Source organism: Anomaloglossus baeobatrachus, chromosome 5 (genome assembly GCF_048569485.1).
Source record: "Anomaloglossus baeobatrachus isolate aAnoBae1 chromosome 5, aAnoBae1.hap1, whole genome shotgun sequence".
NCBI lineage: Eukaryota > Metazoa > Chordata > Amphibia > Anura > Aromobatidae > Anomaloglossus > Anomaloglossus baeobatrachus.
This window is the reverse complement of record NC_134357.1, coordinates 525,978,305-526,113,447: the sequence shown is the minus strand read 5'-3', so window position 1 is coordinate 526,113,447 and position 135,143 is coordinate 525,978,305. Positions and strand designations below refer to the sequence as shown.

Genomic DNA, 135,143 nt, shown 5'->3' with positions numbered 1-135,143 from the left:
TCCTCTGGGGTACAGCATCTTCAAGTCTGAACACATATTCTCAATTGAATTAAGGTCTAGGATGTGACTAGGCCACTCCAATACATTTACACATTTCTCTTAAACCACTAGAGTTTTTGTCACGAACAGTCGGGGGAGTCACTCAGATATCCCGCAGCTGTTCACTAATTTGTCACGAACACAACTACTCTCTAGCGCCCCCCTTGTCGGCAGGCCACTTTTGGTACTGCAGGACAATGCATAAAATGAGGATGCTGAGCTAATAATACCAAATATTGGACGTCTCACAGCAAGGGTAAATGTATATATCACCAATTCCCGCTAATGGAATATATATATATATACCTCGGTACCCTTAATGATAGCACTCCAATAATTCTATGCAATAATAATTACGCTGCCACCACCCAGACTTTCTACAGGTAGCAGGGGACCTGTTTCAGATAGCAGAAGGCTTTTCGGACGGGTTTGGGTTTGTATATAGAACAGAAGGAAACAAACTATTAAATTTTATATATTTAATCCGAAAATAGGCAGTCTTTAAAAAAATATACAAGAATTTACAAAAGGGAGCAATACAAATACAGTATAGACAGTTACATAAAAATAAAAGGTTTAAACGTGAAACTTACTAAACTCGTGCCATAGATGTCACGTCCGAATTTAGGGAGGGAGGGGCTCCAAGAGAAGAAGATGGTAGAAAGACGGCCAGCATCACCACTTACTGATGCCCTCCAGTACTGGCTCCACCCAGCAAGGAGCTAATCGCTCTTATGCCCTCAGGTAACCCCCCCCCTCTGTGACCTCATTTTACAGTTTCTTGTGGGCTGTGCCAAGAGTGTCACAAAGTTCTTTAATTCTAGCTTTTCACATATGTTTGCCCCTGTGCCACACAGGTGAAAGATATTAGCGTCATATTTTATATCTCGATTTTACATTTACATAGATACCAAACATAACGCATCTAGCATGATTTTACTGGCCAATATTAATTTGTCGAGATACCAGCGATCTCCCAGTCAAGCTAAACGGTGCGCTGGGTTCAGCGCTCCACAGGGATTCTGGCAGTATGTTTTTCATTTTTCTAGCATTAACGGGCCACGTAAAAAACTGTATTAGGAGTTTTCCCTCCAACAGAACAAAGGATTGTCTTTTCTGTACATCTTTTGGCTGTAGCTCTTCCATGCACAAGTCGTAAATTCCTAAACTTTCAGGCCGATCAGATAATCGTCATGGCAATCTGTGGCTGATGGTGGGTAGGGGGGTAAGGACCCTTCAAGAAATTTACATGACATCCCCCTTTTTGAGGTAGCATGGGAGATTGATTTGCCGATTGTCTCCTAAGCCTACCTCGCTGGCATCCCCCTGCCAGGACAGCCTGTCAGCGTTGCCATGCTCAACACCCTTCTTATGTTGAATGGTAAAATCATACTGCTGTAGTGCCAAGCTCCACTGCAGTACCTTACCATTGTTGCCGGCAACCCGGTGTAGCCAGCTGAGAGGGTTGTGGTCTGTTACTATGGTGAAGTTGCATCCACATAGGTAGGGCTGCAGCTTCCGCAGGGCCCACACTATAGCGAGACACTCCTCCACAGTGGCGTAGGCCACTTACCAGGGTAAGAGCTTGCGACTGAGAAACCCCACCGGATGCTCTTCTCCCTCCCCATTTACCTGGCTGAGTACTGCACCCAGGCCAAATGCACTGGCATCTGCCTGAACTATGAACCGTCGGGTGAAGTCTGGGGCTTGTAGGATTGGGGAACTGGCAAGGGCAGCTTTCAATACTCTGAAGGAGCGCTCACAGTCATCTGTCCAGGTGACTTTTTGCGGTAGCTTCTTTTTGGTGAGGTACGTCAACGGCTTAGCAAGAGACTATAGTTAGGAACGAACTTCCTATAGTACCCTGCTGTACCCAAGAAGGACATCACCTGCTTCTTTGACTTGGGGGTAGGCCAGGAGGTGATGGCCTCAACCTTCCCTGGCTCTGGTTTCAGGGTCCCGCCACCCACTCGGTGTCCGAGGTACTGTACCTCCGTCATGCCAATCTGACACTTCCCTGGCTTTATAGTCAGACCAGCGCTTTGGATCCGCCTGATCACCTGCTCCAGGTGCCCCATGTGTTCCTCCCAAGTGGGACTAAAGATGGCAATGTCAATCAGGTAAGCGACTGCAAACCCTCCTAGTCCCTCGAGCAGCTAGTCGACCAATCGCTGGAAAGTGGCAGGAGCATTTCTCATGCCAAAGGGCATGACGAGGGATTCATACAGCCCAAATGGGGTGATGAAGGCGGACCTTTCTTGCAGACCTTTCTTTCTGCAGGTACCCTCGACTCAGGTCTATGATTGTCAGGTACCGGGCCCCGGCTAAGCAATCCAGTAGCTCATCGATGCGTGGCATTGGGTACGCATCGGGTGCTGTGATTGCATTTAGCCTCCGGTAGTCCACACAAAACCTGGTTGTCCGGTCCTTTTTTGGAACCAAAACTACAGGCAAGGCCCATGCACTTTTGGACCTCTGGATCACCCCCAGGGCTAGCATTTCATCGATCTCCCTTTTTATGTCCTTTTGTACCTCTAGGGAGACACGGTATGGGGATTAACGGACTGGGGAATGACTCCCTGTATCCATCTGGTGGGTGGCTAGGATTGTCTTCCCTGGGACATTCGTGAAGGTCATCAGGTAGGGCTGGAATACCTCCCTCAACTGGAACCTTTGGTCCATGGATAGCTGTGGGTTGAATGCCGCCTTCTCGATAGACCCTCCATCCCGGGCCAATGCAAGCAAGTCCACCAAGACTTCGCTTTCGCCTTCCTCAGGAAGGCTACACACAGGAAGGGTGAAGGCTTCCCTGTCATGATGAGCTTTCATCATGTTGACATGGAAGACCTTTTGCCTCTTCCTGGAATGGTCGATGGTAACCACGTAGTTTACGTCATTGAGGCGCTGATGCACAAGGTATGGACCCTCCCAGGCCGCCTGAAGCTTGTTCTGAGTCATTGGGACTAGGACCCACACCTTCTGACCAACTTGGTACACCCGCTCTCGAGCGTGTTGGTCGTACCATAGCTTCTGGCTGGCCTGGGCTTGCACCATATTCTCACGCACCAGCCGCATCATTGACTGCATTTTGTCACGGAGCCGAATGACATACTCCACAACGGACACTTCTGGGGAGTTCAGTTCCTCTTCCCAGGATTCCCTTACCAGACCAAGAGGCCCCCGGACTCGTCCGTCATACAGAAGCTCGAAGGGGGAAAACCCCGTTGAGGCCTGTGGTACCTCTCTGTAAGCAAACAACAGGTGTGAGACATATCGCTCCCAGTCGGGTTCATGTGACTCAACCAGCATCTTAAGCATCTGCTTAAGGGTACCATTAAATCGCTCACACAAACTATTGGTCTGTGGGTGATCGGCGCTTGATACAAGATGCTGCACCTGCATTTTCTTACAGAGAGCCTTCATTAGACGAGACATGAACTGAGTCCCCTGGTCGGTAAGCATCTTCCTGGGAAATCCTACTCGGGAGAATATGGCCAGGAGGGCATCTGCCACCTTATCGGCCCTAACTGAGGACAGAGCCACAGCCTCCGGATACCGGGTAGCATAGTCTATCACGGTAAAAATGAAAGGTTTTCCAGAGCTGCTGTGGAAGGCCAGAGGCCCGACGATGTCCACAGCGATCCTCTGGAAAGGCTCCTCTATCACCGGCAAAGAGATCAGGGGGGCTTTGGGAGCAGGCCCTGAGTTTCCCACTCTTTGACATGTGACACAAAAGTGGCAGTAATTGGCAACATCTGTCCCCATTTTGGGCCAATAGAACTGGTGAGACAGCCGGGCCTTGGTTTTGCTGACCCCCAATGGCCGGCGAGTGGGATCTCATGGGCAATCCGCAGCAACTCACTCCTAAAGTGGTGAGGCACCACCAGCTGTCTTTCCTTCAGCCACTCCTGTTGGGGTTTACAGGGAACAGTCTCCCAGTACAACCTCCTCTGATCCCAGAATACCCTCTCCTTATCGGTCTCGGAGGAGGGCTTCTCTGCGAGGTCCCTTAACGTCTCTAGACTGGCATTAGTTCGTAGAGCCACCTGGAACTCTTGGCTAGAAAAGTGACGTTAAGGTTCCTACCTCACCGGGACCCTCTGGGACCTGCTCTGGGTCCGTAACTAGTTCCGTTATCGCTCTGGGTGAAGAGGTGTCAGAAGGCAAGGTTTCATTTGCGTTCTGGGAACTCTGACTGCGGGTGACAGCACCGATGAAGGCTGTCTCCCGGGGGGATAACAACTCTTCCCCATCAGCCTGACCGGCTCTGGGTGCTACTTGCTCCTCATCCCGTAGTACCTTAGGAGCAGTGCCAATACTGGGGCAGCTACCACCGGCTGTGTCACTGTCCGCTGTGACACTGGTCAGCTGCATTTGACCGCTTTCCTCGTGGTTCTCATGTCTGCCTCCATCTCTGTCAGCACAGACACTACCTTGGGGTCGTCCTCAGCCACGTCACCCCGCAGCGTGGCATGGCTGAGTTCCCCTGTACAAACCTCCACTTTATTACCATGCACAACATTTGTAATCACGTTCTGGATATCCACATTCGGGTTACATGACTTATTAACAACATTTGCATCACATGACTTATTGGATTGGAGAGGGTCATCAGGGACAAATTGTGCAACCAATCGTACCAGATCAGTCCCCAACAAAACATTGGTTGGTAGATGTTCGGACACCCCCACTTCCCTCCCCACTCTCCCAGCACTGTAGTCGAGGGAATCCCGGGCCATTGGGAAAGATTGGCGAACACCCCCAACTCCAGTGACAGTCAGGAGTTTTCCCGGGATAAAGTTTTCAGGAGGCACCAGTTTAGGGCGGATCAGGGTTCGGTCGGCTCCAGTGTCCTTGAGCCCCACAGTGAGGGTGCCGCCCACGGTGACAGAGTGTAGGTTTTCACAGGCCCTACCACTCGCCTCCCCAACCAAAAAGACAGCTGCACTAGGCCCTTGGCTGGGGGGTTCCTTTTCTGCCTCTCTGGGCAACCGGAGCTGAGGTGTCCAGGCTGGTTGCAGAAAAAACACCTGCGAGTGTCAGAGGTGGGCCGGGCACTGATGGATGGCACAGGACCTATGGGAGGCCGGCTGGTAGGAGCAGGGGGGGTGGTAGTTGTCATCTTACTCCCTTTCCAGCTGGCGGCGGACGGCTTCCGCACCCCCGATGCATGGTTGGCCTCATAAGTGTCAGCAATCTGTGCTGCTGTATTCGCATCCTTTGGTTCCCGGTCCATCACGAACTGTCGCACGTCCGCAAGACAAAAGGTGTAGGAATTGGTCCTTTACTATCAGGTCTGTTATCTGCTCAGCAGTAGTGGTGGACAGTCCTTGAACCCATTAGTTAAAGTTGGTCCGGAGCTCATCCACAACGTCTCTGTTGCTGTCGTGTGTGAAAGAAAAAGTTCTCGTAGACCTCGAGAGCTAAGAAGACGTTGTAGACAATCCGTTCCAAGCAAAGACTGAAGTTTATTCCGAGATAGCAACAGAGCAGATAAGAGAGGTTATCGGCACGAAGACACACGCAGGTGTCTTGTAGAACAGCAGAATTAGCAACAGATGAAGAAGAAGTGTCCCCCGATAGGCATGTGGGGGCTTTTATACATGTTAGACAAAGGAAAGCTCATACTGCAGAGAAAGGCGTACACATTAGAAAACAAAGAATATAATGATACATCATGACATTATTTACGAGCATTGCGGTAGAAACTTATCAGATCCCTATGGGCCTCCATGGTACTTTTAATTAATTCAGTAATGTCGTCATTGCTGGCATCTCTGATCCCTGAAGGCGCCTCTACTTCACATAACTCTTCAAACACTGACAACTCTATTGACAACTTTGTTTCTTTATCAATTCAATATACCTACTGTTTATGACTACACATCACCATCTATCAACTGACGCAATTGTATTCTTCTATTCGATTTAACCTTTTTAGACTTTTTCTTATACTTGCTAACAATACTGATGTCATCTCTATCTCCTCTCTGGGGGTGAACTCTAGCCAATGCATCTCATTAGCTGCAAAGTTAGTTTGCTCAAGTCTGCCCAAGATGGCTGTTAGATACAACATGGCTGCTCAGCATATTTTGGCTGACTAGTCTCTAACAGTGTGGTCCACGCTGGAGGGTCCGGAACATTTTGCGGTACATCTCTGGAGTTAGCTGATACTTCCGTATTAGGGCCTGCTTTATGGCCTCATAGTCTCCACTCTGCTCTTGAGGGAGACTGGCAAACTCGTCCAGGGCCTTGCCTCACAGCTCTGGAGTTAAGTATCGTACCCATTGTGCTGGGGACAACTGGTACTGCAAGCAAGTCTTTTCAAATCCCCTCAGAAAGGTGTCCAAGTCTCCATCCTTTTCCTATCACAGGAAAGTGCTCCGGTCGGGGCTTAAAACTGCTAGCATTATTGGGCTCACAGGTCAGTGAGGAAGAAGTCTGCTGCCGGGCTTGGAGGACCTTTAATTCATGGTCTCTCTGGGCCTGACGCTCGGCTCTCTCAGCCTGGGCCTGGCGCTCTGCTCTCTCAGCCTCTCGCTCGGCCTCTCGCTCAGCTCTCTCGGCCTCTCGCTCGTCTCTCTCCTGATATTGCTGAATGAGCTTCAGCCGACCCTCCCGGTTATCTGCAGAGATTTGTTGTAGGGCCATCTGCAGATAGGAGTCCATGCTGCCCCAGTTACTGCTCTGGCTTGAAGCTGCCGAAGAGGCCCTGGCAGCAGTATCATCCAGGGCTTGTCTTGTCTCCCCGTCATCAGCACTGGGGGAACGGACTTGATTTGCGTCCCATTGTAACAGTTCTTTAATGAGGTCTGGCTTGTTTTTGCCATTGACATCAATCTCTCTGGTTGTGTAGATGGCAATCAGAGTCTCCTTCGTCAGCTGGCTGTACCAGGCTTCGGTCAGTGCAGCCATAATTGCCAAATAAAAGATAGGATAGAAAAACAAGAGAGAAGGGATGGGGTAACTGCTACAAGTACAGTATTGTTCCAGGTATATTTAAACACTGAGTTCGATCCTCAAAACTTTTGCAAGTTTTTAGTGAAAGGGATGATTGCTCAAACCAGATCACTAATGCTCTATATCCCACTGCTGCCACCAATTTGTCATGAACAACTGGGGAGTCACTCAGATATCCCGCAGCTGTTCACTAATTTGTCACGAACACGACTACTCTCTAGTGCCTCTCTTGTCGACAGGCCAGTTTTGGTACTGCAGGACAATGCATAAAATGAGGCTGCTGAGCTGATAATGCCAAATATTGGAACTCTCACAGCAATGGTATATGTATATATCACCGATTCCCGCTAATGGAATATATATATACCTCGGTACCCTTAATGATAGCACTCCAATAATGCTATGCAATAATAATTATGCTGCCACCACCCAGACTTTCTACAGGTAGCTGGGGACCCGTTTCAGATAGCAAAAGGCTTTTCGGACGGGTTTGGGTTCGTATATAGAACAGAAGGAAACGAACTATTAAATTTTATATATTTAATCCAAAAATAGGCAGTGTTTAAAACATATACAAGAATTTACAAAAAGGGAGCAATACAAATACAGTATAGACAGTTACATAAAAATAAAAGGTATAAACGTGAAACTTACTAAACTCGTGCCATAGATGTGACATCTGAATTTAGGGAGGGAGGGGCTCCAAGAGAAGAAGATGGTAGAAAGACGGCCAGCATCACCACTTGCTGATGCCCTCCAGTACTGACTCCCCCCAGCAAGGAGCTAATCGCTTTTTTACCCTCAGGTAATCCCCCTCTCTGTGACCTCATTTTACAGTCTCTTGTGGGCTGTGCCAAGAGTGTCACAAAGTTCTTTAATTCTAGCTTTTCACATATCTTTGCCCCTGGGCCACACAGGTGAAAGATATTAGCGTCATATTTTATATCTCGATTTTACATTTACATAGATACCAAACATAACGCATCTAGCATGATTTTACTGGCCAATACTAATTTGTCGTGATACCAGCGATCTCACAGTCAAGCTAAACGGTGCGCTGGGTTCAGCGCTCCACAGGGATTCTGGCAGTATGTTTTTCATTTTTCTAGCATTAACGGGCCACGTAAAAAACTGTATTAGGACTTTTCCCTCCAACAGAACAAAGGATTGTCTTTTCTGTACATCTTTTGGCTGTTATCTCTACCATCCCCGAGTCGTAAATTCCTAAATTTTCAGGCCGATCAGATAATCGTCATGGCGATCTGTGGCTGATGGTGGGGAGAGGGGTAGGGACCCTTCAAGAGTTTTACATGACAGTGTTGCTTTAGCAGTATGTTTGGGTCATTTCTTGTTGGAAGGTGAACATCCATTCCAGTCTCAGATCACTGTCAGACTGAAACAGGTTTTGCTCAAAAATATCCCTGTATTTTGCACCATGCATCTTGGGGTGATGAGCGGTGTTGGTTTGGCGCTAGACATAACATTTACTTTAGAGGCCAAAAAGCACCTTCCTCCATACATTTGGGGAGTCTACTATATGTCTTTTGGCAAAATCAAAATGAGCCTTTAAATTTTTGCCTGCAAGTCAATGGTTTTATTCTGGACAAGCTTCCATAAAGGCTCGTTCTATGGAGTGTCAGGTTATTGTTGTTGTATAGACAGATATTCCAGTCTCTGGTTGGGAACTCTGCAGCTCCTTCAGGGTTACCTTTGGTCTCTGTGCTGCCTCTCTGCTTAATGCCCTCCTTGCTCAGGCTGAGAGTTTTGGTGGGTGGCCCTCTCTTGGCAGGCATGTTGTGGTATCATGTTCTTTCCATTTGATGATAATAGATTTGATAGTGCTCCGGGGGATCATCAGATATTGGGATTTTTTTTACAACCCAACCCTGACTTGTACTTCTCAGCAACTTTGTCTCTGACTTGTTTGGAGATCTTCTTCGTCTTTATGGTGTTAGGTTAGTGCTGCCTCTTACTGTATGGTTTTGCAGCCTCTGTGGCCTTCCAAAAAGGTGTGTTCCGTATTTTTCGGATTAGAAAAAACGCACTTTTCCTTCCAAAAATTTGGGAGGAAAAAAAAGGGTGCGTCTTATAACCCGAATGTAGCTTACCAGGAGATGGTGGAGAGGGCTAGCAGGAGGCAGGGGCAATGCTGCAAGCCGCTGTGCTAGCAGCTGCTGGGGGGGGGCAGTGAGGCAGGGGCCATCATCCTTATGTCAGCGCATGCGCAGATGGAGCTCTTGGCTCAAGATCTCATTCGTGCACGCGCCGTCTCGAGCCAACAAGTGGACTTAAGTAAAATGGTGCCCGGAGATGGTGCGTGCACAGATGAGATCTCGGCTTGTCATTGAGCCGATAGCTCAATCTGCACACGCGCCGACTCTGGGCGCCATTATTTGAAGCCGTACCACCGAACTAAGGATGCTCCCTGCCTCACCACTTGGCAGCACAGTGCCAGCACAGCAGCCGTCAGTACCTCAGGATGGCCCCTGTCTCCTCTCACAGACTGCAGCACAGCAGTCCCCAGTACAGTGGCCTGCAGCCAACAGCAGTTTCTGGATCTTGCCTGCCTCAAGCCGCCCGCAGCTACCTTTTTTTTTTACTATAAAGTGGGCTTTACACGCTACGAGATCGCTACAGCGATCTCGTTGGGGTCACGGATTTTGTGACGCACATCCGGCCGCTGTAGCGATCTCGTTGTGTGTGACTCCTAGGAGTGATTTTGGATCGTTGCAAAAATGTCCAAAATCGCTCCTCGTTGAAATGGGGGTCCTCTCCCAATTATCGCTGCTGTCGCTGGGGCGAAGTTGTTCCTCGTCCCTGCGGCAGCACACATCGCTACGTGTGACGCCGCAGGAACGAGGAACCTCTCCTTACCTGCCACACGCCAGCAATGAGGAAGGAAGGAGGTGGGCGGGATGTTCATCCCGCTCATCTCCGCCCCTCCGCTTTGATTGGGCAGCCGCTTCGTGACGTCGCTGTGACGCCGAGCGAACCACCCCCTTAGAAAGGAGGCAGTTCGCCGGTCACAGCGACGTCACCAGCAGGTAAGGACGTGTGACGCTGCCGTAGCGATAATGTTCGCTACGGCAGCAATCGCCACATATCGCCATAACGATAGGGGCGGGTGCTATCAAGCTCGCCATCGCTAGCATCGGCTAGCGATGTCGCAGTGTGTAAAGCCACCCTAAATTTGGGGTGCGTCTTATAATCTAATGCACCTTATAAAAAAATATAATACGGACATAAATACCAAAATATTGTATACGGACAGATCCCGGAACACTTAGATTGCACACAGTTGGACTTCCTTTCACTAAGCATGTAACGTATGAGGGTAATTGGTTGCACCAGAGGTTTTTTTTAAGGGTTTCATAGCAAAAGGAGTGACTACATATGCACATGGCAATTTTTATTTATTTTTGTTACTTCACTTCCCCAACTTAAGCTATGTAGTGCTGATGCATCACACACGAATCAGATTTCAAAAAAAATGTAAACACAGTTTGGAATGTAAACAAAAAATAAAAAAAAACAGTTCAAAAGCCAATTGGGGTGAATACTTTTGCAATGCACTGCAGATATAAAAATGCATTAGTAAATAGAGATGTATATCTGTATACCAGTACATTGAGCCTGTATTGAAGGAGCATCCATTGCACATTCACGTATAGAAATTTCTCCTATTTATTACAGTTCAGCCTTTCGTTTACAAGTTTTGTTGTTGCCTACAATGTTCCAGGTTGGGAGTTTAATTCCTGGGAAGTCCAGAGTTCGAGAAAAGACAAGAATTATTTATATAAGTTTGTAAACAGAGTAAAGAGATGACAGGGAGATGACAGGTCCTCCCAACAGGTCAGGGCAGGAAAAGGTGGAACAATAGATTAGCAATGAACACTGGCAGTGAAGATGTGATGAGGGAAGCCTTCACAATAAGAGACTTTGCAGACAGTTTGAAAGAAACGTTGGTACATAGCCCTGACCTTGCGGGACACCTCCACCAAATGGGGACAGTCATGCTGGATCCAGGATGGTTGGGAGGTTTATTTATTGCAGAAAAATGTCTCATTCTTCTTCGGAACTTATCATTCACTCTCAGTTCATCTGTCTTTAATGAAGTCAGATTTTCCCAGCTCACATAGGGAGAAGATGACAGTTGCTGCTCAAAAAAATCTATGTTGAGAAACTCTGGTAATTATCTATGCTTGAAATAAGAGTTATACTTTATTGTTTTGATTACCACATTCTGAAAATACTTTTTCCTTTGAATGAGTTCTCTGATGTCTAACAAGGCGTAATTTCTCTGTAAAACACTTCCCACATTCTGAACAAAAAAATGGCTTCTCCCCTGTGTGAATTCTCTGATGTCTAACAAGACCTAATTTATCTGTAAAACATTTTCCACATTCTGAACAAAAAAATGGTTTTTCCCCTGTGTGAATTCTCTGATGTGTAAGAAGAACAGACTTACTACAAAAATGTTTCCCACATTCTGAACATGAATATGGTTTCTCCCCTGTGTGAATTCTCTGATGTGTAACAAGATGCGATTTCTCAGTAAAACATGACCCACATTCTGAACATAAAAATGGCTTCTCCCCTGTGTGAATTCTCTGATGTCTAACAAGATGTGATTTCTCAGTAAAACATGACCCACATTCTGAACATGAAAATGGCCTCTCCCCTTTGTGACTCCTCTGATGCCTATCCAGATCTGATTTTTGGATAAAACATTTCCCACATTCTGAACAAGAAAAGGACTTCTCCCCTGTGTGACTTTTCTGATGTCTAACAAGCTGTGATTTATCGTTAAAACATTTCCCACAATCTGCACAGGAAAATGGCTTCAGCTTTACATGAATTCTTTGATGGGTTAGAAGATTTGATTTATCTCTATATCGTTTCCCACATTCCAAATCTAAAATTTGCTTCTCTACTGTTCGACCAAACTGAGAATTAACAAGATTTGATTCAGTATTATAATGTTTCTCACAATCTAGAAATGAATATGGCTTCTCCACTGTGAGAGTTCTTTGATGATTATTGTTACTTCTTGGACTTTTACTTTGCTTAGCAGTCTTTGATGAATCTGAAATTCGAACATGTTTAAAAGAATCAGAAGATAAATCTTTCCTGTGAAGAATTGATGATATATCAGGGATAACGGCTTTCACTTCATATGTATCGTGTGTCATGTCATAATCATCGCCTTTAAAATGTGAAGATGTGACATGTCCCCCTGACCTCCTGATACAGTCATCTGTTAAAAAATAAAACTGTATTATTTTTGACTAATGAAACTTTAAAAATATCCACACATTTTCTAACATTTATAGAACATTTACATAATAATTGCCAAGTATTTTTAGCTTTTAGGCGTTGTTTATCTCACAGCCTGACTGTAACGTATGGTTGACGAAAAATAATTTGTCCACCATCATGTAAATTGTATTAGAAATATTAAAGGGGTGGTTTCCGGCCAGTCTCTCAGGAAGACTGGGGTTGGCCGCGGTGATGTAAGGTCAACTGGAAGTTGATGTGACATCACTGGACATCAGAGGTCACGGAGCTCATGGGTCTCAAGAAGGCGAATGAGTGGACCGCAATAGCGCCGCTCACAGGCACTATTGGCAACACAAGGTATTTGAGAGAAAACTTGTTTCTCAACATAATATTAATTTGCATTGGAAAAATAACTAGTGAACCACCCCTTTAAGTTCAGAATTGCTATGGCAATGATCAAGGGTGCAGACTGCATCTGAAATCAAATCGGTGTCCATAGATGTAACTAAAAATAAGAGCTTTGGTACTATGGGACTTTGAAGAAGGAAATATACACTAAATAAATTGAAAAAAAAAAAAAAAAACCCACAAAGCTTAAAATAAATGTAAAATGGTGACATCCAGAGACTGAGAAGAATCCGTGACTTTTCTGCATTTAGTGGTTCATACTCACCTGGGTAGTCGTATGTAGGAATCTCCTCTTTACACCACTCATCACCAATCACAAATGTTTCTATAGTATTAGTATGGGTCAGATCTTCACCCTGAAACAAATATTGTAAAAGTCACAGACAGATGGGAGAAGTCACATCTATAATCAGCTCTAATCCTGCCATCTCCACCGCTCTCATTACACAAGGATAAAACATATAATTCTGGTGGATAAAACAAGACTGAACACAAGACCTTCACACCCGTCTACACATCATAGGGAGATTTCATGACACCTTTTCTCCATCTACCTGATGATCTTTAGGAGCACTGGGATCTTCTTGTTTACAGTCATGTAGAAGAAGAGGACGGGGAGATCTCTCTGGTGTTGTCCTCTGAGTGGATGAAACTGGAGGAAACACATACAGGAACAGAATTAATTCTTTCCATACAGATAATTATAGGCCGTGTGTATTTAGTCCTGTCTATTACCTGGTGATGTGAGGAGCTGGGGATCCTCCATCATGACGTCCTTGTACAAATCTTTGTGTCCTTCTAAATACTCCCACTCCTCCATGGAGAAATAGATGGAGACATCCTGACACCTTATAGGAACCTGACACATACAATGATACAGTCATACCCCAATCCCTTCATATCGTTATTGTATAATGTTCCAGCATTCCCAGCAGTGTCACCTCTCCAGTCAGCAGCTCAATCATCTTGTAGGTGAGTTCAAGGATCTTCTGATCACTGATGTCCTCATGTATCAGGGGGTGAGGTGGAGGCCCCGTTATTGGGCTCACGGGTCTTCCCCATCCCTCAGACACAGGGTCCTGACAGCGCTCATTAGAGGTCTTCTTCACTACTGTGTAATCCTGGTTATGGAGAGACACAATAATAAATCTCACTACAGACATTTCCGAAGTCCTCACCTCTCGAGTTCTGTCCATCTGTTATTCCCATAGATAAGAATGATGTAATGTGACGTCGTCAGAATCTCTCACCTCTCCAGTAAGCCGGAAGAGGATCTGTAGGGTGATGTGTAATATCCTCTCCGCCATCTTGTCCCTGTCTCTATCCATCCTTGATAGGTCACTCAGGAGAATTCTCTTATATAGAAGATCTCCACTGAGAGGATCAGATATTGTGGGGACCTGAATGGGAAGAAGATAAGCCGATGTAACATCATAAAGAATCTTGTAAAAATAATACAAATACTGGAAATAATGAGGTGAAACATGAGGAGATATAACATTTTTAGATGTCGTGATCGCTCCCTAGGCCATTATAGGTCACTGATCATACTTACTTGCATTACCACTACACAGACTGACAAGGTCCACTGTAGCAGCTCTGGACCCTGTTTCACAAAACAGACCCTATTTCTCAAAAAAAATTCAGGTTCATCACAATACAATTTTTTTGCAATTTAAATTGATTGAATTCAGCCACATATTCACCATTTTGCTGGATTCTTTTTACGGCTGAGAACGGTTTAAAAGATTATAAAAATGTCATGCAAATGCTGCTGACCTTCTCCCATGTAGACAATAGTGCTGAGACCAGTTGATTCTCCCCAGGTACCCCAGCTGGGTGCTGCTCCAGAAAAACAGAACTGAGAATGATGACCATAAACACGAAAGTATGGAGATACACCCGAGGATTCATGTTGTCAATTATTCATAGCAAACTCGGCAAGAGGAAGGAACGAGGACCACACCTCCTGATTGTCTCATACAAAACAGCGCAAATATTGCTCCAAATTGTGATTCATACTCTCCGTTTGCCCATTAGACTGCAGATTGGATGCTGACGAATGAGATAGTTTAATCCCTACCTAAGGGCAGAAAGCCCTAGCTATCCCTTATCTCAGAGTTACCTCTGAAGCTAAGGATGTCTGAGCCACCAACCTGAGCCTGCTCCTGACCAGCCCTGATCTTATACCCTATCCCCCTGGGGAGGGCTGGGACAGAAGTGTGATAACACCAACAGTGATAGACAAACAGGGAAAACCAAAACTTTATCTCTCACCACACGCTCACACAAAAGGTATAAGAGAATAAGAGGTAAAGAGGAAAATAAGAGCAGGGAGGATACAACAAGACAAATGAATTCTACAGAAATTCCAGCTACCACACAACATAGTCACTAGCAGGACTGAAACACAACAGAACACAGACCAACAGAACAATAAACTATAGTCGGCGTGGGAAGACAAGTTCCACCATTTTAAAAAGGCGGGGAGTAAATGTGATAGTTTCCTACAACATATGATCCCAGACGTAAGGACTAAGGGTACTTTCACACTTGCGTTGAACGGTATCCGTTGCATTGCGTTGTGTAACGGATGCAACGGATGTGTTGCATATAGTGACACAACGGATGCAACGGATGCTGCAAAACAACGCAATTCGTTTTGATTTTTTTTTTTTTTTTTCCCGGTTTTACCAGCGGCAGACTATAGTGAACGATCAGCTGATCGTTCCCTGCAGCCGGCCGCTGGGTGATCAGCTGATTGCTCCCAGTAGCCGGCCGCCGGGTGATCAGCTGATCGCTCCCGCCCGCCGGGTGATCAGCTGATCGCTCCCGGCTGCCGGGTGATCAGCTGATCGCTCCCGGCTGCCGGGTGATCAGCTGATCGCTCCCTGCAGCCGGCCGCCGGGTGATCAGCTGATCGCTGTCACTTGCCGGCGCCCGGGCATGCCGGCGGGCGGGCGCTCAGCTGAGCGCTGTGACTTGCCGGCGGCCGGGCATGCTGGTGGCCGGTCATTCAGCTGAGCGCTGTCGCTTGCCGACGGCCGGGCGCTCAGCTGAACGTTCGGCCACCGCGAGCCAAAATAAAGTTTGATTTAAAAAAAAAAAAAAAAAAAAAAAAAAGAGCATGCGCAGTGAAATCCAGAGGATTCCGCTGCTCAAAATAACGTTACATGCTGCGTTCCTCCCGCTGGGCGGAAGCAACAGAGCGTCGCCCAGCGGAAGCAACGCAGCTCCTTTTGGTACAATCCGTCAACCATACAAGTCTATGGGAAACAGCGGAATCCGTTAACGGATTCCGCTGTTTCCCAAAAGGGCGGATTGTAACGGAAGGAAAATAACGCAAGTGTGAAAGTACCCTAAGACACACGGCATGAAAATCGGACAGAGTGGAGTGTGATAAAACATCGTATTCGACTTGGACCAATATTAGCCTATGTGTCAGCACCCATGAGTGATTATTTTCTCGGCCCCAATGGGACCGAGAAAAAAATCGTAGCATGCTGCAATTGTAATGCGAGACACTTTCTCTCATACCCATTCAAGTCTATGGGGCGAGAGAGAGATCGCACTGCACTCGCAGTCCACCGATGTACTGTGAGTGCAGTGCGAGAATGGCAATAGCCGTCTATGGAGGAGAGAGGGAGATAAATCCCTCCCTCTCCTCCTTCGTGTCGGCCCGCCCCTCCTCAGAGTCGGCCCGTCCCCCGCAGCTGAGGTCCGATCGCATGCCAGCGCGAGCCGAGTGTCATGTGAGGATCGGATTAGTCCCCGTGTGGCCCCGGCCTAACCAGCAGGCTAGCAGAGGTTAACTTTTGCTAGCCTGACCATTAATGACTACATAACTGGTCGACGCCCAAGCCTGCCTGTTTAAGGCCTCTGCCACACTTACGTGACAAAACGTAACGTTTTTGTCACGTATGTGTTAAAAGGGGTGGTTTGTTCCCCGTGTACCGTGTTTTTGGCACGTACATGTTCTCTGTGTGTTATACGTAATAACACACGGAGAACGGAAAGCCCCGCCTTACCTGATTCTTCCAGAGCTGTCTGTGGTGCTGAATGACAGTGTCTTCTGGCACTGGGCACGCTCCGCTGATGCTGTGTCCGGTCCCCAGTGAAGAAGATGCGTTGTTCAAATTCACTGGGGGACGGATGCAGGTGACAGCCGCGGCAAATACTGCAGGGTCCGTGGAGGTGAGTGTGTTTTTATTATTTTTAACCGGACATGTGTGTTTCTCCGGCGCGTGTCACACGGAACCGCGTCCACATTACATCTGTGTGGTACGTGTGCGGGCCGTGTGAAACCCGAGCTGCCGGAGCAACACGCACATGTCAGCGTATGGAACTCACGGAGACACGTAAGTACGGAACGAACTAACGTTCCGTTCCTAAATACTTACGTGTCTCCTAGCCATTGGGATTACCTAGGTCCCCGTGTGTACGTGTCTCCGGTATGTGTAAAAAATGGCAAACACGTACCGGAGGCACGGATGTGTGACGGAGGCCTAACAGAAACAACAGAGAAACCATAGTGTGGAGTGTCGAAATCTGTAGTGTGAACAGCATCTGATGCCACGATAACACTCGGAGCTAAACTCCATGTGACAATTACATACAGTGGCATGCATACGTTTGGGCACCCCTGGTCAAAATTACTATTATTCTGAATAATTAAGCAAGTTGAAGATGAAATGATCTCTAAAAGTCATAAAATTAAAAGATGACATATTTCCTTTGTGTTTTAGTCAAAAAAACAACCACCACAAAACAGTTTCATCTTTTACATTTTAAAAATTAACAAACGAAAAATGGGGCGATGTAAAAGTTTGGGCACCCTGCCTGGTTAGTACTTAGTAGCACCCCCTTTGGTAAGTATCACAGCATGTATATGCTTTCTATACCCAGCCAAGAGTCTTTCCATTCATGTTTGGGTGATTTTCATCCATTCTTCCTTGGAAAAGGCTTTCCGTTCTACGAGACTCCTGGCTTGTTTTGCATGCACTGCTCTTTTTACGTATAGCCACAGATTTTCAATGATGTTCAGATCAGGGCACTGTGAGGTTCATTGTAAAACCTTCAGCTTGCCCTTTGAGGTCGTCTATTGTGGATTTTGATGTGTTTAGGATCATTATCCATTTGTAGAAACCATCCTTTTCAATGTCAGCTTTATTAATGATAGTGTTGTTTGCATCAAGAATTTATTGACTTTTCAATGAATATATTCTTCCCTCTCCTTGTGAAATGTTCCCTGTGCCATTCGCTGCAACACAACCCGAAAGCATGAATGATCCACACCCCATGCTTAATGGCTGGCGATATGTTCTTTTCCTGAAATTCTGTATCCTTTTATCTCCACGCATTCATTTGATCATTGTGGCAAAAGAGTTCTATTTTAACCTCATCAGTCTACAGGACTTGTTTCCAAAATGCATCAGCCTTTTCTGTATGTTTTTTGCATACTTCTGATGCTGAATTTTATGGTGAGGACGGAGAAGTTTTCTTCTGATGACTCTTCCATGAAGGCCATATTTGTGCAGGTGTCTCTGAACAGTAGAATAATGTAACACAACTCCTGAGTCTGCAAAATCTATCTGAAGGTCTTTTGCAGTCACGTGGGGGTTCTGATTTGCCTCTCTAGCAATCTTACAAGCAGCTCTCACAGAAACGTTGCTTGGTTTTGCAGACCTTATCTTGACCTTCCCTGTTTACTACCATTTCTTAATTACATTTTGAAATAAGAAATGGGCAACTTGAAAACGCTTTGCTATCTTCTTATGACCTTTTCCTGCTTTGTGGGCTTCCACCATTTTCAGAGTGCTAGATAGCTGCTTTGAAGAACCCATGGCTTTTTGTTTTTGGGCACAAGGTTAGTAGGAAGGCAAAAGGCCACACAATATAGGTAGGAAAAGGAAAACATGATACACCTTCCTACATGGCACACTCAAAGCATATGGAGGCAAGGAGGAAAAACAGAGTGTGATTGCAAAATAACACAATTTATTAAGGCACAGGACTGGCACAAAAGGAGATGAGTGGCAACATCAAAGGCATGTGTGTGACAAAAAATGTATGAAAGATTATATAACATACAATATGGTATCAATTAGCAACCATGAGATAGTAATATTATAAACATGAAGTGCTGTGGAGATGACAAAAAAATGTATATATATATATATATGGCCAATATACATATACGGTAACAGCCAGATACAACGATAGGTGGAAATAATGATATAAGCACAAGGTAAGTGCCCCACATTAATCATGCATCGGACATAGCCAAAGCCATCAACACAACACCCATGGTGAATTATCACATAGCAATTGCAAAAGGTAAAACAAGAGTGCTTATGGGAAAATCATGATAAGACATGTAATCAATGCCAATACGCATAAATAGAGCAGGAGTCATAGACTGTAATGTGAATACAATAATCCCACACTGCGTATGCATCAAACATGACCCATACAGACACAAACAATAATGCTATTGTAAGCATAGAAGTTGCAATTGCATTACATAAACCAGGTGGCAATAACACTGATCATAGGTCAGACATAGGGTAAAAGGCAATGGGCGCAGGACCTAGAATGGAAAAAGGGCATACCCATAAACACACACAGCCTGTGAGTGGCAGCAAAGAGGTCCCCCTGGAGACCCCGACGCATACGTTTCATGATCCTATAAGTGTGATCATTTCATCAGGGGGATAGCCACGCTGTAAGTGAGACATGCTTTTAAGCCTTAATAAATTGTGTTATTTTGCAATCACACTCTGTTTGTCCTCCTTGCCTCCAAGGTTAGTAGGAGGCTGGAGTTTTATAAATCTGTAAAATTTGTATCACCTTGCCTTTCCTAATCATGACAGTCAATAAGCCATAACTCTAGAGGGCTAATTAATGTATGAAACCTTGCTCAAAGTTATCACTGAGCACACAAATCTCAAAGCTGGCCAAACTTTTGCATCGGCCCATTTTCCTTTTTGTAATTTTTAAAATTTAACAGATGAAATAAATAAATATATATACATATATTTTGGGGGGCTAAAATACAACGAAATGTGTCATCTCTACCTTTATGGCTTTTAGAGATTATTTCATCTTCATCTTACTTAACCTTCCACAATAACAGTAAATTTGAACGGGGTGCCCAAACATTTGCATGCCACTGTATTAGTGCAACACGTCCTAGATCAAGATTAACAAAACACCGCTCATGATGTATCAACACCAAATTTGTTTACCAATATTTTGTGCATTTGTTTGTAGGGTTTTTTTAAGGTTGAAGATAGACATTAGTTAATTGCATTTAACGCATACCCTAACATGTTGATCCAGAGGAAGGCAAAACCTCCACAAAAGGTAGATGCCAATTTACCCATATTAGGGGAAAATTCCTTCCCAAATCCACATACAGCGTTCAGACTAGTTCCCTGGATCAACATCCAATTTCAGAATCTAGTGCATATAACCAGTAATGATATATTTTTCAAGAAAGGCATCCAGGCCCTCCCTGAACTTATTGAGTCAACCAATACAACATCATCTGGCAGAGAGTTGCACAGTTTCACTACTCTTACTGTAAAGAATCTGCGTTTATGAATATAATTAAACCTTCTATCCTCTAGACGTAGAGGATGCCCCCTTCTCACTATTGCAGGTTTAATAGTAAAAGAAAGATTTCTGTACTGTCTCTTCATATATTTCTACATTGCAATACGATCTCTCCTAAGCTTTTATTTTTTTTCAAACTGAATAGCTCCAAGTTTAATAACCTAGCATTGTATTGCAGTCCACCCATTGCTTTAATAACCTTGGCCGCTCTTCTATGCAGCAGCCCTGGTTTAGCTATGGCCTTCTTATTCACTATAGCCCAAAACTGTACATAATATTGTCACAATGTGACTGCAGGATAGCGAGGGACTGGAGCTCCTATACTGTCCCTCACACTAGGGGACCCTAGGCTATCCCTAACTTCTGGATTATTCCTGATGGTGGAAATGCCAGAGTCCAGTGCCTTACTATTCTTTTGACCAGAACTTATCTCCCCCCATCCCCATGGAATATAGGAGCAGGAGTGGGGTGTTAAACGGAGATAAAGACAGGCAGGGAAAAACCGAAACAGAGACACACTGCAAACTTACAGGAACAAACAGTAAGAGACTAAGGAGAAAAGCAAAAGAAGGAGGGCAGCAACAAAAGGACAACAAGGTTTAACACCTCAACTGCTCACAGAAATAAAGTACATCAACCACCAGCAAGTCTGAATCATAACACTTCACCAGACCAGTATCGAGAAGCTATAGCTGGCATTAAAGGAACAGTCCAGCCAGCATACATAGGAGGGGAGTGAATGTGACTGGATCCCCAACAGCATGTGCACAAAGGAGACTAACAAGCAACGATTAACTCGTTAGCCTACCTTTGTTTGTTTTTCCTCCAAGTGCATAACCTTACATTTATCTACATTAAACTTTGAATGCCATTTCTCAGCCTGAGCCTCCAGCTTACATAAATCCTTTTATTATATTATTCTTCTCTGTGTTGATCTCCCTACAGTTTAGCGTTAGCTGCAAATTTTAAAATTTTATTTATATGCCCTATAAAGGTTTTAGTAAATATGTTGTTTTTTTTAATAAAAAAAAAAAAAAAAGAGAGCCCAATACCAACCCCTGTATTGTCCCAAACAAAATTTGTTCCATTAATTACCCTTTTTTGTTTCCTATACATGAGCCAGATGTTAACCCAGTTACACATATTGTCCCTTAGTTCCATTACTCTCATTGTATGCACCACGCTTTCCTTTGTCATCATATCAAACATGTTCGAAAGTCCAGATAGACAACATCTAGTCCAGTCTGGATCTTAGCTTCTCATAGGACCAATCCCTCATAAATCCATGTTGATGTTGAGTCATGAGATTATTTTTATTGACATACTACAGGATACCCTCAAAGATTTTGTTTTACTTAATTTTCTTGTCCAAAATCAAACTTCATCTCCAAGGGGAAGAGAGAAAGCGTCATCTGTCCCCAAACCCAGAGTGACCTCCCCTGTATACATGAGCACACCCAGCTGTATAATACTGTACATATACACATGGCAGAGCTGGGGGAGGGGACACTATCTCCACATTGTGTACCCATAACTGGCTGTGTTCTCCCCCACCCATAACCACTCTTACGGGGCCCAGCACATTCACATTAATATTTATACCCATATTATAGAGGAGTATAAAGGCACACATTACACACATCTATATATATAATTGCCTTATTCTGTCTGTCTGTCTGTCTGTCTTGCTCCAAAATTGTGTCCTTACGGTGACACAAAGCTGATTGGCCGCAGGGCTCGCCATGGCCCCGCACGGATTGGCCGCTCGCCCAGGCTCCGCCCGCACACGGATTGGCCGGCCGCTCGCCCAGGCTCCACCCCCCACACGGATTGGCCTCTCGCCCCGGCACCCTGCAGCATTGGCAACTCGGCCACGCCCTGCCCCCCTCACGAAATGCACGCTCGCTCTGGCCCCGCACGCATTCCCCGAACCGACAGGGAGCCACGACTCCCAGGTGAGTACTGTACCCCTGGGAGCCCACATCAGCGTACGCCGCCAACCCAGCCGACACATACCCTCGCATTGCTGGGGTTGCCGCCGTATGCTGGTGTGGGCTCCCGTGCGAGCGGGGGACGGGATACGCTGGTAACCATGGTAGCATAGTTACCAGCGCATCAAGGTCCTGCAGCGGCGGAACATACACACACACACACACATCAGATCACACTCACTCTCACACACACATCGCATCCACACACTCACAACATCATGTGATATCGCTTGCTTCTCGGCGGCGATACTGTGGAGTGACCTTCCAGGACCTGCCGGAGGATCACATGGCCAGAAGCATGTGGTATCTCCGGATGTTGTGAGTGTGAGCGCGTATGTGCGATATCTTCAGTGTGTGTGTGAGTGTATGCGATCGGATGTGTGTGAGTGTGTTCAGAGGTGTGAGTGTGTGTGTGTGAGTGAGTGTATGCGATCGGATCTGTGAGTGTCGGCAGAGGAGCACGGCGTGCTGGGGGAGGCTGGGAGGAGAGAGGCTGATCCTGGGGAAGGCTGGGAGGAGAGAGGCTGGTGCTGGGGTAGGCTGATGCTGGGGTAGGCTGATGCAGGGGGAGGCTGGGAGGGTGTCGGCTGATGCTGGGAGGAGGCTGGGAGGAGAGAGGCTGATGCTGGGAGGAGGCTGGGAGGAGAGAGGCTGATGCTGGGAGGAGGCTGGGAGGAGAGAGGCTGATGCTGGGAGGAGAGAGGCTGATGCTGGGAGGAGGCTGGGAGGAGAGAGGCTGATGCTGGGAGGAGGCTGGGAGGAGAGAGGCTGATGCTGGGAGGAGGCTGGGAGGAGAGAGGCTGATGCTGGGAGGAGGCTGGGTGGAGAGAGGCTGATGCTGGGAGGAGGCTGGGAGGAGAGAGGCTGATGCTGGGAGGAGGCTGGGAGGAGAGAGGCTGATGCTGGAGGAGGCTGGGAGGAGAGAGGCTGATGCTGGAGGAGGCTGGGAGGAGAGAGGCTGATGCTGGGAGGAGAGAGGCTGATCCTGGAGGAGGCTGGGAGGAGAGAGGCTGATGCTGGGAGGAGAGAGGCTGATGCTCTAGGAGGCTGGGAGGAGAGAGGCTGATGCTGGAGGAGGCTGGGAGGAGAGAGGCTGATGCTGGGGGAGGCTGGGAGGAGAGAGGCTGATCCTGGGGAAGGCTGGGAGGGGGAGGCTGATGCTGGGGGAGGCTGGGAGGAGAGAGGCTGATGCTGGGGTAGGCTGATGCTGGGGTAGGCTGATGCAGGGGGAGGCTGGGAGGGTGTCGGCTGATGCTGGGGGAGGCTGAGAGGAGAGAGGCTGATGCTGGAGGAGGCTGGGAGGAGAGAGGCTGATGCTGGGGGAGGCTGGGAGGAGAGAGGCTGATGCTGGGGGAGGCTGGGAGGAGAGAGGCTGATGCTGGGAGGAGGCTGGGAGGAGAGAGGCTGATGCTGGGAGGAGGCTGGGAGGAGACAGGCTGATGCTGGGAGGAGGCTGGGAGGAGAGAGGCTGATGCTGGGAGGAGAGAGGCTGATGCTGGAGGAGGCTGGGAGGAGAGAGGCTGATGCTGGGAGGAGGCTGGGAGGAGAGAGGCTGATGCTGGGGGAGGCTGGGAGGAGAGAGGCTGATGCTGGGGGAGGCTGGGAGGAGAGAGGCTGATGCTGGGGGAGGCTGGGAGGAGAGAGGCTGATGCTGGGAGGAGGCTGGGAGGAGAGAGGCTGATGCTGGGAGGAGGCTGGGAGGAGAGAGGCTGATGCTGGGAGGAGGCTGGGAGGAGACAGGCTGATGCTGGGAGGAGGCTGTGAGGAGAGAGGCTGATGCTGGGAGGAGAGAGGCTGATGCTGGAGGAGGCTGGGAGGAGAGAGGCTGATGCTGGAGGAGAGAGGCTGATGCTGGAGGAGGCTGGGAGGAGAGAGGCTGATGCTGGAGGAGGCTGGGAGGAGAGAGGCTGATGCTGGGGACAGAGAGGCTGATGCTGGGGACAGAGAGGCTGATGCTGGGGACAGAGAGGCTGATGCTGGGGACAGAGAGGCAGGTGCAGCATGGGGGATGGAGCACGATAGGGTGTGCGCAGCATGGGGGATGGAGCACGATGGGAAGTGCGCAGCATGGCGGATGGACCACGTTTGGGAGTGCGCAGCATGGCGGATGGACCACGTTTGGGAGTGCGCAGCATGGCGGATGGACCACGTTTGGGAGTGCGCAGCATGGCGGATGGACCACGTTTGGGAGTGCGCAGCATGGCGGATGGACCACGTTTGGGAGTGCGCAGCATGGCGGATGGACCACGATGGGGGGTGCGCAGCATGGCGGAAGGAGCACGATGGGGGGTGCGCAGCATGGGGGATGGAGCACGATGGGGGGTGCGCAGCATGGGGGATGGAGCACGATGGGAGGTGCACACCTCCCCCCCAACACACACACACATATACACACTGGGAACCACAAACACCGCCCTACACAGACACCCACACACACAGACAACGCTGCACACAAACACCGCGGCATACATAAATATACGTACATACCACGCAACACACACACATTGCACTAAACATACCTCCCCCCAAAACACACCACACCCACACAAACTGCGCAACACACACAACGCTACAGACACACAGCGCTCCACAAACAACGCAACACACATACACTTGGTAACTACACACAACAACATCTATATATATATATATAACAAAAATCATATATTAACTACACAATACGTAAATTCTAGAATACCCGATGCGTAGAATCGGGCAACCTTCTAGTACACAATAAATGTATAAAGAAACTTACAGCACAACACAGTCACTAAGTGCAGAGAAAAAAGTTCACTGAGTGCAACTGAATCCTGCAGACATCTCCAAGACTAGTCTCCAACCATCTCTGCCCCACAGCTAGGAAGAGCAAAACTTCCTGTGAGAGGAGGAGCTAAAGAGGAGGAGGATGTAAGGGACAGAACTGGGGCCACAATGTGTGCGAGCGAGGGGACAGTATCTCCGGGAATGGAGGGGTTACTGCGCCCAGTACTGGGGAATCTCCACATACCTCCTCCTGCAGAGCCGCACACTAGATATATGGCTGCTCTGTGCTTACAGGACCTGTGATGATGTCACATGGAGGGGAGGAGTCAGGGGTCACATGGTCAGCTCCTCAGTGTATGCAGGACTCTGCTGTGCTGGGTGTCATGGGGCTGGATGAGGTGAAGGTTATGTGTGGGGTCAGGAGGGGTTTACAGTGTGGATGTAGCAGAGCCGTGTGTGTACGAAGTGTACGGAGCGGAGCCGTGTGTGTATGAGGTGTACGGAGCAGAACCGTGTGTGTGTACGAGGTGTACGGATCAGAGCCGTGTGTGTACGAGGTCTATGGAGCAGAGCCGTGTGTGTACGAGGTCTATGGAGCAGAGCCGTGTGTGTACGAGGTCTATGGAGCAGAGCCGTGTGTGTACGAGGTCTATGGAGCAGAGCCGTGTGTGTACGAGGTCTATGGAGCAGAGCCGTGTGTGTACGAGGTCTATGGAGCTGAGCCGTGTGTGTACGAGGTGTACGGAGCAGAGCCGTGTGTGTACGAGGTCTATGGAGCGGAGCCGTGTGTGTACGAGGTGTACGGAGCGGAGCCGTGTGTGTACGAGGTGTGTGGCGCGGAGCCGTGTGTGTACGAGGTGTACGGAGCGGAGCCGTGTGTGTACGAGGTGTACGGAGCAGAGCCGTGTGTGTACGAGGTGTACGGAGCGTAGCCGTGTGTGTACGAGGTGTACGGAGCGGAGCCGTGTGTGTACGAGGTGTACGGAGCGGAGCCGTGTGTGTACGAGGTGTACGGAGCGGAGCCGTGTGTGTACGAGGTGTACGGAGCAGAGCCGTGTGTGTACGAGGTGTACGGAGCAGAGCCGTGTGTGTACGAGGTGTACGGAGCAGAGCCGTGTGTGTACGAGGTGTACGGAGCAGAGCCGTGTGTGTACGAGGTGTACGGAGCGTAGCCATGTGTGTACGAGGTGTACGGAGCGGAGCCGTGTGTGTACGAGGTGTACGGAGCGGAGCCGTGTGTGTACGAGGTGTACGGAGCGGAGCCGTGTGTGTACGAGGTGTACGGAGCGGAGCCGTGTGTGTACGAGGTGTACGGAGCAGAGCCGTGTGTGTACGAGGTGTACGGAGCGGAGCCGTGTGTGTACGAGGTGTACGGAGCGGAGCCGTGTGTGTACGAGGTGTACGGAGCGGAGCCGTGTGTGTACGAGGTGTACGGAGCAGAGCCGTGTGTGTACGAGGTGTACGGAGCGGAGCCGTGTGTGTACGAGGTGTACGGAGCGGAGCCGTGTGTGTACGAGGTGTACGGAGCGGAGCCGTGTGTGTACGAGGTGTACGGAGCGGAGCCGTGTGTGTACGAGGTGTATGGAGCGGAGCCGTGTGTGTACGAGGTGTACGGAGCGGAGCCGTGTGTGTACGAGGTGTACGGAGCGGAGCCGTGTGTGTACGAGGTGTATGGAGCAGAGCCGTGTGTGTACGACGTATACGGAGCAGAGGCGTGTGTATATCACATTACATTGTTGCTATATCTTATCTGATGCTGAATATTCTTGTAGTTTACATCATCATTCTTGATTTTTCTTGTTTCTTTTTTCTTTCCTTAATTTCCCAGCATGACAATTTCATTTTAACTTCAGAAAACCATAACTTTATTATTATTCTAAGACCAGAGAAAAAAAGAGGCTTGTATTCAGCTCACCTGATGAAGTGCAGTATGTCTAGATGTTCATGTTGTCAATATGTAGAAGTACGCAAATTGATGACTTATGTAATGATAACGTGTATAAACTGTAATTCTACATATGTGGTGTATCGAGCAATGTGCGATACTTGTAAGTTATCATATGTGGGTTGCACCACCAGGAACTTAAAGCAGTTGTCCAGTACCAAAAGTGATTATTTTTTTCTCCTAAATCCTGATAATATGTGCCTCTCCAAACATCTATTATGGTATTTTAGCAATATTACCTTTTATCATGCTGTAGCAGCACATCCTCATTGCTGGCTCCAGCTCTGATGGGGTTAATCTCTCTCCTGACTTCCTGGGTTCAATTCCTACAATTTCCATGATCCAGTGAGCCTGTATCTCACACCCACTCAGAACTCCACCCAAACTCCTCCCTGCCATCCTTCCTGTCTTTGCAGCTGCTGCATCTTATTGAAGCACTGAGTGTAAGTGCAAAGTTTGGACCTGCCCCCCCCCCCTCCCCCCAACCGTACACCGACACTCGGGGTATGGGATAGTGTGGCTGACACTGGCTCTTTCCCTCAGCACCCAATTTTCCCATGATCTGAAATTCCTCTTTCTATCAGCTCCCAGCTTTCTGATATCCATCTTGTCCTCAGTACCCACCTTCCCCATGCTCTGCCATACATCTTTCCCTCAGCACCCAGCTTTCCCATGTTCTGATATCCATCTTGTCCTCAGCACCCACCTTCCCCATGCTCTGCCATACATCTTTCCCTCAGCACCCAGCTTTCTCATCATATCAGAGCATGAAGTAAAGAGCCTTTTTCCCTCAGCACAAAACTTTCCCATCCCAGGGTTGTATCTTTGTCCCCCCTCGTATATAGCTCTCCAAATACTATAATGACCTCCACATAGCATTCTATATAGTATAATGGTTCCTACATAACTCTTCTAGAATGCACCTCCATAGTCCTCCATGTATTATAATGCATCTCCCATAGTCCTCCATGTATTATAATTCACCCCATAGTCCTCCATAAATTATACTGCAACCATAGCCCTTCACGTATTATAATTCACCTCACTGTACTCCATATATTATAATGCAGCCCTCATAGTTCTCCATATTCTATAATACACCCCATAGTACTTCATATTGTATTATGCAGCCCACATACCATTTAATGCACACTCATAGTCCTCCATATATTATAATGCAGCCTTATAGTCCTCCATGTTTGTTAATGCACACCCATAATCCATATCATAATGCAGCCCCTATAGTCCTTCATGTTGTAATATGCAGCGCTTATACCGTTTAATGCACCCATAGGCCGCCATGTATTATAATGCACACCCATCGCCCTCCATATATATAATGCAGCCCCATAGTCCTGAATGTATTGTAATGCCCCATAATTCTCCATGTTTTATAATGCACATCCATAGTCCTTCATATATTATAATGCAGCCCCATAGTACTGAATGTATTATAATGCAGGCACCATAGTCCTCCTTATTTTATAATGCAGCCCCATAGTCCGTCATATTGTAATATGCAGCTCCCATACCGTTTAATGCACTCTATAGGCCTCCATGTATTATAATGGACACCCATAGGCCTCCATATATTATAATGCAGCCTCATAGTTCTTCATATTATATTATGCAGCCCCCATACCATTCAAATCACCCCTATAGTCCATGTATAAGATGTCCTTCATATAGTATTATGCAGTCTCCATACTGTTTAATGCACCCCCACAGGCCTCTGGCCACTGTGTACTCTTTGATTTATAAAAAAATAAACAAGTACTCACTTCTCCTGGTTCCCCCACTGCACCAGTCAGTGCCCTCCCGTCCTGTGCTCTGCATGTCTCAGCTCAGTGGCGCTCAATAGTGACGTCACTGCGCTCGGCTGCACTGAGACGTCGAGCGCATGCACAAGGGGAGAATGATGAAGGATGGAGTGTATCATTGTCCTGCTGTATAACCCAAGTGTGCTTCTGCTTGAGGTCATGAACAGATGGAACATGAACATTCTCCTTCAAGATTTTTTGGTAGACAGTAGAATTTATGGTTCTGCTGTACGGAGCATTTTGGATGCTTTTGATATGGCTTTGCTGTGCGGAGCATTTTGCATTTGAAAATGCTCTGCTATTTGTCTTGTGCACTTGCTGACAGGTTGTCTTTCAGCACTAGGGTCCACGCTGGTTTTGGGAGGTGCCTTCACAGATGCGCCTTGGTACTGGTGATTGCTCTGTTTCCTTTACTGGGCTTGCTTTGTCTGAACGTCACCAGTCTTCTTTCCTGTTTGCTAAATATGCTCTTGGTTCTTGATGGTATAAGTGCACTGATCTTGGCTTCTGACCTCGGACCTCTTTCTGACCACGTCTCTGCTCCCTGAACCTTATACGTTACCTTCTGGCCTATTATCCCGGCTTGTCTGACTACCCTTCTATTCGTACTGCTAATAATGTCTAGCATCACATTAATGATGTAGCACTGATGTCACGTAGACCACACAATTGTGTGATCCGTGTGACACGTTACTGGAGAAAACACATGTCTTTGAAATAAAATTAATTTCTATACTCGCTTGTCTTCAGCACTGTCACATGCTTCAAGGCCCACTCATTATGTTCATTGCATATTCACTACTCTGCAGTCCCGAAAGCAAGTGTGACCTCAGCAACGGAGACAGGTGAGTAAAAAGTTCCTGATCTCCGAATGCTATCACCAATAGCACACGGAGAACACACGTGCCAAAATCACGGCCATGCGCACCTTCAAAACGTCTGTTAAAAACGTGTGTCTTCTACAGACTTGTCAAAGAGGCCGAAGCAGAATACAATACCTAGACATTTTCACTCATATCCTAAATATAGTTGGAAATGTTTTCAACTGCATAATAAAGGTAAAGTTGACCTAAGTGTCTGGATAGGAGATCTAAAGAGAGCACTTTAAGGAAATAAACAAAATAAAGTGTACTATTAAAAACATTCACACATCTGGGGTCTAATGAAGCAGCAACCTACAAATCTTTTCCAATTCTGCAAGCTTCTTTGCGTGAATTTTAACCCCTTCACGACCATGGATGGATCTTTCCGTCATGGATCGTGTCCCGGTAAGCCCCGCCCCCTGCCGCGGGCAGGCGGCGTGGATCGGCACACATATCAGCTGTTTTCAACAGCTGACATGTGTGCCTACATGTTCTGAGTGGAATCGCATTCCACCCGGAACATTAACCCCTTAGATCTCGCTGCCAAAGTCTGGCAGCGAGATCTATATGCGCGCGGCCATGTTTTTTACTTACCGCCGCCCCCTCCGGACGTTACGTGAGTGATCACGTGACGTTCAGTGGTTGCCATCGTAGCACAGGGTCATGTGATGACGCCTGGTGCTATGAAGTTTCACTTTCATTCTTCCTCGGCACGGAGCAGAGGAAAAAAGAAAGTGACTATTTCTGCTGTTTACAGCGGTATAGCTGTGATCAGCAGATAGCGATCAGCAATCGGATTGCTGATCGCTATAGCCCCCTAGGGGGACTAGTAAAATAAAATTAAAAAAGTAAAAAAAAAGTTTTAAAAAATTAAAAAAAAAACAAAAAAACCTAAAAGTTCAAATCACCCACCTTTCCCCCCATTGAAAATTAAAGGGTTAAAAAATAAATAAATATACACATATTTGGTATCGCCGCGTTCAGAAATGCCCGATCTATCAAAATATAAAATCAATTAATCTGATTGGTAAACGGCGTAGTGGCAAAAAAATTCCAAACGCCAAAATTACGTTTTTTGGTCGCCGCAAGTTTTACGCAAAGTGCAATAACAGGCAATCAAAATGTAGCATCTGCGCAAAAATGGTACCATTATAAACGTCAGCTCGAGACGCAAAAAATAAGCCGTCACTGAGCCATAGATCCCAAAAAATAAGAACGCTACGTGTTTTGGAAAATGGCGCAAAACGTGCGCCACTTTTATTGGACAAACTTGTGAATTTTTTTTAACCCCTTAGATACAAGTAAATCTATACATGTTTGGTGTCTACAAACTCGCACCGACCTCAGGCATCATACCTACACATCAGTTTTACCATATAGTGAACACCGTGAATAAAACATCCCAAAAACTATTGTGCCATCACACTTTTTTGCAATTTTTCCACACTTGGAATTTTTTTGCTGCTTTCCAGTACACCATATGGTAAAACTTATGGTTTCATTTAAAAGTACAACTTGTCCCGCAAAAAACAAGCCCTCATATGGCAAGATTGACGGAAAAATAAAAAAGTTACGACTCTCGGAAGAAGGGGAGCAAAAAACAAAAACGCAAAAACGGAAAGTGCCCCGGGGCTGAAGGGGTTAATTCTTGAGTTAATATCTTCCTTTTTTATACTTTATTTACAAGTATATTTATTCTACAGTTAAATATTACTGTCATGATCCAGGCCGGATTTTCCCTGTTGCTGGTTACACCCAGCTCTGGCCTGGTCATGTCAGGGGTTAACTTCCCTTGCTTCGTTCTGGATCCCAGGATACTATATATTGCCTCTCTACCTATGGCTTAGTGCCAGTGATATTTCTGCCTTGCAGCTTTTATACTGGCTCTGGTGAGTGTTCCTGATCTGTTCTGCCTCCCTGCTACTGTGTCATGACTTTGACCCTCCCCCGTTTGTCTGCCTGTCCCAGCCCCCGACTTCCCTCTCCTGTTTGTTGTTTGTGTTTCCCTCTGCATACCTGATCTCCTGGCTTCTGACTCTGTTCTGCTTTCTGACTTTGATATTGATCCTCCCTTTGCAGTGACTCGACTTTTCTGGCTAGACCCTGACTGCTTGACTCTTCTTTTGCCCCCTGGTGATTCACTTGTTAACATTGCTGAAGTTTCTCTGCTGTACTTCAGCTGTCTTTGCGTTACAGTGTTTATTTGTCTCTCCTTCACTACTTTGCTGCCACCTAGTGGGGATTACGCTGTAGTGCGTCTTACTAGCCTTTGTACAGCGTGACATTTACTATTTCTTCTATCTTATCTGACATTGCAATTTGTTTCTGTCTTTTATTGCTGGTTGGTGATTTTATCACAATTTCAAGAGTCCATTTTAGTCTGGGAATACATAGAACTGTGTGGGATACTTACTTTTTTGGCTTATTACAGCTGTGCCATTAAAGATCTTCAGCACGATGATCTGAGGGTTTTTTTTATTCTTTTTAGGTATTTTTTTCTTTGTAATAATTTTTTTTAATTGCTTATGTTGCTTGACTATGTTCCATCAGGTGACCTAGTCAGGAGATACTGAGAGGCTGGTCTTGGAAATCTTTAAATACAAAAATGGTGTGTTGGAAACATTTCTACATCCTCAGGTGTTTATCTTTAAGCTCCTCTACTTCCACTTTTATCATGGAGTCTGCTATATTATGCGTGTGCATTAGTAATCTGACTTGGTGTTGGTAATTCCTGTTTCTTTTTCTGTGATGTTTCCTTGAATTTATGTTGTGAGCCACAGTTCTGCATACCAACAGATCTGGTGGTCTTTTTGAATGGTGTAAGTAGGTAACAAGTGTCTTGGATGAGCAGCTGAATCCAAAGTAACTAGTGATGAATGACCACTAACATGCTCGAGAGCTCATTACTCATAAGAAGCAGTTGGACGCTCAGACGGTCTCAGCTCGAGTACAGAGTATAACAGAAGTCAATGGGAAACTGGAGCATTTTTCAGGAAGATCTTCGAATATACTCTTATACTCGGTATACGAGTTGAGACTATCCAAGTGTCTCACTGCTCATTACAAGTACCGGGCACCAAAGCATGGTAGTGCTAGTTAATCACTAAAAGTAACACATCCTTTCTGTGTTCTTGTGCATGATGTAATTTACCCCTTTTCTCTACTCTATCCAGCATGTGCAAGCTATTTCATCAAGTTGGAATTTGGCAGGTAGAATGCTCTTTCAGTGATAACGTTTATCACTATAAAACCATGAGAGTATTCTTTGCCATGTAATCTCAAATCTTCAGGTCATAAACACAGTAAGCAACAACCAATTTTGGATGTATGGCATGCAGGGAGAATGGAAAAATAAGTTGAATACTGCCTCAAAGTCAGTGTCATCGAACGTAATGTCATCCTTCTCTGGCACACATTTCTTTTACTATATTCATTGACACTTTTTCTTTAATTTAGCATTTGTAAAGCAGCACTAAACAAAGACCTTGGTGGCCCTACCTAGACATGCACAAGATCGATCTTCTTACATAGCGTTCAGCCATCAAGTTGCCATGGCTCAAGTCAAGCTGAAGGCCGTTAAAAAAATATCCTGGTTTGGTTATTGAGTGCCATTCCGCAGTAATTTGTTACAGGCTGACCTACATTAAAAGTTAGTGTGTGTGGCATGTAAATACTGTTACTATTATTTTTCTTTTTACTGAAAATAACCCAAATAATATTGGGTAGGTGCAACAAACACAAACTACTAGCCCAATCTACATATAACAATCCTTATGAAGTCTAAAGTTGTAGAGTGGTCCTAGATTTCATACGTATTACATAGCCAGCCAACTCAGATATAGGAAACATTTGGTCTAAAGCGGGCTTTACACGCAACGACATTGCTAACGAGATGTCGTTGGGGGTCACGGAATTCGTGACGCACATCCGGCCTCGTTAGCGACGTCGTTGCATGTGAAACGCAGGAACGACCTGTTAACTATCAAAATTACTTACCTAATCATTGATCGTTGACGCGTCGTTCCTTTCCCGATTATCGTTGCTGCTGCAGGACGCACGTTGTTCGTTGTTCCTGCGGCAGCACACATCGCTATGTGTGACACCGCAGGAACGAGGAACATCACCTTACCTGTGGCCGCCGGCAATGAGGAAGGAAGGAGGTGGGCGGGATGTTCGGCCCGCTCATCTCAGCCCCTCCGCTTCTATTGGGCAGCCGCTTAGTCACGTCGCTGTTACGCCGAACGAACCGCCCCCTTAGAAAGGAGGCGGTTCGTCATCCACAGCGCCGTCGCTAGGCAGGTAAGTATGTGTGACTGTTCCTAGCGATGTTGTACGCCACGGGCAGCGATTTGCCCGTGAGGCATAACTGACGGGGGCAGGTGCTTTCACCAACGACATTGCTAGCGATGTCGTAGCGTGTAAAGCCCGCTTAATACGAAAGCTCATCTTGTCTATTGCCCTGTTCAGCTATACTTTTCCATCAATGGGACTGCACCTAAGACATTAAATATTTTAGAATTGTTAGAGTACATACGTCTCATAGATAATCAGTTGATAGACACTCAACTTATGCATCTAAAATAGTCCTGTTCTGGTATTCACTTTCTTTTTGAGGGGATTTGATTTTTAGTACCAGCTACTCTAGGATATTGTCACGCTAGGTACATGGAAGTACCAAGTGAATGGCGACAGGGAAGGGAAAACCTGTGTGTAGGGAAGATGGTGACCCCTAACCAAACGTACTGCTGGTCCCTGGGGTTCCTTACCACCCTAGATAGGTTCCGCATCTATGCAGCGAGCTGGATACCTAACCCTAGGTAACCCTAGTGTTGGGTCCTAAATAGGGAACGGGTGGGATGAGCTCTTCCTCAACCCAACTAAACACTATAGAAGACACCAGGAGGACACACAGGGAAAATGCATGAACTACTATCCACAGATAACACAGGTAGAAGTTCAGCAAAGTTTTCAGCAATGACACCACACAGTACAAGACACTTGCTTGCAACCAAGCCTTGAATAAACTGAATAATATCACCAGCACCAATCCAAGGAAGGAAGGGGTATTTAAGCACCAAGAGAATACTGATGATCAGCAGGTGGGAGGAAGGCAAGCTCCTGCTGGGTGCAAAAGGGGGAGAGATGAATCCAGCAGTGAAGCTACCTATACCAATGAATACTGACAGCAGGAACAATGGCAAGTCAGGGAGCATTCTGTGCAGCCAGGCGCTGTGACCTTCTATGGCCAGAAACCACATGACTGTCTGTCACACCTGACAGATATGCTTTTAAAATATAAGGGGAAATAGCCCAAAGTTTTCAAAGCAAACATTTATTAACAATTTGTAACAGGTTTTGAATTGCACTTATAGCCACATATATAAAATGCACAGTTGACATACAGTAATTTATTTAGGATCCAGTTGGAGTGCAGATGTTATTCAGTAGTTGCCATCACGTCATCATCATTTCGTCATCTAGATTGTAGAAACTTTCTTTTTCTCTCAGATTACTTTAGCTTTACTGTATCTGTTATATACCGTATTTTTCGGACTATAAGACGCACCAGACTATAAGACGCACCCTGGTTTTAGAGGAGGAAAATGGGAAAATAAAACTTTAAGCAAAAAATGTGGTCATGACACACTGTTATGGGGCGAGGATCTGCTGCTGACACTGTTATGGGGGTAATGTCCCCAAATTCTCTACTAAGGTACCCCATCCTGGTAATGATCCTCCTGCCTTGTATATGATCCTGCTATAAACCCCCATCCAGCCTGTTCACATACCCCCCCCCCATCCAGCCTGTTCACATACCCCCCCCCATCCAGCCTGTTCACATACCCCCCCCCCATCCAGCCTGTTCACATACCCCCCCCATCCAGCCTGTTCACATACCCCCCCCATCCAGCCTGTTCACATACCCCCCCCATCCAGCCTGTTCACATACCCCCCCCATCCAGCCTGTTCACATACCCCCCCCATCCAGCCTGTTCACATACCCCCCCCCCAGCCTGTTCACATACCCCCCCCCCCAGCCTGTTCACATACCCCCCCCCATCCAGCCTGTTCACATACCCCCCCCCATCCAGCCTGTTCACATACCCCCCCCCCCATCCAGCCTGTTCACATACCCCCCCCCCATCCAGCCTGTTCACATACCCCCCCCATCCAGCCTGTTCACATACCCCCCCCATCCAGCCTGTTCACATACCCCCCCCCCATCCAGCCTGTTCACATACCCCCCCCCATCCAGCCTGTTCACATACCCCCCCCCATCCAGCCTGTTCACATACCCCCCCCCATCCAGCCTGTTCACATACCCCCCCCCATCCAGCCTGTTCACATACCCCCCCCATCCAGCCTGTTCACATACCCCCCCCATCCAGCCTGTTCACATACCCCCCCCATCCAGCCTGTTCACATACCCCCCCCATCCAGCCTGTTCACATACCCCCCCCATCCAGCCTGTTCACATACCCCCCCCATCCAGCCTGTTCACATACCCCCCCCATCCAGCCTGTTCACATACCCCCCCCATCCAGCCTGTTCACATACCCCCCCCATCCAGCCTGTTCACATACCCCCCCCATCCAGCCTGTTCACATACCCCCCCCATCCAGCCTGTTCACATACCCCCCCCCATCCAGCCTGTTCACATACCCCCCCCCATCCAGCCTGTTCACATACCCCCCCCCCATCCAGCCTGTTCACATACCCCCCCCCCATCCAGCCTGTTCACATACCCCCCCCCCCATCCAGCCTGTTCACATACCCCCCCCCATCCAGCCTGTTCACATACCCCCCCCCCATCCAGCCTGTTCACATACCCCCCCCCCATCCAGCCTGTTCACATACCCCCCCCCCCATCCAGCCTGTTCACATACCCCCCCCCATCCAGCCTGTTCACATACCCCCCCCCATCCAGCCTGTTCACATACCCCCCCCCATCCAGCCTGTTCACATACCCCCCCCCATCCAGCCTGTTCACATACCCCCCCCCATCCAGCCTGTTCACATACCCCCCCCCATCCAGCCTGTTCACATACCCCCCCCATCCAGCCTGTTCACATACCCCCCCCCATCCAGCCTGTTCACATACCCCCCCCCATCCAGCCTGTTCACATACCCCCCCCCATCCAGCCTGTTCACATACCCCCCCCATCCAGCCTGTTCACATACCCCCCCCCCATCCAGCCTGTTCACATACCCCCCCCATGCAGCCTGTTCACATACCCCCCCCCATGCAGCCTGTTCACATACCCCCCCCCATGCAGCCTGTTCACATACCCCCCCCCATGCAGCCTGTTCACATACCCCCCCCATCCAGCCTGTTCACATACCCCCCCCCATCCAGCCTGTTCACATACCCCCCCCCCCATCCAGCCTGTTCACATACCCCCCCCCATCCAGCCTGTTCACATACCCCCCCCCATCCAGCCTGTTCACATACCCCCCCCCATCCAGCCTGTTCACATACCCCCCCCATCCAGCCTGTTCACATACCCCCCCCATCCAGCCTGTTCACATACCCCCCCCCCCCCATCCGGCCTGTTCACATACCCCCCCCCCCCCCATCCAGCCTGTTCACATACCCCCCCCCCATCCAGCCTGTTCACATACCCCCCCCATCCTGCCTGCTCATATACTCCCATCCTGCTATATGCCCCCATCGTGCTCATATACCATCCTGGTATATGGCCTGTATCCTATAGCACAGAGAAAAAAATAAACGTTTATACTCACCTTTTCCTCACTCCCTCCAGCACCGATCATCTTCCTCTCTGCGCCGCTGATCTGTGTGTGTGGAGCCGTTCCCATGCTGCATCGCGATGTCTTCCTGTCTGTGCCGATCAGCTGACCAGCTCAGCACAGATCAGCTGACCGGCACAGACAGGAAGACATCGCGTGCAGCAGGGGGGCGGCTCCACACACGGGGACGGGTGAGTACACTGATTCACTGCACCCCGCGTTGGTAATGACGCGCGGGGGGCAGTGAATACAGCCGTACATGATCACTCCAGGCTGTAATTGCCAGGGGTGATCATGCGGCCGGGCTCTTTGCTATGCACGCGTCCCCGCTCGTCCTCCCGCCCACCTGTCAGTGCCGGCTTCAGCGCTGAGAGATGGGCGGGAGGATGGGCGTGCATATGTAATGAGCGGGCCCACGTGGTCACGGCAGGCGCTGCTGCTGCCTGCTCGTGCCCCCGATGACCCGCAGCACCCTCATTCCCAGCCGCAGCCCTATAGTCAGACCATAAGACGCACCCCCAACTTTCCCCCAACATTTGGGGGGGAAAAAGTGCGTCTTATGGTCCGAAAAATACGGTAACCCAAATTGCAAAATAGTTGTTCCGTTATTTAAAATGTGAAGACAAACAAAGGAAAAGATTTGGATATCTCTTATTGCCATATTTTATTCACAATAGAACTTAGATCAAGTGGACCAAGGCAAAATGGATATTCATTTCTGTGGTCACATGGATCAAACCATGGATGCCGTGTCCTGCAGACTCAAGAGGAAAGGGGCCATCTAGCTTGTTATCAGCACATAGTTAAAAAGCTTGCATCTCTGATTGCATGAGGTTGTAATATTTATAGCCTATGGCATGGGCAGCTTAGACATCTTGAAAGGAGCTATCACTTCTGAACATTATATTAAGGTTTTAGAGCAACATAAACTCCCATCCAGACTATGTATATTTCAGAGAAGGCCTTGCAAATTTCAACAAGACAATGCTAAATCACATACTGCGTCCAATAAAGCAGCATAGCTGCAGAGAAGAAATGTTTGATAGAAGATCCGGCCATCTGCAGTCTAGATCTTTCACCAATACCAAACACTTGGCTCATTAAGAAACAAAAAAATCCAACAAAAAAGACCCAGGACTGAGTAGCATTTAGAATCCTACATATGACAAGAATAGGAGAACCTTCATCTTCGAAAGCTCCAGCAATGGTCTCCTCACTTTCCAGATGTTTACAGACTGTTGAACAAAGAAGAGGTCCCAACAATTTTTTGGATGTCTTGCCGAAACAATTTATGAAAGGGAACCTGTCACCACTTTTTTGGCGTATAAGCTGCGGCCTTTTTAATACTTACCTAACGGTCGCTCGGTTGGCCAGATGGGTGTCTCCGTTGTCCGGTGCCGGAGCCGCCTTTTTCTTCCATCTTCGTCCTCCTTCTGACTCCTGTGTGCATGACGCGTCCTACGTCATATACACTCGCCGGTCCTGCACAGGCGCACTACAAAACTTTGAACTGCCCTGCTCAGGACCTGAATGCTGGCAAGTGTGTATGACGTCGGACGCGTCATGCACCGCGGCTAGAGAAGAAGGAAGATGAAGATGGCCGAAAGAGGCGGCGCCGGCACCGGAGACGCCCATCTGGCCAAGCAAACGACCGTTAGGTAAGTATTATAAAGTGTTTTGTGTGGTCTCACAGCGACCTGGGCTCTTATTTACAGCATGTTAGAATGCTGTATATAAGAGCCCGGTGGTGGTGGCCACAGCTCATACACCAAACAAGTGGTGACAGGTTCCCTTTAATTAGTATATATTTTTTTTCATATGAAGTGGACAAATATTTAATATTCATTTTTTGATGTGTTCTATTGTGAATAAGGTATGAATATACACTGACGAGTAAAACAGTAACAATGTTTTGAGCTTTTGATTTTCAGGCTCTATATCTCCCCATCCGCTACAGCTTTGAATGTGAGAATACTTTCATTTTATAGACAATCATCTTGGCTATCTCATACATAAATGTGACTTGCAACCATTTAACATAGGATTAGTTATGCATATTTTTGTCATGATACTGCATTGTTACTGTTTTGCTCCTGGTGTTTGATATTTTTTTCTTCATCCATACTACAAATTACCACCTTTTATCACATTCCCTAATAGCTCAGTGTACTATTAGGTTGATACCCAATCGAAAGGTCACTGGTTTAAATCAAAAAGTAACCGTATAGATTTCCCAAGGTAAGAGTAATCATATTATCCTACTCATCAAAAACGGTCTCTTAATTTTCTCAAGAAAATTGCAAAACTACATCATGTGAGCACCATATCAGTGGAAGATTACAAAATGAAGTCCATCCATCCATTCAAAAGTCAAGAAAACTGGCCTGATTATTTTCATCAGACTTTGATCAGAGTGTGATCCGAATGTAATCAGGTTTTTCTCATATGTACAGAAAAAAGAAAACAGTTTCTCAACCTGCTTCTATGTGACAGTTTGTGGAAATTGGACTGCACTTGGATACCATCTGACCTATAGACTTGCATTGCAGATTCAGATCTGACATTTGCATCAAAATCGGACATGTCTCTGCGATTATGAACGGAACACACGGTCCATAGAGAATCATGAATATGTGAATGGCCCCATACACTATCACAGGTACAAGTGCTTTCCGTGAAAAACAGATATCTGAATGAGTGCTCTAGGAGATTTCCAAATCATTGCATTCTTGTTTACTTTACATTCTACACAGCGGCAAAACTTTTTTTTAATTTGGAATGTATGTTTTATTGCACTATATGAAGCTAAAAGTAAATGACTACTTCCCTTTGTGCAATCGTTGATGTTTAAATAAATTTTTTTTGTGAACAAAACATTTCCCACATTCAGAACATAAAAGTGGTTTTGCTTCTTTGTGACTCTTTTCATGGTCAATAAGACTGGATGCCTGATGCCTAACAAGACCTGACTTCTGGTTGAAACATTTTCCGCATTGTGAACATGAAAATGGCTTCACCCCTGTGTGACTTCTCTCATGTCTAATAAGATGTGATTTCTGAATAAAACGTGTTCCACATTGCAAACATGAATACGGCTTCTCCCCAGTGTGACTTTTCTCATGTCTCACAAGATGTGATTTTTGAATAAAACAAGTTCCACATAGTGAACATGAATACGGCTTCTCCCCTGTATGAATTTTCTGATGCCTAATAAGATGTGTTTTTTGGTTAAAACATTTTCCACATTCCGTGCATAAGAATGGCTTTTCCCCTGTGTGAATTCTTTGATGAGTAATAAGATCAGATTTCTGTTTACAACGTTTGCCACATTCTAAACATGAAAAGGGCCTCTCCCCTGTGTGAGTTCTTTCATGTTTAACAAGGCGTGATTTCTCTGTAAAACATTTGTTACATTTAGAACATGAATATATATTCTCCCCTGTGTCACTTATCTGGTGAGTAACAGGTTCTGTACAAGACTTAAAATATGTTCCACATTCTGAAGATGAAAATTCCTCCATTTCTGTGTGGGTTTTCTCTTGTTTAACACTATCTGATCGATCAATGAAAAAATCTATACATGAAAATGGATTCTCCTCTGTGTGAGTTCTTTGAAGTTCAAAAACACCTTTTTTGTTGATTCTATATTGCATAACTGTCTGTGATGAATCAGAAGAGAGGAACTGTTGAAAAGGATCAGATGATAAATCTTTGCTGTAAAGGGCTGATTGTATGTCTGGGATATTGACATGCTCTTCATATGTATCTTCTGTAATACCATGAGCTTCTGCTTTAAAATCTGAAGAGATCACATGTCCCTCTGAGCTTCTGATACTGTCATCTAAGAGGAAAGAAAGATTTTTCTATTATTACTTTTAGTTAAAATTACCTTATTTTATTGATTTTGTATAATATTTTTGTATAAAACTCAGCATTTAACAAAACTTAGATCGAATGGATGCAACAATTCTGGGCGGCTGCAAGCTGCTATTTTTAGGCTGGGGGGACCGAATAACCATGGGCCTTCCCAGCATGAGAATACCAGCCCTCAGCTGTCAGCTTTATCATGGCTAGGTATCAAAATTGGAAAGGAGGGAACCGCACGCCGTTTTTAAAAATTATTTATTTACATGTTTATTTTTTTTAAAAAGCCACATAGGGTCCCTCTTATGTTGATACACAGCCAAGATAAGCACATGGCTGGAGGCTGCAGTCTGTAGCCGTATGCTTTATCTGCACTGGGTATCACAATATATGGGGACCCTACGCCATATTTATTATATATTTATTTGTACACCACTATAGGGACTTAGACAGCATGTGTGATTCCAACTAATCACAGATGCTGTCACACAGGATGGGGGGCAAGGTCTAGCTGCAACAATCGCTGACTCCGTATGCCTCAACCCTGATGTCCCTGTGTAGGTCCAAATCCCTGCACAGGGGTTAAAGGGTGAAGGCCATGGCAACCTTTGTTATCGGGTAAATAAAATGGCTTGCCTTAAGCCTTTCTGTAGAAGCTCTCTTTATTAGCTGCCAGGCTTCTACAAACAGTACAACTATAACAAATACAGACACATTTTCTTAATTTATTGGTTCTTATTCACCTAGGCAATCATCTGTAGGAGTCTCCTCTTTACACCACTCATCACCCATCCCATATGTAGTATTAATATGGGTCTGATCTTCACCCTGAAACAAATATAAAAATCACAGACAGATGAAGTCATAGTGGATATGAAAAGCCTACACAGACCTGTTCAATTTGTGTCATGTAAAAAAGTCATAAATTCAAAGGGTACTTCAGCAAAGTATAAATTTAAAAGGGTGCAAATTTATGCAATCATATTGTTTTAGTTCTTTATTTGTCCTTTGCCATGCAAAAAAATATGTATTTTTCAAAAGATTTGTACAGATTATGGCTGACAAAAGTAAAAAAAAAGTCTGAAATAATTCATTTCAGACTTTTTTTTTTACCTCAGTTAGCCATAATCTGTACAAATACTTTGAAAAATACACATTTTTTGGATGGAAAATGTTCTGAAATAATTCTTTTTAATTTTTTACATGACCATAACCTGACATTTAAACAGGAATTGTTTATATCCACTGTATGGTCAACGTTAATCCTGCCATCTCCACCGTTCTCATTACGTAAGTATAAAAAACACACAATACTGGTGGATGAAACAAGACTGAGCACAAGACCTTCACAGCCGTCTACACATCATAGGGGATTTCATGTCACCTTCTCTCCATCTACCTGATGATCCTGAGGAACATCGGGATTTTCTTGGTTACACTCCTGTGGAAGAAGAGGATGGGGACATGTCTCTGGTGTTGTCCTCTCACTGGATAGAACTGGAGGAAACACATACAGGGACTGAATTCATTCCTTACATACAGATAATTATAGGCCGTGTGTATTTAGTGCTATTACCTGGTGATGTGAGGGGCTGGGGAACCTCCATCATGACGTCCTTGTACAGATCTTTATGTCCTTCTAAATACTCCCACTCCTCCATGGAGAAATAGATGGCGACATCCTGACACCTTATAGGAACCTGACACATACAATGATACCGTCATCCCCCGATCCCTTCATATTGTTACTGTATAATGTCCCAGCATTCCCAGCAGTGTCACCTCTCCAGTCAGCAGCTCAATCATCTTGTAGGTGAGTTCTAGGATCTTCTGGTCATTGATGTCCTCATGTATCGGGGGGTGAGGTGGAGGCCCTGTGATTGGGCTCAGGGGTCTTCCCCATCCCTCAGACACAGGGTCCTGACAGCGATCACTAGAGGTCTTCTTCACTACTGTGTAATCCTGGTTATGGAGAGACACATTAATAAATCTCACTACAGACATTTCCAGAGTCCTCACCTCTCCAGTTCTGTCCATCTGTTATTCCCATAGATAAGAATGATGTAATGTGACGTCATCAGAATCTCTCACCTCTCCAGTAAGCCGGAAGAGGATCTCTAGGGTGAGGTGTAATATCCTCTCCACCATCTTGTCCCTGTCTCTATCCATCCTTGATGGGTCAATCAGGATAATTCTCTTATATAGAAGATCTCCACTGAGAGGATCCAATATTGTAGGGACCTGAATGGGGAGAAGATGAGACGAGGTAACATTATTAAGATCCAGTGTAATAATAGAATTACTGGAGGTAATAAGGGGAAACATATAATGAGATATAACGTGTAGTTGTTGCATATACTCTCTCTATTGTAGTACTTCCCTCACTTTACTTCATAAGGGCAAATGGAAGAAATACAAAAACAGATCTGGTCCATATGAGATAATCTAATTCTAGTAATGAAGGAGTTCATGCATCCTGTGTCCAGTAATGGGGAATCTCCACATACCTCCACCTGCCCCAGCTGTACACTAGATATATGGCTCTTCTGTATTTACAGGACCTGTGATGATGTCACATGGAGGGGAGGAGTCAGAGGTCACATGATCAGCTCCTCAGTGTATGCAGGACTCTGCTGTGCTGGTTGTCATGGGGCTGTATGAGGGGATGTTATGTGTGGGGTCAGGAGGGATATACAGTGTGAATGTAGCAGAGCCGTGTGTGTATGAGGTGTATGGAGCGGAGGTGTCTGTGTACGAGGTATACGGAGCAGAGCAGTGTGTGTTCAACATGTACAGAGCAGAGCCGTGTGTGTACGAGGTGTACGGAGCGGAGCCGCGTGTGTACGATGTGTACAGAGCAGAGCCGTGTGTGTACGAGGTGTACGGAGCGGAGCCGCGTGTGTACGATGTGTACAGAGCAGAGCCGTGTGTGTACGAAGTGTACTGAGCGGAGCCGTGTGTACGACGTGTACGGAGCAGAGCCGTGTGTGTACGAGGTGTACTGAGCGGAGTCGTGTGTGTACGAGGTGTGTGGAGCAGAGCCGTGTGTGTACGAGGTGTACTGAGCAGAGCCGTGTGTGTACGAGGTGTACGGAGCAGAGCCGTGTGTGTACGAGGTGTACTGAGCGGAGTCGTGTGTGTACGAGGTGTGTGGAGCAGAGCCGCGTGTGTACGAGGTGTGTGGAGCAGAGCCGCGTGTGTACGAGGTGTGTGGAGCAGAGCCGCGTGTGTACGAGGTGTACGGAGCAGAGCCGCGTGTGTACGAGGTGTACGGAGCAGAGCCGTGTGTGTACGAGGTGTACGGAGCAGAGCCGTGTGTGTACGAGGTGTACGGAGCAGAGCCGTGTGTGTACGAGGTGTACGGAGCAGAGCCGTGTGTGTACGAGGTGTACGGAGCAGAGCCGTGTGTGTACGAGGTGTACGGAGCGGAGCCGTGTGTGTATGATAATATGAAACGTTGCCATATCTGTATCATGTATGAATTAGAACCATTTTTGTTTGATGAATACGAAGCAGAGTCATGTGTAGGTCGTGTACAGAGTGGAGCCATGTGTGATTTATGTGTACAGAGTGGAGCCGTGTGTGTGTGATGCCCCAGGGGTGCCGATCCTGTTCAGGGACGCCACAGGGCTTGTTCAATATGGCGAACAGGTAATGTCAGTTATTATATGTCGTGACGCCACTCACAGCTTGCGGTCAGAGATGTGAATGACCGCCGCTGCAGGTTTTTACGAGCGTCTGGCGCTGATGGGGTCTGCAGCCAGATGATATAGCCTCCCGTGAGTGAGGCAGGCCCCAGGTGCTCGGGTGAGCAGGATAGCGGGTCCTGGAATAACAACCCGGGCGTTGCTGTGATAAACCAGGTAGGACCAGGGCTCCTTCGGGCCAGTCTGAGGGTAACCTGTTAGCTCGCCTTCCTAGCACTCTGTGTTCGGATAACCCCCTGACGTGGAGTACCATGGGGGTCTATCCAGGGAGTCGCTGCTGCCTTTTCTCCCCTGTGTTTGGCCTGTTTGCTGGCAGCGTGGACCAAGTGAGATGGCTCCAGGCTCTGTCTCCTTATGGGTCCCTGCGTTGCTGCTGAGGCTCAGACTCTGTGAGGTTGGTGAGGTACTGTACGTGTAGTTCCCCTCAGCAGCAAGTTTAGCAGGTAGTTAAACTGGAGTCTGCTCTAGGGACCTGTACCCCGTGCGTGCCTAGCCACCAGGAACACCCTACTGTTTCTCCAGGTGACCGTTCTCCCACGCTAATAGTTACTACCCCGTGCAGGGTCTGACTAGTGGCAGCGCGCGTATCCACCTCGCAATCGCCGCTCACCACCCCCAGACTGGCTCTCTTCCTCCTCAAAACTCGACTCTCCTGCCTTCCTGACAACCTCTGCACTCTAACTCCCAGCCCCTCCGCTTCACCCCTTAACAAGATTTGAAGGCCAGCCCCCTCCGGAGACTGCCCAAGGGTCCTATCTACTGGTGTGGGAGAACTGGTTGCTATGTGTCTGTGCGTACACACCTCGTTCTGGCCCTTAGGATTACCTGGAAGTACTGTCCTAGCACGGGTGCAGTACTCAGTGGTGCCTGACCGGGTCAGGGGCACCACATTCCCCCTTAGCTATCGATAGCACATACTCGGGCTGCAAAGAAAACAAAACACAAGTTTTCCCACACAGGGGAGATATTTGCATGTAAACATACCAGGTACCATACCACCACCACCCACGAGTCTTTAACCCAAGATCCGAATAAGGAGTGATCACCAGTCCTTTTGGTAACCTGGTCTTGGCCTGCTCCGCCGCAGACCATTCCGGCGACGGTCCTCCTTGTCCTGGTGGCGTAGGGTAGGCCCCATAAGCAGGCCTACCTGCTTCATCTCTTTGTGCTGGAGAGCAGTCCCCATAAACAGGCCTGCCCCCTTGGTGGTGCAAGGCCATGCCCCATCAACAGGCACACTGTGGGGTTGGTACCACTGGGGTAACTATATACACTGCGAGAGTTTGTGGCTATAGCCAGTTCATAACCTGTGGTCCATGTAAAGTGCACATAACCTGATGCAAAGAATACTTGAAGAGTTCACGCAAAAGTCATTGCGGGCACATTTTACTTAAACGTTACTTTAACTTTTCATAAAACATTTTAAACTATCTAAATTGACTAAATTGACTTCCGCCTTCCAAGGTCAGTGCTTGATACTTCGGTGCACTGACCCTTGGAGGTCGTGTCATCGGCGTCCCCTGTTAGTGGTGACAATGGGGACCTGGTCAAAGCGGTGGGGGTGGAGACTGGGCTCCCTGAGGTCCTCCTTGGACATGGCACCACATCCAAAGCGAACCAGCCTCTCTCCCCCATATGCCACGTAAACTCCACCACGTCCCATGTACAGGTCACAGCCAGGGTGACCCCGCTGCAAATGGGATTGCACGTCCCGCCGGGACACAAAAATCTTCTCTTTTACCCCTGCTTCCACAATGAAACCTCACCCCTTACGATAATTGAACTCCTCCACTACTCCCAGGTGGAGGGGACCTCGAGCTCGGGATCCGGCCCGCCGCAGGGACTGCTTTTCTTGCAGGTCCCGGGCCGCCAACTGCTCACTCCCCGGGATGGGCTCCACAAGGGGGCGTGGGCGACCGGCTCTCACCCGTCGTCGCTCTCTGTAGGCTTGCGACGTTGAGATGGCCCTGGGGTGGGGCTCCCTCCGCAGCGACATCACCTGGTCATCAGCAGACCACCAGGTGAGTGAAGCACTCCGCATCTCTTCCCCCTGCTGGGGTTTGCTGTGACCTGGTTAAGTCGGGTAGGTGATGGGGTGGCGGTTGCCACTGGCTACAGGACCTGTTCTCCCCCCCTGGTGGAGGGTGCCGCGACCTCTTCTGGTCGGCGGGGGGACAGCAGCGCGGCCTTGGCTTTTTAAGCAAACCATCATGTTCTCCCTCTCTTACAGAGGGTGCTGCGACCTCCGGTCGGGTACGTGGCAGCTCTGGGGTCGAGCCTTCGGCAGCCAGGCAGGATGGTGGCAGGACTTCAGTATCCCTCTCCAGCGGAGAGGGCGGTGCAACTGCTTCAGGTCTGGTAAGCGGCAGCTCGATGACTGGGCTTTTAGCAGCCAGGTGAGCTGAGGACAGGGCACCCGGACCCCTCTCCAGCGGAGAGGGTGCTGCGACCGCTTCAGGTCGGGACGGCATGGGCGTCACACCGGCTTCCGATGGTAGCACCGGCGGGATCAGCACACCAGGTAAGGAAGGGGGTAGCATCGGACTCACCCGGAGTTGGGCCTGAGACATCCAGTGGCGGGGTCTCTGTCGCTGGCGGTGGTTTAGACTGAGCATGGGCGGCGCCTCTAGGTGGGCCCCGCTGCACGGACAGTCACAGACCTCGGATCGCCACCAGCATTCTGCTTCTCCAGGCAGCTACTTCCCTTTTCCGCTGCTTCTCCATGCGGTCAGCAATCCTCTCAACCTCCGCTTTTAGCTCCTCTGCCGTCATGGGCCTTGACCTGCCCTGCTCCCTGTGATCACTCCCTGCCGACGCCATCTTGCTCCTTCCCTCGCTCATCAGCTTCTTCTCAAGTTTTGGCCTTAGTTTCGTTTCTCCTCCCACAGGGCTGGGGGCCTCCCAGCAGTCCGGGGACAGATCAGCCCCCCAGCTCCTCCTTCGTGGGCGGTTACTTCGTCTGCGCGGGCTGCAGCCTTTTGGATGGCGGCTTTCAACGATGGCAAAATGGCGGCAGTTCAAATTTTGCAATTGGACCGCCGAGGCACACTGTCACCCGTCTGAACGGGTCTAGTCCACGATCCTGTTTGTGACGCCAAAAGATGTGATGCCCCAGGGGTGCCGATCCTGTTCAGGGACGCCACAGGGATTATTCAATATGGTGAACAGGTAATGTCAGTTTTTATATGTCGTGACACCACTCACGGCTTGCGGTCAGAGATGTGAATGACCGCTGCTGCAGGTTTTTACGAGCGTCTGGGGCTGAGCTGATGGGGTCTGCAGCCAGATGATATAGCTTCCCGTGAGTGAGGCAGGCCCCAGGGGCTCGGGTGAGCAGGGTTGCGGGTCCCGGAATAACACAGGCTGAGTCCAAAAGTCTTTTAACTGGTTTTTAATCAGTTTAGATGTTGCGGTGAGCTGACCCGGGCGTTGCTGTGATGAACCAGGAAGGACCAGGGCTCCTTCGGGCCAGTCTGAGGGTAACCTGTTAGATCGCCTTCCTAGCACTCTGTGTTCGGATAACCCCCTGACGTGGAGTACCATGGGGGTCTATCCAGGGAGTCGCTGCTGCCTTTTCTCCCCTGTGTTTGGCCCGTTTGCCGGTAGCGTGGACCAAGTGAGATGGCTCCAGGCTCTGTCTCCTTATGGGTCCCTGCGTTGCTGCTGAGGCTCGGAGTCTGTGAGGTTGGTGAGGTACTGTACGTGTAGTTCCCCTCACCGGCAAGTTTATCAGGTAGTTAAACTGGAGTCTGCTCTAGGGACCTGTACCCCGTGCGTGCCTAGCCACCAGGAACACCGTACTGTTTCTCCAGCTGACCATTCTCCCCCGCTAACGGTTACTACCCCGTGCAGGGTCTGACTAGTGGCAGCGCGCGTATCCGACTCGCGACCGCCGCTCACCACCACCAGACTGGCTCTCTTCCTCCTCAAAACTCGACTCTCCTCCCTTCCTGACAACCTCTGCATTCTAGCTCCCTCCGCTCCACCCCTTGACAAGATTTGAAGGCCAGCCCCCTCCGGAGACTGCCCAAGGGTCCCATCTACTGGTGTGGGAGAACTGGTTGCTATGTGTCTGTGCGTACACACCTCGTTCTGGCCCTTAGGATTACCTGGAAGTACTGTCCCAGCATGGGTGCAGTACTCAGTGGCGCCTGACCGCGTCAGGGGTGCCACATGTGCGACGTGTGCTTTGCGGAGATGCATGTGTATGACGTATACAAAGCGGAGCCATGTGTGTACGACGTGTGCGGACTGGAGCTGTGTGTGTGCAGCGTTTACGGAATTGAAGCATGTGTGTACAACGTGTGCAGAAAGCTATAGGTGTGTACGACATATGTGGAACGGAGCTGTGTGTACGACCTGTGCGGAAAGCGGAGTTGTGTGTACGACGTGTGGCACGAAACCATGTGTGTACGATGTGCAGAGCGGAGCCGTCTGTGTACGACTTGTGCGGAAAGCAGAGCAGTGTGTGTACAACATATACGGAAAGCAGAGCCACGTGTGTAGGACGTGTACGGAGCGTAGCCACGTGTTTAGGACATATATGGAGCGTAGCTGCATGTGTAGGATGTGATTAGAGCATAACTGCGTGCATAGTGCATGTATGGAGTGAAGCCGTGTGTGCGGAGCCAAGCCACATGTGTAGGACGTATACGGAGCTGAGTCGCATGTGTACGACATAGAGCCACGTTTGTATGACGTGTACGGAGCTGATCCATGGGTATACAATGTGTATGGCGCAGAGCTTGGTATGTTCGACAGTACGAAATGTTACCAATCTATATATTCTATAATAAAAATATTTTTTTTTATATGCATTAATTTAGGTTGTGATTTTGACTTATTATGACTATTATATGCACATTGAGTCCTTTTGCTCTTTTGTATTCACTATATGTGTCAAGGACGTGCTTCAGCGGCCATATGATAGCCGCATATGTGTTTCCACGACAGCGGTCTCTTTTGTTTCTGCATGATGTATATGAAGAGCTATGTTGTGTACAATGTGTGTAGAACAGCCATGTTTGTATGAATGGTATGAAGAGCTGTGTGTTACATGTATTTAGTGAAGCCGTGTGTATGACGTGTGTGGAGCAGAGCCGTGTTTGTGCAATGTGTGTCAAGCGGAGCCATGTGTGTACGACATGTACGGAGCTGATTCATTTGTATACGACTTGTATGGAATGAAAGGCGCGTGTGTACGACGTATACAGACCGGAGCCGCATGTGTACAACTTATATGGAGCAGAGCCACGTATGTATGGAGAGGACAAGGTGTTATTTATGTGTACTGATTGGAGCCGTGTGTGTACGACGTGTTCCGAGTGGAGCCGTATTGGTACGACGTATACAGAGTGGAGTCGTGTGTGTACATTGTGTACGGTGCGGAGCTGTATGTTTACGGCATGTTTGGAGTGGAGCCATGTGTGTATTACAGTATGTCTACAAATTGTCTCTCCAGTAAAGGAGACAAACTCTAGCACAGCGCCACCTATTGGAAGTAGCGATCCTAAAAGTCACAAGTGGATTTTCAACAATCCTTTGCAATATGACTCAGGATATATAAGCCAGATCAGAATCCCAATTTGCAGACACGGTGTTTCGGGGTGCTTGCCCCTCGTCAGTGCAAAGTATGGGGGTGTCTGATCTGGCTCATGAGAAAGCTATGTGGGGACCACGGGGGAACACTATTCTCCTTAAGGAGACTTTGCAAGCCAGTCTGGCTGCCAGGTAAGGGGACTTATAGCTACAATGCCCCTCTGGGAAATATTCAAATTGTCTCTCCAGTAAAGGAGACAAACTCTAGCACAGCGCCACCTATTGGAAGTAGCGATCCTAAAAGTCACAAGTGGATTTTCAACAATCCTTTGCAATATGACTCAGGATATATAAGCCAGATCAGAATCCCAATTTGCAGACACGGTGTTTCGGGGTGCTTGCCCCTCGTCAGTGCAAAGTATGGGGGTGTCTGATCTGGCTCATGAGAAAGCTATGTGGGGACCACGGGGGAACACTATTCTCCTTAAGGAGACTTTGAGCAGAAACGTGATGTAAGGGTAAATAAGTATTTCGTTTTCCCACCTACAAAGAATGGAGAGGTCTGTAATTTTTATTGTAGGTTCACTTCAACTGTGACAGACAGAATCCCCCCAAAAATCCTGAAAATGACATTGTATGATTTTTAAATAATTAATTTGCATTTTATTGCATGAAATAAGTATTTGATCACCTACCAACCAGCAAGAATTCTGGCTCTCATAGACCTTTTTTTTTTCTCTCTTTAAGACACCCTCCTACTTTGCACTCATTACCTGTATTAATTGCAGCTGTTTGAAGTCATTATCTGTATAAAGATGAGCGAACCCAAGGTTTGGTTTTCGACCCGAATACCAACATAAAAAAAACATTGCTCGAGATTGGAATTCGGATGCGTTATGTGCGAACTTAACTCACTCGAGCAATGCTGTGCTCAGGTACGTGCGATACTCAGCCCAGTGCGAGCCGCTTGCAGTGTTTGAACGGCTCGCTCTAGGGTAATAACAGCGTAATTAGATGTAGTTTGTAACAAAAGAAAAAACTTTTTTTTTTTAAATATAAAAAACCCGCACGCCCTCCCCTGGAAGCGATCTGCTTATGGCTGGCTGTATGTGGCCGGAGACTCAAACTGCCAATCAGTGATCCGAACCTCCTTGGGTCAAGTTCAAACTAGTAGAGATTCGATTCGTTTGCTGCCAGCAAACCAAACCTCCAAAGGTTCGCTCATCTCTACTGTCCACACACTCAATCAATCACACTCCATCTCTTCACCATGCTAAGGCCAAAGAGCCATCTAAGGACATCAGGGACAAAATTGTAGACCTTCACAAGGCTGGGATGGGCTATAGGACAATAGGCAAGCAGCTTGGTGAGACGGCAACAACTGTTGGCCCAATTATTAGAAAATGGAAGAAGCACAAGATGACTGTCAATCTTATTCGGTCTATGCTCCAAGCATAATTTCACATCGTTGGGTAAGGATAATTTTGAGAAAGGTCAGGAGTTGGCCCAGAACTACACAGAAGAACCTGACCTGAAGCGAGCTGGGTCCACAGTCACAAAGATTACCATTTGTAACACATTACGCCACCAGGGATTAAAATCCTGTAGGCCAAGCAAAGTCCCCTTGCTCACATCAGCACATATACCGGAGCTGGGTAGCTGCTTACCCACTCCTCACGTGGGACTTCGATCTCACAGGCTCGCACCGCCGTTGCCAGGCTCCTCATCTCTTCCCTCCAATGGTCCAGAATAAAGAGGAATTGCGTCCTCATCCTCCTGCAGAGTTGTTCTGTCTCCTGCTCCATCCAGGTCGTGGTCCCAGGAGCACCTCTCTCCCCATGACTACTCCTCATATTATAGTCTTCTTAGCACGATGGGGGGTGCGCAACATGGGGGGATGAAGCACGATGGTGGGTGCGCAACATGGGGGGATGAAGCACGATGGGGGGTGTGCAGCATGGGGGATGAAGCACGATGGGGGGTGTGCAGCATGGGGGGATGAAGCACGATGAGGGTGCGCAGCATGGGGGATGGAGCACGATGGGGGTGCGCAGCATGGGGGATGGAGCACGATTTGGGGTGCGCAGCATGGGGGATGGAGCACGATAGGGGTGCACACCTCCCCCAAAACATACAAACACCACCACACACGCACCGCACACACACTGGGAACCACAAACACCACCCTACACAGACACCCGCACACACAGACAACGCCGCACACACACAACACCCAACACATAAAATACCACGCACACACACATACTGCGGCACACACAGACAAATATACACACACACCGTGCAACACACACTGCAAAAAACATACCTCACCCCAAAACACACACACGCACCCCGCAAGCACCCACACACAAACCGCGCAACACACACAGCACCACACACACACAACGCTGCAGACACACAGCGCTCCACAAACAACGCAACACAACACACAAACAGCACAACAGCACCGCTCTCACACCCCCCCAAGCCCTAACAACACCCAGAACATTTATAGCGCCCTACACAAACAATTGGCAACTACACACAACATCTATATATAATATATATATATATATATATATATATATATATATATATATATATATAAACAAAAATCATACATTAACTACACAATAAATCCTAGAATACCCGATGAGTTAGAATCGGGCCACCATCTAGTGTATGTATATATATATATACAGTTAGGTCCAGAAATATTTGGACAGTGACACAAGTTTTGTTATTTTAGCTGTTTACAAAAACATGTTCAGAAATACAATTATATATATAATATGGGCTGAAAGTGCACACTCCCAGCTGCAATATGAGAGTTTTCACATCCAAATCGGAGAAAGGGTTTAGGAATCATAGCTCTGTAATGCATAGCCTCCTCTTTTTCAAGGGACCAAAAGTAATTGGACAAGGGACTCTAAGGGCTGCAATTAACTCTGAAGGCGTCTCCCTCGTTAACCTGTAATCAATGAAGTAGTTGATTACAGGTGTGTGGTTTTGCATTTGGAAGCTGTTGCTGTGACCAGACAACATGCGGTCTAAGGAACTCTCAATTGAGGTGAAGCAGAACATCCTGAGGCTGAAAAAAAAGAAAAAATCCATCAGAGAGATAGAAGACATGCTTGGAGTAGCAAAATCAACAGTCGGGTACATTCTGAGAAAAAAGGAATTGACTGGTGAGCTTGGAAACTCAAAAAGGCCTGGGCGTCTACGGATGAGAACAGTGGTGGATGATCGCCGCATACTTTCTTTGGTGAAGAAGAACCCGTTCACAACATCAACTGAAGTCCAGAACACTCTCAGTGAAGTAGGTGTATCTGTCTCTAAGTCAACAGTAAAGAGAAGACTCCATGAAAGTAAATACAAAGGGTTCACATCTAGATGCAAACCATTCATCAATTCCAAAAATAGACAGGCCAGAGTTAAATTTGCTGAAAAACACCTCATGAAGCCAGCTCAGTTCTGGAAAAGTATTCTATGGACAGATGAGACAAAGATCAACCTGTACCAGAATGATGGGAAGAAAAAAGTTTGGAGAAGAAAGGGAACGGCACATGATCCAAGGCACACCACATCCTCTGTAAAACATGGTGGAGGCAACATGATGGCATGGGCATGCATGGCTTTCAATGGCACTGGGTCACTTGTGTTTATTGATGACATAACAGCAGACAAGAGTAGCCGGATGAATTCTGAAGTGTACCGGGATATACTTTCAGCCCAGATTCAGCCAAATGCCGCACAGTTGATCGGACGGCGCTTCATAGTACAGATGGACAATGACCCCAAGCATACAGCCAAAGCTACCCAGGAGTTCATGAGTGCAAAAAAGTGGAACATTCTGCAATGGCCAAGTCAATCACCAGATCTTAACCCAATTGAGCATGCATTTCACTTGCTCAAATCCAGACTTAAGACGGAAAGACCCACAAACAAGCAAGACCTGAAGGCTGCGGCTGTAAAGGCCTGGCAAAGCATTAAGAAGGAGGAAACCCAGCGTTTGGTGATGTCCATGGGTTCCAGACTTAAGGCAGTGATTGCCTCCAAAGGATTCGCAACAAAATATTGAAAATAAAAATATTTTGTTTGAGTTTGGTTTATTTGTCCAATTACTTTTGACCTTCTAAAATGTGGAGTGTTTGTAAAGAAATGTGCACAATTCCTACAATTTCTATCAGATATTTTTGTTCAAACCTTCAAATTAAACGTTACAATCTGCACTTGAATTCTGTTGTAGAGGTTTCATTTCAAATCCAATGTGGTGGCATGCAGAGCCCAACTCGCGAAAATTGTGTCACTGTCCAAATATTTCTGGACCTAACTGTATATATATATATATATATATATATATATCACAGTATATCACAGTATATCACAAAAGTGTGTACACCCCTCACATTTTTGTAAATATGTTGTTATATACAAGGTAGACAGTGTACAGCTTGTATAACTGCAAATTTGTTGTGCCCTCTAAATAACTTGGCACACAGCCATTAATGTCAAAACAGCTGTCAACAAAGTGAGTAGACCCTTAAGTAAAAATGGCCAAATTGTGCCTAATTAGTAATTTTCCCTCCCCGGTGTCATGTGACAAATTAGTGTTATAGGGTCTCGGGTGTGAATGGGGAGCAGGTGTGTTAAATTTGGTGTTATTGCTCAAACGTTCTCTCATACTGGTCACTGGAAGTTCAACATGGCACCTCATTGCAAAAAATTCCCCAAGGATGTGAAATAAAATATTGTTACTTTACTTTAAGATGGCCTAGGCTATAAGAAGATTGCCAACACCCTGAAACCGAGCTGCAGCATGGTAGCCAAGACCATAGAGCAGTTTAACAGGACAGGTTCCACTCAGAACAGGGCATTGTCATGGTCGACCAAACAAGTTAGTGCATATGATATCCATTGTCTTTTCAAAAGAGACGAATGAGAGCTGCCAGAACTGCTGCAGCGGTTTCAGGTGCAGAGGTTCAGCATGTCAGACCATACGCCGCACACTACATCAAATTGGTCTGAAAGGCTATGGTCCTAGAAGGAAGCCTCTTGTAAAGATGATGCACAAGAAAGCCCGCAAACAGTTGGCTGACAGGCAGACTAAGGGCATTGATTACTGGAACCATGTCCTATGGTCTGATGAGACCAAGATAAACTTATTTGGTTCAGATGGTGTCAAGCTTGTGGTGGCAACCAGGTGAGAATTATAAAGACCAGTGTGTCCTGCCTACGGTCAAGCATGGTGGTAGCAGTGTCATGGTTTGGGGCTTCATGAGAGGTGCCAGCTGTGGGGAGCTACAGTTCACTGAGGAAAGCATGAATTCCAACATGTATTGTAACATAATGAAGCAGAGCATGATCATCTCCCTTTGGAAACTGGGCCGCAGGGCAGTATTCCAACATGATAACGGGCTTTAAAGGGGTGGTTCACCCGTATTGTTTATTGTCTAGATCGATATTATATTGAGAAACAATGTTTCTCTCAAATACCTTATGTTGGCAATAGTGCCTGTGAGAGGCGCTATTGCAGACCGCTGCTCCCCGTCCAGTGACGTACCCGTCCAATGCTGCCTCGTCACATCCGTGCAGCCGGCTGCATTCTGAGCCCATCTGCTCCTTGCTCCTCCTCCCTCCTCCCTCACAGCACGTCTCTTGCTTGCAGCATTCTGCGAGGAGGGAGGGGGGAGCAGGAGACGCGCGGTGCTGTGCTAGGAGGGAGGAGGTGGGGGGAGCAAATGGGCTGTGACAGCAGTGAAGCACCGCTCACAGCTCAGAGTCTGGAAGAATTTAGCCGGCTGCACGGATGTGACGATGCAGCATTGGACGGGTACGTCACTGGATGGGGAACAGCAGTCTGCAACAGCGCCTCTCACAGGCACTATTGACAACACAAGGTATTTGAGAGAAACATTGTTTCTCAATATAATATCGATCTAGACAATAAAAAATATGGGTGAACCACCCCTTTAACACACCTCCAAGATGACCACTGACTTGCTAAAAAAATTTGCTGGACTGGCCAAGAACATCTCCAAATTAGAGATGAGTGAACCTAAGGTTCTATGTTCGGAGTTCAGGTTCGGAAACCGACTTCCAAAAAAACAAAGTTTGGGTTCGAAGTTCAAGGAATTACGAGTGCAAACCTCTCAGCCCTGTACGAACCACTTACAGTATTTTAACAGCTTACATTTGGGGTAAAATCAGCGTGATCACATGCAATGTATACACAAACAAAAAAGATTTAGGGAAAAACCCCGTCCACCCTCCACCGGACGTGTTCTGCTTATGGCTGGCAGCATATGGGTGGAGCTATGAAATGCCCAATTACTGACTATCATTGAGGTTTAGGTCAAGCTGGGGTCAAAATCCAAACATTTGTAAGGTTTGAATGTACCTGGCAAACTGAACTTGCAAAGGATCACTCATCTCTTCTCCAAACGTCAACCCTATTGAGCATCTCTGGGACATCCTCAAATAGAAGGCTGTGAAGCACAATGTCTCTAACAGCCACCAGCACCATGATGTTGTTATAGACGATGGAACAGGATTCCAGTGACTCCTGTGAAGCTCTAGTGAAATCCATGCCCAAGAGTCACTACAGAGAAATAAACGTGGACAGAAAAAAAAGAACTAGTCTCAACAATCTTAAAGCTAAAAAGCCATGTCATTGAACACTAACCGTTGTAGTAGTGGAGATTCATCTAGTGATCAAGGCAGAGGTGGCAGCAGAATGTTCAGATGGATGTGGCACCCCACATTCTCTGATAATACTTTACATTAATGAAATTTTTGAAATTTAGAGAAGAGATGTCCCAGCTGGATCCATAGTGTTAACTAATGGATATTTTGGATTGGCAGCAAGATGTACAGTATCTATGTGACTTTCTGGGGTCACGTCTAATTGTTGCTAAGTACTCAGAATGCAAAAAAGAAGCTCAGTGAGAAAACTGGGACACGTACCTAAGGACCAGTGTACTGATGTTAAAGTTAAACTGCAGCAACTCTGGCCAGGCCTAATGGAATGATCAGTGTGGTCTGATAAAACTGCAGGGTTTGTATAGAGCAACAGTTTGAAAGGTACTGATCGATGCTAAGGATCTGAGGTATACTCAGGTAGAGGGGTCCCCATCCATACTGTTTTTCATGATTACGATCGTGAGAGAAGTTTGTGTACCGAAGGTGACTGGATATTATTTTCTCACCTATGCCCACTGGAAACCAGATACACAGATGATGTTGTTGGATACAAATTCCTGGAGGTGGGACTTGGTATGCAACAGGATGGCTACCCAACAGTAGATGTATGGATGCATGTTGCCCCTATGGCTACTTTCACACTTGCGTTGGACGGCTTCCGTAGCATTGCGTTGTGTGATGGATGCAACGGATGCGTTGCATATAGTGGCACAACGGATGCTACGGATCGTACAAAACAACGGAAAGGTTTTTTTTTTTTTTTTTTTTTATTCTTTACAGTTTTACCGGCAGCAGACTATTGTGAACGATCAGCTAATCGCTCTCAATAGCCGGCGGCCGGTCGCTCAGCTGAGCGCTCTCACTTGCCGGTGGCCGGGCATGTCGGCGGGCGGGCGCTCAGCTGAGCGCTGTCACTTGCCGGTGGCCGGGCATGCAGGCGGGCGGGCGCTCAGCTGAGCGCTGTCACTTGCTGGCGGCCGGGCATGCCGGCGGGTGGGCGCTCAGCTGAACGTTCGGCCACCGCGAGACAAAATAAAGTTTGATTTAAAAAAAAAAAAAAGAGCATGCGCAGTGAAAACCTACGGATTGCGCTGCTCAAAAAAACGTTACATGCTGCGTTTCTTCCGCCCGACTCAGCGTCAAAATAACAACGCTACGTCGTCCCGCGGATGCAACGCAGACACTTGCGTTACAGTGCGTTGTCCATACAAGTCTATGGAGAATAGCGCAGTGCGTTAATGGACTGCGCTATTCTCCATAGTGACGGACTCCGCTGAAAGCAAGTGTGAAAGTACCCTATGACTGAGGAATACCAGAGCAGATATGTGTCTTCTGATTGGAAAGACCCCAGAAGCAGTTATATTAACTTTTACATCAATATTGACGGTCCGTTTAAGTGGCCTTTTTGTGAGGTGGTGGACGAAGGGTGCAAACCTATTGGGAACCTAGCATCACAGACTGGAGATAGTGACCAGTGGTACCAGTTCAGGAGTAGTGGTCAAGTAAGTGTGATGGTATAAGGCTCCTGTACGAAGCTGAAGATGTCCAACCAGTTAAACCACACTTGGTCTCTTGCAACGTTACAACTCATGAATTGGCAGATCCATAGCTCCTCAACTGTCATCCCCATGGAAAATCATCCCGAGAACAAAATCTGTCCTATACACCAGGCGAATTTCCATAGATGACTTCAGAGTTGACCACTTGGATCTTAGATGTGAGGAGTTTGTGAGGAACCAAATTGACATGATGAGATGGGGGGCAAGAGTTGAGAAAAGATGATCCTCGATCCTCGACACAGCAAATACAGGGGGATAAGAGACATAATAGAATTAGGATTGAGCGGAGGTGCTTTGAGAATGGGTGCCCTGAACACTATGGATATGGAAGTCCTGAGAAGTAAACATGGGGACATTGCGCAACATGCTGGGGATGGTTCAGAACTCAGCTTGATGTAAACTACGTGTTAGAGGGTTCTCTATCTTCTGCTCTACTAGAGAAGTTTAGAAGGCTAGTTGCTGGTCTCGTGGATTCGCATGTATGCAAGTCCAGAGTGAACTCTCGGATAACCTGAAACATATTGTGTCCTTTCTATACAGGGGCCACTACCAATTTAATCTCTGACAGCTCCCTGATCTCCCCTTTTGCAGCCAACAACACTAACTGGTGGGTGGTTCAGTAGCATGGGTGCTATAATCTCACCTGCACTGTATCTTCCATGGCACCTGTATCGGGTTATATCAGACAGGGATACAGTGCGATTAACCTGGGAATTATGGTGAATAACTGGATGGTACTTCATCCACATCTCCCGTAAGACATCCTAACCTATGAGGGAGGCCATCCTTATTTGTTTGATACTGAGGGATGTTGGAGGAAAGGGGATGCTATCCTCTGCCAAGGTAACCACGATCAGGTGCTTAGACACCAGTGTTGGGACTTTGAAGGCTCCTGTGAGATGAAGGCTAACACAATACCCTCCTCCCACCTGAAATACATGGGTCAAGGCTATTGGTATCAAGGGAATAATATCTCTTATTCTATATATGGAACTAATTGCAATGAAAGAGGAAAACTCCACCCAGGAGCATATTGTACCCTTAGTCCCGTTCTAAGTCTAGATGGCACAGAGCAGGAGGGAAGAACCCCAGTAACACTAGAGAAGAGACTCAACATCCGCCCTGGCCTTCCCATAAAGCTACACAAGATTCCCCTTGGTTTTGGTCGCGAGCTCAAGCATCTCTTGCTAGATTACAATGAAGAATATGAGATACTTCAAAATCTTCAAGAGACCAAGAATCAAGCCTCCAAACAGCTTGAGCATGACAAGACCAAGACTACAAATACATGTATGGTAATGTTGTGTTTGTTGTTTATGTCTGGGTATTGCACCCCTACTAAATTCATAAGTGTGCATATAGACACTAGGTATAAGTGCATGTGTTCATGCATTTATGACTGGGAGGTAATCCATTTGCACATGGGTCAATGATCTGTATGTGCTTTATGGAAAATGAGAGATATGCTAATTTTAGCTTGTCTCTATATGCTCTTGTACCAAAGATTTATAATTTGTTCTAAAGTTGTTTCGTGTTGTGTGAATGGGGAAATAGAGTAAGGATCCTTAGGGATAGCTCCCCTCATTACATAGCTATGTTCCACTTCAACCCTAACAATTGGTAATGTTCATAAGGGACAGATTGAAAGTTGATTTGTTAGACTATGTTTCTATCCTGCAGTCAACTTAGGTATCTCTGACATCACACCTTACCCTAAAAATGCAGACCTGCTATGCATAAACATATCTATCTATTCATAGATTAACCTCATCAATGGTGAGATGGCAGGGAAAAGGGGTGTATATAGTATAATGACATGGGCCGACCTATGGTCAATGAAAGTGATGCTCTTCTAGAGTCTGATCAGCAATAACAGACTTTGGATAGATGGATACTATAAGATTGGCAATGATGTCTTTCGTACCCCATCGTGCCAGGACATAACCACTGGCAGGGTGAGGGACTATAGACAGGCCATGATTAATGGTACCCCAGAATGAGGGAGGGGCTCCTTGTGGCCTTGTCCAACTACCGGTTGTGACACTCAGCAGTCCCATCACGTCAGGACGCCAGGATGAAGACAGTATATTTTGTGGATGGAAACGGTTACTGTACAGCAGGGAGGAACAGACTTACAGACTTTGGGTAGGCGCAGGGGCGGACTGGCCCACCAGGAGGTCGGGAGAACCCCCGGTGGGCCCCTGCTATTGATGGCCACGCCCCCTAGGCCCCGCCCCCCTACCCCCCTTGGGCCCCTATGGATATATGTGAGAGGCCCCCCCCTCCCCCGGCCGGTAATTTCACTAATCATATCGGCACATTGCCGATATGATTAGTGACAATTCCATTGCCTCTTCAGCGGCAAGCTGGGAGAGCGATCTCCAGCTCTGCCTGCTGTCACTTTCAGTGCCGCGCGGCTCTGACTCTTCTATGCAGCCAGTGACACTGCAGGAGGAAGCAGTCTCAGAGCGATGACTGCTTCCTTCCTGTGCAGGTGCTGGCAGCATCGCGCTCCACAGGACGGACCCGGCGTCGCCCCAGGCCTGGCTGCACAGGAGCAGCAGCACGTGAGTATAGAAGGCGGGGGCCCCGGGGGGGTGCGGGGGCCCAGGGGGGCAAGCAGGGGCCCCGGGGGGGTGCTGGGGCCCAGGGGGGGTGTACGGGGGCCCAGGGGGGCAAGCAGGAGCCCAGGGGGGAGGGTGCGGGGGCCCAAGAAGCGAGCAGGGGCCCCAGGGGGGTGCAAGGGCCCAGGGGTGGTGTACGGGGGCCCAGGGGGGCAAGCAGGGGCCCGGGGGGGTGCGGGGGCCAGAGAAGCGAGCAGGGGCCCCGGGGAGGGTGCGGGGGCCCAGGGGGGGAGTACGGGGGTCCCAGGGGGGCAAGCAGGGGCCCGGGGGTGCAGGGGCCCAGGGGGGCTGTACGGGGGCCCAGGGGGGCAAGCAGGGGCCCGGGGGGGGTGGGGTGCGGGGGCCCAGGGGGGCTAGCAGGGGGCCCAGGGGGGCAAGCAGGGAGCCCAGGGGGGTGTATGGGGGCCCAGGGGGGCAAGCAGGGGCCCGGGGGGGTGCAGGGGCCCGAGAAGCGAGCAGGGGCCCCGGGGAGGATGCGGGGGCCCAGGGGGGTGTACGGGGGCCCAGGGGGGCAAGCAGGGGCCCGGGGGGGTGCAGGGGCCCGAGAAGTGAGCAGGGGCCCCGGGGAGGATGCGGGGGCCCAGGGGGGGTGTACGGGGGCCCAGGGGGGCAAGCAGGGGCCCGGGGGGTGGGGTGCGGGGGCCCAGCAGGAGCCCAGGGGGGGTGCGGGGGCCCAAGAAGCGAGCAGGGGCCCCGGGGGGGTGCGGGGGGCCCAGGGTGGCAAGCAGGGGCCCGGGGGGGTGGGGTGCGGGGGCCCAGCAGGAGCCCAGGGGGGTGCGAGGGCCCAAGAAGCGAGCAGGGGCCCTGGGGGGGTGCGGGGGCCCAGGGGGGCGAGCAGGGGCCCCGGGGGGGTGCGGGGGCCCAGGGGGGCAAGCAGGGGCCCGGGGGGGTGGGGTGCGGGGGCCCAGGGGGGCAAGCAGGGGTGCGGGGGCCCGATAAGCGAGCAGGGGCCTCAGGGGGGAGGGGGCCCAGGGGGGGTGTACGGGGGCCCAGGGGGGCAAGCAGGAGCCCCGGGGGGGTGCGGGGGCCCGAGAAGCGAGTAGGCGCCCCGGGGAGGGTGCGGGGGCCCAGGGGGGTGTACGGGGGCCCAGGGAAGCAAGCAGGGGCCCGGGGGGTGCGCAGGGGCCTCGTGGGGGGAGGTGCGGGGGCCCAGGGGTGGTGTACGGGGGCTCAGGGGGGCAAGCAGGGGCCTGGGGGGAGGGGCGGTTGGGCATGTGGAGACTGTGGGCAATCAGATCAGTAACATTAACCCTTATTCCATTCAAATGTCTGCACAGTCAGGGGTGGGATTCAGCCGGTTCTGTCTGGTTCTGGAGAACCGGTTGTTAAAATAGCAGCCGGTTCCCAGAACCAGCAAGAAACAGCTCCAGCGATCCCGTTCCCTATATTCATTTGTGTTAGTGTCTCTTTAAGACACTGACACAAATGAATCCCTGTACCTCAGTATGCGCCGCACTTCCAGGTTCAGTGGACCCTGACCCGGCGTGCAGCGACGTGCTGACGCTGCAGAGGTCACGGCAGTGGGGGGAGGTAGTTCCTCCTGCCGTCTGTCAGCGTCAGGCCCTGTGCGCACTAGACGTTTTTGCTGCGTTTTTAGCAGCGTTTTTTACCGCGTTTTTTTGCAGAAAACTATGTGACATTGCTTCCCCAGCAATGTCTATGGGTTTTCAGAAGTGCTGTCTGCACACAGCGCTTTTTTGCGTTTTCACTGCGTTTTCCACCCATTGAGTTCAATGAGATGTTCAAAAACGCAATGAAAAACACATATTGCAAATATAACTGCTTATCTATGACTAAAAACGCGGCTGTAAATGCAAGGGGTGAGAAGTACAGTGACGTGTACAGGAAGAGGATTCCTTCTGTTGGTAAACACAGAAGTGTGAATCCTCCCGGTACCGGCACCGCTACTTCCATCTCCCGTCCTGTGCCACGTCCGCTCCCGTGCGGCGCCATGTACGGGCAGGAGATGGAAGCAGCTGCGAAGTCAAAAGTGAACAGTAGAGAAAAAAATCTCATACTCACCTGTCTGCAGCCTCCCGGTGCCATGTCCGCTCCCAGCTCCTCTCCCGGTACCGCCACCCCTGCTCCGGCTGTGTGCAGACAGCCGGGACACCTCCGATAGCTGCAGGACCTGGCGCTGATCACCTGATGCGGTCACCTGACGGAATCAGCTGACAGTGACAGTGGTGACGCCGGCATTTTACTACCCGGCCGGCTAAACTATCAGCTGATGCCGTCAGGAGACTTTATCAGCTGATTACCGCCGGGTCCTGCATTGATCGGTCTGACAGGAGTCTGCACTGAAGTATGTAGTTTGTTTTTTTTTTGCACTGATGCATCAGCTGATTGTATAAACGGCTTTTATACAATCAGCTGCTGTGTGATGGAATTCACATCCTTGATCCTGACACATCAGATCGCTTTGCCTTCCAGCAAACCGATCAGAGGATATTGGATCCGGATTGGACGGCGCGGGACCCTTGACCCAGGATTACTGCGGAGGAGGGGGGGGGATCTTTATTTCAATAAAGATGGAGTCACTAATTGTGTTGTGTTTTATTTCTAATAAAAATATTTTTCTGTGTGTTGTGTTTTTTTTTATCTTTACTAGAAATTCATGGTGGCCATGTCTAATATTGGCGTGACACCATGAATTTCGGGCTTAAGGCCAGCTGATAATATACAGCTACCCCTAACCCCATTATTACCCAGCGAGCCACCCGACATCAGGGCAGCTGGAAGAGTTGCATACAGCGCCAGAAGATGGCGCTTCTATGAAAGCGCCATCTTCTGGGGTGGCTGCGGACTGCAATTCGCAGAGGGGGTGCCCAGAAATCTTGGGCACCCTGCACTGCGGATTCCAATCTCCAGCCGCCTAGTTGTACCTGGCTGGACTCAAAAATTGGGCGAAGCCCACGTCATTTTTTTTTTTAATTATTTAATGAAATTCATGAAATAAAAAAAAAAAGGGCTTCTCTATATTTTTGGTTCCCAGCCGGGTACACATAGGCAGCTGGGGTTTGGGGGCAGCCCATAGCTGCCTGCTGTACCTGGCTAGCATACAAAAATATGGCGAAGCCCACGTCATTTTTTGGAGGGCAAAAAACTCCTGCATACAGTCCTGGATGGAGCATGCTGAGCCTTGTGGTTCTGCAGCTGCTGTCTGCTCTCCTGCATACACTAGTGGAGACTGAAGAACATATTGAAGAAGGAAATTACATCAGGCCTTTTTTTCAACAATCTTTAATGGCATTGTTCACTGATAAAAAAACGCATAAAAAGCAGTGAGCAAAAACGCAGCCAAAAACACGGTAAAAACGCATCGCGTTTTTACCGCGAGTGCATTTTTGTGCCTTTTTTGTGGCCAAAAATGCACAAAAAACGCGGTGTGAAAAAAACACCTAGTGCGCATATACCCTTGGTGTGCAGAGAGCCGCGGAGGACGGAAGACAGAGGAGAGGCCACCGGTAATTGGAGCAGGTAAGCGCTCAGTGAGCCGAAGATGCAGGGAGAGGGGCCACATAAGATGGCAGCTATATGTGCCTATATGGGGAGAGGGGCCACATTAAGATGGCAGCTATATGTGGCTATATGGGGAGAGGGGCCACATTAAGATGGCAGCTATATGTGGCTATATGGGGAGAGGGGCCACATTAAGATGGCAGCTATATGGGGAGAGGGGCCACATTAAGATGGCAGCTGTGGCTATATGGGGAGAGGGGCCACATAAGATGGCAGCTATATGTGGCTATATGGGGAGAGGAGCCGCATTAAGATGGCAGCTATATGTGGCTATATGGGGAGAGGAGCCGCATTAAGATGGCAGCTATATGGGGAGAGGGGCCACATAAGATGGAAGCTATATGGGAAAAGGAGCAGATGGGATGGGATCTGCTGGGGAAAGAGGCCATAATGGGATGGGATCTGCAGGGGAAAGAGGCCATAATGGGATGGGATCTGCAGGGGATAGAGGCCATAATGGGATGAGATCTGTATCGGGAAGGTCGTCCATTCCAATTTTAGCAGGGCTCCTTTAGTAATAATTTTTAAAAACTGTATAAAAATCATTTAATACAATAAGACTGACAGTGACTGGAACAACTGGTGCTGGACAGGACAGTGACGGTACAGGAGGGGAAGGAGATTTTACTTTAAATTACTTGTATTTTTGGTTGAGGAAATTGCGCGAAAATGGGTGTGGCTAACAGAATGGGTGTGGTTACAGAATGGGTGTGGTTTTCAAATTGGCGGGGTTTACAGAGAACCTGGTAAAAATTTGAATCCCACCCCTGCTATATACAGTACAGTAACTGCATGGTGCTGGTGGGCCCCAAGATTGATTTTTCCTGGTGGGCCCCAGGTACTCCAGTCCGCCGCTGGGTAGGCGGATACTATAAGATTGGCAATGATGTCGTTCATACCCCATCACGCCAGGATAGAATCATTGGCAGGGTGAGGGACTATAGACAGGCCATGATTAATGGTACCCCAAAATGAGAGATGGGCTCCATGTGGCGAGGCCCAACTACCGATTATGACACTCTGCAGTCCCATCATGCCAGGTTGAAGACAGTATATTCTGTGAATGGAAACGGTTACGGTACAGCAGGGAGGAGTTACCAGAATGGGTGACGTTTAGATACCTAATTATAATACTTCATTCCATCCTGAACTATTATCAGTTATAGGGTTGAGCAGACACATATTAATCACACTACTTACCGCAACTCTATTATCATGTTCTCAACAACAAGGGGATTGTAGAAGGGAATTAATATATGTGGAGGCAGGTTTTTTAGCGAATAACTGTAAAGCGTGGGGTTAAAAGTTCACCTCAAAAGGTTGTCTATGATATTCCCTGAGTCAAATGGGGAGTCTGTGCAAAATTTTGTGATTGTACATGTGACACACACACACTCTTAGCTTTATATATGAGATAAAGGATTTTTCAGTGTTCATGTTTATTTACTTTCACTTACAGTTTAGTGATGGGGGTGTCTCATAGATGCGTGCCAGCACTAGGCTAGGACTTAGTGGCAGCTATGAGCTGCCATTAACTCCTTATTATCTCAATTGCCACCGCACCAGAGTATTCGGGATGAGCCGGGTAAAGTCCTGGGACTGTCGCATCTAATGGATGCGGCAATTTTGGGTGGCTGCTGGCTGATATTTTTAGGCTGGGGTGAGCTTAATAACCATAGGCCTCCCTAGTCTGAGAATAACAGCCCCCAGGTGTGGGGCTTTATCTTGGCTGGGTATAAAATTTGAGGCGACCGCGTGCTGTTTTTTTTTTTAAATTATTTACTTATTTAATTTACTGTATGATATAGACCCGCCCACTGGCATCTGTGATTGGTTGCAGTCAGACATCTGTCATTCAGCGTGGGAGGTGCGTCTGACTGCAAACAATCATAGGCTCCGGGGATCAATCCCCGCCGCCTATCATAGGTGGGCAGGGGAAGCAGTGAATATGAGATGAGCCTAAGGAGCGGCCAGCATTTTCAGAAGCAGCAGAGGCCGCGGGAGCAGTGTGACAGCTGCGCTGTGCCGGTGATCGGTGAGTATGAAGGAGAGAGGGGGGGAGAGAGGTAGGGAGACGGAGAGAGAGACTGAGACCAACAAAGAGAGAGACCAAGACTGACAGAGAGAGACCAAGACCGACAGAGAGAGAGACCGAGACCGAGAGAGACCTGCGTTTTTGTTGCCAAGAACGGATCCAAAATGCAACCAAAATGCAGCTAAACATTTTGTTTGCGTTTTGACACATCTCATTCATTTCAATGGGTGGAAAATGTTCACAAAACGCAACGAAGAAGTGACATGCTGCTTTTTTTAAGCAACGGTTTTGACAAATATTTGTCAAACAAAATGCTGCCAAAAAAAGCAACGTGCGGATGGAAATTCTGAGTTGTCATAGACTTTGCTGGGGAAGCACAACGCATGCATTTTGTCAATGACACAGTGCAGTTTAAAACGCAACCAAAACGGAAGAAAAAACCCAACATGCGCATATGTCTGCACCAAGACAAGTATGCACCTTATAAGTATGATGCATTGAATTAGGCCAGAAATATTATTATCATGCACTTGTTAATTTATAATCTATCATCACTTCTCTGCCATCATCTAATCATCATGTCTATCTTCCTACAGGTATGTTAAATCATCCACCCTACTTTCCCAATATATCTGACCTGTTTTCTCTTTGCTTCAATATCTCCCTGGCATGCTCCAGCATCTCACTGTGACCTCTCCCCCCTGTTCCCCATCTTCCTTTTATGACCTTTGTTTACTCCTATGCCTATGTGATACTGCATCTGGCTTCTTTGATTGAGAGATCAAGAGGTTCTTGTTGCACCCCACCCCTTCACAGCTGATTGCACTTGTATATGTATATAATGGGACAACTAAAAGTCTGCACCAAGACAAGTATGCACCAAATAAGTATGATGCATTGAATTAAGCCAGAATTGGGCCGGAATTGACAGGAAGGTAACTGGATACATAGTCACTGTAATCAATGTTTGTGTTTATCTTCACCTTCACCCCTATAAAACACCTTCACTTTCTACTGCCCCCTCTGATCCCTAAACCCAAACCCAATAATGAACTTTTCCTCTCTCCCTCCATCCTCCCCACCCATCTCACCTTCCCCTCAGATATTTTCCTCCACATTTCACCCAGTGTCTCCAGACACACACAACCATCTCATGGCCTCTCCTGCTCCCACCTACTAATACTCTCACTGCTTCTCCTCACTGCTGGAGATATCGCTCCTAATCCTGGTCCTCCTCACCACATACCTATTGTCACTTCAAACCCTCATCCACAACTTATCACAAATTTTCGCAACCTCTCTAACCTCATACCCAACCACCCAGCCTCCACTCCCCTAGTCCCACTAACATGAGCTCTATGGAATGCTCGCTCTGTCTGCAACAAACTTTCCTACATTCATGATCTTTTCATCACTAATAAACTTTCCTTCCTCGCCATCACTGAAACCTGGCTCACCCCCTCTGACACAGCCTCTCCTGCTGCACTTTCTTATGGCGGTCCAACTCTCTCACCCCCCCAGCCCCTTTTTTGATCATTTCACCACCTGGCTACTACACTTCCTTTCCACTGACATCCCTACCATCATCATGGGTGATTTCAACATCCCCATTGACACTTCCCACTCATCTGTCTCCAAACTTCTAACACTCACTTCCTCCTTTGGCCTCACCCAATGGTCTTCTGCAGCTACTCACAAAGATGGCCACATGCTGGACCTCATCTTCACTCGCCCCTGTTTCCTATCTAACCTCTCTAACTCACCTCTGCTCCTGTCTGACCACAACCTACTCACATTCTCTTCCCTATCTTCTCCAAGTACGCAGCCACCCCTCCACAAACTTTCACACCCTTGCAGAAATATCAGACACCTTGATTTACACGCACTTTCTCAGTCCCTTCTCCCTCTCACAGACATTGCATTTTTACATGATGCAGATGCTGCTGCAACTTTATACAACACTACAATCTATGCAGCTCTCAAATCAGCTGCCCCCCTCACACACACCAAAACCTGCACAATCAACAGGCAACTTTGGCACATGAGTCAGACTAAAGAACTGAGACGGGCTTCCAGAATTGCTGAGCGCAGATGGAAGAAGTCTCATTCCACTGAGCACTTCATTGCATATAAAGAGTCCCTCACCACCTTCAAGTCCACACTCACTGCTGTAAAACAAACCTACTTCTCATCCCTCATATCCTCTCTCTCTCTCACAACCCTAAACAGCTATTCAACACTTTCAATTCTCTCCTCCGTCCTCCAGCACCACCTCCCTCTCCTCTCATATCAGCTGAAGACTTTGCCTCTTTCTTCAAGCAGAAGATTGACAACATCAGAGCAAGCTTTGGCCCACAATCACCACGGCCCCTCATCATAGCTACTCAGCCTTCTTCCTCCAAATCCAGCTTCTCCACCATGACAGAAAACAATCTTTCCACTCTATTCTCAAGATCACATCTAACCACCTGTGCACTGGACCCACTCCCATCGCACCTCATCCCCAACATCACCGCAGTCCTCATCCCAGCCCTAACCCATCTCTTCAACCTATCACTAACAAGTGGTGTATTCCCCTCATGCTTTAAACATGCCTCCATTACACCCATCCTCAAAAAGTCCTCCCTTGACCCATCCTCCGTGTCAAACTATCGCCCCATATCCCTTCTCCCCTATGCCTCAAAACTATTGGAACAGCATGTCCATCTTGAATTGTCCTCATACCTCTCCTCCTGCTCCCTCTTTGACCAGCTACAATCTGGCTTCCGACCACATCACTCTACTGAAACTGCCCTAACCAAAGTCACCAATGATCTTCTAATCATCAAAGCCAAGTGACACTACTCTATCCTCCTCCTCCTGGACCTGTCCTCTGCCTTCGACACAGTAGACCATTCCCTCCTACTACAGATTCTCTCATCTCTGGGCATCACAGACTTGGCCCTATCTTGGATCTCCTCATACCTAACCGACCGAACTTTCGGCGTCTCCCATTCTCACACCACTTCCTCATCTCGCCCCCTATCTGTCGGTGTCCCCCAAGGCTCATTTCTTGGACCCCTGCTGTTCTCTATCAACACCTTCGGCCTGGAACAGCTCATAGAGTCCCACGGCTTTCAGTATCACCTCTTTGCCGATGACACACAGATCTACCTCTCTGGACCTGACATTACCTCTCTACTAACCAAAATTCCACAATGTCTGTCTGCTATTTCATCCTTCTTCTCTGCGAGATTCCTAAAGCTTAACATGGCAAAACAGAGTTCATTGTCTTTCCTTCTCCTCTCTCATCTTCTCCAACAAGCCTTTCCATCAAACTTGATGGTTGCTCACTCTACCCAGTCTCACAAGCTCGTTGGAGTAACCCTCGACTCTGCTCTATCCTTCAAGCCACACACCCAAGCCCTCTTCATCTCATGCAGACTACAACTCAAAAATATCTCCCGGATCCGTGCTTTCCTTAACCAAGAATCAGCAAAAACATTAGTGCATGTCCTCATCATCTCCCGCCTCGACTACTGCAACCTCCTGCTCTCTGGCCTCCCTTCCAACACTCTGGCACCCCCCAATCTATCCTAAGCTCTGCGGCCCGCTTAACCCACCTCGCCCCTCGCTATTTCACAGCCTTGCCACTCTGCCAATCCCTTCACTGGTTTCCCATCACCCAACGACTCCACTTCAAAACGTTAACCATGACATACAAAGCCATCCACAACCTGTCTCCTCCTTATATCTGTGACCTAGTCTCCCGGTACCTACCTGCACGCAACCTCAGATCCTCACAAGATCTCCTTCTCTACTCCTCTCTTATCTCCTCTTCCCACAATCACGTACAAGATTTCTCCCGTGCCTCCCCCATACTCTGGAACGCTCTACCTCAGCATATCAGACTCTCCCCTACCATGGAAAGCTTCAAGAGGAACCTCAAGACCCATCTCTTCCAACAAGCCTACAACCTACAATAACCCTCAGTCCAGTACACCACTGCGCAAACAGCTCACCTATTGTCCTCACCTATTGTACCATCACCCATTCCCTGTAGACAGTGAGCTCTCGCGGGCAGGGTCCTCTCTCCTCCTATACCAGTCTGTTTTGTACTGTTAATGATTGTTGTACGTATACCCTCTTTCACATGTAAAGCGCCATGGAATAAATGGAGTTATAATAATAAATAATAATAATAATATGGTCTTAGAGCAGCCAGAATGTGAAATGCTCTACCGCAAGAGGTAGTAATGGCAGATACTCTAACAGCTTTTAAAAAAGGGCTGGATGATTTCCTCAGTACACACAACATTGTTGGTTCTAAATAACTTAATGACAAAATTTATAATTGGTGAAGAAAGGTTGAACTAGATGGACCTAGGTCTTTTTTCAACCTATGTAACAGGAATGGGGAAGAGATCAAATACACTGGTACAGCAGCATGACAATAACCTTAGTAAAGTGCAAAGGATGGTGCAAGTGATGCAATATAAGCATAAAGTATAACACATGTATTGTTGTCATAGACAAATTGCCACATGATCAATGAATAGCCAGAATAGTACTTGGTATTCAGTAAGACTAATCCAAACACAAATATTTCACTATTCACACATCACTAATAACATGATATGAATATTTTGCTGCATGAAAAAGTACTTTGATATTATGGATAGGTAAATGCCAACCCTGTCTCAGGGGTATCCTTTAGTTAAATGGGGGTGTCCGGCTTAAATAAGTTATCATCTATCAATAAGAAAAGTGATAACTTCTTAATCGATGGATATCTGACTGGTCAGACCAGCAACAACCGGCAGAATGGAGTAGCAAGGCGCATCTGTGATCTGCTCTCATGTCATTATGTAGGTTGCTTAGTGCTACAGTTGGGTTTTCCATCAGCCCCATATAGACTGAATGGAGCAGTGGTTGGTCATGCAACCCGCCGCACCATTTTTTAAAAAAGATAAAAAATTCCCTGTTCTGCCAATCGGTGCAAGTCCAAGTGGTGGGACAACAATCGGCAAGTTATCTTGCTTTATTCCATTAATTTAATGATTATGCCTTATAATATAATTATTATCAAAGACAAAAATATATCCTAAAAAAACCCCTCGGATCATTGCTGTGACTCTCCTCTTATTATATACAATATGAGTTCCAGCTCTTTTTCAGCCCGATAGCATATGCTGCAATACCTTAAAAGTGATTGTCCACTGCTCGGACAATGCCGTCTCAAATGCAATATTCTCCAATCTAATATATAAAGCTGAGTGTATGTAAGTAAAGTATGTATGTATGGATGTACTGTATATATATGTGTGTGCGTGCGTGCGTGCGTGCGTGTGTGTATGTCCGCTAAAGGAATCCGCACTGTCGCATTTAAAATCACGAAATTTTGCACAGACACCCCATTTGACTCAGGGAACGTCATAGACTATGGTTTGAGAGGAAATTTTAACCCCGCGCTTTACAGTTATTCGCCAAAAACCTGCCTCCATTAAAGTCAGTGCAGTTGGGAGCCACAATGCAGCCAGAACTTCAGAAGAATGTTGGCATGTCGCAATGCACAGCCACGCCCTTGAATGGAATGTTGGCGTGTCACAATACAGCCAGGGAAAGAGACAGACAGACAGGGAAAGAGACAGACACAGATAGACACAGAGAGAAAAAGACAGACAAGGAAAGAGACAGACAGAGAAAGAGATAGAGAGACAGACAGTAAAAGAGAGCGACAGAAGGGAAAGAGAGAGAGAGACAGGGAAAAAGATAGAGAGACAGACAGGGAAAGAGACAGACAGACAGACAGGGAAAGAGACAGACAGACAAAGATAGAGAGACAGACAGACACAGACAGAGAGGGAGACAGACAGAGACTGGGAGAAGGACAGAGAGACATTTACTATCCCGGGCATCGCCGGGTACTACAGCTAGTGTAAAATAAAAACACCTTATATTCATCTCCTGTTCCGGTGCCGTCCCAGCAATGACAGCGACCGATCTTCCATGACATTGCTATGCCACATCAGCCCTGCAGTCAGTCAGCAGATGAGCTGCAGTGGCCAATAATAAGAAGTGCCCACATGAAAGTAGATATGTTTAAAGGACAATATTTATTAATTAATGGTAAAAACTAAATTTGAGATGCTTTGCATATGTTGATGTGAAATATGCAGTGCACATTGTTAATACATAGGTGCCTTATCTGGAGTCTAATGCTTATTTAATAAAACAATTATGGGTGATTGCATACATTACAAGTTGAGATGAGTGGATCGCTTTGTGAAACCAAGGTCCAGATCAGTGCTCTCTGGTCGTGGACAGGAGCTGCACAAATTTCCTTACCCTACTGGATTCCAGTCTTGGCTAATGATTACCTGGACTGGCTAGATATGTGCATCGTACATATGATGTTCTGCTAGGCTGGAGAATCAAACGCTGCGCTGAGGTAACCGGAAACTCACAAATTCTAGCAACTCCTGTCGACGACCAGGGAGCACTGACATACACCATGGTTGCGAAAAGCGATCTACTCATCTCTAATTACTAGTAATAATTTAGTGCTCCAAATTGTTCTCTTTTTCTAGTTTGACCTAGGGCTTTACTTTGATAGTTTATTTGTTTAAATTAATGCTATAATCATTCTGTATGAAAAAATTATGATAAAATAACTTGACCTCTTCGTGAATTATCTGAAGTCTAGCAAGATTTGACCTAACAACTTTTTCCTTTTTTTCAACTCGTAAAAGTTTTCTTCATAGTGTGATTTCTCTGATGTCGAAGAAGATCTGATTTCCTGATGAAACAATCACCACAATCTGAACAGGAATACGGCTTCTCTCCTGTGTGAATTCTCTGATGTTCAACAAGAGTGGATTTAATGCTAAAACATTTCCCACATTCTGAACATAGATATGGCTTTTCCCCAGTGTGAGTTCTATGATGTATAATAAGAGCGTATCTATAACTAAAACATCTTCCACATTCAGAACATGGAAATGGTTTCTCTCCAGTGTGACTTCTCTCATGACTAATAAGATATGATTTAAGATTAAAACATTTGCCACATTCCAAACAAGAGTATGGCTTCTCCCCAGTGTGAAGTTTCTCATGTCTAGCAAGATATGATTTATGGTTAAAACATTTTCCACAATCTGAACATGTAAATGGTTTCAACCCGCTGCGAATGCTCACATGTCTACGAAAATGTGATTTGAGGGCAAAACATTTCCCACATTCTGAACACGAAAATTTCTTCTCCCCAGTGTGAGTTCGCAGATGTTTTACCAAATAGGTTTGAGCGCTAAAACGTTTCCCACATTGTAAACATAAAAATGATTTCTCCCCTGTGTGAATTTTTTCATGAGCAGTGAGATTGCTTTTATCCTTAAAACATTTTCCACATTCTGAACATGAAAATGGTTTTGCCTCTGTATGAGTCCTTTGATGCCTAACAAGATCTGAATTTTGGTAAAAACATTTTCCACATAGTGAGCATGAATGTGGCTTTTCCCCTGTGTGACTTTTTTCATGTCTAACAAGATCTGATTTACGGTTGTAACGTTTATCACATTCTAAACAACAAAATAGCTTCCGTCCTCCATAAATTCTCTGACGTGTAACACGATTTGATTTACCGCTATAATGTTTTCCCGATTTTGAATATGTAATTGACTGCTCCCCTGGGTGACTATTCTCGGGTTTAAGATTTGATTTGATGCTGTAATGTTTGCCATGGTCTAAAAAAGAATATGGCTTCTCTTCTGTAGGAGCTCTTTGATGATCATCTCTCCTAATGTGATTTTTACTATGCTTAGCATTCTTTGATGAATCAGAAGATAGGTCTTGTTTTAAAGGATGAAATGATAAATCTTTGCTGTGAAGAGCTGTTTGTATATCTGGGATGATGGCTTTCTCTTCATATGTATCTTGCGTGATCCCATAGTCATTGCCTTTCAAATCTGAAATCATCCAATGTCGCCCTGACGTCCTGGTACAGTTATCTGCCAAAAGTAAAAACTGATTTTATTATTTATCAGTAATATAACCAAGAAACGTTCTATAGAAATTGAACGTTACATAGTAGACTGTTGTGGAACAAGTGATCACAATCTAACAGGAAACCTCATTAGCAAGACCAGCAGACCGATCTACAATGTTTGACTCTGTATCAAAGTACTCATTTCCATTGATTTATCCGTAACCAACATTTTAAAGTGAAAAGCTTTGTGAAGAATCATAAATTAACCTTTGACGGGTGCTATTAGTTGACATCCATCTTACACTCTGACAGCTGCATAGACTTCAGCACAGAGTAGGTTGGAGAGGAAGGTAAGTATGGTCATATAATTATAAATCACGGCTTTCATATATGCGCAGGTTGAAATTAGCAACAGAGTTCCTCATGCAAAAGGTTACCTCAACCTCTTCCCCACTCCCACAGCTCTCTCCTCAATCCTCCACTATCTTCCTCTGGCTCAAGTCTCTTCTGAACTTTTGCTATGTAAGCCTTAGGTGACACATGTTGAGATGAGATGGGATGATATGCATCACCAAAGGCATATTCAGCACAAAAAATATCAGTGGAGAGTTGAGGAAGAGCAGAAGATACTGGAGACCTGTCACAATGCCACAGCTCCCCGCTAGCAAAGGGCTATTCGCTGAGCTGCAATTGTTTGACAGGTGAGAAATGAGTATTCTATTCTTTAACCCCTTTTCTGGTGCCCTACCATCCATTCAAAATCGTGCCTGCTGGCATTTTGCTGATTTCGTAACAAAGAAAGATCGCAAAAAATTTGGATTCAGGTGAAATTTGAGGTGAATTTGATTTGTTTCAAATTTATTCATCATCTGTATCTGTATTCTGTTAGCAGACAGAAACTTCAAATGAGTCTTTAAAAGGCTAAATCTTCCAAAAACTGGAAAAAACACTGTTTTCCTCCTCAGTGCTGATAGCTGATGATGAAGGAATAGTCCTCGTTCACTTAGGAGGATTCATTTCTAACCATATTCCAGGTTTGGTTTTAAATTTATATTAATTATGTCACATATTGTCACGCTCCCGGGGCCACGGCGCCGCTCGTCACGGCGCCGCTTGTCTCGGCGCCGCTCCCCACTCACCGACCCGGTCCCCGTGCGCTCTGACCGTGGCTGCTGCTCCGGCTCCTCCTCATCCTCCTCCGTGCTCCCTGCTCCTCGTCCCCGCTGTCTCGCTGCAGCCTGGGACTCTGCCTCCAGCTCTCCTGCATCTCCTCCTCCTGTACTGATCTCCGGCTGCCGGGCCTCGCACATGCGCACTAGGGCGCGTGCGAGCTCCCTCACCTTCTCTTAAAGGGCCAGCGTCTCTGAAACAGGATATGGCTGATAACAGGTACAGGGTATATAAGACTTCATTTTCCATGCGGGTGGTGCCTGTTCAACATGTACTAGTATTCTTGTCTCTTATGCTAGGTGTTCAGGTCCCTCTGTGTCACGTACCCAGGTTAACCCTGTCTCTGCCCACAGATCCCGACTGCCAGCCTGTGTGTGTCCAGCCAACCGGTCTTCCAGGAGATTCCCCGGTAACGATCTGCTGTGGATCCCATCACCTTCCATCAGCTTGTACCCATCGCAGGTTCTGGACTCTAAACCGGTATCATCAGTCTGCACCCTCGCTGATCCCGGACTCCGTCTGTTACCACCAGTCAGCACATGTACCCGGTTCCGCTCATCCGTCCTGATTTCCTTCAGCCTACATCTACCCTTGGACCAGCCTCCCTATTCTGCACGGACATCTTAAGGACGCTAACACATATTCCTGTTGTGTCCGGGCTGCTGTGCATCTAGGCCCTCTGGGGTGGCCGCCAGACAGCCCATGTATAAGGGTTCGCTCCTGGTAGTCTCCCTGGGGGAGTCCGGTGCATGAGCCCATGGATCCTCCTTTGCACCGAACATTACACATATTCATCAATATTTCATTTCTATTTTACCTGAAGAGGAAGATTAAATTGTATAGCTAAAACCCTGTCAGAACACAAAGCATAAAATATTCAACATACAATAGTAGAACCCGGTGACTGAGAAGAATCTGTGACTTCTCTGCATTTAGTGGTCACTATGTGACGCCCTGGGCAAGCCAGGGGTCACAGGTCATGACACCACTACACACCCCACATTCCCTGCAGGAACACCAAGGTCAGAACACAAAATCCTTGTTGCCTTCCTCCAGGGGCTGATGTCCACACCAGGGGGTGGGCCAGGCGGATGGCTCCACCCACCGAGGAGTTCACAGTCCTGGAGGCGGGAAAACCAGGCAGAGATGAAGTTTAGAGTCAGAAGGAGAGGGAGGTGGTAGAGGAGCAAGTGAGAGGAGTTGAAGTGAAGGAGAAGGTGACAGTAAGAGAGCCTGAAGTTGGTCCGGGTGTGTGCCCCTGACTGAGACAGCGAGGTTGGCAGACGGCGGTGACCGTCTGCAGGAGTGGCCTATTGGAGTCTACCGTAAGGACCGTGGACGGGTGGTGGCCCGGCGGTACCGGACCGGTACACAAAGAGAAGCCAGCACCATTGGCAGGGGCCTTTCGGATCCCGGCAAGGCTTGGAGTCGCCGTGAATTTGCCAAATCTGTCAGTGAAGGGGACCTCCTGGGTCTCCAAACAGCCAAAGTCCCGATTGAAGGCAACCGTCCAACCATATTGGAGAGACACCGCCACCGCCAAGGCACCAGTTTCTCAGGGTCAGCGCCTGCGGGCAAAAGAGGGGCTCTTCCGGCTCATATCCAAGCTGGGGAGCGGGTTACCGGTGGGAATCCATCGCTACCAACAACCGGCCGTATTTAGGTGCAGGAAAGAGACAGTCACCGCTAACTTGCAGGGAACATCAACACCGCAGCCGTCCGAGGGAGCCGTCCAACCAGCCGCTTGTTTACCGTGAACTGTGTCATCATCCTTGGGCTGAGTGAGTACCTCCGTGCCGTGCGGCACAGCGCTGCCCCTGCGTCCCTGCACCTCAATAGGCCCCATAACCCGCCTGTCAACCATCCTAACTCCCCATCATCGGGCCCCGGGACCACCAACCCCCTACCCACGGAGGGGAGGGCCAACATCTAGCTGCTCCATACCATCACTCCCGGGATCCCCATACAGAGCAGCGGTGGTGTCCACACAATCACCACAACCGTGGGTGGCGTCACGGACAATAAATCCCCAAAACCAATCCCCTTTTCACTCACGGGCGAGGAGCACCGCTCGAGTCCCCGGGATCCGGCACATCGCTCGAGCCACCGAGCAGCAGAGGCCGCAGCAGCAGCGGCAGCCGGACCCGAGCAGAGGGAGAGCGCGGCGTCCCCTCCTCCGCCCACGACAACTACTCACCTGAGCAGTTGTCTGCAGGAATCTCCTCTTTACTCTGCTCATCACTCCTCACATATGTCTCTGTAGTATTAATATGGGTCAGATCTTCACACTGAAAAAAAACAGTATAAAGCTCACAGACAGATGGAGAAGTCATATCTATGATCAGCTCTAATCCTGCCATCTCCACCGTTACATTATACAATTATAAAACATATAATACTGGTGGATAAAGCAAGACCAAACACAAGACCTTCACAGCCGTCTACACATCATAGGGAGATTTCATGACACCTTCTCGCCATCTACCTGATGATCTTGAGGAACATCTGGATTTTCTTGTTTACAGTCCTGTGGAAGAAGAGGACGGTGACATCTCTCTGGTGTTGTCCTCTCACTGGATAGAACTGGAGGAAACACATACAGGGACTGAATTCATTCTTTACATACAGATAATTAGAGGCTGTGTGTATTTAGTCCTGTCTATTACCTAGTGATGTGAGGGGCTGGGGATCCTCCATCATGACGTCCTTGTACAGATCTTTGTGTCCTTCTAAATATTCCCACTCCTCCATGGAGAAATAGACGGCGACATCCTGACACCTTATAGGAACCTGACACATACAATGATACCGTCATCCCCCGATCCCTTCATAGCGTTACTGTATAATGTCCCAGCATTCCCAGCAGTGTCACCTCTCCAGTCAGCAGCTCAATCATCTTGTAGGTGAGTTCTAGGATCTTCTGGTCATTGATGTCCTCATGTATCAGGGGGTGAGGTGGAGGCCCCGTGATTGGGCTCAGGGGTCTTCCCAATCCCTCAGACACAGGGTTCTGACAGCGCTCACTAGAGGTCTTCTTCACTACTGTGTAATCCTGGTTATGGAGAGACACATTAATAAATCTCACGACAGACATTTCCAGAGTCCTCACCGCTCCAGTTCTGTCCATCTGTTATTCCCATAGATAAGAATGATGTAATGTGACGTCATCAGAATCTCTCACCTCTCCAGTAAGCCAGAAGAGGATCTCTAGGGTGAGGTGTAATATCTTCTCCACCATCTTGTCCCTGTCCTTATCCATCCTTGATGAGTCAATCAGGAAAATTCTCTTATATAGAAGAGCTCCACTGAGAGGATCCGATATTGTAGGGACCTAAATGGAAAAAAAATGACGATGTAACTTCATAAAGATCTCACATAATAATACAATGACTGGAGATATAACGTGTAGATTTTGTTTTCTCTCTCTTTGTTTGATACTATCATTAGTGGAATATGTTATTAGGGCAGATGTTCTATGATTGCTGCATAGGGGATATATGTGTATTTATATAGATCTCTGCTGCGGAAACATGACATAGTAGGGTGGTGTAACAAGAATAGTGTGGTGAGGACTTCTCACCTGTAATAGAAGAATGCTAGTTAGGGTACAGAAGAGCTGGATCACCTACTCTTGTAACATTTCGATACAGATCTATTTCCCATTGTGTTGAGAGTTTAAAACTTAAAGGGGTTATCGAGCTTATTTTGCTTTTTTTTTTTCATTTCAATATTGGGCTACATAGGGGCAGGTGAATAGATAGCAACTACCTACCTGCGGTGCTGTCAGCCCCTCTCCCAAGGCTCAAAGTAGTCATGAAACTGCTCCTGCCGGGATTTTGCTACTTCCTGTGATGTCACGTCGACAGGGGCAGGAGCTTGTAGATGGGCATCACAGCCAACGTCATGTTGCCGCCCTGCTGGGTGGGTACTGTGCGTCGGAGTCCATGCCCCCTTTCCCCCGCACCCTCCCACACATTCTGTAGTGCAGTGTTCACAAAGATGCTGCCCGTAGGCCGCATGCGGCGCCTGATGCTCCTTGCGGTGTGTAGTCCCTTTGATGGTCACTGCCTGTGCTGGGGCCCGCGCCGTCAGCACGTTATATCAGATGACAGATTTTCAGGTGTTGCTCAGATGCAAACTTACTATACAGCTACTGCAATGATCAGCCGCCGGCCAATCAGAGGACAGCAGCTGATCATTGAAGTAGCTGTATAGAGTGCTCGTACTGCGCTGCACCCAGAAATGTCATCTTATATAAAGCTTTGTGAGCAGTGGTCCCTGCACTGGCAGTGTTCATCAAGGGGGCTATGGGCCGCAAGAAGCAAACAGGACACCGAGGGAACAGAGGACAGGTGAGAGAAGAATTTGTCTTTGTTTTTTTGCATGTGTGAAGAATGGCACAATAGGAGACACTACTACAGGATGGAGCATTGCTACAAGAAGAGGACTCCAAGAGGACATTACTACAAGATGAGCAGAAGGATGGGCACAAGGATGGGGCACATTACTATAGGATGGGCATAATACTACATTAAAGGTGCCCATATTGTCTTCTGTAGTAATGGCCACATATTGTCCTCTGCAGTAATGGGCCCATATTGTCCTCTGTAGTAATGGACCCATATTGTTCTCTGTAGTAATGGGCCCATACCTGCTTCTTAAGGACAGGCACATAGACCTCTCAGTGATCAAGGCCGGTACACGGGGTCGCTGCTATCAGGGCTGTGGAGCCGGTAAGCCAAACCTTCGACTCCGACTCCTCAATTTCCCTTGCACCGACTCCGACTCCAACATATATTGCTTATCGTTAAGTGAAAAATTTATTGTAGTACAATGTGAACGTCAGACATTTAATCATTTTTATGATACAATAATCAAGATATTTAGATAGAACATAAAATATATTTATTGGAATACAACTTTAGAACAAAAAAAACTTTAATAAATTGTAAATATGTAATACACTTGTAATGCTGCAACCAGGGGGAGCCAGAGCTCTGCAGCAGATGACACTACACAGAGCAATGAGAACCAGGAAGGAAATGCACAGCGTTCTCATGCACTGCCTAATCAGCACAGCTGAGAGGCAGAACTGCAGGGTATGTGAGGAATAGTCAGACAGGCTGGGTCAAACACCGTACGGGCAAAAGCAGGACCGGAGGAGCAAGCAGAAGCGAAGTCAAAGTCAGGCTAAGGTCAGTACCGGAGGAAGCAACCGAGTGGGGAATAGGAGGGGGGACACAGGACAGGAGGGATGACCAGGGGACGGAACACAGACAAGGGCATGGGGGCACAGGAACAGACAGATCAGGATATCACTCACAGTACCAGCAATCACAGGCAAAGCAGAGCTAAGCTTATAGCCGGCGCTGGTTCACTGGAAGTGTCAGCTTTTAAAGCATCCAGGGGCCGGAAGTGAGGCCCGAGAGAAGGCTCCGCCCCCTAGCCATGTGGATAGGGAGGCGAATCATGACAGTACCCCCTCCTCAAGGGGGGGGGCACCGGACCCCCAGGCTTGCCAGGATACTTACGGTGGAAAGCCGCAATTAAACGATCGGCCCGCACGGAGCGAGCCGGCACCCAGGACCGGTCCTCCGGACCGTAACCCTTCCAATGAATCAGATACTGGAGGGAAGTACGAACCCAACGAGAGTCGATAATACGCTGAATTTCGTACTCCTCCTCACCGTCCACCAGTATCGGAGCCGGAGGGGTCTGAGAATCCACCACCGAAGGGACAAATGGCTTAAGCAAGGAGGTATGAAATACATTGGGAATACGCAAGGTCTGGGGCAGTTGCAACCGAAAGGCCACCGGGTTGATCACTTCGATGATCTCATAGGGCCCTATAAACTTAGGACCCAACTTAGCAGACGGAACCCTGAGCCTGATATTCCGAGTGGACAGCCACACTTTGTCCCCCACCTGAAAGGGGGGTCCCAGAGAACGGCGTTTGTCCGCTTGGCGTTTCTGGGACTGTTGAGCCGTCACGATGCACCGCCGTACCTCCTTCCACACCTCCCCCAGATGCTGAACGATGGAGTCGGCCCCTGGACACCCCGAATCCACTTTAGAGAAGGTCCCAAAGTGAGGGTGAAACCCGTAATTACAGAAGAAGGGAGAAGTTCCCGTAGACTGATGGACTCTGCTATTGAATGCAAACTCCGCAAGCGGCAAAAACGTACACCAATCCTCCTGCTGAGCAGAAACCAAGCACCGCAGGATTTGCTCAAGGGTCTGATTCGTCCTTTCCGTCTGCCCATTAGACTCGGGATGATAGGCGGACGAGAAGGACAACTCAATTCCCAACCGCCTGCACAAGGCCCTCCAAAACCAAGAAATGAATTGAACCCCCCTGTCAGACACAATATTCAGGGGCAACCCATGTAACCGAACCACCTGGTCAATAAAGTGGTTGGCAAGGGTCGCAGCAGAAGGTAGACCGGAGAGGGGAACAAAATGTGCCTTGTGAGACTGTGACCGGGGTTGTCTATGACGGCCGGTACGTCTTGCCCCGGTTGTGCTCCCTCCATGTATAGAAAGCAACTCCACTCCAGGGTTAATGCTGTTTCCCTGCAGGCTGAAAGGAGGGTTAAAAGGAAACAGGAACATGGGCGTGGGCCCCTAGTGTGAGGGAGTGAACACAACTCCCTGAGTTTCTGCCAAAGAAACACATGTGAGCCATTTCTGGAACCTGGCTTGTTGGTCCAGGAGGAGGACATTCCGGAACGTGTTGTGTGCTGTTTTGGACTTTGTTTGTGCAATAAACCGTGTGCTGTGACCATTGGTGCCTGGATCCCGTGTCTTCTGCCGCGCAGCCGACCACGCTACCTCACAGATGGTGGAGAATGTGGGCATGCCAGCCCGGTGAGGTGTAGCATCCATCCCTGGTGACCCAGTAGCGCATGTCCTGGATTCGAGCGGCTATACTACAGCCCAAACCCGGCGACGCCATGGAGGACATACTAAAGCAGCTGGCTCAGGCTAATGCACAGCAACAACAGACCAATGCACACCTGCTTCGGTCGTTGGATCGTCAGCAGCAACAGCACCAGCACTCCTTGCAATTGCAGGAACAAAGGCCGTGCCGTCCGTGCCGGACCGGCAGCAACAACCCCGGGACCGGGTGACGACGGCAGCGTACAGAAAGCGGTGAGACAAGAGTTGCAAAAGATGACCCCGGGGGATGATGTGGAAGCGTTCCTGGCGGTGTTTGAGCGGGTGGCCGAGCGGGAGAAGCTGCCGACCCCCCAGTGGGCTGAGGTATTGTCGCCCTATCTAACGGGGGAGCCCCAAAAAGCGTACCTGGACCTCTGTACCGAGGACGCCATAGAATATGAGACCCTGAAAGCCGAAATACTTGCTCGGTTGGGGGTGAATACCTATGTACGGGCTCAGCGGGTAAATCAGTGGTTCTATGAGGAAGTCAAACCCGTACGCTCCCAGGCCTATGACTTGTTGCATCTGGTAAAGAAGTGGTTGCAGCCTGACACTCTGAGCCCTGTGCAAATGGTGGAGAGGGTAGTGGTTGATCACTTTGTGCGCACTTTAACCGTCACCATTCAACGGTGGGTAGGACAGGGCGACCCAAGTACCCTGGACCAATTAGTGTGCCTGGTGGAGCGGCATGTGGCTACGCAGGACTTGATACGGGACACTGAGACTTTGCGTGCCGCCCGTCGGTCCGGCCCCTCCAAGCCTAGGGCCAAGGACCCACCGCTGACACCGGTGCGGGAGTCCGCTACCGTCCCGTCTGAGGCCGCGCCCGCCGTCCCTGAGGTCCGGAAGGCTATGTACCCTAAACGACAACTCGACAAGGGGGTTTCCTTCCCTATTAGATGTTGGCGGTGCCAGCGGGTGGGACATATGGAAGCCCAGTGTCCACTCACCACGGAGCCCATGGATTGTGGGGTTACCCGTCGGGGTTCAATGTATGCTCAGGCGGTGTGTACCGCGGACCTTGTCTCCCCGGAGACTGAGCCCCACTTGTGCCAAATGCAGGTGAATGGATGTCCGGTTACAGGCTTGTTGGATTCCGGAAGCTTAGTGACCCTTGTGCGATCAACCCTAATGGCTGAAGTAAAGGCCACAGGATGTACAGTGGGGGTGGTTTGCATACATGGGGACCGCCGAGACTATCCCACGGGGGTTGTCACCATCACAGCACCCTGCGGTCAGGTGCAGCATGAGGTGGGACTTATGAACACTCTTCCCTATGATGTGATCCTAGGAAGGGATCTGCCGTATTTTTGGACTCTATGGAAGGGGCCTCCTAAGTCCCCTCAGGTATTGGACAGTCCGGGACCTGAGCCCGACAATCCCGAATCCGGGACGCCTGCCGTAGGGGTCCCCATGATAGGGACAGAATGTGAACCCGATAGGTCACCCCTAGAGGTATTGGCAAGAGAGGCTGAGATGGTCGAGCCCATCCCGGAGTTGGAGGCGTCCCCGGATACGTTTGGGACAGCCCAACTCCAGGACCCTACATTAATACATGCCCGGAGTCGGGTGACAGTGGTTGATGGGGTGGCACAGCTGTCCGGTGCCCAGGTAAGGTACCCCCATTTCGCTCTTTAGCAGGATTTACTCTACCGGGTAGATGAAATACGGGGCGTGGGGGTAGAGCAGTTGGTGGTGCCCCAGCCGTATCGCCGGCGGGTCCTCGACTTGGCTCATAAACACCTGATGAGTGGCCACCTAGGGGTCAAGAAAACGCAGGAGCGAATATTGCAAAGGTTCTATTGGCCCGGGGTCTTTGGGGAGGTAAAACGGTTCTGCGAAACCTGCCCGGAGTGTCAGCTTACCGCACCCCTGGCCCACTTTCGCAGTCCGTTGGTACCGTTACCCATTATAGAAGTCCCTTTTGAACGGATAGGGATGGATCTGGTGGGGCCCCTCGTAAAGTCCGCACGAGGGCACCAACACATCCTAGTGATCGTTGACTATGCCACCCGGTATCCAGAGGCGATACCTCTCAGACATACTGCAGCGAAGCTTATAGCTCGGGAGTTGTTTGCTGTGTTCTGCCGGGTGGGGTTGCCCAAGGAGATCCTTACGGATCAGGGGACCCCATTCATGTCTAAAGTGACCAAAGAGCTATGCCGGCTACTCCAGATCAAGCAGTTGCGTACGTCTGTGTATCATCCTCAAACGGACGGTTTAGTGGAGCGATTCAATAAAACCCTGAAAACCATGCTCAAAAGGGTGATTTCCAAAGACGGGAAAGACTGGGATATGATGCTTCCCTATTTGATGTTTGCCATCCGAGAGGTGCCACAGGCATCCACGGGGTTTTCGCCTTTTGAGTTGTTATACGGGCGACATCCCCAGGGATTGTTGGACCTGGCAAAGGAAACATGGGAGCAGGAGCCCACCCCCCATAAAAGTGTGATTGAACACATTTTAGGAATGCAGAACCGCATAAGCGCGGTCATGCCAATTGTGAAGGAGCATTTACAGGAGGCTCAGGCCGCGCAAAGCGGCCGTTACAATAGACAAGCCACCGTGCGGACCTTTAACCCCGGGGATTGGGTGTTGGTATTGGTCCCCACGGCAGAGAGTAAATTCCTAGCTCAGTGGCAAGGCCCCTACGAGATAAAGGAAAGAATTGGGGTGGTCAACTATAAGGTATTTCAGCCCGGTAGGCGGAAACCTGAACAAATATACCATGTCAACCTGTTAAAACCTTGGCAGGAACGGGAAAGCCTGATGGTTGATTTTTCCCCATCTCCCTCCTCTTCGGGTCGTTCAAACCCGGCTCCAGCGACCTCCGGAGAGGACGAACCGGAAGTAAGGATTGGAGAAGCCCTCACCAAGCAACAGAGGCGAGAGGCCAGACGGCTGGTTCAGCAGAACCCCGATGTCTTCTCCGAGCTGCCTGGTAGGACCAGTCTGATACGACATGACATTGTCACCGAGCCTCACCTGAAGGTACGCCTGAAGCCATACCGGGTGCCGGAGGCTCGAAGACAAGCCATATCAGAGGAAGTGAAGACAATGCTACGCCTGGGGGTCATCGAAAAATCCCGGAGTGAATGGGCTAGTCCCATTGTCCTAATACCAAAACCCGATGGCTCCTTAAGGTTCTGCAATGACTTTAGGAGATTGAACGAAATATCCAAGTTCGATCTCTACCCCATGCCCCGGGTGGATGAGCTGATTGATAGGCTGGGACAGGCGCGATATTTCACCACGCATGACCTGACCAAGGGGTACTGGCAGGTGCCACTGACGGAGTCCGCCAAGGAAAAAAACGCTTTTGTTACGCCGGAGGGTCTCTTCCACTATGTTGTCTTGCCTTTTGGGTTACATGGCGCTCCGGCCACGTTCCAGAGGTTGATGGACTTGGTGCTGGAACCCCACCAGGCGTATGCATCAGCGTACCTTGATGACATCATTATTTACAGCTCCGAGTGGCAGACCCACTTGGAACAGGTACAAGCAGTGGTGAATGCGCTCCGAACAGCCAGATTGACAGCCAATCCCAAGAAATGTGCGTTGGGGCTCACGGAAGCCCGCTACTTGGGCTACGTAATAGGCCAAGGAGTGATTAAGCCCCAAATTAACAAAGTTGAGGCGATCCAGAAGTGGCCTAGACCCCTGACCACGAAGCAGGTTAGGGCCTTCCTGGGTATTGTGGGGTACTACAGGAGGTTTGTAAAAAATTTTGCGGGACTATCAGCCCCCTTGATGGACCTTCTCAAAGGCAAGAAGTCCGTTATGGTGCGCTGAACTCCGCAGGCCGAGGACTCCTTCCGGGCCCTGAAGGGGGTCCTGTGCGGACAGCCCGTTCTTGTCAACCCTGATTTCTGGAAGGAGTTCGTAGTATAGACTGACGCCTCTGAGGTCGGCCTGGGGGCAGTGCTGTCTCAGGTGGTTCAGGGGGAGGAACACCCCGTAACCTTCTTAAGTAGGAAGCTCACCCCTCCCGAGCGGAATTATAGCGTAGTGGAGAAGGAGTGCCTGGCGATCAAGTGGGCCTTGGAGTCCCTACGCTATTACCTGCTGGGACGGCAGTTTCGCTTGGTGACTGATCACTCTCCGCTGGTCTGGATGAGGTCCGCCAAGGAACGGAATGCCCGGGTTACCCGGTGGTTCCTTTCTCTACAGAACTTCTGGTTTACAGTTGAACACCGGGCCGGTAGGTTGCAGGGCAACGCCGATGCCTTGTCCCGTGGCCGTGTTTCATGGCGGGAGTTCAACCCCGCACGCTTGAACTGAGGGGGGGGGTATGTGAGACTGTGACCGGGGTTGTCTATGACGGCCGGTACGTCTTACCCCGGTTGTGCTCCCTCCATGTATAGAAAGCAACTCCACTCCAGGGTTAATGCTGTTTCCCTGCAGGCTGAAAGGAGGGTTAAAAGGAAACAGGAACATGGGCGTGGGCCCCTAGTGTGAGGGAGTGAACACAACTCCCTGAGTTTCTGCCAAAGAAACACATGTGAGCCATTTCTGGAACCTGGCTTGTTGGTCCAGGAGGAGGACATTCCGGAACGTGTTGTGTGCTGTTTTGGACTTTGTTTGTGCAATAAACCGTGTGCTGTGACCATTGGTGCCTGGATCCCATGTCTTCTGACGCGCAGCCGACCACGCTACCTCAGAGCCTGTTTACTAAAACGATCCACCACCACCCAGATCACAGTCATACCATTTGAGACAGGGAGGTCCGTAATGAAATCCATGGACAAGTGGGTCCATGGTCTTTCAGGAACAGGTAATGGAACCAGTTCCCCGGCCGGCCGATTACGACATACCTTAGCACGGGCACATGTAGCACAGTCAGACACAAACCGAGCAACATCTGAGTGAAGAGACGGCCACCAAAACAGTCGAGCAACAGCCCTGCGAGTGGCTGTAACTCCAGGATGGCCACTAAGTACGGACTCATGGAACTCTTGAAGTACTCGTAACCGGAGGTGCAAAGGGACAAACAGTTTAGTGTCTGGAGTGGAAGATGGCGCTGAGGACTGGGCCTCCCTGACCTCAGCCTCTAACTCGGACGACAAGGCAGCGACCACCACCCCTCGTGGAAGAATGGAGGAAGGAGGCTCTGGAGGTGACACCAGGTCCAAACTACGAGACAGTGCATCTGCCCTCACGTTTTTAGACCCCGGCCGAAAAGTAATACAAAAATGAAATCGAGAAAAGAAAAGAGCCCACCTTGCTTGTCGAGGCATCAATCTCTTGGCGGACTCGATATATGCGAGGTTTTTATGATCAGTGATGACAGTAATACGGTGAACAGCACCCTCCAAAAAATGCCTCCATTCTTCGAATACCAACTTTACTGCCAATAATTCACGGTTACCCACATCATAGTTCCTCTCAGCTGGAGTGAATTTCTTGGAGAAGAACGCACATGGTCGCAGATTAGTCAGAGTAGCAGGGCCCTGAGAGAGAACAGCTCCCACCCCCACCTCTGAGGCGTCCACCTCAACAACAAACGGCGCCTCGAGGTCAGGCTGTACCAGGACTGGGGCGGACATGAACCGGTCCTTTAACTCAAGAAAGGCGTGGACAGCCGTTTGCGACAAGTTCTGCAGATCCGCCCCTTTCCGTGTAAGGTCAGTCAATGGCTTGGCAATTTGAGAAAACCCCTTAATGAACCTTCGATAATAATTAGCGAAACCCAAAAAGCGTTGTAGCGCCTTGATATCCCTGGGTTGCACCCAATCCACGATAGCCTGCACCTTTCCTGGGTCCATTTTAAACCCATCACGAGAAAGGAGTAACCCAAGAAAGGCTATTTCCTGAACAGAGAAAACACATTTTTCAAGCTTGGCAAACAGATGGTTATCACGTAATCTCTGTAATACTGAGCAAACATGCATAATATGCGTATCTCTATCAGCAGAATAAATCAAAATGTCATCGAGATAGATGACCACAAAACGACCAAGAAAATCAGAGAAGATATCGTTGATGAAATTTTGAAACACCGCAGGGGCATTTGTTAGACCAAAAGGCATCACCAAATTCTCGAATAACCCCTCTGACGTCAGAAAGGCCGTTTTCCACTCATCCCCTTCTCTAATACGGATAAGATTGTAGGCCCCCCTGAGATCTAGTTTGGTAAACCACCGGGCTTCAGAGAGTTGGTTGTAGAGATCAGGGATGAGTGGAAGCGGATACATGTTTTTCACAGTAATTTTGTTTAATTCTCGGAAATCGAGACATGGCCTTAATCCTCCGTCCTTTTTCTTTACAAAAAAGAACCCAGCAGCCACAGGGGAAGAAGAAGGACGGATATGCCCTTTACGTATACTATCAGATATGTATGATTTCATAGCATCCCTTTCTGGACCCGAGAGGTGATATAAACGGGCCTTGGGCAATTTGGTATTGGGAAATAAATCAATGGCACAGTCATATGGGCGATGAGGCGGCAAAACCTCGGCCTCTGTTTCCGAGAATACGTCTCCGTAGTCCCTCAGGTATTCCGGAAGACCCTCAGGACTTACGGAGAACACAGGTACAGATTGTAAACACCTTTTATGACAAGCAGGACTCCATTTGACTATGGTACGACACTCCCAATCAATAACGGGATTATGTAACATTAACCATGGATACCCCAGCACTAATCCAGCAGGGAGATTGGCCATTACAAAGCAAGAAATAGTTTCAGAATGCAGAGACCCGATCACCAGAGTAAATTTTTCTGTAGCAAACCGAATGAGGTTTTGAGGCAGCAGTGTTTTATCAATTGCCAGGAGTTGAATGGGTCCTTCTAACCTTACTGTCCCTAACTCTAATCTTTGGACCAACTCAGAGTCAATGAAGTTCATAGCGGACCCACAGTCAACAAAGGCAGTAGCAGACCAGACCGACTCCTTGACCCGGAGGTCGACATTCAGAAGTATCTTATTGGAGGAGAGGAAAGGTACCTGATAGTCTGGGCAACCTCCTCGACCGTTACCCAGACTTAGAAGTTTCCCGACGACTGTTTAGCGGAGGGGCAAGCCGGGCAGTCTTTCCTCCAGTGTCCATGGTGTCCACAATAGAAGCACAGCTTGAGATCCCGGCGTCTTCTCCTCTCCTTCTCATCTGGACTGATGGCTCCAACTTCCATCTGTTCCATAGCCGGCAAAGAAGGTGCCCTAGGTAGAGGGGGCAGAATCTCACGCATGGTTCCCCTTCTTTCCCGTAATCTGCCGTCCATACGAACTGCCTCCGTCATCGCATCATCCAAGGTGCTGGGAGGAGGGTGCAGAGCCAAAGCGTCTTTCAGGGAGTCCAAAAGACCTCTCCGGAATTGGCACCTGAGTGCAGAATCATTCCATCGCACCTCAGTGGACCACTGCCGAAACTCAGAACAATATAGCTCAGCAGTGTGGTTTCCCTGAGTGAGACACATGATCCTGTCCTCAGCCACCCGTTCACGGTCTGTTTCGTCATATATCACCACGAGGGAGTCAAAGAAGAGGTCAACCGAATGCCGTTCCGGGGCCAAAGGGGGTAGGGAAAACGCCCAGGTCTGGGGACCCCCTCTAAGTAACGACATGATGATCCCCACCCGCTGGGTCTCATTCCCCGAGGACCAAGGCCGGAGAGTGAAAAGAAGCCTGCAACTCTCCCTAAATGTCCGAAATAGGTTTTTCTCCCCCCGAGAATTTATCGGGGAGCATCACCGTGGGTTCAGGGGAGGTCAGTTGGACATCAGTGGGACTATGCTGTCCTACAGTTTGTGAGGTAACTGCCACTGAGGTGGCCCTCGCAGAAGCAGAAACCTCACTCTGCAGAATGTTGTGTGAAGCTACCAGGGTGTGAGGCTCTGCCGCCAAATCCTGCACCAGCTGCGTAAGGTTGGTTACTTGCTCGCACAAAGTACTGAGTGGATCCATTACAGTCTGTTATCCTGCAAAGTTAGATCCCACTACCAAGAATTAAATGGCTTTTTTTTTTTCCCCTATGGGAGATAAAGCCTATTGAGGCCGGCTATACTGTAAAGCCCACTTTACACGTTGCAATTAGTTGTACAATCGCATTTGCGATGTGACACGCCCAGGTTGCATACGGGATCTATGAGATTTCACGTTGGTCGTTCATTTGCTGTCACACGAGCGTTAGTAGTCTATGTTAAATTGGTCAATTTTGTGTGCGATCCTTTAGATCATGTGTTCCGTGACGTATGCATTGGGCACCTTTTTTTTTTTTTTTTTATTGACTTGCCAAGCGTGTGTACTGTGTAGGGATGCGTTTTTACTATGTCATCTGCAGTTCAGCTCTGCTACATGGCCGCTGACAGCAGCCACAGACAGCCATGTAGCAGAGCTGAATGGCAGATGACAGCAGACACAGACAGAGCCGCACTGTCACAATGAACTCGGGTGAACTTCACCCGACTTCATTGTCATGCTGCGGCTCTGTCTGTGTCGCGCCCTGATTAGCGGTCACCAGTGAAGGACTCACCGGTGACCGCTAATCTCCTAAGTTACTGAAGTTAGCAGCCCTCTCTCATATACTCACCAATCCCCGATCCCCGGCGCTGCACGGCGTTCACACTGCTCCGGCGGCTTTTACTGTTTTGAAAAAGCCGGCCGCCCATTAAACAATCTGGTATTCCCTGCTTTCCCCGCCCACCGGCGCCTATGATTGGTTACAGTGAGACACGCCCCCCACGCTGAGTGACAGGTGTCACACTGCACCCAATCACAGCAGCCGGTGGGCGTGTCTATACTGTGTATTGAAATAAATAATTAAATAATTAAAAAAAACGGCGTGCGGTTCCCCCCAATTTTAAAACCAGCCAGATAAAGCCATACGGCTGAAGGCTGGTATTGTCAGGATGGGGAGCTCCACGTTATGGGGAGCCCCCCAGCCTAACAATATCAGCCAACAGCCGCCCAGAATTGCCGCATACATTATATGCGACAGTTCTGGGACTGTACCCGGCTCTTCCCGATTTGCCCTGGTGCGTTGGCAAATCGGGGTAATAAGGAGTTATTGGCAGCCCATAGCTGCCAATAAGTCCTAGATTAATCATGTCAGGCGTCTATGAGACACCTTCCATGATTAATCTGTAAGTGACAGTAAAAAAACACACACACATGAAAAAATCCTTTATTAGAAATAAAAAACACAAACACATTCCCTCATTACCAATTTATTAACCCCCGACAAACCCTCCATGTCCGGCGTACTCCACAGTCCTCCAGCGTCGCGTCCAGCTCTGCTGCATGGAGGTGACAGGAGCAGCAGAAGACACCGCCGCTCCGGTCACCTCCACGCAGGTAATGAAGACAGCCGCGCGATCAGCTGATCTGTCACTGAGGTTACACGCTGTCACTGGAGCCAGCGGTGGCCGCGGGTAACCTCAGTGACAGATCAGCTGATCGCGCGGCTGTCTTCATTACCTGCGTGGAGGTGACCGGAGCGGCGGTGTCTTCTGCTGCTCCTGTCACCTCCATGCAGCAGAGCTGGACGCGACGCTGGAGGACTGTGGAGTACGCCGGACATGGAGGGTTTGTCGGGGGTTAATAAATTGGTAATGAGGGAATGTGTTTGTGTTTTTTATTTCTAATAAAGGATTTTTTCATGTGTGTGTGTTTTTTTTACTGTCACTTACAGATTAATCATGGAAGGTGTCTCATAGACGCCTGACATGATTAATCTAGGACTTATTGGCAGCTATGGGCTGCCAATAACTCCTTATTACCCCGATTTGCCAACGCACCAGGGCAAATCGGGAAGAGCCGGGTACAGTCCCAGAACTGTCGCATATAATGTATGCGGCAATTCTGGGCAGCTGTTGGCTGATATTGTTAGGCTGGGGGGCTCCCCATGACGTGGAGCTCCCCATCCTGAGAATACCAGCCTTCAGCCGTATGGCTTTATCTGGCTGGTTTTAAAATTGGGGGGAACCGCACGCCGTTTTTTTTAATTATTTAATTATTTATTTCAATACACAGTATAGACACGCCCACCGGCTGCTGTGATTGGGTGCAGTGTGACACCTGTCACTCAGCGTGGGGGGCGTGTCTCACTGTAACCAATCATAGGCGCCGGTGGGCGGGGAAAGCAGGGAATACGAAATTGTTTAATGGGCGGCCGGCTTTTTCAAAACAGTAAAAGCCGCTGGAGCAGTGTGAATGCCGTGCAGCGTCGGGGATCGGGGATCGGTGAGTATATGAGAGAGGGGGATAGACTGACATGGACAGAGAGTGAGGGACAGAGATAGTGACCGACTGACAGAGATTAGTGAATGACAGACATTGTGAGGCGCTTCAGAACGCAGCTTTTCAGCTGCGCTCTGAAGCAGACCTTTTTTAAGGTGCGGTGCAGAGCGCACACCTGCGCACATAGCATCAGACACCGAAATCGTATGAGGGATGTCACACGTTACAATTCACTAGGTTCGTGCAACAAAACGCTCAATTCTAGAGAATGATACGATGTGTTTGCGATCAACGGTTTTGCGTTCAATCCTGATCGCAAGTAGATGTCACACGCAGATACCTCACAAACGATGCCGGATGTGCGTCACTTACAACTTGACCCCAACGACGGATTGTGAGATATATTGAAGCGTGTGTAGCGGGCTTTATGCTGCAACCAGGGGGAGCCAGAGCTCTGCAGCAGATGACACTACACAGAGCAATGAGAACCAGGAAGGAAATGCACAGCGTTCTCATGCACTGCCTAATCAGCACAGCTGAGAGGCAGAACTGCAGGGTATGTGAGGAATAGTCAGACAGGCTGGGTCAAACACCGTACGGGCAAAAGCAGGACCGGAGGAGCGAGCAGAAGCGAAGTCAAAGTCAGGCTAAGGTCAGTACCGGAGAAAGCAACCGAGTGGGGAATAGGAGGAGGGACACAGGACAGGAGGGACGACCAGGGGACGGAACACAGACAAGGGCATGGGGGCACAGGAACAGACAGATCAGGATATCACTCACAGGACCAGCAATCACAGGCAAAGCAGAGCTAAGCTTATAGCCGGCGCTGGTTCACTGGAAGTGTCAGCTTTTAAGGCATCCAGGGGCCGGAAGTGAGGCCCGAGAGAAGGCTCCGCCCCATAGCCATGTGGATAGGGAGGCGAATCATGACAACACTGTAATATACAGTAGATTGCATATATATCTTGTGTGTATATATATATATATATATATATATATATATATATATATATATTACATACTGTATTACATATTTACAATTTATTACAGTTTTTTGTGTTCTAAAGTTGCATTACAATAAATATATTTTATGTTCTATCTAAATATCTTGATTATTGTATCATAAAAATGATTAAATGTCTGATGTTCACATTGTACTACAATACATTTTTCACTTAAATATAAGCAATATACTAAATGTTATTTTATTATTTAGTATGTTTTTGTTGAAAACTGTTTTTTTGCCGCTTACATAGTGTATTACATAGTGTTATACAGTTAGGTCCAGAAATATTGGACAGTGACACAATTTTCGCGAGTTGGGCTCTGCATGCCACCACATTGGATTTGAAATGAAACCTCTACAACAGAATTCAAGTGCAGATTGTAACGTTTAATTTGAAGGTTTGAACAAAAATATCTGATAGAAATTGTAGGAATTGTACACATTTCTTTACAAACACTCCACATTTTAGGAGGTCAAAAGTAATTGGACAAATAAACCAAACCCAAACAAAATATTTTTATTTTCAATATTTTGTTGCAAATCCTTTGGAGGCAATCACTGCCTTAAGTCTGGAACCCATGGACATCACCAAACGCTGGGTTTCCTCCTTCTTAATGCTTTGCCAGGCCTTTACAGCCGCAGCCTTCAGGTCTTGCTTGTTTGTGGGTCTTTCCGTCTTAAGTCTGGATTTGAGCAAGTGAAATGCATGCTCAATTGGGTTAAGATCTGGTGATTGACTTGGCCATTGCAGAATGTTCCACTTTTTTGCACTCATGAACTCCTGGGTAGCTTTGGCTGTATGCTTGGGGTCATTGTCCATCTGTACTATGAAGCGCCGTCCGATCAACTTTGCGGCATTTGGCTGAATCTGGGCTGAAAGTATATCCCGGTATACTTCAGAATTCATCCGGCTACTCTTGTCTGCTGTTATGTCATCAATAAACACAAGTGACCCAGTGCAATGCCATGCATGCCCATGCCATCACGTTGCCTCCACCATGTTTTACAGAGGATGTGGTGTGCCTTGGATCATGTGCCGTTCCCTTTCTTCTCCAAACTTTTTTCTTCCCATCATTCTGGTACAGGTTGATCTTTGTCTCATCTGTCCATAGAATACTTTTCCAGAACTGAGCTGGCTTCATGAGGTGTTTTTCAGCAAATTTAACTCTGGCCTGTCTATTTTTGGAATTGATGAATGGTTTGCATCTAGATGTGAACCGTTTGTATATACTTTTATGAAGTCTTCTCTTTACTGTTGACTTAGAGACAGATACACCTACTTCACTGAGAGTGTTCTGGACTTCAGTTGATGTTGTGAACGGGTTCTTCTTCACCAAAGAAAGTATGCGGCGATCATCCACCACTGTTGTCATCCGTGGACGCCCAGGCCTTTTTGAGTTCCCAAGCTCACCAGTCAATTCCTTTTTTCTCAGAATGTACCCGACTGCTGATTTTGCTACTCCAAGCATGTCTGCTATCTCTCTGATGGATTTTTTCTTTTTTTTCAGCCTCAGGATGTTCTGCTTCACCTCAATTGAGAGTTCCTTAGACCGCATGTTGTCTGGTCACAGCAACAGCTTCCAAATGCAAAACCACACACCTGTAATCAACCCCAGACCTTTTAACTACTTCATTGAGTACAGGTTAACGAGGGAGACGCCTTCAGAGTTAATTGCAGCCCTTAGAGTCTCTTGTCCAATTACTTTTGGTCCCTTGAAAAAGAGGAGGCTATGCATTACAGAGCTATGATTCCTAAACCCTTTCTCCGATTTGGATGTGAAAACTCTCATATTGCAGCTGGGAGTGTGCACTTTCAGCCCATATTATATATATAATTGTATTTCTGAACATGTTTTTGTAAACAGCTAAAATAACAAAACTTGTGTCACTGTCCAAATATTTCTGGCCCTGACTGTATATAACACTATGTAATACACTATGTAAGTGGCAAAAAACAGTTTTCAACAAAAACATACTAAATAACATTTGCGCAGTCTATGAATTTGTTCTAAGAAATAGAATTGCTTCCATCAGATCCTCCTTCGCAGATGACCTCAAATCTGACCTAATACTTTTAAGGCTAGAGAACAACCTCTTTACACTAATTTGGGTTGGAGGCAAAGCCGTAACCACATGGGCAACATCTCTAACAATTTCCGGGTATAAAGGAATTGCCTCATGCACAGTCAGTTTTGATGAATAATTGAATTTTTCTATTTCTTTGAGAGCAAGTGAAAAATTTTACTGAAATCTGGTCAATCAGCTGCTATAGGAGACGGAGTGAAATCTTTTTCCTTGCGGCAATGCTTTGCCTGCTCTATGTCATCCAAATACTTGTCAAAGTTAAACTCCTCATCTAATGGGGATGAAGATATGGCAGCAGTAGCACTGTCAGGCCCCAAGTCTTCTTCTGCCTGGCAATCCTGTAGTCGCTCATCCTAACTGCTACCTCACTCAAAGCTTCTTTTCCTTTAGTAAGCTGTCGATCATCAAGCAGTATACGATGACTTGGGTCCACATAAACAGCTGCCAGAAGAATTTTATTTTCCAATAGTTGTGTCTCTCTCCGTTTTATTGAAGCAGAAATGCCATCTGGGATTAAACCTCCTCTTTGGGACAGGCAAAATAGCAAGTTCTTCCACTTCCTTATGAAAATGCCAGGAGTTAAATCCTCAGCTTGTAATTTTTTAGTCACGGTAAATGGGTAATTAAGCAATTCCTTCAATTCAGCCACCTGTGTCCATTGACCTTCATTTAAGGTTACTTGAGGGTTCACCATATCTATAAGAAATGATTTTAGTTCAAGCAATCGCTCAGTCAATAAATAAGTGCTGCCTCACTGAGTGGCTTGATCAACAATTGCCCATTTCCCAGCACGTCTCTTCAAGATGGAATCGATTTTAGGGGTTCTGGCGGCAATAACCAATTTCCTCACTTTTCCAATCAGATTTCCAGCACGTCCGCCAAGTTTCACACATCCGGCTTTTCGCTGGTTTGGCGGATGTGGCGCACGCCAGTACAGTACGATACAGTACAGTGGCAGCGCCGCAACTTCCGGGTCACATAACATAACATAGCATGTGACCGGCGTTTGTCGCGCTGACACTGTACTGTATACACTGTACTGGAGTGCGCTGCATCTGCCAAACCGGCGAAAAACCGGATGTGTGAAATTGGGTCCCTCTTGCAGACTATCTCTTATTGCCAGCTGCAGCGTGTGACAACACAGCGCATGTGATGAATATGAAAGTGTTTTGAAGCAGCTTCAACAAGATCATCTAATCCTAAAGTATCATTTTGCTGTTCTTCTGTGGCCTTCCATCTCACACATACTAAATCCTACATTTTCTTCTAGCTGTTGTTCATTACTCTCAGTCATCAGTTTAATTGTACTTATCATGTTTGAAGCATTGTCCATTACGATAGCAAGAACCTGCTCTTTTTTGAGTTTGTAATCTTGCAGAACGTTTTCCACTAAGGCCTGGAGAATCTGGCTGGTGTGATAAGCTTTACTATCTTTTACTGCCAGTGTCTTGCTAACAATTTCTTTCTTGTCACAAACATATCGAACATCGATGGCAAAATAATTCAGTGAAATGTAGTGACTCTGGGCATCCCAGCAAAGGCAATGGGTTTCAAGACATGACATTCAGACACATCGTTTTGTGAGGATCCGTTTTTGTGCTCAAAAACAGATCCTCACAAAGAATGAGCATGTCAGTTTGTGGCGGTTTTCAAATCTGCTTTTGCTATTGAAAGCATTCTTTATGAGCTCAAAAACCTTTCAGATGATGCGGTTTTTTAAAAAGCTGATCTGCTTTTGCAGCTGAAAAACGTATCTTCAAAAAATGCAGCAAAAACGCTGTGTGAATGTAGCCTGAGATCAGGAATAGAACAGCCATTTATAGGACATTTCATAACTTTCCCAAATTCCTATTCATATTCAGCACATTCTGCATTGCACTACTGTCGCCAATTTATTATATATTTTAGGAGTCGGAGTCGGTGCATTTTATACCGACTCCACAGCCCTGGCTGCTATTACTAATGCCGCAAATTATTCAAGTGAAGTAAAGCGCTGATGACAACAATGGCGACCCCTGCACCAGTCGCAATCATAGCAGGGGTCTATGTGCCTGCAGTCCACAAGAAGCACGTAAGAGGACACAGCAGGAACGGAGGAAAGGTGAGAATAATCACTCGAGTATATGCTGAGGGGGGTGTTTTCAGCATAAAATAATAGGCTGAAAAACTTGGCTTTTTGTTTAGAGAGAGAGAGAGAGAGAGAGACAGCGAGCGAGCCCGGCGTTGCCCGGGATAGTAACAAAGTGTCACTCTCCCATTCTGTCTATCTCTCTGTCTGTCTACCTCTCTCTGTCTGTCTCTCTTTCTCTCCATCTGTCTCGCTCTGCATCTCTCTATCTCCGTCTCTGTCTGTCTCTCTCAATCTCTCTATCCATCTTGCCACTGAAATCATATTACCTCACACATAAGCTCTTACTCTAATAATGTCCTTCGCTGGCTATAGCAACTAATCAGAGCTGCTAGTAATGACCTGTAGCTCCCAGCTCCTTTGACTTTAATGTAAGCAGGTTTTTGGCGAATAACTGTAAAGCGCGGGGTTCAATTTCCCCCTCAAAACATATATGGGCGGCCATAATTTCGCGCATGCTCCATGCCACTCTCACGGGACTGCAATGTGCAGTGTGACCGCTGGTGACGTGTTGCGCATGCGCGAGATTATGGGTGGCCATAATCTCACGCATGCGCCGTGCCACTCTCGCGGGACTGCAATGTGCAGTGTGACGCGTGGTGACGCGCGAGATTATGGGCGGCGCTGTGATTTTCATCAGCAAGTACCCACCCATAATCTCGTGGTCGCGCTTTCACCGCCGCCTCCACCGTTCTGCGCAAACGCTGGCCAGCTGACCTCACGTCACCTCTTTGAAATTGTGCGATGGGGGACGGCCTAAAGCGACAGTAGGCAGATTAACGGCCACCAGAGAGCCCGCCACCGTGTACCATTATCAAGATCTGAATACAAAAAGGTACCACTTTACAAAGTCTTTATTTTGGTCAGAAAGGGGGCACATAAACAACAGGAACATTGCTAGAATGCAGCCCAGGAGCTGCAGAGGGGGAATCTTTTAGGTTTAGTGCAACATTTCTGATGACAGGTTCCCTTTAAGCAGTGTGGCATCTGCAACCATACCCTCTCACAGGCTCTGGGCTGGGTGAAGCTCCAACACCATACAGAGAACAAGGGCCTCATATTGCCTTATCACCATCACCAGACTCTACACAGAACCAGAGTGACATCTAGTGGGAAGTGAAGGAACTGAACCGGGGTGATAAATACACAAAAGTGGACCATTAAGGGCTTAAATAAAGTGGAAGGTCTCCATCTGATGTAAAATAAAGGAGTCCCTGCTTTCAATCAAAAGCTTTCTGTGCAATTAATTTATTTTGGAGGTCTGGATATGGGGAGAAAGAGCAGTAAACCATTACCCTCCAATTCAGAGCATAAAGGTGTAAATAAAACAGAAAATATTGAAAAATTCTTCACGGACAGTCCTAACTCCCAAAAGGAACAGAACCTCAATGTGACAGTAAATGCCCCTGTGCCGGACCCGTCCCCCTGCTCTCAAGGCGGAGAAATGCAGAGCAACAACAATGAGACTCTTTCCAGCTCCTAGGCCCCTTCCAACGCCTCGCCTCGGACGCAAACTCCTGCAAGAGGGTTTGCCAAACCTGTCATAAGCTGAATCCCTTATGGAGGAGCTCAAGGACTTATTACTGAACTTTCCTACAAAAAAAAGATATGGAGGGTTACTTATCAAGCATGGATACTTTATATGAGGCAGAAATTCGGAATCTTAATTCAGATATGACCCAAGTTTCCGATAATGTCATCACAGTTGGAATCCTCCTCAACTAGCTATACAACGGAGTGAACACGCACTATTATGGACCAACATACTAAACAAATTGAAATACTTTTGACATTATGGAAGACTTAGCAATAGAAGGAACAATATCCAAGTACGTGGAATTCCCAAACCAATGCAGGTCACGGAGCTAGAGCAAACCCTGCAAGGTATCTTTAATACACTTTTAGGCTGACCCCAGGAGGAGGAGATCCTACTTGACAGGGCATGCCGAGCACTCCACCCTTGCAATTCAGATCCCAGTAACCCAAGGGACATAAGTTGTCGAGTAAATTACTTCCATATCAAAGAGGAAATCATGAGGGAATCCAGAGCAGTAGGTTCCTTTAACTTTGATGGAGCCAGGCTTCAGTTCATTGCGGACCTCTCAAGAACTACACTTGCTAAACGCAGAGCCCTTCATCCACTCCTGGAAGTACCGAGGGAACGGGACATTCTCTATATCTGGGGTTTCCCCTTTCAACTACAGCTCCGAAATCCAAATGGAGTTTTTCTTTTGAGAAGCCCACAAGACCTGGAAGCATTCAAGGAAAGTCTCGGACTTCTGCCGGTGGATTGGCCGGCCTTCCCTCTGGACTCGCCTGCCCAACCAAGCCATTACAGAATGGCATCCCAGCCTCAACTGCGACAGGAAGCCCGCAGACTCACAGATCATTGCTTTGGGCCCAGGGACACTGAACACTGAATCATCGGAAGGGTAATGATATGATGGTTTCTATACTCATTTTTTCTGACCTCTTTTTCCGGTATACAGTTGGTTTTTTTGGTTCCTCTGACTGAATATCATAACAGAACTGTTTAAAGTTATTTTGCACCAGTTGTGATCAGCTAAGCCAAGAGATCCTAGTTTTTTTATGGGGAATATAGTTCTAGGGTTTATACTGTATTAGAAAGTTTCTTAATACAATGATGTCACTCTTAATGAGACCCTTGAATATATACGTAAATAGTGCACCTTGTACATGCTGTCCTTTGTCCTATTGTTCTGTGTGGGTGGTCGTGTCCGACCCACTGTTGAAAGACACGCCCCACTTAGGATAACCTGTGGGCTGCGACGGAGATGACAACGGCCCCGGCAGTCCTCCCGGCCGCAACGGAGGCGATCTTCGACCCGAAGCCAGCACCGCAAGTCCCGATGCCCGCTCCCAGACACATGGCCTCGGCTGAGGCACGGCGGGCATGTAGCTGCCAAGCGGCAGAACAGGCCACGTCACAGCGGGGTCCCTCATTACTGAAGGTGCCGGTTTGTAGCCGGCACGGAGGGATTCCAGCTGGGCCCGTCCCCCGCACAAGCTGACCCGGAGCAGGTTGAAGATGCTCCATACTGAGAGCGGCAGCTACGGCAGCTGCGCCACGAGATCGCTGTTTAAAGAAAAGAGTGTTGAAAGGTAGCCCGTTGGCTGCTGAAGCGCCCGTCCCCGTTGGGACTGATGTTGCCCCTGTTGTCCCCACTCCCCAAAGAACAAGGCCGAGAACTTGCAGGCCACCCAAAAACTATTGGGTTTTTAAATATTCTCTTCCACTTGCCCTTCCCACAACTGCCAGTCTCCGGAGAGGCTGGTTGGAGGAAGGACCCGCAGCAGAAGCAGGCTGGGGTCCGGTCACCACCAGTACCGGTGACCATCCTCCGGGTCAGGGGTCCCCTTGGACGTGGGGCCCCTGAGTGACTGCCGGGTGAGAGACACCATACCCGTTCCCGCTTGGGTAGCCTGGGCCAGGTTCCTGTTTCCGGATTGGGGAAAAGGGGTGCTGCCCGTTTCTTAGGGGCAGCATCAAGGTCTAGGTTGCTTGGGTGGGAAAGCGGAAGGACATGGACCCGTTCCCTGTTATTAATAAAAATGTTCCCGATTGTAACGGTTCAAGAATGTGCCTCCCGTAAGGGAAGAAATGAAAAGTACTTCTTAATGTTTACATGTTTTATTCCCGTGTTTTTTATATCTTTTCAGAAAAATAAAACTGGTGGTGGATGGGCAGCCCACAGATGGTCTGCATTAAACCAAGGGGGAATGTGACGCCCTGGACCCCAGGGGTCACAGGTCACTACACAACACCATACATCCCCTTCCCTGGACAGGTCACACCAGTCAAACATTAAATCCTTATTGCCACCCTCCAGGGTTGATGTCCACACCAGGTGGGGCGGAGCCAGGCGGTTGGCCCCGCCCACCGAGGAGTTCACAGCCTGGAGGCGGGAAAAACATAGTCAGTTAGTCAGTTAGTCCAGTGGTGGTCAAAGAGTCCAGTCCTGGGCAGGAGTGAGGAGTAAGAACTGTGTGTGTCCGGGTCAGAGCCCGGGCACTTCCAGCAAGGTCGGCAGACGGTGGTGGCGTCTGCAGGAGTTGGCGAAGGTCAGCGGAACCGTAGGACCGGGGTCGGGCGGTGGCCCGCCGGTACCGAACCGGGGAGCCGATTGGAGCCAAGCACCAAGCAGGGTACTCAGCCCCGACTAGGCTTAAAGCCAACCTCTAGTCAAATTCTCTGATTGCGGTCTGGACCTTAGAGGTTCATTCCCAACCAAGTCCCGATTGAAGGCAACAGCCCAACCATTTCGGATAAGCGCCACCGCCAAGGGCCAGGGATCCAAAGGGCTAGCGTCTGCGGGCAAAGGGGCTCCTCCGGCACATATACGTCGGGGAGCGGACTACCGGTGCCCAGGCATTGGAGTCAACATACAAACACAGGTGCAGGGAAATGACAGCCACCATCAACCCATCCAGGGAGAACACTGCAGCTGGCTGTGGACCCCGTCCATTCAGCCGTTTGGTTTACCAGAGACTCTGTTCGTCTGTGTCTGAGTGAGTACACCAGTGCCATCCGGTACCACGCCGCGCTGCACCGCGACCCTGCACCCTGTGAGCCCCCATCCTACGAGAATCCAACCAGCCACCGGGCCCCGGGACAAACAGCCCCTACCCACGGAGGGATCAACACCTAGCTGCTCCCCGCCATCGCTCCCGGGAACCCCATCACCAGCAGCGGTGGTGCCCACCATCACCACAACCCGTGGGTGGCGTCACAAACTCTATCTATCCCAAATCCTCTTTTCACTCGTGGGCGAGGAGCGCTGCTCGAGCTCCGGGTCCGGCCCCGCTCGAGCCACTGAGGAGAAGGCACCGGATCCAGGCACGATCTCCCCGAGCAGCTCCCGCGACGGGGAAGCTGGCCCCCGCCCTCGACAATAGCTATCTATAAAAGTGTGCCACATGAGGTCCTGGGGGTGGAGGTGGATGGAGGTGGCAGATGTTTTTTCTTTTAAAGCTCTGAATAATGAATCAAATGTATACTCTTGCAAATTTTTACCTCCCCAATAGGACCAAGTGAGAGCGTGTCTGCAGTATATGGGACGACTAGAGAGTTTTATGGAAGGCCTCCTTATTGTAGGTGGAGATTTTAACCTGACCCTGAACAAAAATATGGACTCAGCTGGTAAGGCCTTTATTCTGACCTAACAGATAAGACCACTGAAAAATAGGTTGTTTAAAATGCAGGAAGTTGATATTTGGTAGATATTACATCCCAAGGATAAAGATTACACTTTTTATTCAGCAGTCCACAATTCATACAGAAGAACTGATTACTTCTTTATAAGCCATCACATGTTGAGTTGGGATCCGTCTGCCTCCATTGGCACCATGACCTGGTCTGGCCACTCCCTTATCTTTCTGACTCTACACCGGACTGGAGCCCCCTCTAAAGCTTGGAATTGGGGCATTAATCTAAACTTGATGCAGGATGAACAGACCCTGAAAGCAGTGGAACGGGCCAATGGTGAATTCATCTCAGTCCATAAAAATGAGGAAACCCCACTCTCTACTCAATGGGAAGCCTTGAAGAGCGTACTCAGGGACATACTGTTTAGGGAGGGCACAAGATTAAAAATTAAAAAGGGAAAGAGCCAAGTACACCCAAGAATTGCTGAGCCAAATCCAATGTCTGGAACAGGCGCATAAAAGAGATTCCATCGATTCTATTCTCATTAAATTAAAAATTAAGAGAGGATCTTAAGAAGCTATTAGGGTATGTGCGCACGTTGCTTTTTACCTGCTTTTTTGCTGCTTTTTCTTCTGCGCTGTTTAATGCCAAAATGGATGTGTTCTTCTATTCAAGCAAAGTCTATGGGAATTTGGGTTTCTTGTTCACACTATGTTGTTCAAAATGCTGCCTTTTTGAGGCAGAACTTTGGTCAAAAACTCAGCTTTTCAAAGAAGCAACATGTCAATTGTTTTTGCCATTTGGGTTTTGCACTGCAAAGCTGAGTTTTTGACCAAAGTTCTGCCACAAAAAGGCAGCATTTTGAACAACATAGTGTGAACAAGAAACCCAAATTCCCAATTCCCATAGACTTTGCTTGAATAGAAGAACACATCCATTTTGGCATTAAACAGCGCAGAAGAAAAAGCAGCAAAAAAGCAGGTAAAAAGCAGGTAAAAAGCAACGTGCGCACATACCCTTAGACCAAAACTCTGGATATAGAGATAGACTCCAAAATTATTTTTACGAGTTTGCAGACAAATGTGGGCGTCCCCTGGCAAAAAGTATCCACCCCAAACTGACAAATACATATATACCTGTAATCTGTTCCTCGTCTGGATCAGAGGTTATTAAATCGCAACAAATTGCAGAAACAGCGTTATATAATATTAAAGGTCAATATGCTGACATGTCCCCTTCCCACAGAGCAAAAAGAATAGACCAGTATATTTTGGACACGGCCCTCCCTTTACTTGAAAACGATACTCAGGACACATTAGAACAACCGTTTTCGGAGGAGGGCATTAAACTAGCCTCTTCCAGTAAAAGCCCAGGCCCGAACAACTTTACGGTTACATTTTATAAGACATTTGCATCCCAACTGGCCACATTTGTGACTAAGGTCTTCAATGACATCTCAGTATCCAATCCCTAATCCCTTTCTAAATCCAATCCCTTTCTAAACAGTCTCTGGAAGCACATATCTCACTGATTCTAAAACCAGATAAAGATCCAGGTCTCTGCTCAGGTCAGTAGAGTGAGGATGATGGTGGTTATATCTCAATGCTGACACCTGCAGCTCAGATAAGCAAAGTGAGGATGATGATGGTTATATCTCAATGATGACACCTGCCGCTCAGATAAGCAGAGTGAGGATGATGATGGTTATATCTCAATGATGACACCTGCCGCTCAGATAAGCAGAGTGAGGATGATGATGGTTATATCTCAATGATGACACCTGCAGCTCAGATAAGCAGAGTGAGGATGATGGTGGTTATATCTCAATGATGACACCTGCCGCTCAGATAAGCAGAGTGAGGATGATGGTGGTTATATCTCAATGCTGACACCTGCATCTCAGATAAACAGAGTGAAGATGATGATGGTTATATCTCAATGCTGACACCTGCAGCTCAGATAAGCAGAGTGAGGATGATGGTGGTTATATCTCAATGCTGACACCTGCATCTCAGATAAACAGAGTGAAGATGATGATGGTTATATCTCAATGCTGACACCTGCAACTCAGATAAGCAGAGTGAGGATGATGATGGTTATATCTCAATGCTGACACCTGCAGCTCAGATAAGCAGAGTGAGGATGATGGTGGTTATATCTCAATGCTGACACCTGCAGCTCAGATAAGCAGAGTGAGGATGATGATGGTTATATTTCAATGCTGACACCTGCAGCTCAGATAAGCAGAGTGAGGATGATGATGGTTATATCTCAATGCTGACACCTGCAGCTCAGATAAGCAGAGTGAGGATGATGATGGTTATATCTCAATGCTGACACCTGCAGCTCAGATAAGCAGAGTGAGGATGATGATGGTTATATCTCAATGCTGACACCTGCAACTCAGATAAGCAGAGTGAGGATGATGGTGGTTATATCTCAATGCTGACACCTGCAGCTCAGATAAGCAGAGTGAGGATGATGGTGGTTATATCTCAATGCTGACACCTGCAGCTCAGATAAGCAGAGTGAGGATGATGATGGTTATATTTCAATGCTGACACCTGCAGCTCAGATAAGCAGAGTGAGGATGATGGTGGTTATATCTCAATGCTGACACCTGCAGCTCAGATAAGCAGAGTGAGGATGATGATGGTTATATCTCAATGCTGACACCTGCAGCTCAGATAAGCAGAGTGAGGATGATGATGGTTATATCTCAATGCTGACACCTGCAACTCAGATAAGCAGAGTGAGGATGATGGTGGTTATATCTCAATGCTGACACCTGCAGCTCAGATAAGCAGAGTGAGGATGATGATGGTTATATTTCAATGCTGACACCTGCCGCTCAGATAAACAGAGTGAGGATGATGATGGTTATATCTCAATGCTGACACCTGTAGCTCAGATAAGCAGAGTGAGGATGATGGTGGTTATATCTCAATGCTGACACCTGCAGCTCAGATAAGCAGAGTGAGGATGATGATGGTTATATCTCAATGCTGACACCTGCAGCTCAGATAAGCAGAGTGAGGATGATGATGGTTATATTTCAATGCTGACACCTGCAGCTCAGATAAGCAGAGTGAGGATGATGATGGTTATATCTCAATGCTGACACCTGCAGCTCAGATAAGCAGAGTGAGGATGATGATGGTTATATCTCAATGCTGACACCTGCAGCTCAGATAAGCAGAGTGAGGATGATGATGGTTATATCTCAATGCTGACACCTGCAACTCAGATAAGCAGAGTGAGGATGATGGTGGTTATATCTCAATGCTGACACCTGCAGCTCAGATAAGCAGAGTGAGGATGATGGTGGTTATATCTCAATGCTGACACCTGCAGCTCAGATAAGCAGAGTGAGGATGATGATGGTTATATTTCAATGCTGACACCTGCAGCTCAGATAAGCAGAGTGAGGATGATGGTGGTTATATCTCAATGCTGACACCTGCAGCTCAGATAAGCAGAGTGAGGATGATGATGGTTATATCTCAATGCTGACACCTGCAGCTCAGATAAGCAGAGTGAGGATGATGATGGTTATATCTCAATGCTGACACCTGCAACTCAGATAAGCAGAGTGAGGATGATGGTGGTTATATCTCAATGCTGACACCTGCAGCTCAGATAAGCAGAGTGAGGATGATGATGGTTATATTTCAATGCTGACACCTGCCGCTCAGATAAACAGAGTGAGGATGATGATGGTTATATCTCAATGCTGACACCTGTAGCTCAGATAAGCAGAGTGAGGATGATGGTGGTTATATCTCAATGCTGACACCTGCAGCTCAGATAAGCAGAGTGAGGATGATGATGGTTATATCTCAATGCTGACACCTGCAGCTCAGATAAGCAGAGTGAGGATGATGATGGTTATATCTCAATGCTGACACCTGCAGCTCAGATAAGCAGAGTGAGGATGATGATGGTTATATCTCAATGCTGACACCTGCAGCTCAGATAAGCAGAGTGAGGATGATGATGGTTATATCTCAATGCTGACACCTGCAACTCAGATAAGCAGAGTGAGGATGATGGTGGTTATATCTCAATGATGACACCTGCAGCTCAGATAAACAGAGTGAGGATGATGGTGGTTATATCTCAATGCTGACACCTGCAGCTCAGATAAGCAGAGTGAGGATGATGATGGTTATTTCTCAATGATGACACCTGCAGCTCAGATAAGCAGAGTGAGGATGATGATGGTTATTTCTCAATGATGACACCTGCCGCTCAGATAAGCAGAGTGAGGATGATGATGGTTATATCTCAATGCTGACACCTGCAGCTCAGATAAGCAGAGTGAGGATGATGGTGGTTATATCTCAATGATGACACCTGCAGATCGCCGGAATCTACACCACGTACTAGTAGCTATCAATCCATAATACAATTTAAACAGGGGTTTATTTATTAAAATAATAACCAATAAGATTATGGCAGATATTTAATAGCAGGCAGCACCGAGTAAGCAGGGCCCCAAAATGTAGGGGAGACCATAACCAATAATGTCATACCATGGAATTAACCGTACATGAAATGAGCAATTAATTAGAAACACTTCTAATGGGTGAGCGAGAATACAATATGTATTAGATACCAATGCGGATTCCAATTGAATTAATATAAGCTAAGCCTTATTCCGCCTGTACACACATTAATGCGGGTGCTCAAACATGGGCCAATAACACCACAGTATTGAAAAACCTGTATATATGCTTATTCACTCGGTGCTGCGTCCTGGTTGTGGCTTTGTTGGCTTGGTATATATACAGTATGTCTGCTCTGTGCTTACAGGACCTGTGATGATGTCACATGAAGGGGAGGAGTCACATTGAGGGGAGGAGACAGGTTGTTACCTTGACACTATATAAAGCCTGCATGGCACGCGTGAATGTGAGAGAAATTTGCCTGACGCTTTACCTCCCAAATCAGAAAACTAGGAAAAAAGGACACAATTTCTATTTTATGCCACTTCCTTAACCTCGCTCAGTCCTTTATATGCACCAACATAGTAATATTCTGCTAGTGAGACCATTAGTGTTACCACAGAGTACGCTACTCATTTCATGCCTCCTATGGCTCCTAATATTGCCCTCCGGAGTACCTTTCATAGTAATATGCCCCTTACGATCCCCCTGGTGTACAATACTCATAGTATGATGCCTCCCACATTCCTCCTCATATAATATAATGCCTCCAGTGTCCTTGCCACCCAGTATAAAGTATCACCACAGTCCCCCCTGCACAGCATAATACCCCCACAGTTACTCACTACATACAATAATGCCCCTTCAGCCACCCCCTCCAAGTATTTTTCCAGTGTCCTCATACACAATACAATGTCCAAAGTTTCCTCTGTAAACAGTGATAATTCTGACAGTACCTCCCATATAGCGCAATACCCTCCACAACTACCCACCACAGACAATGATGCCCCCCAACTTATTCTACACAGTATGGTGTTCCCAGTGTCTCCACATTCTGTATGATGTCCCCCACATTTCCCGACCTACAAAACATGATACCTCCGACACAGAATTATGCTCCCTACAGCCCCCCTCACAGTATGATTCCAAAAGTGCTCCGTACACACAATATAATGCCTAAAGGCTACTTTACAAGCTGCGATATCGGTCCCGATATCGCTAGCGTGGGTACCCGCCCCCATCTGTTGCGCGACACGGGCAAATCGCTGCCCGTGCCGCACAACATTGCCCAGACCCGTCACACATACTTACCTGCCCGGCGACGTCGCTGTGACCGGCGAACCGCCTCCTTTCTAAGGTGGCGGTCCGTGCAGCGTCACAGCGACGTCACTGAGCGGCAGCCCAATAGCAGCGGAGGGGCGGAGCTGAGCGGGACGTAACATCCCGCCCACCTCCTTTCTTCCGCATAGTGGCCGGGAGGCAGGTAAGGTGAGGTTCCTCGTTCCTGCGGCGTCACACATAGCGATGTGTGCTGCCGCAGGAGCGACGAACTACATCGTTACTGCTGTAGTAACGATAATCGAGAATGGTCATCGATGAGCGATTTTGCACGTTTTTGCAACGATGCAAAAACGCTCATTGGTGTCACACGCAGCAACATCGCTAATGCGGCCGGATGTGCGTCACAAATTCCGTGACCCCAACGACTCCACATTAGCGATGTCGCAGCGTATAAAGCCCCCTTAAGGCTAGTGATGAGCGGACCTGTGGAAGTTCGGGTTCAGCGGGTTCATCCGTACTCAAAAAAAAGTTCAGTTCGGCACCTGGATTTGATCTGAACTCTATTAGAAGTCACTGATTGGGTAGTTTGGCTCTCTGCCCACATACAGCCGGCCATAAACAGATCACTTCCGGAGAGCGGGTTGTTGGAAATTAGTATTATTTTTTTTCTTTTCTTACACACTACATCAGAAAACATTGTTTATATCCCCAGGGTGAGCCATTCAGAGAATGCAAGTGGATTGCACTGGGCGGAGCACCAAGCGCACCCGAGCACAGCAATGCTCAATCGAGTGGTCGGTCAGCATATGAACAGCATTTGGTTCGCTCATCTCTCTCCAAGACTTCTTCCAAACAGAATTATGGTTTTACAGCCCCCACACATTATAATGTTCCCCACATATTGAAACAGCAGAAAAAAAGTCTTGGGACTTTTTTCCCCTTGTGTGACTGCATGTGAGTGCTATAATTGGTGGAATATCCACCGGGCTATGTGTTTGGGTAATGTGCCTATGATTATGTACTAAGTGTTATCCTGTCATTACTGTGAACTTGGAAAGGCACTTACATTGGTTTTGCTGGGAATACTTCCCTGTTCGCTGGACCATGTGTTTGTGTAATGTGCCTATTGTCATGCACTAAAGTGTTACTCTGTCATTTGCTGTGAACCTGTTTATGATATAGGCACGTACACTGGCCCTGCTGGGAATATATCCCTGTCCATTGGACTAGATGCCTGGGCAGTGTGCCTATGTTCATATACTTAAGTGTTACTCTATCACTCACTGTGAACCTGTTTATTGCAATGGCATTTACACTGACCTTGCTGGGAACATATCCCTGTTCACCGGATGATGTGTGTGAGTAACATGCGTATTGTCATCTATTAAAGTGTTATTCTGTCACTGACTGTGAATTTATCTTTTGTATAGGCATTTACACTGGCTCTGCTGGGAATATATTCCTGTTCATTTATTTGTAATGTGCCTAGAGTTCCTGATTAGGTGAACCTGCGTTTTGTAAAAGGCACTTACACTGGCCCTGCTGGGAGTACACCCTTTTGTGTGCACCTAATTTGATCCATGCAGCCCCACATGGGGTTCTTTATTCGCTCTTATGTGTCATTTAACCTTCTTACTTGTCACAATTTTTATATCCCATGTAATATTTATATGCTTGACCCAACCAATTAAAGTTTTTCTATGTGCAACTTACTTTGGTGTTGGTGGTTCTTGGGCCATGGGATATGATGTAATATAAGGCAAATTTAAAGACTTTTTTTCTGCTGTTTCAATATGTCCCTGAAGTTGTTGCCTTTTACCTTATATAAGTCTGCTTTAACTGTCCTGGTTGTTGCTAATTGTTCCCCACATAGTAAGATGCTTACCACAGTCCCCATACTCAGCATAATGACACCACAACCGGATTACACAGTAGTCCCCTCTAGACAGTATCATGATGCAGTCTGTGTCTCTAGCACACAGTGTGATGCCACGCACAGTCCCTCTATGCAGTATGATTTCCTCACAGTGATCCCTGTACAAGGTATGATGTCCCCACCTGAGCATCCCACTTGTCTATGTCCTTTTTTTCTGCTGCAAGTTACAAAATCTGAAGGTCCTTGAGGGTCATTCAGTAAGATCAGGAATCTGTCCGTTCCCTCCACCACTGTTGTATTCAAACGTATGTTTGTCCCCGGGACAGTATTTCATGATGATAGGACAAGGACAGTAAAGCTGGGTTCACACTAAGCGACAGCGACAACAACGTCGCTGTTACGTCACCATTTTCTGTGACGTAACAGCGACCTTGTAAGTCGCTGTTATGATCGCTGCTTAGCTGTCAAACACAGCAGAAGCAGCAATCATAACGTCGCTGTGCTACATATGCAGAGAGCAGGGAGCCGCGCTTAGCGCTGGCTCCTTGCTCTCCTAGGTACAGTACACATCGGGTTAATTACCCAATGTGTACTGCAGCCACATGTGCACAGAGCAGGAGCCGGCACTGGCAGCAAGGGCGGAGGCTGGTAACGAAGGTAAATATCGGGTAACCAGGGAAAGGCCTTCCCTTGGTTACCCGATGTTTACGCTGGTTACAGCTTACCGCAGCTGCCAGATGCCGGCTCCTGCTCCCTGCTCGCTTCATTTCATCGCTCTCTCGCTGTCACACACAGCGATGTGTGTGTCACAGCGGGAGAGTGACGACCAAAAAATGAAGCTGGACATTCAGCAACGACCGGCGACCTCACAGCAGGGGCCAGGTCGTTGCTGGATGTCACACATAGCGACAGCGACGGGACGTCGCTGCAACGTCACAGAAAATGGTGACGTAGCAGCGACGTCGTTGTCGTTGTCGCTGTGTGTGACACCAGCTTAACTCTCTGAATCATCTCATACCTGCCAGCATCCCTTGTATCTCTTTTGGTTAGTAGGCCTAAGGCGAAGTCAGGAATGCTTCAAACCACAATGAAGATATAGAAGAGGTGCCAGAGAGGCTGGCATATAGGAGATGGTTCTCAGTTTTTCTTCCGACAGCCAATACTGTCTTTACCGCTGAAGCAAGTTTTTGATTCAGTCATCTCTAGTTGGGACATACAGCCAAAGTCCCGGAACAGCAATTCAGCTCCTCAAATCACAGACTGTCTCAATGGATCCGTAATGGTTGTGTCACGGTCGTCTATTTGGGAGACTAGTGACAGGCTCAGGGTTGAAGTCTCTTTTATTATGAGGCCTTACACATTAAACGCGTATTTTTCTAATGGCAGTCGCATGGTTAATGTCAGTTCTTCTTGCCAGCAGCAGGAACACTAACTCTGCCCAGGTGTTATCCTTCTGGTCTGGATAAATACCCTCTGCTCCCTAAAGAGGGTAACTGTTATTCAGTTCAGTCTGGAGCTAGGCCTGGAGCTGTGAGGTTGCTGCTTTGGTGTGTGAAAGTATCCAGTTTTCTTACTTTCTCCTTTCCTTTGTTACCCCTCCCTGTACACCTTTTGTTGTCCTCTGGTGTTGGTTTTAGGTGTGCCTGTGTTTTGTTGTTACCCCTCTCTGTCTGTATTTGTTGGTAGAGTTTATGACTTCTGTCCTGGCCCATCCCCTTGGGTGGTGGGTTGGGGAGGGGTCTTACTGTAACGGGGTGCCGGGGGGTGCCTCGGGGGTTGTAGTCGTGGCCCCTTTTTGCGACAGGCTAACCCCCGGCACAGCCGTCACTTTTGGGACAGGGGATCGTGTTGTGGGGCAGAGTGTGGATGAAGGAAGGACGCTGGCAGACACAGGAAAATTCCGCAGGCAGGCATCAGTTGAATCAAAAGGCATTTTATTGCACGTATCGTCACAACAGAGGCACAAATCTTGCAGCGTTGATTCACAGCCCTTGCTGGGGAAAACTGCTCCTGTCTTCTCTTCTCAGGGGCCTTGCCCGGCTACTCTGGTTCACCTAGGCTCTCGCTCCGGCTACCGCAGACTTGACCCACACAACTCTGTTTCACCGTCTAGGACACTTTCTTTCTCCTTTCTTTCGCTATCTGCCACCATAGCTCCCACACTCTGCCCCCGTTGCTCCTTCTCCCCCGTCCCGGAATCAACTGCCTCAACCTCAAACTTTCTTTCCCTACAGCACTCTCTCACCCTCCCCCTTCTGTCTGGCTCCTCCTTTCTCCTGTGCTGTTTCTATGGGGACAGCCGCCCCCTTCTGACATCTAGGGAAAACCCATTAATCACATAAAGCATAAAAACATTAACATTCTTTTGAACAACCCCCGGCATGGGGCCTCTTCAGGGGGGAACTGCACCTCCTTGTAAGGGGTCCGTCCACCCCTTACATTCCTCCCCTCTTTCTGCCTTAGCCTCTCGGCAAGGCTCGCACCTGTAAAACAACATCTTTATAAAACTTTAAAACTTTTCACGCAAAAACACAATCAAGGGGCGCACAAGTCTGGCGCCCGGAGTCCCTCCAAGGGAGCTCCCGGTCTTTGTCGGCAGTTTGCCCGGAGGCCCTCAACAGGCGCTCCCGGTCTTGGCTGGTCTTCTGCCCGGAGGCTCTCATAGCACTCCCGGTCTTTGTAGGTAGGAAACCACAGACAAGAAAAGTTTCCATCACAATCATGGAGGGAGTCCTTGCACAGTCCGGCATCAGGCTCCATCCGGGCTCAGTAGCTTAAACGTTGCTACAACTACAAACCTTCACCGGTTTTTCTTTAACACTACCGGTTCTTGACACATCTATGTCCATCATCTCCGATCGTTAGGATTCACACGGGATGATAGGCACGTTGCCATTCGGCTCGCTGGGCCCTCACGTAATCGGAGAGAGACTGGCCTGGCAAGCGGCACAGCCTCCGGAATGGTTCATAGTTAGCCGGTGTCTCCGATTCCTCCGTCTCCGGTTTTGGCCCCTCGGCTCCCGGCGGAGGTGACGGGGTAGCTGGACGGGACGGCTGTGGACTTCCAACGACGACCACCGGGTGCGTCACCATACTGTGATGAATCGCCACTACCGCCGACGTCCCCTTTTCCGGCGCAGCTATCAGTCCTGTAATGACTTCTGGCGACACCGCCAGCGTGTTTCTCGGCCGGCAAGTCTCAGCCAGCACCGGTCTCTGTTGTGTACGTCTCCGGTACTGACATTCTTCCCACTCAATCTCTTGTTGCCACTGTGCGGCCTCTTGAGCAGTGGGCATCCGGGTCACTCCCACGGCAAATAGGCCCCGGCATCCTACTTCTCTCCGGAACTTCACTTTCTCCCCCGGGTACAGTGTATGGAGGCGTTGAGGTAACCCTTCAATGTCCAAATTGACCCGGTTATAAAAAAAATGATCCCCGGTCTCATCGTCTTCGATGAACCCGTAGCCTTCGGCCTGATTGAACTTGACCACGGTGCCAACGGTACACTGCCGATCAAACTCTTCACTAAGGGGACCGGCCATCATCTCCCGGGCCACGGTCTCGGCCAGTAACCTTTCTTGTACCGGATCTGTTTCAGGTGGCGGGGACTGTCGTCGGGTCAGGGGCGCCGGCTTTACCGGCTCCGAGAAAAATCCCCACTCATCTTCCTCAAACTCCGGGGTATGTCGCTCTCCCGGGGCCGGAACTTCTGTGGGGGCTGGAGGTCCTACCTTGACTGGCGTAACCACCTCCGGACTCTGGAGGGGTGTTCCCAGGGTTTCGCTTTCCGGCTGTAGTTTCGTCTTGTAGGTGGCCCGGACTTCAGTGGATGTTTCACCGGTCACGGCATCCCATGAAGTGACCCACGTTACTTTTGCGGGCCGCTCCGGACCTCCTGGCACAGCCGGTAGCTTAATGGTAAGTGCCTCCTCGGCTGCAGTCTGCCTCGGGCGTCCTCTTCCCAGGCTGGTTGCCACCAGCGCGCCCGCTGCAGCTCGCTGCTTTGTCTGGTTCTCCATCTCACTCAGAGTCAGTTGCTGAGTTGGCGTCTCTTGCAGCTCTTCCTGTAATGGCGCCGGGAACGGTGGAGATGCTGGGGAAGGTGGAGGCGGGCCTTCTTTTCCCGCTCTTGTATACACTCCACCCCCAGTCTCGCACATCAGATCGACCCAGCATAGGCGACACTTCTTTTTTTCTGTAACGCCGCCCTCTTCACATGTCTTCAGCAGCATCTTAGGGCCAGTACCTCCCCTCTTTGGGCGGCGTACTCTGCACTTCTTTTTCTTCGCCGGCCAGCTCAGGGTTCTTCGTTTGGCGCCAATTCTTCGTGCGCTCGCTGTATTCGTGAAGATGGCGGCCATCTTAGCGCCATCTTGTGCCTGGTCCAACACCTGAGGCACCACTTGGTCTTCACCTTCAGGGATCGGGGTCCCCCGCAGATAGTCCGCATCCTGCCGACTACGCCACATGTAATGGGGTGCCGGGGGTGCCTCGGGGGTTGTAGTCGTGGCCCCTTTTTGCGACAGGCTAACCCCCGGCACAGCCGTCACTTTTGGGACAGGGGATCGTGTTGTGGGGCAGAGTGTGGATGAAGGAAGGACGCTGGCAGACACAGGAAAATTCCGCAGGCAGGCATCAGTTGAATCAAAAGGCATTTTATTGCACGTATCATCACAACAGAGGCACAAATCTTGCAGCGTTGATTCACAGCCCTTGCTGGGGAAAACTGCTCCTGTCTTCTCTTCTCAGGGGCCTTGCCCGGCTACTCTGGTTCACCTAGGCTCCCGCTCCGGCTACCACAGACTTGACCCACACAACTCTGTTTCACCGTCTAGGACACTTTCTTTCTCCTTTCTTTCGCTATCTGCCACCATAGCTCCCACACTCTGCCCCCGTTGCTCCTTCTCCCCCGTCCCGGAATCAACTGCCTCAACCTCAAACTTTCTTTCCCTACAGCACTCTCTCACCCTCCCCCTTCTGTCCGGCTCCTCCTTTCTCCTGTGCTGGGACAGCTGCCCCCTTCTGACATCTAGGGAAAACCCATTAATCACATAAAGCATAAAAACATTAACATTCTTTTGAACAACCCCCGGCATGGGGCCTCTTCAGGGGGGAACTGCACCTCCTTGTACGGGGTCCGTCCACCCCTTACATTACCATCAGGGCCAAGGACAGGAGATAGGGAGACACTAGGCGCTCAAGCCTCACTACCTTCAAGCGTACCTCTGGGTTGAGGGATATCCAAAGGTACGCTTTTCTGAGGGCCAATGCAAGGGCTCCCTTCCAGTCACCCTCTTTCTGTCACAGCCGTGACAGGTTGGGAAGAGTGCTGGAGCAGAATGTTTTTTGTAGGATTTATGTAACTGTACCATTTGTGTGCACAGCAGATTTTAAAATGCCTTTATATTCATGTACATACATAACCTTGTATCAGACCATGTTTATGTGATATGTGCATGAGGCAAAGCTGTATATTATTATTATTATTATTATTATTATTATTATTGTTATAGCACCATTTATTCCATGGCGCTTTACATGTGAAAGGGGTATACATAATAGGGACAAGTACATTAATCATAAACAATACAAGGCACAGACTGGTACAGGAGCAGAGAGGAGCCCGTGAGGGCTCACAGTCTGCAAGGGATGGGTGAGGATACAGTAGGTTAGGGTATAGCTGGTTGTGCAGCTCTATATCAGACTGAGGGTTACTGCTGGTTGTAGGCTTGTCAGAAGAGGGGGAACAAGTAACTCATGGGGCAATGTGGAAAGACAGAATATACATGCAACATAAAATTATTCCAGTGCTCAAAAAAGGAGTGAGCAAATGCTCCCCTCTGACGAAACGATATGTAAAATGTGATTTGAGTGGGACATACTAAAAAGAATGATGAAAAGGAATAAATAAAAAGAATGAGGGTAATAACTTATTAGGTGTATATTATGTAGATGTATAAAAGGTTTCTTGGGCAAGTTAGACATGGAATGAACATGAAATATCTGTAGATAATAGGAGAATGAAGGCATATGGCATATAACCAGGTGTATATTATGTTACCTGAGCATTATAGGTGTGGAATGATCATGAAATATCTGTAGATAATAGGAGAATGAAGGTATATGGCATATAACCAGGTGTATATTATGTTACCTGAGCATTATAGGTGTGGAATGATCATGAAATATCTGTAGATAATAGGAGAATGAATGCATATGGCATATAACCAGGTGTATATTATGTTACCTGAGCATTATAGGTGTGGAATGATCATGAAATATCTGTAGATAATAGGAGAATGAACACATATGGCATATAACCAGGTGTATATTATGTTACCTGAGCATTATAGGTGTGGAATGATCATGAAATATCTGTAGATAATAGGAGAATGAACGCATATGGCATATAACCAGGTGTATATTATGTTACCTGAGCATTATAGGTGTGGAATGATCATGAAATATCTGTAGATAATAGGAGAATGAGCGCATATGGCAGATAACCAGGTGTATATTATGTTACCTGAGCATTATAGGTGTGGAATGATCATGAAATATCTGTAGATAATAGGAGAATGAATGCATATGGCATATAACCAGGTGTATATTATGTTACCTGAGCATTATAGGTGTGGAATGAACATGAAATATCTGTAGATAATAGGAGAATGAACACATATGGCATATAACCAGGTGTATATTATGTTACCTGAGCATTATAGGTGTGGAATGATCATGAAATATCTGTAGATAATAGGAGAATGAACGCATATGGCATATAACCAGGTGTATATTATGTTACCTGAGCATTATAGGTGTGGAATGATCATGAAATATCTGTAGATAATAGGAGAATGAATGCATATGGCATATAACCAGGTGTATATTATGTTACCTGAGCATTATAGGTGTGGAATGATCATGAAATATCTGTAGATAATAGGAGAATGAACACATATGCTATATAACCAGGTGTATATTATGTTACCTGAGCATTATAGGTGTGGAATGATCATGAAATATCTGTAGATAATAGGAGAATGAACACATATGGCATATAACCAGGTGTATATTATGTTACCTGAGCATCATAGGTGTGGAATGATCATGAAATATCTGTAGATAATAGGAGAATGAGCGCATATGGCATATAACCAGGTGTATATTATGTTACCTGAGCATTATAGGTGTGGAATGATCATGAAATATCTGTAGATAATAGGAGAATGAGCGCATATGGCATATAACCAGGTGTATATTATGTTACCTGAGCATTATAGGTGTGGAATGATCATGAAATATCTGTAGATAATAGGAGAATGAAGGTATATGGCATATAACCAGGTGTATATTATGTTACCTGAGCATTATAGGTGTGGAATGATCATGAAATATCTGTAGATAATAGGAGAATGAAGGCATATGGCAGATAACCAGGTGTATATTATGTTACCTGAGCATTATAGGTGTGGAATGACCATGAAATATCTGTAGATAATAGGAGAATGAGCGCATATGGCATATAACCAGGTGTATATTATGTTACCTGAGCATTATAGGTGTGGAATGATCATGAAATATCTGTAGATAATAGGAGAATGAATGCATATGGCATATAACCAGGTGTATATTATGTTACCTGAGCATTATAGGTGTGGAATGATCATGAAATATCTGTAGATAATAGGAAAATGAGCGCATATGGCATATAATCAGGTGTATATAATGTTACCTGAGCATTATAGGTGTGGAATGATCATGAAATATCTGTAGATAATAGGAAAATGAGCGCATATGGCATATAATCAGGTGTATATAATGTTACCTGAGCATTATAGGTGTGGAATGATCATGAAATATCTGTAGATAATAGGAGAATGAAGGTATATGGAATATAACCAGGTGTATATAATGTTACCTGAGCATTATAGGTGTGGAATGATCATGAAATATCTGTGGATAATAGGAGAATGAAGGTATATGGCATATAACCAGGTGTATATTATGTTACCTGAGCATTATAGGTGTGGAATGATCATGAAATATCTGTGGATAATAGGAGAATGAAGGTATATGGCATATAACCAGGTGTATATTATGTTACCTGAGCATTATAGGTGTGGAATGATCATGAAATATCTGTAGATAATAGGAGAATGAAGGTATATGGCATATAACCAGGTGTATATTATGTTACCTGAGCATTATAGGTGTGGAATGATCATGAAATATCTGTAGATAATAGGAGAATGAAGGCATATGGCAGATAACCAGGTGTATATTATGTTACCTGAGCATTATAGGTGTGGAATGATCATGAAATATCTGTAGATAATAGGAGAATGAATGCATATGGCATATAACCAGGTGTATATTATGTTACCTGAGCATTATAGGTGTGGAATGATCATGAAATATCTGTAGATAATAGGAGAATGAACACATATGGCATATAACCAGGTGTATATTATGTTACCTGAGCATTATAGGTGTGGAATGATCATGAAATATCTGTAGATAATAGGAGAATGAACACATATGGCATATAACCAGGTGTATATTATGTTACCTGAGCATTATAGGTGTGGAATGATCATGAAATATCTGTAGATAATAGGAGAATGAGCGCATATGGCATATAACTAGGTGTATATTATGTTACCTGAGCATTATAGGTGTGGAATGATCATGAAATATCTGTAGATAATAGGAGAATGAGCGCATATGGCATATAACCAGGTGTATATTATGTTACCTGAGCATTATAGGTGTGGAATGATCATGAAATATCTGTAGATAATAAGAGAATGAATGCATATGGCATATAACCAGGTGTATATTATGTTACCTGAGCATTATAGGTGTGGAATGATCATGAAATATCTGTAGATAATAGGAGAATGAATGCATATGGCATATAACCAGGTGTATATTATGTTACCTGAGCATTATAGGTGTGGAATGATCATGAGATATCTGTAGATAATAGGAGAATGAGCGCATATGGCATATAACCAGGTGTATATTATGTTATCTGAGCATTATAGGTGTGGAATGATCATGAAATATCTGTAGATAATAGGAGAATGAAGGCATATGGCAGATAACCAGGTGTATATAATGTTACCTGAGCATTATAGGTGTGGAATGATCATGAAATATCTGTAGATAATAGGAAAATGAATGCATATGGCATATAACCAGGTGTATATTATGTTACCTGAGCATTATAGGTGTGGAATGATCATGAAATATCTGTAGATAATAGGAGAATGAGCGCACAGGGCATATAACCAGGTGTATATTATGTTACCTGAGCATTATAGGTGTGGAATGATCATGAAATATCTGTAGATAATAGGAGAATGAACACATATGGCAGATAACCAGGTGTATATTATGTTACCTGAGCATTATAGGTGTGGAATGATCATGAAATATCTGTAGATAATAGGAGAATGAACACATATGGCATATAACCAGGTGTATATTATGTTACCTGAGCATTATAGGTGTGGAATGATCATGAAATATCTGTAGATAATAGGAGAATGAACACATATGGCATATAACCAGGTGTATATTATGTTACCTGAGCATTATAGGTGTGGAATGATCATGAAATATCTGTAGATAATAGGAGAATGAAGGTATATGGCATATAACCAGGTGTATATTATGTTACCTGAGCATTATAGGTGTGGAATGATCATGAAATATCTGTAGATAATAGGAAAATGAGCGCATATGGCATATAATCAGGTGTATATAATGTTACCTGAGCATTATAGGTGTGGAATGATCATGAAATATCTGTAGATAATAGGAGAATGAAGGTATATGGCATATAACCAGGTGTATATAATGTTACCTGAGCATTATAGGTGTGGAATGATCATGAAATATCTGTAGATAATAGGAGAATGAAGGTATATGGCATATAACCAGGTGTATATTATGTTACCTGAGCATTATAGGTGTGGAATGATCATGAAATATCTGTAGATAATAGGAGAATGAAGGCATATGGCAGATAACCAGGTGTATATTATGTTACCTGAGCATTATAGGTGTGGAATGATCATGAAATATCTGTAGATAATAGGAGAATGAGCGCATATGGCATATAACCAGGTGTATATTATGTTACCTGAGCATTATAGGTGTGGAATGATCATGAGATATCTGTAGATAATAGGAGAATGAGCGCATATGGCATATAACCAGGTGTATATTATGTTATCTGAGCATTATAGGTGTGGAATGATCATGAAATATCTGTAGATAATAGGAGAATGAAGGCATATGGCAGATAACCAGGTGTATATAATGTTACCTGAGCATTATAGGTGTGGAATGATCATGAAATATCTGTAGATAATAGGAAAATGAATGCATATGGCATATAACCAGGTGTATATTATGTTACCTGAGCATTATAGGTGTGGAATGATCATGAAATATCTGTAGATAATAGGAGAATGAGCGCACAGGGCATATAACCAGGTGTATATTATGTTACCTGAGCATTATAGGTGTGGAATGATCATGAAATATCTGTAGATAATAGGAGAATGAACACATATGGCAGATAACCAGGTGTATATTATGTTACCTGAGCATTATAGGTGTGGAATGATCATGAAATATCTGTAGATAATAGGAGAATGAACACATATGGCATATAACCAGGTGTATATTATGTTACCTGAGCATTATAGGTGTGGAATGATCATGAAATATCTGTAGATAATAGGAAAATGAGCGCATATGGCATATAATCAGGTGTATATAATGTTACCTGAGCATTATAGGTGTGGAATGATCATGAAATATCTGTAGATAATAGGAGAATGAAGGTATATGGCATATAACCAGGTGTATATAATGTTACCTGAGCATTATAGGTGTGGAATGATCATGAAATATCTGTAGATAATAGGAGAATGAAGGTATATGGCATATAACCAGGTGTATATTATGTTACCTGAGCATTATAGGTGTGGAATGATCATGAAATATCTGTAGATAATAGGAGAATGAAGGCATATGGCAGATAACCAGGTGTATATTATGTTACCTGAGCATTATAGGTGTGGAATGATCATGAAATATCTGTAGATAATAGGAGAATGAGCGCATATGGCAGATAACCAGGTGTATATAATGTTACCTGAGCATTATAGGTGTGGAATGATCATGAAATATCTGTAGATAATAGGAGAATGAACACATATGGCATATAACCAGGTGTATATTATGTTACCTGAGCATTATAGGTGTGGAATGATCATGAAATATCTGTAGATAATAGGAGAATGAGCGCATATGGCATATAACCAGGTGTATATTATGTTACCTGAGCATTATAGGTGTGGAATGATCATGAAATATCTGTAGATAATAGGAGAATGAGCGCATATGGCATATAACCAGGTGTATATTATGTTACCTGAGCATTATAGGTGTGGAATGATCATGAAATATCTGTAGATAATAGGAGAATGAGCGCATATGGCATATAACCAGGTGTATATTATGTTACCTGAGCATTATAGGTTTTTTACCGCTGGTGCGGTAATCTTTCAGACCCTGTGGAATTTTCTTAAAAAAATTACGTTTTCCAGTGCTCACAGGGCCTAAGGCTGACAGTTTGCAGCTCTTGATCTTCCCAGTTGCGGGAGCAGGCTGCTGTTTTAACAACCGGCTCCATCGAACTGAGGGGAACCGGGCGAGTCCCAGCCCTGGCTACGGGATGCGACAAATGGCGAAAAGAGTCCAATTCTCTTGTTTTACACTGCTTAAATAAAAGTATATATGTTTGTTATCTAAAAACTGGTTCTTACTTGAGGCATCATACTGCCATGTCAGTTTTACCATGTAGTGAACATGGTTAATAAAACACCCAAAGTCAATTGTGAAATTGCACTTGTGTTTGCAATTTCATTGCACTTGGATTTTCTCCCCCATTTTCCTGTATAGTATATGGTAAAATGAATAATTTCATTCAAAAGTACAACTCATCCCACAAATAAAGAAGCCTTCTATATCTATATTGACATAAAAAATAAAAAAATTATTGAAGAAGGTGACCGAAAAACAAAAATTCAAAGCAAAAATCGCCAGGGGGTGAGGGGAATAACCCCCTAAATGCTGTAATAAATAGCAATCTCGGCATTTAGGTGGATGCGACCGCTGCCTTGATGACCAGTCATGACAACTTCTTAGTCACTCAGCTGGAGAATGCCTGGTTTACCATGCGAAATGCATGTTATGTGAGGCAAAGTGTCAGCTGCAAGTGCAGCTCTGACATATAATCCATTGCAATGCTGGTAAATTGCAATGGATTATATCAGCAGTCAAACTAATAAAAGGTGATGTCTCATAAAGGGAGTAAGTAAAAAAGTAAAAAAAAAATAAAAAATAAAGAGCAAATAAAATTTCAAAAAATGTAATACCAGTTAATACATATTTTTAAGTAAAAAAATAATTAAACAATAAATGTACACATTTTTGTTATCGCCACATTTGTAACTACTCACTGTTTACAACTGTCACACTAGTTTACCCCTTCAGTGAACACAGTAAAAATTAAAATCTGGAAAAACAATATGCTTTATTCATCATATCGCCAAAAATAAGTGTACTCAAACGTGATCGAAACATTGTTACATGTAAATAAAAATTTTATCTGCGGAAACATAATCTTATTCTGCAAAAATACAAGCTGTCACATAGTTCCATCAGTGAAAAATGTAGAAGGCTACAGCACTCAGAACACAACAATGCATAAACAATTCCTTTTCCCTATAAAATTGTTTTAAAGTTGTTAAAGCGCCAAATAAAAAAAAATATATAATATATATATAATGGTATCAATGCAACCTCCCAACTTAGCCTGCCAAAATCATGACAGTCAGTAGAAATATATAAAACTCTAACATTCCAGGTTTGGTGATGTATAACCTTTATTAATTAAAGGTTGAGAAGATAGAATTAATACACTAACAACATATCATCAGAAGAAGCTAAATTGTCAAAGATTGAAATGTTATTGTTAATATCAAGGTTGAAAATTATTTATTTCTTAACAATAAATAAATGAATTACAACGAAATGGTATGATCAAAGAAGAAGGTGAAAGATAAAATAAAGACAAATAAAATACACCTCTTTCTTGTATTTGGATTGCTGCTGGTAATTTCAATTAACCATGGAAGTTGGCTTATTAGAAGTAAAAATCTAGACCTATAACAAGTATGAAATACTGCGCTACAACAAATGGGATGGACCTGACAAAAGGACAAAGATTTCAAAGTTAAACACAGACTGTTCATGTCACAGACTTTATTACATCCAAAAATTAGATAAATACAAACCTAAATATACACAGACTTATGTTTTTATTTAGCTAATTTTTGGATGCAATAAAGTCTGTGACAGTCTGTTTTTAAGTTTGAAATCTTTGTCCTTTTGTCAGGTCCATCCCATTGATTGTAGTGCGGTATTTCATACATGTTATTGGTAGGCTTTCACAATATACTTATACTGCTATTCCAATTACAGTATTTTTTTTTAATTTAGTGTTAGTACACTATGTTATTGAGAACATTTGTGGCAGATGTAGTAATTTGGCAGATTTTGTGCATTTATTTTAAGACAGTCCAAATGCAACCAATTTCTGCAACAACAACAAAATACCATCTCACTCAAAGGGGTAAAATTTCCATGACAAGTTGCAGCTGAACATTTTGACCATGTGCTATGGGCATCCATGAAGGTAATTAAGTAATGAATTAAAGGTCTTTCAGACAGATTAATGTTAAGGTTCCTTTTTTTTAAAGATCGATGTAATTTACCAAAATTGACAGTTGGCTTTTTCAAGACTTTTTTTGAACAGGGGCATAATTTATGTTCAGCAATATTGACACCTATCCACACTCTTGCATGTTCACTAATTACATTCGTATAGCATTTTCCAGTGATGATACTGTAGGCATTTAATACTGTGTGAACCCCACAATCATAGCTATTTCTTTGTTGAACAGCATCCTCACACAGTAAGGCCCTCCACTCAGTCATGTTACAGTTTACATTGCCCAACTGGTAGCATGCTGCAGCAATTGAAACAAGATATGAAATGTTTGTTTGGGCTCTTTCAAAGCTTTTGCATGAATCAAGAATGATAATCTCCTTTGTTTTAAAGATAATCACTCCTAAACACCAGTGTTCACCAGTTCCATATACATCTGTATTAAATGGAACCAGCAAAATGTCCTTATTAAGGGCGTAGTTGTTTGCAAGGAAACTGTAGAATAAACGACTGCACCCTCTCACAATACTCGGATATATGTAAACTGGGCACAACAAGATTTTTTCTGTATAACTCAATTTACAAATAAAGTTCATAATGGCTTCCTCTATAGCTTCTCCACAGAGCCATACAGATGGTTGAAGTGTTTTCTTTAGAACATCCTTCAGATTCTCGAATACAATAAGGTCATCTTTGTTAGGTTCCACATTCCATGGTTCACAAATGAAGTCAACAGTTACTGCCTTTTTTTTGGGTGTTGAGTGTTTTGGGAATATATTATTCCCCAGAAAATCTTTAGAAAATGCCTCATTCTTGTGCTCATTTGTATTATCTTCCTCAAATCTTTTTTGAGAAACAAATGTATGAAAAGAGTCTGGAGCAGGTAAAACATCATAATCATAATCATCAAGTTTTGGCTTCTTTCTTCCAGATTTCTTGCTTCTGCCTCGTCTGCTTTTTAGAAGCAAACTCAATGAGTAGGTATGTCTCTCATTCCCATTATTTAGACCAACTGCCATTTCAGCTGCAATAATATGGTAGCATTTCCCAGTACTGAGACAAGAGCAAGTTGGTTCTGGCGCAAGTTTTACAGCTTGAACCTTCGAACCCCTGAAGTCTCTAACTGTGAAAGTAGATGACTGTGCACAAAGTGACACATGTCCAGAGTTAACAATCAATTTAGCCATTGATGTCTGTGTCAGTCTTAAATTTTTTCCTTTTTCCACAGTAAAAACAGAGGCTGGAACTTCTCCTTTTATGGCCTCAACTATTTTTTCTAGTTTCAAAAATGGGGGAAAATCTACTTCACTGCAGTGCTTAAGCAAATGTGAAAATTGCTCTTTCACATGGTATTTTCCCATGTTACAATATGCGCGCTGGAATTCAAAAAGATAAAAACACTGCATGTGGTACATTGCAAGCACTAGTGCATCCACTGGTAATTCTTTCCAGTCAGTTTGTTCTTTCACCATTTTGTTGAAGCTCTCACTGATATTGTTTGTTGCTGTACAGTCTTTTCTAAATACAGCAAACTGTTTTGTAAAGAAATCTGTTGAGTGTTCTGGCAAAGCCGTCTTGAATTGGTGGTCAAAGTATATTTTGAATGCACTGCTCCACGTTTCACTGTAATGTTCATATTTTTGGTTGTAGTCTTCAATAGAATTGCTGGTAATTAGCTGAATCATATGATCTCTCAAGACCTTTATATCGTCTTTTTTGCCACCATGATTCCGAATCCATAGATCAACATCTCTTAATATATGGTTTACACAGTGCACATTCTTTATTTGAGGAAAGTTCTTCTTCAGAGCTCTTATAATTCCAGGTTCTCTATCAGTGACCAAGGGCACTGATGTCAGATTTGTGCAGTCGAGTTGGTGGAGAATTTCATTTAAAAAATATTCATGATCTCTCATAAATTTTTTGACATGAAGTAGGAATGCGACTGGGAATATTGGATCACTTACTAGTGCTACATTTCTCATAACTAAAGGAGACAGATAGAAATCTCCAATGTTGAAAGTTGTATCATATGATATCAATTGTGGCAAACTAGGATGTTGACAGGATAGCTGGATAAGAGTACATGCTTCTTTGATTATGTCCGGATGACCAAATGATACCGTTAGTTCTGGAAACATTTGAATTCTAATAAAAAATGACTCCAATTGATTACATAACTCAAACAAACAGAATATCTCATCATTACTAATTTTTTTCTCTTTAGTTAATTTGTGGCCCACATTTTGAACCTGTTTTAAATCACGTGGTAAAGCCACAGGCATGTGCTGCTTTTCAGACTGTGACGTATTGGTCAACAAACTGCTGTAGGCTTTCTTACAGTTCTTTGACTTGAGAATATCCTTTCTAGCATCCGTAAACACTTTTTTCATAGAAGGAATGAAAGGTCGGTTTGATAGCTTTTGATTACCATGAGCTGAGGCTCTATGTAGATTTTCATCACCGAGATAATGAATGACATACATTTGGTTCAGCTCTGATGATACCCTGAGAAAGTATACATGTTTCTTGAAGCCAGACAATGTTTGTTTTTTCACTCCATTTGGGTCTTTAAGGTAGTAGTATTGTTTTATAACTACCGGCAAATGTTTAATCTGTGAATTCACATTAGAACCTTTGCAAATCCACCTGTACTGATCATACTTGAAATCCATTTGATGGCCTCTTTCCGGTGATTGTGAGCAGTATACATATACTTCTCCTCCTTTAGGTAATGCAGGCGGCATTGAAATAACTTTTGCTTCATTTAGTTCGATCTTGCTAAGAAGTTTGAAAACTTCATCAAATGCTAATGGCTCATGCACCCCGATCATATATGGGGTGATTGTAGGTGACATTTTTCTGATTTCTCTGAACGATCTACCTCAGCCAGCAACAGTGAGTCGGTCTATAATCATCTCACTACAATCAGAAATCCTAAAATTAAAGGGAATATGTCACCATTTTGACCTTTGTAAAGTATTCATATGGCCATACATGTTATAGACTACTGAAAAGAATCATACCTCTTATCAGATGCCTTGTTATAGAGAAATCCTCTTTTATCACTTCACATAGATTAGCTGTTTCCAACCATGGGGTGGATGTTGTCTGGAAGATGGCTGCCTCCAGAGCTTGTTTTAAATGAGGATGGAGTTACCAGTGTGAGACAAGTAACTGACACAGAACAGTTCTTGCAAACACACTTTTTGCAGCTCACTTAGCTTTGCTATATTGAAACAATGTTGCAACCTGTCTGCCTGTGAGATGGAAGCTTAAAGGGAACCTATCAGGTAGGTTTTAGATCACCTAAGGCTGCTTTCACACATCAGGTTTTTGCTGTGCGGCACAATTCGGCGCTTTGCAGAAAAAACGCAGCCTTTTTTTGCCGCCGGGTGCGGCTTTTCCTAGTAGACTTTTATTAGCGCCAGATTGTGCCGCATGTACTTGTGTTTGATCTGGTTTTTGCCGGTTGCGGCAAAAATCGTCACTCCGGCGGCCGCACAGGACACAGAGAGGAACGTTTTTTGGCAGCGGCAAAAAACTGCAAAGCGCCGGGTGCGGCGCTGTGCGGCATGGTGCATATTGAAAGTCTATGCACGCCGAATCCGGTGGCATGCATCATATGCCGGAAGCATGTACCAGATTCGATTTTTACTTCTGAGCATGCCCAGAAGTGATTCTCTGGCCTAAGAAAATCGGTGCGAGTGGAGTACGATAACACATCGCATTCCACTTGGACCAATTCTAGCCTGTGTGTCAGTGCACATGAGCGATTAGTTTCTCAGTCCTAATCGTACCGAGAAAACAATTGCAGCATGCTGTGACTGTAATGCGAGACTTTTTTCTCTCGCACCCATTCAAGTGAATGGGGCGAGAGAAAAATCGCACTGCACTCGCGGTACACCAGTGTACCGTGAGTGCAGAGCCAGAGTCGCAATAGCCGGCTACGGAGGAGAGGGGGAGAGAAATCCCACCTTCTCCTCCTCCGTGCCAGCCCGCCCCTCCTGAGAGCCTGCCCGCCCCCTGCAGCTGTGGTCTGCTGGCACAGTCTGACCTCAGATGCAGGCACACTAGCATGATACTCGGCTCCTGCTGTGCTGCCAGCGCGAGCCAAGTGTCATGCGAGCATCCCAGTAGTGCCCCGTGTGGCTCCAGCCTCTCTCACACTCACTGACTCATTCACTCACTCTCACCCATTCACCGATCACCGGCGCTGCGCTGCACGGCTGTCACATTGCTGGTGGCTTCTCCTGATTTGATAATGCCGGCCGCCCATTATTCAATCTAGTATTCCCTGCTTTCCCCACCCACCGGCGCCTATTATTGGTTGCAGTCAGACACGCCCCCACGCTGAGTGACAGCTGTCTCACTGCAACCAAATCACAGCCGCCGGTGGGTGGGTCTATATCTTGCAGTAAAATAAATAAATAAAAAAAAAACTGCATGCGGTCCCCACCAATTTTGATACCAGCCAGGGTAAAGCCACATGGCTGAAGGCTGGTATTTTCAGGATGGGGAGCTCCACGTTATGGGGAGCCCCCCAGCCTAACAATATCAGCCAGCTGCCGCCCGGAATTGCCGCATCCATTAGATGCGACAGTCCCGGGACTCTACCCGGCTCATCCCGAATTACCCTGGTGCAGTGGCAATCGGGGTAATAAGAGGTTAATCATGGCAGGCGTCTATGAGACACTCCCAAAAATTAACCTGTAAGTGAAAGTAAATAAACACATACACCCAAGAAAATACTTTATTTGGAATAAAGGACAAAAAAACACCCTCTTTCACCATTTTATTAAAATCCCCAAATGCCCCTCCAGGTCCGACGTAATCCACAGAGGTCCCGCGACGCTTTCAGCTCTGCTACATGAAGCTGACAGGAGCAGCAGTAGAATACTGCCGCTCTTTATCAGCTCCACACAGCAACTGAGGGAGTCGCGCTGTCACCGGTGACGTCACTGAGGTAGTGCCGGGGTGTGTGCGGGGATGATGCATGCGGGAGTGCCGGGGTGTGTGCGGGGATGATGCGTGCGGGAGTGCCGGGGTGTGTGCGGGGATGATGCGTGCGGGAGTGCCGGGGTGTGTGCGGGGATGATGCGTGCGGGAGTGTCGGGGTGTGTGCGGTGATGACGGGGTCTCTCCCTCTCAGCTTTAAAAAAAAAACAAAAAAAAAAACGGATCCGTTTTTTACCGGATCCGTCGCATCACTTTTTACACACTCTGACACGGATCCATTGCATCAGGCACAAACCGGATTGTGCCGGATTGCAAAAAACTGATGTGTGAAAGCAACCTAAGGGGTACTTTGCACACTACGACATCGCAAGCCGATGCTGCGATGCCGAGCGCGATAGTCCCCGCCCCCGTCGTAGCTGCAATATCATTGTGATAGCTGCCGTAGCGAATATTATCACTACAGCTGCTTCACATGCACTCGCCTGCCGTGCGACGTCGCGCTGGCCGGTGAACCGCCTCCTTATTAAGGGGGCGGGTCGTGCGGCGTCACTGCGACGTCACACGGCAGGTAGCCAATAGGAGCGGAGGGGCGGAGATGAGCGGGATGTAAACATCCCGCCACCTCCTTCCTTCCGCATAGCCGACAGGAGCCGCGGTGACGCAGGTAGGAGATGTTCCTCGCTCCTGCGACTTCACACACAACGATGTGTGCTGCCGCAGCAACAAGGAACAACATCGGACCGTCGCGTCACCGTAATTATGGAATTCGCCGACGCTGCACCGATGATACGATTACGACGATTTTGTACTAGTTAATTGTATCATCTAGGATTTACACATTACAATGTCGAGAGCGACGCAGGAAGTGCGTCACTTTCAACATGACCCCACCGACATCGCACCTGCGATGTCGTAGTGTGCAAAGCCCGCCTAAGGCTGGTTTCACAGCACAATTTTTTCCTGTCTGTGGGGATGCTATTTTTTGCAGGGCCCCATGGACAGGAAAGGACACCATCAGATGTGACCTCCAGATGCCATTTCTGTATCCGTGTTCGTGATTTTCACGGATCGGGACACAGAAAGGCCGAGCCTGCAAAGCGCAGGCAAACGGGGCACTTTCACTCCCGCAATGTACATACATACACTATATACATACATTATATACATACATTGCAGGAGTGAAGCAAGTGATAAAAATAAAAAAAAAGAATTCCTCACCTCTCCGGCGTGTGTCCCGCGATGCGCTACATCTATTCCGAGCTTAAGGACCTGGTGGGGCTACCCAATCAACTGATCGGTCACATGAACGGATTTCGTGATCATTCCACACCTATAATAGTATCATAGTATCATAGTTTTAAGGTTGAAGGGAGACTCTAGGGGCACTTTGCACGTTGCAACATCGCACGTGCGATGTCAGTGGGGTCAAATCGAAAGTGACGCACATCCGGCGTCACTTTCGACATCGTAGTGTGTAAATGCTAGATGATACGATAGCGACGCTTTTGCACTCATTCATCGTATCATCGGTGCAGGGTCCGACATTTTCATAATGCCGGTGCAGCGACAGGTACGATGTAGTTGCTCGTTCCTGCGGCAGCACACATCGCTGTGTATGAAGCCGCAGGAGCGAGGAAAATCTCCTTACCTGCCGCCGGCGGCTATGCGGAAGGAAGGAGGTGGTCGGGATGTTTACATCCTGCTCATCTCCGCCCCTCCGCCGCTATTGGCCGCCTGCCGTGTGACGTCGCTATGACGCCGGACGACCCGCCCCCTTCGAAGGAGGCGGGTCGCCGGCCAGAGCGACGGTCGCAGGGCAGGTGAGTGCATGTGAAGCTGGCGTATCGATAATGTTCGCTACACCAGCTATCACAAGATATCGCGGGCGGGGACTATCGCATGCAACATCGCAGCATCGGCTTGCGATGTCGCAACGTGAAAAGCCCGCCTAAGGCGGGCTTTGCACGCTGCGACATCAGTAACAATGTGTTACCGATGCAGCAGCGATAGTCCCGCCCCCATCGCAGGTGCGATATCTAGTGATAGCTGCCGAAGTGAATATTTATCGCTACGGCAGCGTCATCATGCACTTACCTGCCCTGCGACTTCCCTCTGGCCGGCGACCCGCCTCCTTCCTAAGGGGGCGGGTCGTGCGGCGTCACAGCGACGTCACACGGCAGGCGACCAATAGAAGTGGAGGGGCGGAGATGAGTAGGATGTAAACATCCCGCCCACCTCCGTCCTTCTGCATTGCAGCCGGGACGCAGGTAGGAGATGTTCCTCGCTCCTGCGACGTCATACACAGCGATGTGTGCTGCCTGCTGGAACGAGGAACAACATCGTACCTGTCGCTGCACCGGCATTATGAAAAGGTCGGACACTGCACTGATGATACGATAACGAGACTTTTGCGCTCGTTAATCGTATCCAAAAGGATTTGCACACTGCGATATCGACTGCGACGCCGGATGTGCGTTGCTTTCGATTTGACCCCATCGACATCGCACCTGCGATATCGCAACGTGCAAAGCCGCCCTAAGTCCATCTAGTTCAACCCGTAGCCTAACATGTTGATCCAGAGGAAGGCAAAATAAACCCAATGTGGCAAACAAGCTCCAATGGGGAAACAAATTCCTTCCTGACTCCACATCCGGCAATCAGACTAGTTCCCTGGATCAACACCCTGTCATAAAATCTAATATACATAACTGGTAATATTATATTTTTCAAGAAAGGCATCCAGGCTCTGCTTAAATGTTAGTAGTGAATCACTCATTACAACATCATGCGGCAGAGAGCTCCATAGTCTCACTGCTCGTACAGTAAAGAATCCTCGTCTGTGATTATGATTAAACCTTCTTTCCTCGAGACGTAGCGGATGCCCCCGTGTTCCAGTCGCAGGCCTAGGTGTAAAGAGATCTTTGGAAAGGTCTCTGTACTGTCCCCTCATATGTTTATACATTGTGATTAGATCCCCCCTAAGCCTTCGTTTTTCCTGTCTTGGTATTGCAGCCCCCCCATTTCTCTAATAATCTTGGTCGCTCTTCTCTGCACCCTCTCCAGTTCAGCTATGTCCTTCTTATATATCGGTGACCAGAATTGTACACAGTATTCTATGTGCGGTCGCACTAGTGACTTGTACAGAGGTAGAACTATATTTTTTTCATGAACACTTAGGGTATGTGCGCACGTTGCTTTTTACCTGCTTTTTACCTGCTTTTTTGCTGCTTTTTCTTCTGCGCTGTTTAATGCCAAAATTGATGTGTTCTTCTATTCAAGCAAAGTCTATGGGAATTTGGGTTTCTTGTTCACACTATGTTGTTCAAAATGCTGCCTTTTTGTGGCCGAACTTTGGTCAAAAACTCAGCTTTGCAGTGCAAAACCCAAATGGCAAAAACAATTGACATGTTGCTTCTTTGAAAAGCTGAGTTTTTGACCAAAGTTCTGCCTCAAAAAGGCAGCATTTTGAACAACATAGTGTGAACAAGAAACCCAAATTCCCATAGACTTTGCTTGAATAGAAGAACACATCCATTTTGGCATTAAACAGCGCAGAAGAAAAAGCAGCAAAAAAGCAGGTAAAAAGCAGGTAAAAAGCAACGTGCGCACATACCCTTATACCTCTTTTAATACATCCCATTATTATATTAGCCCTGGCAGCAGTTGCCTGACACTGGCCACTAAAGTGAAGTTTACCATCCACCCATACACCCAAGTCTTTTTCTGTCTGTTTTAGCCAGTGTTCTACAATTAAGTACAAAATTCTAAATTATATTTCCTCTACCAAGTGCATGACCTTACATTTATCTAGATTAAACTTCAATTGCCACTTCTCAGCCCAATCCTCCAATTTACATAAATCTCCCTGTAATATAAAATTATCCTCCTCTGTATTGATTACCCTGCACAGTTTAGTATCATCTGCAAATATTGAAATTCTACTCCGCATGCCCCCAACAAGGTCATTAATAAGTATGTTGAAAAGAAGTGGGCCCAATACTGACCCCTGTAGTACCCCACTATGAACTGAGACCCAGTCCGAGTACGTACCATTAATAACCACCCTTTGTTTCTTATCACTGAGCCAGTTACACATATTTTCCCCTATCCCCATTATTCTCATTTTATGTACCAACCTTTTGTGTGGCACCGTATCAAAAGCTTTTGAAAAGTCCATATACACAACATCCACTGCATTTCCCTGGTCCAGGCTTGAACTTACCTCTTCATAGAAGCTGATCAAATTAGTTTGACAGGATCGATCCCTCATAAACCCATGTTGATACTCTGTCATAAGGTTATTTTTCTTCAGATACTCCAGTATAGCATCTCTCAAGAAACCCTCAAGGATTTTACCAACCGTAGAGGTTAAACATACCGGCCTATAATTTCCCGGCTCAGTTTTTGTCCCCTTTTTGAATATTGGCACCACATTTGCTATGCGCCAGTCCTGCGGTACCGACCCTGTTATTAAGGAATCTGAGAAGATTAAAAATAATGGTCTATCTATCACAGAACTCAATTCCTGTAGTGCTCTGGGGTGTATGCCATCCGGGCCCGGAGGTTTGTCAACCTTAGTGATTTCGAGGCGGCGGCGTACTTCCTGCTGGGTTAAGCAGGTAATATTCAAGAATGAATTTATGGTATCACTGGTCATGTCATCTGCAATGGCATTTTCTTATATAAAAACCGTAGAAAAAAAGTCATTCAGCAGGTTGGCTTTACCCTTATCCCCCTCCAGCATTTCACCAAGACTATTTTTTAAGGGGGCCAACACTATCGCTTTTTAGTTTTTTAATGCTCAGGTAACATAATATACACCTGGTTACCGTAATTTTCGGACCATAAGACGCACTTTTTTTCCCCCAAATGTTGGGGGAAAGTTGGAGGTGCGTCTTATGGTCTGACTGTGGCTGCGGGGAATGAGGTGCTGCGGTGGAGCGGGTCATCGGGGGCACAAGCAGGCTGTAGCAGCCTGCTGTGACCACGTGTGCCCGCTCATTACATATGCACGCCCATCCTCCCGCCCATTTCTCAGCGCAGACGCCGGCGCTGACAGGTGGGCAGGAGGACGAGCGGGGACGCGCGCATAGTAAAGAGCCGGTCCACATGATCACCCCTGGCAATTACAGCCTGG

At 47.0% G+C, this 135,143-nt stretch overlaps 2 protein-coding genes across 2 annotated transcripts; both read right to left on the bottom strand.

Moving 5' to 3' along the window:
* Positions 1–10,220: 10,220 nt before the first annotated feature.
* Positions 10,221–14,601, bottom strand: LOC142312899 (uncharacterized). The gene is made up of 7 exons (XM_075351886.1): positions 14,467–14,601; positions 13,938–14,087; positions 13,629–13,808; positions 13,423–13,546; positions 13,242–13,339; positions 12,953–13,043; positions 10,221–12,256 (listed from the first exon to the last, which is right to left on the bottom strand). Exons 1-7 carry the CDS (start codon positions 14,599–14,601, stop codon positions 11,214–11,216), a joined length of 1,821 nt encoding a protein of 606 aa, XP_075208001.1. The 3' UTR covers positions 10,221–11,213.
* Positions 14,602–37,591: 22,990 nt separating this feature from the next.
* Positions 37,592–108,413, bottom strand: LOC142312898 (oocyte zinc finger protein XlCOF7.1-like). Its single transcript, XM_075351885.1, has 7 exons — positions 108,351–108,413; positions 79,304–79,453; positions 43,085–43,264; positions 42,879–43,002; positions 42,702–42,799; positions 42,046–42,130; positions 37,592–41,279 (listed from the first exon to the last, which is right to left on the bottom strand). Exons 2-7 carry the CDS (start codon positions 79,379–79,381, stop codon positions 40,258–40,260), a joined length of 1,587 nt encoding a protein of 528 aa, XP_075208000.1. The 5' UTR covers positions 79,382–79,453; positions 108,351–108,413; the 3' UTR covers positions 37,592–40,257.
* Positions 108,414–135,143: the final 26,730 nt, after the last annotated feature.

What these genes read in the sequence shown, in the direction of transcription:
- LOC142312898 (XM_075351885.1), bottom strand. Translation starts at nt 79,381, where the DNA reads ATGGATAAGGACAGGGACAAGATGGTGGAGAAGATATTACACCTCACC. An exon ending in ATGTTCCTCAGGATCATCAG is followed by an intron (nt 42,131 to 42,701) that starts GTAGATGGAGAG and finishes TATTTGTTTCAG; the next exon opens with GGTGAAGATCAGACCCATAT. An exon ending in TCCTACAGATGATTGCCTAG is followed by an intron (nt 41,280 to 42,045) that starts GTGAATAAGAAC and finishes CTTTCCTCTTAG; the next exon opens with ATGACAGTATCAGAAGCTCA.
- LOC142312899 (XM_075351886.1), bottom strand. Translation starts at nt 14,601, where the DNA reads ATGAATCCTCGGGTGTATCTCCATACTTTCGTGTTTATGGTCATCATT. An exon ending in TTGAGCTGCTGACTGGAGAG is followed by an intron (nt 13,547 to 13,628) that starts GTGACACTGCTG and finishes TGTATGTGTCAG; the next exon opens with GTTCCTATAAGGTGTCAGGA. An exon ending in TCCTACATACGACTACCCAG is followed by an intron (nt 12,257 to 12,952) that starts GTGAGTATGAAC and finishes ATTTTTTAACAG; the next exon opens with ATGACTGTATCAGGAGGTCA.